Source organism: Anopheles nili, chromosome 3, assembly GCF_943737925.1.
Source record: "Anopheles nili chromosome 3, idAnoNiliSN_F5_01, whole genome shotgun sequence".
Taxonomy (NCBI): Eukaryota; Metazoa; Arthropoda; class Insecta; order Diptera; family Culicidae; genus Anopheles; species Anopheles nili.
The window spans coordinates 32,835,924-32,980,102 of NC_071292.1; the positions used below are offsets into that span (position 1 = coordinate 32,835,924).

General features: G+C 49.1%; 3 protein-coding genes across 3 annotated transcripts; 2 read left to right on the plus strand and 1 right to left on the minus strand.

Moving 5' to 3' along the window:
- Positions 1-723: 723 nt before the first annotated feature.
- Positions 724-11,847, plus strand: LOC128727105 (uncharacterized). The gene is made up of 10 exons (XM_053820974.1): positions 724-2,146; positions 3,972-4,110; positions 4,667-4,908; positions 4,974-5,128; positions 5,308-5,478; positions 5,569-6,074; positions 6,166-6,305; positions 6,393-6,496; positions 6,577-9,896; positions 9,993-11,847. The coding sequence occupies exons 1-10, from the start codon at positions 1,994-1,996 to the stop codon at positions 11,444-11,446; spliced, it is 6,384 nt and encodes a 2,127-aa protein (XP_053676949.1). The 5' UTR covers positions 724-1,993; the 3' UTR covers positions 11,447-11,847.
- Positions 11,848-33,837: 21,990 nt separating this feature from the next.
- On the plus strand, positions 33,838-92,686 carry LOC128725969 (homeobox protein invected). Its single transcript, XM_053819744.1, is given in 4 exon segments — positions 33,838-35,365; positions 90,765-90,821; positions 90,870-90,952; positions 92,378-92,686. Coding segments are annotated over 4 exon segments (1,977 nt in total).
- A 24,356-nt stretch (positions 92,687-117,042) lies between these two features.
- LOC128726428 (segmentation polarity homeobox protein engrailed) lies at positions 117,043-122,779 on the minus strand. Its single transcript, XM_053820236.1, has 3 exons — positions 121,411-122,779; positions 117,447-117,547; positions 117,043-117,291 (listed from the first exon to the last, which is right to left on the minus strand). The coding sequence occupies exons 1-3, from the start codon at positions 122,777-122,779 to the stop codon at positions 117,043-117,045; spliced, it is 1,719 nt and encodes a 572-aa protein (XP_053676211.1).
- Between the last annotated feature and the right edge of the window lie 21,400 nt (positions 122,780-144,179).

Sequence of the window (144,179 nt, forward strand, 5' to 3'; positions counted from 1 at the left end):
ACTCACTTGGAAGTAATCTACGATTTTGTATAAATTTTTTATTCAATTTTATGTTGCAACAGTGAGCTTTGTACGCTAAGTCATCCGTACATAAAATCGAGCCATAATATAAGTGTTCGTGCTCTAGCGCATTATTCGCGCAGCCGTTCGCCTGCATCCGGTAGCTGCTCGAAAGTGCTCGAAAGATGCTCACTTTCCTACCCCCGGCGCCTCGCTGCATGTCAGTCGTTCTGTTTGAGCCGCCATTATGTGGCTTTCTGTAAAATTGGTGGTATCGTGGTAAATTACGTGGTAAAGTTACAAATTCGTTTTCTTCCCATTGTGACCGAAGTGCGTGCATCGTTCCGCTGCCGAAATGAACTAGCGCGTTGCGGGTCGTGTTTTACGCCCCACTGGACCGCTTGGCGGACCTTGGAAGTAGGAATTTTCGCGTGTTTTTTCACTCCCCGAGTACGGGAGTTTTCTTCACTCACGCCCCGTCCCCTGTCGTGCGGGTCGCCCTCTCGCCTCTTCTCCGCTGCTCGCGCGCGCCCCCTACCCGTCCCCTAGCCATCATCGACGTCGTCGTCGTCGTCGTCGCCGTCGCCGTCGTCGGGTCCGTTGGCAAACGCCATCGACGTCGCCGTCCGTCGTCACCGTCGCCGTCGACGTTATTATTTTGCCCGGGAGTGCGAGCGCGAGTGCGAGTGAGAGGGCACCAGTGGCATCGAGGCAGCAGCAGCACGTTCTGTCCGCCCGGATGCAGTGAGTGCGAAAGAGAAAGCGTGTCCGCTAGGTCGAGAGCGCGCACGCCCGCGTTGGTGCGAATGAGAGCGACGCGCCAGTGCAAAAGAGCAAAAGCAGCAAAGAAGTGTCAGCAGAAGCAGCAGCAGCAGCAGCGTTGGCGCACCACGCCATTGGGGGAAGCGGGAGCGCGCGCGCTGTGAGTGTGTGTTTTTGAGAGGTTTGGTCGCCTTTTCACCTCGGCGCGGCGTGTGCTGAGTTTTGGTCGCTGCTGCCGTCGCCGCAACCGTCGTCGATTCAGCATTAGCCAGCATTTTGCAGCGATTCGGTGGCCATCAGCAGCGTCCGAGACGTGTGTTGCGCGGGGTAGCACGCGCGCTAGCGCACAAACACACGCAAACGCGCCAGGCACAGGTTCCCGCGCCGTGTGTCGTTTTTCCTGCTGCTGCCGCCTGCACGGGTGGTGGGATTCTTGGCCCTTTGGGTCGCGCACGGGCTGTGCCTCGACGGGTGGAACCGGGTGGCAGAACGGTGTGCAAGCGAGAAGGCACGAATCAGCGCGCAAACGTGGACGAAAGCGACGAACGGCGACGGCGGGAGCGCGCGCGCATTCACGACGAGTAGAAAGAAGAGAGAGAGAGAGAGAGAAAGAGAATGAGAGAAAGCGAGACGGAATAAAAAAGAACAAACGAATCAAAGCAAGCCAGCAAATTCGAGCGCGTTTCAAGCGCAGTCCATTTGGCTGTCAGAGGCAAGCGCGCACGGGAGCTTCATCAGCCTCAGAGTAAGAGCGAGCGAGAGCGAGAGAACCAAGACACGTGCTACGGCAGTGCAAGCGAGAAAGAGAGTGAAGGAGTGAGCGAATTGGTTTGAGGCATCCTAGAACAGCAGCAGACCGCTGGCAAGCACGGAAGCCAGCGAGAAAAAGGAAGCAAGGGTTGCCAAGAGTCGGAAAAGCCTCGCCTCCCCGCATGAACCGATCCACCAAATAGAGACAAGTAAGAAAGGGGAAAAGAAAAAGAAGAAAAATCAGCAGCAGCAGCAGCAGCCCATTTCCCGAAGCGCGGCGCAAGCACCAAGAACCAGCAAGCTGCCGTCGCCGGGTGTTGGTCACCGGGAGGACGGTGGAGCAGCTAGCAGAAGGACGCGTGAGGAGAAGCGGCCGCGGGCAAGCGAAACGCGACCCCCCGGAGCCGCACCTCACGGCGAAGGTCGGAACCGCGAAAGGGCATAAACTTCGCCGCACCACCACCACAGCGACGCCGCGAAGATGTCGAAACTTTCGTTCCGGGCAAGGGCCCTCGATCCGTCGAAACCGATGCCGATCTTTCTGGCCGAGGAGCTGCCGGACCTGCCGGAATACTCCGCCATCAACCGTGCGGTCCCGCAGATGCCGAGTGGCATGGAGAAGGAAGAGGAATCGGTAAGATCTTCGGCGCGGTCCATCGTAAAGAAACGTGCTTAACTGGTTCTTACGGTTGGTCGGTTTGATCGCGCGGTTTTGTTTGTTTCTTGGTTCTTTTTGTTTTTTTTTTTAATTGTGCGGTTGAATCTTTCCGCCCGGCAGATTTGCCGGCCGGTCGTCAGAGCACGGTTTTATAGCTCCTCTGTCTTAAGTTATTTTTTTTGTTACGTGAGAAGCTATAGTGTGCAATCTTTCGGGTGTTGCGTTTTTCTCTTCCACCGGTGTTTGCTTTCGTTGTGTTGTTTCTCCGCAGAACGGTGTGTATTTCGCGCGTGTTTGGCGTGTCTCTGTGTGTGTTTGAGTGGGGCTGGAAAGTTCCATCAAATTGTTTCTCCGAAATGAACGAAGCCCAATCTAAACCCCGCATTGTCCGTGGCGTGCAAGTGAAGAAACGAAAAGAAATAAACATTGAGCTGTCAAATTGCGAGAGGTTCTGAAGCAAAACGTCACGACAGTTTGGTCGCCAATGGCCGGTAGTGACCCGTGGAAGCTAATAATGGCGTGCAAAACAATAACAAAACATCGCTCGATTGTTGCATCCCCCCACCCGCACTCGTGTGTTTTTGTGGTGCGAATGAGAAAGGGCCCGGTTCGTGGCAGTGCGTGAGAGCGAGATCGCGTGCGCGCGTGTGAGAGCTGTGTTGTCAAACAATGCCAGCAAAACAAAAAAAAGTCATTACAACCCAGCCTCGTATGGCCCATGTGTCATTGCTTTCGTTTTGAGAGAATAAAAAATGCGTATTTGTGAAAAAGTTCAAGTAACAAAAAAAATTACATTAAATGGAGTGTTTCGCGTCCGTAAAGGTCGTTGTGCCGCACTGTGTCTGGCTTGCTGATTTAAATGTCTAAATCCCGTATGTTCTGTGCTGCACCCGGCTCCGGTTCGGTGGCCACCGCTTAATGGCACTTCCCTTTCCTGTGCGTGTGTGGTGCGCAAGTGTGCGACTTTACGACACGCGTGTGGATGTTTGTGGACACGTACGTGTGCTTTGTTTACTTTCTCTGCGCTTCGTCCTCAGGGTGTTTTTGGTGCCCCAGATTGATGCCAGATACACCCAGCGGATAGAACTGCTGCTTCCGTTTCATATACCGTAGCACGTGTTTACCAAGGCCTACTAAGATGGTGTCGAATTTCATGTCGAATCGAGGATACCGTTCCGACAGCTTCGTAGAATGGCACAAAATATAAATATCGCTATCGATCCCACGGATGTGAGCCGACGTTTGTACTGTAATGTCCTCAATTTCCACATACCGCGCATTAGTGTTTATCGATTTAGACTGACGAGTAACGAGAGTGGTAATTAGAAATTGCGTTGGCTTCGAGTGGCAAATTGTTTCTTTAAAGTAGTACAGTTGACGATCGTTTGTTTGTGAGCCAGTTGACATGATGCGAGAGAAGCGCTGTTTGAATGTTATCTTGTCGCCAATGAATCATACCGCAGTGTGTCGTCGCGTTCACAAAAAAAAGAAGCGATTACAATGTTCTCTATCCCTAGTGGAGTCGCAACAGAGCAGCTCTTTGTAGTGATAAAAATAGCGGGGCATTGCAACTACATTGCAATGCAATATTGCACCAACTCCGTTCGAATACGCTCGTTTGGCCCTTTAAATGCGAAGAATTATCTTAACCAAAACCCCCACCCGACCGCAAGAACCAGGAAAAGCAGCACTTACGCGATTGCATTTGCTTCGAGAATTGCTAATCATTTCGTTTGTTTGTCTTTACTCCTCCCAACCATCGATCAACGATCAACGTATGAATTTCGAAACCCCGGAACAGGAGCATCATCTACAGCGGGCAATATGCACCGGATTAATCATTCCCACGCCCGAGGTGTACGACTCGACGGATTCCGAGTTCTACGACAAGTACTACCCGCCCGACTACAAGCTGCCCAAGCAGCTGATCCACATGCAGCGTAAGTATCGTATCTTCTTGTGTCCAGTTGCCGGGTGCAGGTGCTGGCCGACCTGCCAGGGAGGGTTGTATTGCATAAACATTTTGTGCCGGATTTGCATTGCACTCGCTCCATTTTGGATTGTAAACAATCGGACGTGTATGCAAAGGGAGCGGTTCTAGACGTTGGTCAAAGTATGAGGACTTGATATTCAAACATTCCATATATTTTATCGTATGTTGTGTTGCGTTGCCTCATCAACAAGCTGTAGAAAGATTCTTATTGTGGAAATTGGGGCACTAAATTCGGTCGGTGATTTATGAGTGGGGTTTATAAATTGCATGCTTTCCACTTACCATAATTCTGTAGGGTGTCTCGAACACTCTGTTCTTTGTTTGAAGCCCGCGATCGGTTTATATGTTTACATTTAGAACGTGTTTCTTGTCCGAACGTGATTTGGGCAAAGGGTTTTCTCATTTGTGGCGGTTTGCAACAGCGATCCCCGATTGCAATTGAACGCGAATATTGGTTATAGCTTAATGTTTATAGCTATAAAATGTTTTCCTTTCTCCCACAGCTCTCAACCTCGAGCAGGACATTCCAGACTACGACATGGACAGCTCCGACGAGGTGTGGGTGACGTCCCACGAGAAGAAGCTCGATCTCGATCCGCTCAAGTTCGAGATCATGATGGACCGGTTGGAAAAGAGCTCGGGCCAGAAGGTGGTCTCGCTGAACGAAGCCAAAGCCCTCCTGAAGCAGGACGATGAAGTGAGCATAGCCGTATACGACTATTGGCTGAACAAGCGACTTAAAATGGTGCGTAAAACCCTCCTAAACCTCGATTATTTCCCGTTCTGACTGACCTGTTCTCTGTTTTGCAGCAACACCCACTGATACTGTACGTGAAGACGGAGAACCGTGGCAACATGACACCGAACAATCCGTACCTGGCGTTTAGGCGGCGCACGGAGAAGATGCAGACGAGGAAGAACCGCAAGAACGACGAGTCGTCGTATGAGAAAATGTTGAAGTTGAGGTACGGACGAGTGGTTCCGTCGGTCCCTGTGCCCTAGTAGAACGGGACGAGCAAATGTGTGTGTGTGTCTAAACGCCACGCAAAAAACTCACCCACTCCCCCCCACACACACACACTCTTTCTCTGTTGGATGGCATTCAAATGGGGCCATCTTGGCCCGGTTGTTTGTTGCATTTTAGGCGGGATCTCTCGCGTGCGGTCACCCTGCTGGACATGATCAAACGACGGGAGAAGCTAAAGCGTGAGCAGCTGCACCTGAGCATCGAAATCTACGAGAAGCGCTACCAGGCGCAGGATTTCCAGGGCCACCTGCTGTCCGAGTTTACGTCCAATGCGACGCGAGTCACGAGGTACGGTTGCTGGCCGATTCCCACGCGTGTGTCGGCGTGTCCACGCGCTCATTCGAACCGTTTCTCTAATGTCCTTTCCCACTCGCGCAGACCTGCATTCGCTCCCATCTACTCGAACCAGTACGCCCCGCTGGCGGGTGGACAGAATGCGCTTGGTTCCGGTGCGGGTTCCGGTGCTTACATGGCCAGCGTGGGTTCGTCCTCGCAGTACGGCGTGGGTACTGGCAGCGGGAGCAACAAGCGCGACAACGAGAGCCTTAGCAGTCGGAAGGAAAAGCGACAATACAAGAAGCGGAAGCTAAAACTGCAAAAGGATCGCGGGTCGTCGGGTGGACCGGGTGGTGGCAGTGGGATGGCCGGTTCGGGGAGCACCCGTGGCGATGGGACGAGTACGGTCGGTGGCGTTGGGGCCGCGGGATCCAGCTCCGGAAGCCATCATCATCATTCGCACCATCATCACCATCACCATCATCACCACTCACAGCAGCACCAGCAGCAGCAGCTTCTGCATCACGGTGGAGTCACCGGAGTTGGCGGAGTTGGCAGTGGGCGCGGTGTTGAGGCGGGATCGGTACCCGGCGGTGGACACGGATTGGGTAGGAACGCGAAGGCTGCGATGCAACCGTACGTTCGTTTGTGGTCTAAACATTGCCTTCTTTCTCCCATTGTGGGCTGGCGCCACGATAGATCACCATCATCACTTGCACGGGCCGGGTGATCATGTCGTTTCGTCTGACGATGAAGAGCTCGCGAATTTGCAGGGCAGCTCGGCGGAGGAGGAATACGCGTATGCATTCCGACGAAGTAAACACAGCCAGTACCACAGGGTAGGCCACGGCGTCGAAGCCCCCTCGGATCACGTTGTTGCGAACGTTCGCTCATGCGCTTATGGATGTTTCTTCTTTCTTTTGTAGCCCCGCGCGGATGGCTACGGGAACTGGCCGTGGACGTCGCGGGAGGAAAATGGCGACGCAGATCCGCGATATCGCTTTACGCTTACTTCACTACGATATCCTAGGTACGCAGGGGCATTCAGTCAACCAGAGAAGACCGGGTTTTTAGCATGTAATCATGTGCCGGTTGATTGTTCTTTTTTAGGCCCCGGTGTATTGGGTTCGCTCGGAGGCGGATAGGGCGAGGTGGACGTGTCATAATCGACCGAATAGCGACAGATTTTGATGATCTGTGGTCGAGGCTGGACTACACGATCGTCGAGAGTGAAACGATCGCATCACTTACCTCATCGGAGCCATCGAAATCGCAGGAAGAGCATCATGACGCTGACCACAACGAGTCGGCGGTTGTCGTTAGCCAGCGGCGGCCAAACGAGCGCACGGTCAGTGTAAGCAGCAATTGCAGCAATGCGAGCAGTAGTACCGGCGTGGTAGTGTCACTGAAGGCACCACGCGTTCCGGCGGCACTTACGAATCACAACCACCCGTTGGTGAATGGTGCGTGTGACGAGATACCGCCGGAGTTGGTAACGCACGGCAGCAGCACGTCGAACATGTCGGCCTCAGTGCGTCGGAAACTAGTCCTAAAGCAGGAACAGCCCGCTGTCCGCGAGTACGAATCGGACGATGGTACGGAGATGCAGTTCCTGGCCAGCATCGGGCTGATGAACAAAGGCGAGAAGGAACCGAACGGTGGTGGCACGTTTGTTACCACCAAGCGGCGCCTTCGGTACGACAGCGAGGATAAGGATGAGATCGTCCTTCCGGCGAGGGTGGAGGATGACGCGAGGGAGGAGCGTATAGGCAAGCCGAAGGTGGGAGACGTGCTAGAAGAGAGTAGGACAGTAGGAAGTGTCGTGCATAACTCAGATTTAATTGTGATAAAAAGTGAAGATGGCGGCGTAGGTGTGTCTGTCGATTCGGTGAGCAGTAGTGGCTTGACCGTGGTCAAGCAGGAACCGGAACTGGCAGAACGGAACGAGAAAACGAGTGGTTCACTGGTTCACATGGGCGAGGACTTCGAGCAGTTGATAGACAGTGTAAATAGTCGTAATAGCACCCGGAACCGTTTTAACGTAGCAACCGTAGCTGTAAGCAGTAATAGTATTAGCTCCACGCCAAACACCATCGTGGCCGGTGCTGAAAGCGAACGAGAGCAACCGAATCAGCAGCATCTGGTTGCGGATGCAGCGAGAGAGCAACAGGGAGGCGTCGGTAGCTCACCATCACGATTGCACGACGCAACACGGGAGGATATCGATGCCGTGTACAAGGACCTGCTGAATGAGATTCAATCGAACTGGTTGCACTTTCGCCCGAAAACACCCGAACCGAGCCAGGACGATCTACTTACGCTGGATGGTGAGGACGAGAGTGATATGCTGGAGCACTGTTTGGGGCTAACCGATCCCAATCGGATAACGCTCGAGCTGCAAACCCTCGACGAAGCGCTACCAGCGGAGATTTTCGCCACGAATCGGAATCAACCAACGTCGTCGCTGTTCCGTACGGCACCGTATGCGTTGGATAACCTTCTCGAACCACATCCACTGTCGCTCGAAGGAGATCCTGCCAAAGCGATCGCTACCTCTGCTGCAGCCAGCGCTTCGTCGAATGATGCTACACTCGAGATGTCTGGCTCTTCGAGCGGTGGTGAGAACAATCTAAGCGTACCGTCTGAGCTCAATCTCAGTCTGAACGACGATGATAACGAGAAGATGCTCGACAACATCCTGCAGGAGTGTGCGATCGACAATCCGAAGCAGCTGCATCAGACGAGCAACTTCTGGAACGGCATCCTGGATGATGGGATGTTGCACGGGTTCGATGCGAGTGAGAGTGAGAAACGGACAGTGGAAGGTGAGGGCGCTCTCGCAGCTGATCCGACGTCTGATGCCGAACAGCGGACACCGGGAGGTGAACCGAGTTTGTTCCATTCCAGCGTGTCCCGGATCGGGTATCATTCGGAGTTGGTTGGGTATGGCCGTCCCGCAGCAGCTGCTGATCGACGTTCAAGCAAAAGTAAACGCTGGAAATCGATCAATCGCTGCCGGTACAAGATCGGTAGTAGTGTGTTTTCGGTCAAAAGCATGCCGAAGGAGGAGATCTTTCAACCGCTGCTCGATGCGGACGGTCAACCGATCTGTCTGGTGGATGGTGATCCTGATGTGGCCACTGTCGGCACGTCGGTGGATGGCGTTTCGGCTGACATTCAGGCAGATGTGGCAGAAGCGTCCAGCGCGAGTAATCTGATACCGGCTGGCGGTGGCGTGGATACGTTAGACATTAAAATGGAACAAGATGACTGCGTGCCGACGGGAGGTGGTGGGCTTGTTGCCACAGCCAGTACTCCGACGACTGGTCCGGTGGCTTTGGGAGAACAGATCATAAAGATAGAACCTCCGGACGAGCTGCTTACACCGGCCGATGGTGGCGGTTGTGATGCCACGCTGCTGACAGCAAGCCCTGCGACGGTGCAGTTTCTACCTCATAGCAGTACGATGGCCACATCCGGCGTTGGTGCCACCACGATCAAGTTGGAACCGTTTAATCACATCAGCCAGATTGCGGCAAGAAGCTCTACACCGGATGGAGCGCGAGCCGGTTCGGCTACGCTCATCCCGGCCACGATCGTCGTCTCGCAACCATCCGTTACCGGTACGTCAGGGATTTTCCCCGGTACGGCCAGTGGTACGGTTCCGGCGGTGGTGTCCGTCGCATTGCAACAGGGTGGTCTGCATCAGCTCGTGCATACGTCTTCCGCACCATCTATGGCAGCTGGCACTACGATGTTGGTAATGCAACCGATTTCCTCGAACAACGGTGCATCGGGTCAGTCATCAACAACGGTGTCTGCGACACCGACTTCGTTCCTGTTGAGCACCAGTGGTAGCAGTGCGAATGGCGCTACTACTGGCGGATCGATTTTAGTGCAATCCGCTGCATCGTCGAATGCAATGCAATCCGTCTCATCATCGACCGCATCGCTTCTGTCGGGTTCGACACCGATCGTTGTCACGGTGCCACCGGCCAGTAGTGGTGCCTCGTCGAATCTTATGTTGCCAACCAGTGGTACTAATACCGTCGTGTCGATCGCGACTCCAATCATTATGTCGACGTCGTCGGTTAACTCACTTGCACAGTCGATTGTACATGCTCAATCCGCGGCTGTTGGAGGCACTAGTAACACTTCTACGACGAGTAACAGTGGCACAACTAGCGTCAGCACTAGTACCGGATTGAACAGCTACATTGTGCAGCATAACTCGACACCGATCATGCTGTCGCATCAGCAAATGCAGCAATTGGCGAGTGGAGGTGGTGGCAACATCGTGACCGTCGGTGGACAGCAGGTTGTTACGACGAAGCAACACCATGGTGAAACGTTTGTGCTGACCCAGGCACCCCTGAAGAAGCAGATCAATGGACCGTCCGATGGCAGCAAGAATGTCTCCGCTACTACCGGTAAACACACAATCCTTGTTCCTGATTTGCTTGATCTCTAGCGGATCGCAATAACCAATCCGATGCGACCGTAATGTTTCTCTTTTTTCGTTTTAGTGACCGCGCAAAACATCAACAACCAAAAGTTTCACGCCCTTTTGGGTCAGAAGCTGGGTAACAGACCGGCGGATTTGAACAAGAAGCAGCTAGACATGATCCGGAAGGCGTTGGTTTCATCCACGCCCAAGATGATCGTGAAGTCTGCCAGCCATCCGTTGCAGCAGCAGCAACAGCAGATCCATGGTGGAACCGCCGGTGGTAGCGGTACCGGACTGACCGGCCATCACGGCCAATCGGCTTTGCAGCAACAGCAACAACCCCAGTACAACGTGATCCATCAGAATTCGCTCAATTCACCGATAACGATCGTTTCGGCGCAAAGTCCGGGCCAACCGGTGCAGAACAAAATCATCCTGACGTCGTCTCCGCATTTGTTGCAACAAGCCGCAGCGGTCGGTGGTACGACGGCCGGACAGTTGCTCGCAGCGGCCGCTTCCTCGCATGGAAAGATCCAGCTGACGACGGTCCAGCAAAGCCAACAGCAACAGCAGCAGCAATCGGGTCAGGGAACGGCTGGTACCACTGGTGGGCAGATTGTGACGCTGGATTCATCCGGTCAACCGGCAGTGACAGGAGTCGGTGGTGTGCAGCAGCAGCTAAAGCTTGAGAAAAACCGCATTCTGTACAACATCAAGAACAGCCGGCAGTTTTTGCACCTCAACTCGAAGGTGGTCAACATCATCCAGCCGATACAGTCACAAAAGATCGTTAACAGTCTCACGATCCAGCAGCAGCAGCAGCAACAGCAACATCAGCAGCAACAGCAGCAGCTCCTGCACAGTCAGACTGGACACGGTGGTGGTACAACGACGATTCTCAACAGCAAGGGGCAAACGGTTCAGCGCATTCCGACGGTTAGCATTCGCACTCAGCAACAGCAGCAGCAGCAGCAGCAACAACAGCAGTCCCAGCAACTCCAACAGACGCAGCAGCAGCCAACGAACCTTGTCGACATGGTGGTCGTGAACAACACGAACAACATTAAGTTCATTCAAGCTGCGTCGGCAGCAGCTGCGGCCGCTGCTGCAGGTGGTGGAACCGTGGTTAACAACAGCACTGGAACGACAGTGGTGACGAGCCGGGTAAACTCCGTCCCAACGCCGGTGGGTTCCAGTGCGGCCAATGCTTCCTCCGGGACCGTCGATACCGGTGGTGGTAGCGGTGGTAATACCAGCAACAACTGCACTCAGGTGACGACCTCCGTGGCGGCAGTAGCGACGAACGCGAACAGCACCGGAACAGGGACATCGATGAACAGCAATTCAGCGGTGACATCTACGACGGTGGCGACGGTAGCCGCTGGAACGGCCGTCGGTGGTAGCACAACGACGATGGTTGGAAGTGCCGGTGCCAACGGAACCACCGGAACGGGCAGTAACGGTGGCGTTGGAACCGGCGGGGCTAGTGGTAGCACTAATCCTGCAGCCAGTATAAACATTACCAATAGGTGAGAATCGAAGATCCAGCTCAGTAGGTAACTGTTACTGTATTTTAACTTATTACTAATTAATATTAACGTGTAAGGTTGATAGAAGAAGAAGAAGAAGATGCAGAAAAGGAAGAATAGAAGGAAAAAGCGAGAGCGCATTCGAAACGCCGCGGCACAGAAGTGGCACGAAATGGCAACTGAGAATGCACGGGAAAAGGAAACTGAAATAAGCTTCATAGAGTGGGGTAATTTTAAACATGCGCCTGCAAGAGGACTTCTTTCCTTTGAAGCCAAATGAGATTTTCTATTTGCGCGAATCCGATTTAAGGGATTTCATTTTTGGCAGGTTGTTTCCGAAGAAAAACAAAACACAAATGTCACGGGTTGAGGATCGATTGCGTTGCTGATTTTCACGATTTACGCATTCGATCTTTTCGGTGGTTTTGCTAACTACGATACGTATGAATAATGTTTTTGGAAATTCTCAAGACACAGTTGAATGTTTCTGTGTGTATATATTTCATGGAAATCTAGAAATATATACCTTTTTTATTGATGTTTATGATACGTAAATACGTGTCATAGCTCGACCATTGGTTGATATCTATTTTTTTCTCAAATCAATCTATTAGTGGGATACGTAATGTTGGAATTTGTTTTATTTTTCACTACGGGCTTGCTTTAAATATGTAATTTTAATTTGTTTACGTCAGGCAGCGACTAGGTTTACGAAACCTCACACACCCGTCATCTCTAAAAGCGTGATAGTGAATTCGCAATGATTGAGACGATAACATAATGTTGGTCATTAAAATATGCTTATGCAGTATCACTAAAACCCGAATCCGAATTGGGTCGCCACGGTGAATCCTTTGGGGTGATATAAATCTATCCAGTTCTCATGCCCATTGGTAGTGTAAGATTGTGATTATTTGGAAAATGTTTTACGATGAAATACAAGCGCCTGGATCTATGCCTCTTATCGCATGCGCTCCGTTTCGGTTCTTTTAATTTTGTAAAAGAACATTGGTACATGAGCTAAAACTGAAATACACTACTCTGCATGCGAAGGTGATGCACAGCATAATGCGGCGGGGTCGAGCAAGTTGGTAATGCGACGCAATCAAGTCTGTTCCGTACGATTTCCGATGTTTCCCTAGTGTGCATGCGTACTTGGTTGAAGTGGCACGAATAATATACGAGTTGAAGCATGAATTACAAAGTCAATGGATAGAAAAGATCCATTTCTGGGTTTTCGGCGCATATGCGGTACGGTGAAAGAAACCTACGATTCGAGAGTTGTGTTGGACTGTAAAACTGTTGTAAATATTTCTAGCTTTAAAATTAAAATATAAATAGCTTTGTAAGATCGATTAATCGCTGTGGAAGATGGCCGGTGAAGGGAAATCGGCGAAAAAGTATCATTCATTGAATGCAATAAGAACAAAAACGCTGCAACACACGCATGATGATGAAGCAAAGTGAAAAAAAAAGAAAGAAAGAAGCTAAGAAGCAATTCCAGCAAGCGCATAGTGAGTGAATAAAACTCGAAGAAACAACTAAAACTCTAGTAGAAGTCATGAAAAGTAAAACTCACGAAAAAAAAAAATCATGAAAATTAAAATATAGAAAAGTCACATAAACCAAGAGATACAACCGGAAAAGCATATACATTTATCGGCCGAACGAAATAGAGCTTCTACTAAAAAACTATCTAGCGGGTCACGTGTTGTGGTGAACGGACTTCAAATGACTGTTGCTTCCGGCCTCCGGAGATGAGCACTAACCCACAGGAACGTTTCCTTTCCAGGCCATGCCAAGTCCTAATCCGCGCAGTGTTGATTCAATCGAATCCTTCTAGGATCTTATGCCCGTCGTCAGTGATGACCCTTTTGTTCTTGTTGTGCTCCTTGACTTTAGTCACGTCCACACGTGTCAATTATGTTCTTCGTTTGTTTAATTCTCCTCATCCCTAGCTTTCTCTGCCTCGGCAACTTTCCTTTCACCGCTCCACGCTTCCGTAATGTGCGTGTGTGTCTGATTTTGTTCATTTCTACTACCTTCCCCGTCCATGTGTGTACTGATCCTCCTTGTGTCCTGCTTGTCTCTGTCACTCTCACTCTCACTCTCTCTCTCTGTCCTCTGTTGTGTTGTTACTGTGTCTGTGATTGTAGTGTTGTCTTTCGTTTGTTTTTTCGTCCGGAAGCTGTAAAATAAACAACTACACACTAGCTAGAAATAGGGATTTTACGGAATATCGTGCGCTACGGATGAATCTCGTTATATAAACTAAAGTAATAAATAATGGTAGTAAAATTATGAAGCTAGAAACGAACACATACACACAAGCGCGCGCGCTGCACTGCATCAGCGATTGTACTGCATGACAAGAATAGTGAATAACGTAAGATGAGTAAAATTGAAACACTTACAACAAAAAACAACAACAAAACGCTTACGGAAGAATTAGAAAGAATTGCTCTTCTACATCTCTCGGGTGGGGGCGGGTTCCTTGTAGAGTCCCTTTTGTAGAAGCAGCGCAAATACTTAACCCCATACGACGGTACGTTTCTATCGCTCGCGGTGGAGCGAAAAAAGAGAAAAAAATAAGACACAGGACGAACGCGCGGTAATTATCATGCACCGTTGGAAACCATCATCATCATCATCATTATCCGTTCTTACTTCTTACATTAACGAACTCATTCCCAGTACCATTGCTACCAATTATCTAATAATACTACTACCACCACTAACTACTACTTCGGCTAGTTTCGCTCTGGCAACAGGTGGCGGAGGTGTTTTTTTTATACATATATCAATAATCCTTGCGCGACGTTAGCGATGCGTTAGTGAAATTCACATGCGAATGTGTTACGAGCAGGACACACCACTCGCCCACAATACTGTTACGTGGGGGACAAATATACAGGTCCTGGCGATGTCGCGAAAAATTAGCACCAGAAAAAAACAAATGCGAACAATTGTTTTAAATTGTTTCCGGTAAAATGTTGTACGATCGCCTACTACGATTGGCGGTCTACACCGTGTAAGGGCAGGCAAATCAATCCATACAATAACGGGAATAACGGGAGGACAAACGCAGTAGGCGTCATGTCAAGTGCATCCTCATGAACACGAACGAACGACCGAACCGCGGTCTTGATACACACGTCTGAATCCTTATGCCAAATGCACACACATACACACATTCATACACACGCATTCGTGGGAGTCATTGTTGCACCTATGGTAAACGTATGTCTATTTCTATGGCTTTTTGTCCGCAGTATTAGTACCGCCCGAATTGCAGGGTACGATGCACAATGGCACAATGCAGTTGCAGGGCGTGCAAGCGCCGCTTTCCTTCTCCCCATTCGGACGTGTCCCAGTTCCACCGATGGATTTTTTTGGTGGCGTACTTGTACGGTTCCCCTTTTCAAACCAACGCGCCCGGCGATGGTTTTCTATGTTTGGTTCTATGTTTTAAACGACTTCACTCTTCTTAATGGACGAAAACATATAGCGAAATTACAGCGAACGGATGCGTGCGTACGCCACTCTTCCTGGCTCACGGGCACGTGGATGGGCAGCAGGTGTTGGAAGGTGTACATCAACCTGCGGGAGGTTGTAAGTAGAGCATGTCAAACGAGCTGGTCGGTAGTAGAAAGTGCAATGGTAGAAGAGACCCTTGTCACTGTCGGCAGGTGAAGCTGAGAAAGTAATGAGGAAGAGAGAGATAGTGAGAGAGAGAGAGTGAGCAAACGAGCAAGAGATACATGAGGATTGGCTTATGAGCTAAACATTACACAATAAAGGTGTAAGAGGACTTGTGAACTACACGGACGCACGGTAGCAAGAGATGAGTTAAAACTGCCCTGAAAACGTGATGGGTAAAATATTGGCTGAAAATATGCGAAAAAGGATCGTGCGGAGATCGCAGGATATGTACCATATACCGCAAGCGGCAAATCTAGACAAATTTGGGAATGTATTCGTCACAAAGTAAGAGTAAGCATACATATAGTGAGCGCAGAGTGGACAAAAGGCGAGAAAGGAATGAAATAAACGCCCCGGTCGGATGAAAAATAATGAAAAAGGACGTTTGCAATCCGTTGCCGATGCAGTCCTGCAGCAGTTGGTAATAAAAGGTGCCACAAATGAGAGGGACACCTATAAGCGAGATAAATATAAAAAATCACACACCGCAAGCAAAGGAGTAAATACGAAACTGCAAAAAAACCAATGACGCAAAACGAGCGGAGTGAGATTTAAATATTTGCGGGGACAACCCACGGAAGGGTTGTTGGCCGCGGATGTGTACGGGTGTGTACGGTGGTACAGTAGTAAGAGAAACAAAAGCAGAACAACCATAACCAGAGCATACCCATAAATGAACAGAACAATAGTGAAGCCCCTGGGAGCCGGCCAGGGGTTACACCGTTACATCAGATCACACAAAACAAAACCAAGTATTATCCTTATGATGAGAAACCAATAAATAAACGAAAGAATATAAATGAAATGAATGACCGTGAATGGGTGTCGTTTTAGGGCGAGGATTTCTTTTGTATTCGTCACGCCGCGTTACATGCGTTACAGGCGATCATATGAGATCACTCTCGATCGGTTCTGTCACGCGGAACCAGTGCAGCGTTGATAATATCACTCGTTCAGAGGAACTGAACCGCGCTGGCTACGCGTCAGGTAAGTATGTGCCTAAGGCCACCTGAACATGGACAACACACCTAACTGGCTCATTATTTTCCAGGTTGATCCGCGGTGAAACCATTCACGGTACACAACCCGTTGGAGTATGAATCAACCCCTTGCCGATATAAAGATTGCGATATCTTATCCACCATGCGTCGCGTGTGTGTGCCACGGTCGGTTGGTCTGTTTGGGGTCTTTCATCTAGCGCGCCCCAACATCGACGTTGGCCTCATCGGTGGTGAAAGAAATCCATAATCTTATCTCTCACGGGCGCGCGAGTTCAGGCGTCGGATATCGTTATCGTACCTGGTGCTATCGGGTATCCACGCCATGACTTATCGGCCACCGAACGGTTCATTAACGGGGTGGCAAGAAAGGCGCAGTGTGCCGAACGTGCTGCTAACCCGCAGAAGTGTGCTCGCTTGTTAGTGAGATGGTTGATACGTTGGCCCGGAATGTGCTGCTGGATGTCGAGCAGGCGATCGGTCTGTTTCAGGAGCTGATCGCTAGCAGCAAGGACTCACCTCGTACCATCCTGTCGGCGGTGGTGCATAAGCTGTGTGAGGAAGAGCTTAGTCACGTCCTGGAGGTGGTTCGGTTCCTGCGCCGTTATCACCAGTGCCGTACGGAACATTCCGAAACCCGCGTACAAACCGTGCTGGTGGGCATTGAGGAGTTGTTGCGATATCTCGATGGATTGGTGGTGTGTGTATCGAAAACGGGCTGCACACTGCTCGTGTACAGCGTGGTGGATGAGCTGTTCTGCAGTGGGGCTGATTTTCTCGACCTAGAGGAACCCCTGCAGCGTGTTGTCAACCTGAAGCACTCGTTGGAGTACGTCGTGCGTGATGTAGCGTCAGCTATCGCTCAACCGATGGGAGATGACGATCGACATGCGTTGGCCGCCCTGTTCGAGCAGGTTTCGGATGAGCTGTTGAAGCGGTTTGTGGACGAATCGTACGCCGATTATCCGGAGGGTTTACCTCACGTGTGTGACTTCATCGAGCAGCTGCCTTGTATCGATCAGCAGATCAGCGCTTGTCAGGTGTTGTACCGGCGCATGAACATGGACACCGGTCGGTTGAGGAATGGCGCAACGGTGCTTGGCTTCCGCATCCGGAAGGTGATGCAGTACACGGACTTTGGTCGAGCGAAGCACGCCGGTGAGATGCGCAAATTGAAGCTGAAACTACCGGAAGGTGTGTACGCCATCACGTGGGGTTTCGTGAGCATCGCGGCGATGCAGTTCATGGCTCCAAAGCCACGATCGGAGCGAATTGGTACGGTTAAATGTAAACCAATCGGTTGGGTTGATACGTGCGGAAAGTCGACCAAACACGAGCTTCAGTCGGATGACCGTGGGCAGAGTTTTGCGGTCAAAAACACACACACGGGGTTGTTTCTTACGGACGTGGAGGGTGCGTTTTGTTATGTGGAGTCGACACCACCCGATCGGTGGACTGTGGAGGTTATTAAACGCGGGGAGGAGGTTTTGTACAAGATCAGCAACCGACGAACGGGGAACGCATTGTCACCTTCCGGTGAGGTGCGTGTTGGCATCGATGATCAGTGCGATGGGTTTAATTTGGTGGATTTCAATGAACGATCGCTGGTGGCGGTCCAGAAGTTTGAGTTGCATCGGAAAAAGGCGGCCTGCAGCGTGCAATAGGAGAGCGAACGGGTGTTCCAGAAGAAAGACCATTCCTGTATCTGTGTGTTCCCGAAGATAGGTGTAGGTTAGACGCGTGTATCCCATGTTCAAAGAAGCGTAGCTTTATCCCAACCAGCTGTTAGTTGTACAACATGACATAACAATAAAAAAGACATGTTTCTGTAAACGAGTAACTGGCGCAAGATGTCGATATTCGAGCATCCGGTCGATGTCCTTTCATGTAATTGTCGCTGTATAAGACAGTTTCGATTCCACGCGGTATCCTCGACGAACGAATTTCACAAAATCGAAGCACATTTTTTTCGCTCTCTCGCTCTCTTCACCTATCGGCGTCCAGGACGTGACGTACTTCTCAAAATGACGCCAGAAAAAATGTCCCCGCATTCATCAATCGCATCCTTACCGCTGCGATGCTGAGAACTTTCGATTGCCACCATTCCCGGCGTTGGCTTGCAGCGAACAGTGTGTTTATAGCTGGAAAACCGAATCGCGGCCATCAATCTCGCAGGAGCCTGGGTGGTGGGTGGGAAGAGAGCGAGAGATTGATTTTGGCCACCTTGCACGCGCTGTGCTGCAAAATGTTAATCAAAGTTTTTTGATAAAGAATTTGATCATTTAATTTTACCGTTCTGCGTCATTTAACACGGGCTTCAATAAAAGTTTGTTCCGACGGTGCCATTCCCCCTCCTGTTTCGAATGTGAAGGAGAGGAAGAAAAAATCCTTCTAGGGTCGTTTTCGGATGGTCAGGATTCTTGGTGTTTTTTTTTCACCAAATATATGTCCTTCATAGAATCGGTTTGAAACAATCGTTTTTAAATAAAACAAAATCGTTCTTATGAGATTTGAATCGTTGTATGAATAGTTCACAAAAACAAAAGAAGGTCGAGAATGAGTTCTTTTTCAGCAGCTCTTTTAGTAATCTAATGATATTTCTTCTACAACTGCTCTTAAAGGATAAACAAAGTGGGTTTGTCTGCTGCGGGCGAAGATCTTTCGGACGGTTGGATGGGAGGAATTTTTCAATTCTTTCAATGCTTACCGAAGCGCGGACAAATTAGTTCCACTTAGGGTTTTGTGTGACTGAATTTTTTCACCCACCTTCGAAACAGGCCTAATTTGGGGAGGTGCGAAAGAACATTTTATGAAACGTAATGTTTGCAACGGAGCTAATAGGGACCATTGCTAGAGACTGGCCCTAGATGCCAAGAGGTAAGGGTAAAGAAATATTTTCTGTTTTTTAAACATACGCTGATTTCCTTCAAAAAAGCTTGTATTATTTTGCAGACAACTTAAAAAAGAAATGATTATTTAATTTTACATCACACAGGAAAAGTGCTCTAGAGTCTTCTAGCCACGAGTGCAATACTTTTCCCGCCTGCTTTCCTAACCGTAAGGTAGACATTCGAGAGTGTTATTTTTAAATTAAAAAGAATGAGCCCCGAGGACACCCGAGGACAAAAAAAAATCTACTCTCATTTGAAGGTGTTGATGAGAATGTCCCGGCCCCCGGGTGAAAGCGGTGAGAAGAAGAAAATGAAAGAAAAAAAGAAGCAATTCTACCGAGCATAACTATGATACTCTTTTGCTTCGCGACGAAAGCATGGCTAATGCGATCAATTGCAATGCAGGAAGTGGGACCGGCGTGTTGTGTGTGTGTGTGTGTGAAGAGAAGGTGACCTGTGAGATAGAACGCTTCTTCTTCTTCGTTTGCACTGAGTTGCGGAATGAAATGAATAAAAAAAGAAATCAGTGGAACAGAGGGACGAACGGCAAGGATGTCGTAGGTGGCAAAAGAAAAGAAAAAAAATAACGAAAGCATCACAAACCAAAGAACGATGGTGTGAAAAATGTCTACTAATGGCGCCGTCGCTCCCTTTTCCTGCAGGGCTGCTCTGTTTATGTGTTCTTTTTATTTTCTTCTCATTCGTTTACGAACGATTGCCTTTCTTTCAAGGGTGGTGTTCTTTTGTCTCTCATTTCTGTTTCGAAATAAAGGAAAACTGTATTTTCATTCGCTTTGCTTTGCATATGCTGCCGGGGGTGACGTTGATTGGTTAGGTGCATCCATTTGATACATTTTTTTTACGCAAAATTCTAAGGACATGAGCGACGAACATGTCATGTATATTGTTGCCTTTTTTTTTGCTACTGTTAATCTCTTTCTCCACCTTCCTAATGAGTATTTGATAGTCCCAGCAGGGGTTTCTTTTAAATATTTATCATTTATTTTGTGTGCTTACCATGATTTGATCGTTATTGGGTTGAGCAACAACAAAAGATGTAAATTACGCTTTTATAAGTTATGAAATAATTGAAAATATATTCAGCAGTGAAAATGAGATGATTTTTTTCCTCATCTTTCCTTTCAACATTTCATGCGATCGCGCAGGGCTCTCGATTTTCTCCCTCTCCACCTCATCGGGAGATGTTCATTTCGTTTTATTTTCCCATCACCTTTTCCGGGGGTACCCTCGTAAAGTTGTGCAATTAATTAAATTTTATTTGATTAGTCAGTGGCGGAATGGACCGGTGCGGTGCAGAAAAGAGAGTGAGAGAAAAAAAGAACGAGCTGTATAAGCAACAACGCAGAATATCGCCCGGACCAGGCCTACCGGATCTCGCGCGAGGATGTCGACCCCCCATTCCGGGGGGTTTCTTTCGTCCGGTTTCGGTCCACCCCTCAAAAAAAAAAGGGTCCCCGGGATAATCTTGGATTCCGAAAATGGGAAGCCACGCGGAGGTGTCGAGAAAATTATGCGAGGAATGCTCGTGACACGGTGCAATAATTAAAAGTATGTACGCGAAGGTAAGGACATTTCGACGACGACGACGAAAACGAGAGAGAGAGAGAGAGAGAGAGAGAACGAAAAAAAAAATAATAAAAAGGTTCCTTCTCAAAAGAATGCCAAAGGACGAGCAGCAAAACTGGTACCAGGGTATACAATAACAAAAAGCAACAAAATCGAAGAAAAAAAAAAGCACAAGTTAAAACAAAAAAAGGGAAACGACATAAAATTCTCAAGATGGCGACGGAGCGTAAATTTACGGGTTTGGTACGCCAAAAAAAGAACCGAGCAACAAAAAAAGCAACATCCGAGCGGATTTTCTTCCGTGAAGGTGCAAATAAATTGGTTGACGTAATTTTCAACGACGTGCGCTTTGTTTTTTTTGGTTGTATTTGCTTATCGCTCGTTTTACGAACACCGAAAGCAAGCGTCCCGCAGGGTTCTATCGATTTTTTGCTCACACCTTGCCGGGGATAGTTATGATTCAATTTGATTAATTTTTGATTAAAAGAAACTCGACCCGGAATCGAACCGGAACGGGTGAATCCCAGTGGGCCGGACAATGACCGGAAGTTGGCTCTAGTGGGTGTGCGGGGTTTTTTTTTCGTTTCGTAAGAGAGACCGTTTGGAAGTAAAAAATAAAAAAAGTCCTGTTTCAACAAATGCGTAAATTATGGAGCTGGCCAGTGAGGGTGGGATGTGACTGGAGAAGCTTCCTGGTCCGGGCTTTTCCGTTCCTGGAACCGATCGGAAGGAAATTCACGCAAGGTGTGGCCGTACTTTTGCTTCAGGACATAATGATACGCCTGGTGGTGGTATAAATGGAATAATTTCCATCCAGCGCCAAAGGATGCGTGCCAGCGTGTCGGTGATAGATATGTCCGAGCGAGTGGAAATGGCCGGCAAGTTTTACGACCATTTACTATAAATAAAACGGATGTTGATACTCTTTTTGAATTAGTAATACCGATGGCGAGATTGCTTCTCTTTTGAAGCATATTTCTGTACCATTCTTCTACCATCATGTCGGCACATTTACAAAGAGTTTATTTATCTAAAGTTTGAAAAAACTTACCCAAGTAATTCCAACTCCCCCGATGAGGGGGTTTTCCACTCCATCAAACCCACCCCACCCTTGGGGTTGAAAACAACGTTGATATTCTCCCCCAAAAACGCATGCCGTACACATTCGCTTCCCGTTTCTCGTAAACACACCTCATTACGGGTTGGTTCATGCGATCGAACAACAATCGACCGTCCAGCGAAGAAAACGAGGAGGTGTCTCCCGGAATTACACCCTCACCATCTTCACAATTGGTGCGTTGCACGAACCACCCACCTTAAAGGGGACGCAAACTCTTCCGACGTAAGAAAAAGTTCGCTCGCAAGGGACCACGGTTTCCTCTTTTTTTTACCCGGCCGTATTTCCAACCCCTACACGAGACACGGGGCTCTTTATTATTTAATATCGCGTAAGTGGCCGGCTGTTTATTTTTCATATCGACCGCAAATGGCCGCACGGGACGCCACCGAAAATGGATGCAACTAGGCCGCCATTCACGACGAATGGGGCCCGCTGTTTGGTTGGGCGGCATAAAATTTAAATGTACATCGAGCGTAATTATTTGGTACGCGTGAGCTGGTCCAGTAATAGCTTCATAGCAAAATCGGCCTGATGGTGCTGGTCGTGTGGTGCAGAAATTGCTTCATTGATGCTGCTGTTTGCTGGCTGGCACGATGGGAACAAGGAATTGTAACCGCACGGGACGGTTCCCTCCTATTACGCCAAGGTGGAGGTCGATGTCGAGACAACTGCCGGCACCGGAATAATAGAGCCGATATGTAATTACGCTACTAAAGCGTCTCATTTTGTGTGGCTCGCAAACGGGCTCTTACTGGGAATTGGAAAATGAAAGTTTGATTACGGGTTAGGGAATGGCATGAACGAAGGAAATGGAAAATTGTGAAAATAAGAAGAAAAGTTTCGGAAAAAATCAACAACGTTTTCTTAACGCAACTACAAGTGTCGCACATAAGCGATAGATCGTTGTTAGTTATCGCGATCATGTGCACTAAAAATTGGAAAAACAATCCCATTTTCCAGGTCCATCTCATTAAGCGCCTTTATTGCACGGAATTCTTTGCCTCGGTCAGCGCTGGAGCACCAAAATTGACCATCCATTATCACGCTACGCTTTTGTTCGTCTCCAAAATGGCGAAAAACGACGAGCTGCAAAATTTTTGTCCTTCTTTCGGATGGTGGAAAAACCCCATTTCCGTGGTGCATCATTTTCGTTCTTCTATCCTCAAATGACACTAATTTCGGTGTACCTGGCCCGGGGTGTGAGTTCTGAAACCATTCTTGCTTGCTTTCGTTGTCTGCCCTGCTAGGACATGCTTTTTCTGCCCCACATTGACAAACGTGCCGCATGTATTTGAATAATGCTTCCAAGCGTGTTTTTTTTTCGCGCGCGCAACAACGCAACCAACTCGTGCTCCCTCGATCGGTTGGGATTTTTACTCGAGAGAAAAAGAAAAAAGCAAATACGCGAATGGCGCGTACACATCGGCCCGATCGCGGTCCCAATTGTCGTCCAATTATGTGGCGTTGATTGCCTTAAATGCTAATGATAACATCGGACCCAATTGTGAAGAGAAAAGCCGTGATGAAGCGAAAAGAAAACACACAACAGGAAAACGCCCGGATCGTGCGTGGTGGGATGTTTTTCGCGCCCGAATCGTGTCCACATGCTGTACATTTCGTGCCTTGATCCAGGAGCAGGATCGGCGCGAGGATCGGCATCTTTACGGGTGAAAAGCTTTTAATGTAAGCCTCATTACCGGGACTGCAAGGACAACTAATGCATCAAGAGCGGCACAACGACCAAATGGGGGGCCCCATTCGGGTGGAAAAACAGATGCACCGTCGTAATGAGGAAGATGCAGTTGAAGCTGTAGCTAGGCTTCGTTAATATAGTGCTCGCGTTCGGGAAGGTTCACAACGGAATGGAGCGTGTAACGTGTACGCTGCATTGTTTCGTCGCCATCATTATCACATTTGCGTGTAATGGTGAGGTGTAAATTGGCGTGCTCTTGCAATTAAGGCCATTTCTTGCGGAAGGGGCTTATGCTGATGGTTTAATGGATGCAATCTGGTACACGGGTGGGATTAATCATCTGACGAGTTGTTGGATTCGTTTGGCTTTATGCAACATGATGGAGAGCAGCTACTTTTCTTCAGAGCAATAATTTGAACATATAAAGAAAGGCTTCTAAGAGCTTCAAAGCTAACATTATACGGAAATTTCCACTTGAATTATTTGCAACCGATCCGAAGTAACGGAACCGGCTGTGTATACTCAAAACCCAAGAAAGAAATCATTTTTCCTCTTTATATCCTCCCAGTTGCCATGGTTTCAAAGCAACTCAACCTCAGGCACCTGATTCTAGCGACTCGTTACCTCCGAGCTAGATTCCCGTTGACCAAACGGGCCATTGCCGGAACTGCCGGAACCCGCTCGATCGTCGTCATAATTTTTAATCATGCCCCCAAACCGCACCAGGTACCCGGGCTGGATGAATCATTAGCAACCGCAACCTCGGACATCCAGCTGGTATGCGCGGGATCGAACCGATCGATAAATACTCGCCCAGCGACGGGACTCCGGGACCTCGGGTTGCTCTATTTTGCCGGCTTGGCCATAAATCAATCATAAACATGTTGCACCCGGGTCGGTTGCGGTCAAAGCCCTCCATGAAAAGGGAGAGAAATGAGTGACATTAATGACAGAAGCCGCGCGGCTGCCGTGATTCCTGTGGGCCGAACCGGGATCGATCGAACCGTTTAAGGGGTTGCGTTTTCTTTTTTTATTATTTCGAGGGAGAAGAGTTTTTCATGTGACATTTAAATGACAACATGCAGCAAGTGATTCCTCGACGGGACGAGACAATTTATTGGCCTCTTTGGGGAGCTGTCACGCAGGAGGATCTCTGGTCCTGTTCAACCTGTTGCAGTTCTCGTGGGCTTACGATAATGAACACATGTCGACAGGAGATGGGAATGTTTATCTCAGTAACGCTTCTTTCGTTTCTTAAAATCTCGAACTTTCCTTTTTGTTTTTCATCCAAACGCAATTTTGGTCGGTTTCAGGCTGTTCTAGAATTCTGAATTCTGAAGGCTGTACTGCCCATATGTGGGACCAACGCAAATTACCTTCAGGGTAGTAATGATATTATCAATAATTAGGTGTCGGCACGGGTGTGGGCCTTCTAGAACAGAAACAACGACACTTCACAGTTGTGCAAACGGTTGTTCGAGTTCGTTCCTGGTAAATGATCGTTTAATTATGAACATGACGGCAGAAAGTAAAGTAGAAGTCATACATTTACTTCCATAAACCATCTGATTAATTTTTGCTGTGTATGCTTCTGATATCATATGGTTGAAAACACTCATTTAAAACTGTTTAGAATATAGCCAAATCCGAAAAATTACATTTAATACAGTTGCCCGCTTTATTAAGCCAAAACCAAAATTGCAATGGCTGCATTCTGCAGTCGTTACATAACAAACTAATGCAGTTAAATGACCGATGTACAAATATTGATTCGATTATCAACTGGCTAAAACCAAAACCACAACTAAATATCTATTCAAGGAGAACAGCTAAATAAACTTTTTCATACATACACATAACCGCGTTATGTTCAATCATGTGAAAACAAGCGTTTACAAATTCTGATCATAAATCCAGACTATTCGTAGACATAGTAGTAAAGAATTAGTAAGACTGTCCGTTGTAACTGTTGCCCAAGCTATATTTATTTTTATTTCAAGAGCTTGGAGTGTTCCTCTACCCCCCATAAGGTCGGAAAGTTTGAACATTCCTCACGATCAATTACTAACGATCACCTGGAGGATTGACGTCGTATTTCCCAAAAAAAGTTAAGACAATCGCCTGCAAAACCTCCACACACGTACCCCAATGTTTTGCTCAGACGAAAAGAACCAACAAAAAATATCACAATCGTATAACACGTCGCATTCTCTTGTAAGCATCATGTGAAGATAACTTCGTACGATCCTTCCCAAACTGTTAAATGATAATTTGTGGTTTTTGTTCCCATCCATTTAGCCACCCAGCAGTCCGAGCTGCTAGGAATGGCGCATCAAAGCAACAGCGTGCCGACCATGGCTGTAACCGTGGTAACCCTTTACAAAACACCGCCATCCAACGTTCGCCTACTTGCACTCTCCGGTGTGAACGATGACGTGAAAGAATTGCAAGCCTCCTCGGTATGCATTTTCCGTGTGCCCGCGAATCACCTCCTAGAAGGAGATCGATTACGAACGGTTTCCCCCCGGTGTTGCTGCAAAATGGCGCGAGACCTGTGGAAAACAGACGATCCCCTTTTTTCCCTAACGAAAGCCAACGCGCACCCGGCGAGTGTGAATGGGATCGTGAAGAAGTTAATTTCCTGCCGTACCCATCCAAAGGTCCACCAATCTCATTACGGTTTCTGCCAACGCGTCTGCTTCCGGACGACGAGAACGCCGCCGCCACAGACGGGAATAGGATGATAATTTTCACCACTTTACACCCGCGAACGTGACCACAGCCGACGTGTAATGAGGGTCGGCGTTTGGCGCGTTTGGCGATCGATTGAGTGGCCGCTTTTGGCGCCCAGCGAGTTCGAAGGTTTACTTCTATCTGTGCTTCCTTCGTTCGATCTGCAGTAGGCCATGCGTGTGGTTCAAAAACGACACCCGCTAAAGGGCTTTTCCTTCAGGCTCGTTTGAAAGATTATGCAAATGTGCCCTCCAAACGAGCTGGTTCCTGCAGTTGCGCACGATAGGCCTGGGTTGGGGGCGACTCAATTGAATAAGGCATTAATTAAATACGCTCTCTCCTTCATCGTCCCCCGTGGGCTGGGTGGCAAAGTGCGATTGATTTGCTCGCCGGATTTGCGTCCCGATTCGGCAAAATATTCCGATCGTGAGGCAGACGTCCATTAAAATCGTCCTCGGCGGACGGTAAATAAGTCTATTTTATTGCGCACGGATAGAGTTTTCTCACGCCATCGAAGGAAGAACGCGCACAGTGGGAAGGAATTAAGATCAATAAAAAATGGCCGCTCGGGTACTGGGCGATTGTTTTGTATTCTGAGAACGCCAGGTGACGAATCGTGGGGGTAACGAGCAAGAGGACTCTGTCCACTCGTCCTCTTGGGGGTGGGAAACTATTTATGTCATAATTAATGGTAAATGTTATTGCACCTCATTGATGGTGGGACGTGGAAGGACTAATATTACTATAGGATGGAATTAGTCGTCGAAAGAAAGCGTTAAGGCGGTCGTTATTGCACTTTCTAATGGGTCTCATATTACGCTCCTTAGACAGGATGAAGTTTTGTGTGTATGTAGTATAATAAAAGACAGATTATTTTGTATTTTATACATGCGAGGAATGGTTATGTAATAAATCAGAATGATTAAAGGACTTAAGATCAATGTTGGGTCCCCTTTGTAGAAGGCATTAAACACGAATACCATCCCATAGTTATCGGGTGTTTTACCAAGCTTCTGAATCCCAAATATCCCCAGCAATTACACCAACCTCAACCTGCTCGCGGTACATGTTGGCAAATATTTATTCAAAAACCCATGCAGTCCACCACGTGGTATCAACACGGCGCACCTTTTGGCACTTTTCGTCGCACACTGCAGTGAAGAAGGTATTTCCGGTAACCCGTAGCCGTGATAAAAGAAAACCCGAACCGGGAAAACTGTCCTAAACTGCAGCGAAAACCGACGACCGTGGCCGTTTCCTGCCACCGAAAGGGTCCTCCTGTGGTTTGCGTGTTGCTGACAAATGGGCACATAAATCAAATACCAACCCGTCCGCGGTTGAGCGTTTTCCCGGGTGTTTTCCCGAGCCAACGGTTGCCTCCGTAGGCAGGTAAAAATGCCACCAAACTCACCGGTGCCACGGCGAGTCGTGGATGATGGCGTGTTTTTTTTCTGTTGTCGGTTTGAGAGGGAAAAGCCGGCTCAAGTGTTTGTGGTTGAGGAAATCTTGCGCCAGCTCCACGACGCTCTCGAGCGGGATAATGTGTGGTTGCCGCGAAGTGTTACCGACATTCCAGTGGGCACGATATAACGATCGCAATGCGATCAAAAACCAGGTCCTCTGCAACCTGACGAAATGTGCATGCAGAAATACTTCGCATGTGGTTGGCATCATTTGCATTTGCGACCGTTCAACAACGCTCTGTTGTTCCTTTCAAAGCAGCACTTTACTTGGTGTGAAGCAGCAAAAAAAAATATATTATCGAACACAAAAATGTCCTACATGCGCCATTACTTTGCGGAGATATTAAAAGCGCCTGACAGAGGGAAAAGGATCAAATTAACAACAGCTCCCCGTTAAGCTTCTTATCCTTGCCGCGACGTGTGTTAATTTGATGCGCCCGATTGGGAACGAACTGGTCCCTCGTAAACCGACCTTCGACCTTTTTTTTCTCCCTCTCTCTCTCTCTCTCTCTCAGGCCGCACATTTAACCTCACCATTAGGGGTCGTTTAGCTGTCAAAACAAAAGGAAAAAAAAAAACGAAATAAATATGGGAAAACGACCGGTTTTTGGGTGTAATCCAATGAATCCGGTGTTCGGCGCCCCCGTGGTTCGATTCTGGAAGCGTATCGATCGACCCCTGGTTTGCTTCCGATCCTTCGAACCCGTGGGTGTTTGTGCCATCAACTGGCAATGGTGTGTGGAAAAGAGAGAGAGAGAGAGAGAGAGAGAGAGAGAGAGAGAGAGAGAGAGAGAGAGAGAGAGACCGCTGGCACATTAAACCGGTGTCCATGGACGGTGCCGGCAGGACATTCGAGACATCAAATGTTTTGCCATAAACTTGCCAAAATCTCAAAGCAAACGCCCTTTCTGCCCGGGGGAGTCAGCTAGGTTGGGTAGGTTTTTTATTCTTCTTCTCATTCTTCGCTGAGCGATGGCGGGCGTTTTTCATCCGCCTTTGTTCTGCCCTTTTGTTGAGCCATCGCCAAAGTAGGCTTTGATTTTAGAGCGGCTCGTTTCTTTCCACCGTGCGGAGGGCCTTTGGACTAGCTTTGATGTACGAGACGGCGTTTGAAAAAATGCACGCCTCAAACGATCGTTAAAGGCGATGATCGGCTGAAGAAAATCAAATCCGTGAAATAAATAGAAACAAGTCCCGTGGAGTGGAGTTACCTTTCCTCCAGCTGCCGTGCGATTCCGTGCTAATAATCGCATTTCGCCAGAATCCCCGGTGGAAAATCCCCGACCTAATCGAACGTTGCGGTGCAAAAATTGTAAAACAGTTTCGCGGGCATTGTTCGGGGTTGTACTCGTCGCGGGCGTAAGCTTGTGCGCGCGGAAAACAAGCACAAGAAAACATGCAAAAAGGACATCAGAAGTGAGAGATAATGTAACACGAGCTGGAGCAGGCTCTCCTCCTCCCAAAAAAAAAGCACAAAGCGTGAATCCAAACCGAAGTCGAAGGGGCCGAAAGAAACAGCGGAAAAGCGCACAAAACGGAAAACACAGGATCCGCGAGTGGTATAGGGTTGGCGCACAGGAAAGGCAACACACGACAGACAAACGGTCGTCTGGACACAATGCCACATTCGAACATGAAGCGCAAACAAATAATAAGCGCAAACATAATCACGCCGGGCATGGGTTCCACCGGTAACACAATGCCAACACGATCGTTAAGGGCCTTCGGGTCGGATGGGTGGGTGATTGGGTGGTGGGTTTTATGCAAAATTCGTTAATCGAATTCATGATGCCGATTGGTGGATCGTTCCATCCGTTGAGATCGCGAGATCTCGCGGTTCTGGCAAGGATCCCGATCCCAAAGGTGCCAATGGCCAAAAGGGCCCGGCGTTTGGGCGTTTTTTTTTTCTCTCCATTTTTCCGTCGTCCTGCTTTCAGGCCCTTTTCGTAGCCCTCATTGCCGCTAGGGGCACGATCACGTTCGAACCACAAATTTAAAGCCCTTGCTTCTCTTTGATCCTCCAAAAGGGCGCAATGGCTTGCGATCGTCGTCGTCTGCGTCGTCGTCTGTTTTTTTTTGTCGTTTAATTCAATTTGCCTCTGTTTTGCGCGCGTCAAGCTGTCTATTGGTGGCATTATTTCTGTGGACTTGCGAACTTCCGGCGGGAATGCGCACGGTCCCGGGATCCGAGGGAGGCTGAAATCGCGCCAACCCAAGGCCATGTTTGGTCTAATGAGGCAGAAATGGTTGTCAGGTGAGAAATTCGCGAACCATCGCGTAGTTAGCCGGTCGATCATCTTGCCGATCTTTCGCCCTTCGGTAGCACGTTTTTGGCAGCGGTATTGCGAAAGGGAGGCGGATTTTGACCTTACATGGGAACAATATGCACGCGGGAAAAAGCCCACCAAGAAAAGAAGAGAACTTTTCACCGATGCCTACGGGGAGGGTTTTTTTTTGTTGTTGGTCAGTTTGTGCTCTCCTTCCTTGACGTGGCATTTGCATGCGGAGGAATTTTCCGTTCGACGCACACGATTTGCATTTAAGCAAATAAAAGCGCATCGAATTTGATGGACGTGGTTGTCCCGTTGGCAGGTCGTACGGGCGCGAAAAGGTGTACGTTTCAGCATGTATTAGTGTACTAAAAGGGTCAGTTTTAAGATGGGCTTTTCAAGGCTCCAAAGCATAAACCTTAGCTCTTAAAAATCCGCATAAGAACGTACAAATAAATTGTTTAGATTAACTCATCACCATTCCATTCGAACTAATATTCAAACGATTTATTAGCTTGGTATTCCATCGCATCCTTATCGAGACTGTGGGCACCGCTTAAGGTTTGAAGTATTTAAAACGATGCTTTCGATTTGAATCGCTGTGCTTAAAACGCGAGCCCTTATTAGCTCTGGCCCTTTTTGCAATCACGACAAAACCGCGCGCGGCGCGCGCAGAAAGCGATCTAATATCTCAGCTACTCAACATTCCACCGGGCGGTTTTATCGTCCTGCCCATCCCACACCAGCATCACTATCACGATCGTGGGGGCCTTTTTCTACCGCGGTCTGTTCGAAAAAAACCTTATCTCTATCAGCACCCGGCCGGATGAGTACGTAGCAAATCCGAATCCGGGCCTCCGATAGCCGGTCGATAAGATTCATCTCCATCAGCGGGCAACGAGTTTGCCAGCAGCGCGCATCGATAATTTAGTGCCGCAGGAAAAAGGGAAAATGCCAAACGGGGGAGGGCAAAAAAAAGGCACGCGAAACACACACGCGCTCTGACTCGAAGGGTTGGCTTGGGTCGGTAAAAAATTGCACACGATGCTAATCATGATCATGGGCATGTTTTATCATCATCGACATCGCTTCTAGCCGTTGAAGGTGGGTGTAGTGGTGGGTGGACGAAAGCATAAAGGAGCAGCACAGTCGAATGGGGGAGCAAAGCCAACTCGCATTGATCGGGTGGGGGAGGGATTTGTTTGTTTTTTTGTTGTTGTTTTGGTGGGTTTGTGGTGCGCTTTTCTTCTGCCCGACTCGCGGGAAAGAGCACTCCACGGGCGTTGTAGCATGCCATGAAATGAAATGGACGGTGGAAAAACATACCTCATGGTGGTTGCTGCGATTCGCTTCGATTGGAATGCCTCCTTCTTTTTTTTTTTGCTTGGTTCTCTTTTTATTATCGCTCCTTCTGCTACTGTCATGCTGATCGGAACGTCAGCATCGGGGGAACGTTTCTTTGGGTGGTTAGGGGTTGTTGAAGAAGGTTTGCATGATCAACGTGGCAGTACACGTATGTCGTGAAGGATTGTTCACATTGCGGGGAAAGTCGTCAAAAGAATATTATTACAATCAACGAAACGGGCTTAGTAATTATTATTATAAAGACACATTTTTGAGGCCTTTTTTGGAGGGCGTTTTTTGTACAATTTCCATACAGCTAGCAGCCCTATGGACATCCCTCACGGAACTTAGAGTCTCTTCTTTAGCTGATTTCCATTAGAAAAATTCTAATAAGAAAAGGCATTATTTTTAGTACAACTGTCTGTTAGAACAAGTACTAATGGCAACAAATAAATGCAAAATTAAAAGCGAGATGTAATTTTCAGCTCAAGCATTCAATTTAACTCACAACAGTAGCGAATCGGTATGCTGCAGTAAATATCGGCACGCACTGTGACCAACACCCACGCACACAGACACACTGAACGAATCCCACAGGTTCGCGAAAAAAAAGGTTCATGTGCGGGCGCATTTCCATCGTTTTTCGATTGCGAGACTTTCGCGCCCAAAGCAATCAGCACCCCGATCGGGCTTCCGTAACGAGCCGCGGCTGCTGGTAACCGGAGCTTTTCCAGCCCCATAAAATGGCCCCATAATGCCCCCTTCAACAAATAGAGGCAACATTTTTATTTCCCACCTCGCGCATTCATTTGCCCCGTTTGTGTGTTTGCTGCTCGGTGGAAAAGGCCCACTGAAAAGGCTCTCCGTAGCGCGCTCTGGAAAGCTCATTAGCTTGCGAAGGCCCTCACAGGACCCCGTAGGATGGGTGGGTGGGGTGGCTTGGGGGTTGTAAAAAAAAAACGCCACCGAAATGTGGCTACAGCGCATAAGCGAGCGTGAATGGGGTGGCTATGTACCGAAAGGACGAAAGCCGAAACTGCAAATCGAGCAGAAAGAGACGCCCGTTGCTGGAGGGCCCGCTGGTTGGGTGGGGATGGGTGGATGATGGGTGGGTGGAAGAGAGCAAAAAAAAAACACACCGAAAAACATGATGCCTCTAATTGCGGTTCTGTTTTGTTGTGCCCTCTCGAGCCGACATTGGGAAAGAAAAGAAGGGGCACAAACGGAAACTTACACCAAACGCCAGTGGGTGTGAGCGAGAGCGGGGAAAAAAATAACAACACCAGGGAGGGGATGAACACCAACGGGCGTGTTTGTGTGTGGGTGTGTGGGTGTGTGTTTTGTGCATTTATGTTTTTTCTCCTCCACGAGTCGAACGAGAGCTTTTCTCGTGTAAACGCGCTTGCGTAGTGGTGTGTGCATTTGCGTGCCAGTGGTGGGGGAAAATGTATCGGTGTGTGAGGGTGTGTGTGTGCCATCGCACACCAACACACACGCACACACACAGTCATCCCTTTCCCGCCACGAGGCAGCATAAATCGCTTTCCAGTTGGAATTATGCTTATGCTCCGCCTTAACACGCACACGCTCGAAGCCACTCCCACCGAGCCGTTTTCCACCGGTTTGTGCCTTTGTTTTAGTGGCACATTAATTCAGAGTGAGAGAGAGAGAGAGTACGAGAGAGAGCGAGAGAGAGCGAGAGAGAGTGATCTTGCACGCCCCGGGATACGCAGCAACACACGACGCGTGTAAGCGAGCGAAACGTGTGTGCAAAAACGGGCCAGCATGAGAAAAAAGGGGTTCGTACCGCTGTGACAGGGGGGTGGTGGACACCCACCACCACCACCACCACCACCACCTGCACCACCCCGCGCACAACAAGGGGTTTACCATTGCAACCTCTGGTGCTCGTGGGCATTTCTTATTGGAATTGGCCCTCAGTTCGGAACTGCTGCTTCTCAGCTCAAGTGTGTTGCTTAAGCGCGCGCGGGCGATGGAACGATTGGTTTCGCGTTCGATTTTCGCGCTTCCCGCGCGCGAACAGTACCACCCCGTGGTCGTTTAGCGGAATCGAATCGAACGCCCGTTTTTGCGCCTAACATCCACCCCCCCCCCACCCCTTCGATCGCTACCCCGTCTTCGGTTCGACAGATTAATGGCCGCGCGCGACGGAAACGCTCGGAGTTGGTTAATTTTGCGTGCGTCTTAACACGCGTGCTGGTGCGCGATTTGTGGGTGTATTTTTTTTTTTTGATTTTATTTGTCTTCCGGCAACACCCGTGTCACGTGTGAAAAACGTTTTGGAGTGAAAAACGCACCCCCCCCCCCCGCGTGAAGCAGTGAATCCATAAACCAAACCAAAACAGTGGAAAAAAAACAACTACTCATCAAGCGGGGTGTTTGCTCGGTGCAAGTGAAATGACGTTCAAGCGACGGTGAAAAAAACGCACGAAAAACGAACGCGTGTGATCTTGAACACGAGAACAACAAAACGAAAAAAAAAGGACACTATTTCTGTCCCCTCTCGGTCGGAAAACTCCCGGGGAAAAGGGTGTAATGTCCACTCGCGCCCAGTGAGCGCTTAGTGTTGAAAAATGGCCACCATTATGTCGCACAATCTGCCACTAATTCCGCTTCCACTGAAAGCAGGTGCGGTGGCACTCGCAAAAGCCGGTCTCGTTCTACCAGGCGGTGGTGGTTTGCTTGGACTGGGCAAACCCCCACCGGAAGTGGGCCCAAACGGCGTGCCGGTAGAACCGGACGATCCGGATGCGGAAGTCGATCGGATGAGCTGTTGCAGTGACGATAGCGAGCTGTCCGTCGGTCAGGAGGTGGCTGATGATCTGCGAGCTCCCGGACCAGAGCTAAGTGATGACTCGTCGCGCTACTCCAAGGACACACCGTCCGAGCAGGACTTTGCGCCCCGAGGTCTTCAACCGGCGATGTTACGCCCAAGTCCTACGCGGCTTCACGAAGAGTTTTTGCGCAATTCGCAGCTTTACGCCGAAGAGTTGATGCGCCAGCAGATGCAAATTGTTGCGGCAGCTCGCGGACTTACCATGAGTCCTGCCAAGACGCTGGGAATGTCCTCCGAGCGGAGTCCTACGCCAGGTGAACCACGGCTTGGATTTAGAGGCGCGGGTTCAAACGCGCGACCGGAAGTGTACCGTGCGGAGGCAGCTTCCCCGGGCGACGGTACCGGAAGTAGCTTCCGGGGCATCCATTCGCACTTGAGCGCTATCTCACAGATCACGCAAAACCTCAACAGTGACCTCTCGAAGTTGACCTCTCCGACGGCGTTTCGGACGACGTCACGTGAAAGCTCGCAATCACCGCCATCGGACCGCTCCCACGCGCTTCATGGACTGCAACAGTTGCAGCAACAACACCACCAGCAACAACAGCAACAACAGCAACAGCAACAACACCACCAGCTCGCTTTGGCCGCGTTGAACAACAACTTTGCGGTGGCGTTGAACGATCAAAGTCTAAAGTTCAGCATCGATAACATCCTGAAGGCGGATTTTGGACGGCGTATTTCGGATCCGCTGCTTCTGAAACGAGCCCACCACCCAAAAAGTGGCCATCCGTCGCACCACCACCACCCCCATCACCAGTTTGGCCACGTCCCAACCTCCTCGTCATCTTCGTCCGGTGGTCGTAAATCGCACGCAAGCAAAAGCCCGTCGGCAATCGATCTCAGTGGTGGCGTTGGTGTGGATCAACTGGCGCTGGCTGGGACCGGAACTGGACCGGGTAGTATTGCGAGTGCTCTCTCGTCGGTGAAACAGTTCTGTACGGCGGTTAGCAGCACGACGAACAGCAGCAGCCGGGCTAGTTCCGGTTCCGTCAGTTCGGTTGGGTCCGTGGGCAGTGAGGATGTTAGTCCGATTTCGCCCCTTTCGTCCACTGGATCGGTGAAGGGTACCGATGGTGCGGGTGGTGGTACGACGACGACGACGACGACGGCGACAAGTGGTGGTGGTGGGACGGGATCTGGATCCGGGTCTGGGTCTGGGTCCGGTTCCGGTTCCGGTGGCTCGAGCACTTCCGGTGGACCGATGGTTTGGCCGGCTTGGGTGTACTGCACGCGTTACAGCGATCGTCCCAGTTCAGGTTAGTGTCCTTTTAACGGTCCTTTTGTGAGTGTGTGTTTTTGACGTGATAAAAAACGGGCTTAAAGCATATTGTGACCGATCAACAGTAGATCTGTTGATCTTTCGTTAGAAAACTTGTCGAAGGGAGTTGATTTATTTGCGGTTTGTTAATTATGAACAACCGAGAGGTTTTTAAAGCTAACAAAATCAATAAGTTAATTAAACCTAGGAAAAACATAAAATGACTATCGTTTTTTTTACACTGTTATAGCTGAAATGTAATATATTTTCATACAACAACGAATTGTGTCTGCGAATAAAAACCTTGGTTTTTAGTCTACATTTAGCTGCATTTTTGCCTTATTTTTATTGACGGTTAGTAGGTTTAAAAAGGTTACATATTTTCCTGTTTGTAAGATAAAAATGTGGAAAATTTAAGGCGTTCGAAATGTGTTTTGGCTCTACAACAATACGTTTCAAATTTAATGTCCAAATAAATACAAATTCATCAGCACCGAACAAAAAGATAAAACCAAGTCAGACCCATCACAAATATATTAAGGTGAGGAAAATTTTATTCGACTGCACGCTGCACTCGCTGCTGGACGGCGCTTTCCCCCCAAAGGAACCGTGCAACATTATACCCAACGCACCTTGCAATGGATTGTCGATAAAAATACCCCAAAAATGAGGCAGAACATGTTTGACCGCCGTTTGCCCATTCCTTGTAGGGTATTCTCTCTCTCTCTTGCGCAGTGTTTTCGTTTCCACCCCAAAGAACCGACCCCGTCGGGTGGTTGGCGTGAAACGGTTTCATTTTTCGAGACAACATCTTCCATGGCGTTCCGTGAGGTTCGGAATTTGCCCCAGTAAGCGATCGATCGAGCAGGACGATCGCCGGAATGCCGTAGCATTTCCCGGAATCACCTGCAATCGCATCGTGGAAAATGTGCCCCCAACCGGTGGCCAGGGAATTCGGAGGGCCAGTTTCACGGATATCGCATGCTCGGAATTCGACCCAATGTTTCCAACAAGAGGCACCGGTTTCGTAAGGGCCATCGTGAGATCGCGAATGTGCGCTCCCAAGAGTGCGATTGAGCATCCATTAGGAGCACTAATAAATACGCTCGAAATGAATTGCCCTGGAAATAACGGCAGAAACCCGCATCCAAAATAACGCTCGAACCCGGAAAGCTTGGCCAACCAGCAAAATTTCACCCTCATTCGAACGCTCGGCAACTAATTTCCATTCGAACGCCATCTCAAACGGTCTCCTGGGAGTTTGCTTCCGCGTTCGATTATTGATGATGCGGCGTAATTTGCTCCTCCGGCAATTATCTGTTGCGTCCCATCCAGCGCGACACGTGCTGGGTTTGGCTCATTCCTTCGAGTAGGGCCCACTGCTTGGTACGGCTAATTGAGAGACGACCCACGGCGCGTCTTTCTGCGGCAACATTGCTGGCAACAGGTCGGCGAGGCGCTAGAGAACCGATTAACCCTGCGAACGGGCACAGTTGGCAGCAAATCGCGGCCGCGGTCCGTTTTTCCGGCGCTCAATTATTCACCAGGTTAGCGAGGAAACATACAAAAAAGCACCGCCGCCACGATTGAGAGCAAGAAATCAAACGGTATCAGGCGGGAAATAAAATCAAAAACGCACGCATAAATAAAATGGGAAAGAGCCAGAAAGAAAAAACGAAATGACGTTACCTTCCTTCCGGTGGTTGCTTTGATGAAAGGCTCCGCCACGGCCTACTATGTTGTGTGTTTTTTTTCCCTCCTTTTATGCCACTGGCGAACGCGCATTGCCCGTGCGTGTGTTATCACCATCGTTTCCATGGAGCCGTAGAGCAAAAAAGGGGGAAAAAAATGCCAGCATGCTTTGTTTCGCTGGGACCGCGTGATCTATTGCGAAGGAAAAGCGCAGGACTCAAGCCCCTCCGGGGAAAGTGCGCGCCGATAATTACTTCTCTTTTATTCAACCCGGAATGAGGATAAAAAGGGGATGCAATAGAGAGAGAGAGAGAGAGGGAAAAAAAGGCTGCTAAAACCCATCCGTAAGGGTTGGGGAATAAAAAAAAAAAGGCGCACCGAACAGCCGAAGAACGCTGCTCGTTTGATCGAGCGACCGCCATTTCTCGGACCAGGGTGTGCGAGGGTGGTTTGAAGAGGGGACACACACGCGGGAACTCTACAAACTAGGCAAACAAATTAACACATGAGCGACGCAATTGCAACCAAAGGGAGGAAGATAGCGCGGGCAATTAAGCAGGTACGAGTGCATGTCGTGCCGCCGTGGCCCTTTTGCTGCCACTTTTACGGTCCGTGGGGTGGGTGGTGGGAGTGGGGGTGGAAGTTGGGAGGGCCGAGACGTCGACGCACTTTGCCGCCATGCTGCAACTGCTTTTGGGTTTTTTTGTGTGTGTAATGTTATGTTTTTTTGCTGCTGCTGCTGCTACTTCTGCCAACGCTGTTGCAGTTCGTGCAACTGATGGTCATCAACTGCACTACTGTGGAAAATAGGCGGTTAAAATCAAAGCAGAACGACCAGAGAGGGTCGATTAAATGATAAGTGAAATGCGGCACTTTCTTAAATTCTCCCGCCCGGCTTGCAAGCGAACGGAACAGTCATTAAATCGACGCATTAAGATGTCGCTATTATTGCCAATTTTGCGTTCGCTGTTATTGCTGGCTGTATGTGTGTTTGTTTGTGTGTGTGCAGTACGGCAGATTGAAATGTTTTCGTGGCTGGTGCGCGATGGAAAATGCGCGAATAGACCTCTCGGGACCTTCCCTTCGGTAAGGAACACCTAGGGCAGGATGTATGGCAGAGTTTTCCTTATTTCCTCAATTTTCTCACACAACGCTTTGCCGTGGCAAAAAACGGGGGCAACCCTTCCGCCGGGGTGGGGAGTTTCGCCCCTTTTTGGAGAGGGTGTAATGTTTTATTTATGCCCTTCGAATCCGTGGGTTGAGTGTTGGAGGTGAAAATTTTCCTCGCTCAAGGGGTTGGCTTTGTGTTGGGTTCGTTCACGCGCCCGCTTGCAAAAGAGCAATAACGTTTTTTTCTTCCGATATGCCCCTTCGAGAAGGGGCCCAATTTTGGAGAGAGAAACCCCAGGCTCGAGAGAAGCCTAAAACGTAAGCAACCGATACGAGGAAATGCGCCTTTCCCCGGCTGGAAGGTGATTGATAAAGCGCACAGTGAGTGTAGGTTGGGTCGTAAACAGGGTCAAAGTTTATGATGGTTGGGTGGTTCTGCATTCGTTTTCGAGCTGCTGCAGTCGAGTGTGCAGCGAAAGGGCTCGAAGACGATCGGTCGTAAATTGAGCACAATAACGCAGGCAATCTTTTAATCTCTAATAACATCCATTCTCGTTGATTCAATAGCGCTACGGAGGCGTTGTCGAAGGGTATTAGAGGGTCATAAATTTGTTTATCGCCCGATGATCTCATGGCGAATGAGTGCGAGCGAGTTTTCAATTGAACAATTACACGTTGATTGAGCATCAAATTGGGTGCTTTCGTTCATGGTTGCGATTGCCACCCGAATGGAAGATGGAAATTTCGATGCATGATCTTACTTTGAATTTTAGCAGTTGATTTCAGGCTGTAAATAATATTATTGATTGTTGATATAACCCCTCCAAAAAAGGAATGTTTAGTTTTGGTGGTTGAAACAGAGAGAACTATTGATTTATAATTCATTTCCCAAGGAGTATTTTTAATCGTATAGCTTCACAGTTTTACCTTATTTTGCCTTTTAAGTCTTGTGTTGTGTACACCAACAAATTCGAGCTCAAATGCATAGATAAAAAAGACGTAAAAATATCTCCCTTGATCTCTCAGAGTATTCTCCATCCTTGTGTCCGCATGGTACGTATTTTACTTGACGTTCCTGTGTGTATAGCGTGTTGTAAAACAAAGCAAAACCGTGCAATAAACTCCAAATAAACACATTTACCAGCGTGAACGAACGTGAGCGAGATGCATCACCATCGGGCATAATTAAGCAACGAACAACCAAACAAACAATGCTGCAATTAAATCATTCCACCGAAATATTATCAGCCCAGCTGTGGTGAACTGTGTGCAAAGACAGTGTGTGCAACCCTTTTGCAAGGGCTCGCTAATGGGCCAGTCGCTCAGTGGCTTTGCAACCCTGTAACAGTAGGCCGCTTTTGGGGGTTGAATTTTGCTCGCGCCAGCATTGTAGTAGGCCACGATAAACCAATCCAAAACAACAAAAAAGCAAAAGCCACCGAAAGGGGCCGTGCACACAGTGCCGCACACAAAAACACCGGCACGTCGCATTTTCCGCTCGTTTTCCAGCCCGTTTATCAGCGGGTTTTGCAGGTTTACATTTACACCTCCAGTGGTAGCGTTTAATGTGACTTTGCAGGCGCACACGAAACGGGACGCACACAAAAAGCCGCCAGAGAGCGAAGAAAAACGAAGAAACGAGAAAGGCCAGTGGAAAACGACACGCCGTATTTCCTTTCGTACGTACGGCTCCTGCAGCAGAGCGAGCCCCATTCCTTGCCGCGAGCCGGACATGGCGATTAGACGGCAGCTGACTTCATTTGCAGCAGAAAGCAGCATCGTGGAACACGTTCCGGGAGGACATTGCGTGTCCGCTCGGTTGCACACCGTTGCCGCGTTCACCGGGCGGTGTCGGAAAACCCGGCCATTGCGTGTTTTTCTTCCACCACATACACACACACCAGTTGCCATCAAGGCTCATGTTTCGGTGACGGTGGTAGGAAACCGGGCAGTAGAGCTCCCGGCACTCGGGAGTTGTCTGTTCGGTGTCTTGTATGCAATTTTGCGCGTTGCAGTCTCTCGCGCATGCCGACCTGGAGTCGATGTTTGTGCAGCAAACGAGCGGCTTCGAGTTGTTGTCTAGTTTTGCGGTTTTCCGCTTTCCGCGCCGGCTCGAATGGCTCAATCGGCATCCAGCCTTACCAGTAGAGGGGGGTTTGGGCGAGCTTTGAACGATTGGAAATTTCATTAGCTTGAGAATAAATCATTCATGTGTCACTTTCCGGTGTCGGTTGCGAGCCTGCGAAAGGGGGACTCCTCCTTCGTTTTAATTGTCATTTATTGGTCCATTTGGAGCCGTGTTTCAGTTCGCGTTCGAGCGTGCAGCTCCGGTGCAGCAAAGGCTCGTCTCGATGCAACTGCAATTTGCATTTCAATGGTAGTACATAAACGTCAATCAGAAGTCATCCACCGTGTGTGGGTGTGAGAAAGAGAGAGAGAGAGAGAGAGAGAGACGTTTCGGAAGGAACGAAAAGCGGGGGCGCCTTCGTGCATCCATTTTAGGCTTTTGATGGACGGATTTGTGGATCGTGAAATCGTGCCGGGATTCCGCGTCCGGTTAATTAGCCATCGCCGGTGTTCGTGAACCGAGCGTTTTGCTAACCGACACTTTGCAGCACAAATTGATTGAAGTGATCGATATGGGTTGCGTTCGCTTTTTGTCTTTGATCTGTGATCTGTGCATGAAATGGAGGGAAAATTCTCAAACCACTAAATAATGTCTTAAATACCTGTTAAATTCCTCCATCAAGTCGAGAAGAGTTTCAACGCTTTTTTGAAAAGCTCAATGCCTGCTTGGATCGTGTAATTTGTCAAACGCAGCAACCGAATGAACTCGGTGTCAAAATGCCGCATTTATTCGCCTTCATGTGGTGCGAAAAAAGTGTCGCTGCAATTGTTATTATCCATTCCAGCCGCTGTGAGCCACGATCAGCCGCGATAAATAAGCTCATTACGCCAGGTGTGTGTGTGTGTGTGTGTGGAAATGCCCAATTGCAAATAGAGCTCCCATTTCCAGTGACTAATGACGAAAGCGCCCACCTCCCCCACGTGTGCTAATTTCATTTGGCATAAACTATTGGGCAATTATCGGTCGGCGCGAATGGTACTCGTGGGTCGGTCGGGAAAATCAAGTCATCGCGCCAGTTTTCCCTTTGAACCATGCCGCGGTTGCAGGTTCGGTCCCCGTTGCTATCGATCGCGTATCAATTACAATATCAATTACATAAAACTCCTAATCACATTCAGAGACCGCTCCAGCCACGCCACTGTCGTCGTTTGTCGCCGTTTTCGGTCGTGCCGTAATTTACCGCCAATCGATCCGTCCGCTGGAGTCGCGCGCACGCTTTTGCACCAGGTGGAAAATGGCTCACCGTGGCCCCTTTTCAGACTTCTGATCAAAAGCCCCCGATGCCGCCCGGTGGCTACCGGTGTTGTGGAAACGTGTATGTATGCGTGTGTGGAAAGGGCTCATGCCCTAACGCCGTCACCGACCGAGATCCGATTGCCTCCGGGGGTCGCAATAAAATCGAGCCGATTAGCGATCGATTTGGATTGATGCATTCCAGCGAGGGCACCGGAGCGAGATCGCCTGAAGTCAGAGAGTCACGGGCCTTCGGTGGTGTGCGATGTGAGAATTGGTAATAATCGGTTCTTTTACCTCGATAGAGAGTGGAACGTAGAAGAAAAAAAAGCAAACCAAATAGCGCGCCTTCCAGACGATCTCCCAACAGGAGGTCCTCGACAAGAGTCACCTTCGGGGCGAGTCAACGCGAAGGTTAATTCAATCATCAAATCGAACCCACAAAGTCTCCCCGCTGGAGGACGTCCGAAATGGCACGTTGTACCTTCTGCTATGGTTCCTGGTCAACTCGCACGATGGTAGATTATCTGCGCTTCCCTGGTGAGAGCTCGAATGTACGGTAGCCACGAGCAGCTCACCACCGTGGTGGATGTAAATTGTACTCAAAACAGTCGCTTTTGCTTGTTGTAAAGTAAGCGTTATTTTTTTTCCCCCTTTTTGTCGCCACCCGAGCCAGGTGTCCAGCGGCGTGAAGTTCGCGATAAGCCGATGCTAAAGCCCTCCTTAGAGTTGGCGCCATGAAGGCTGCGCTTTTGAGCCCTTTTTGCTTTCGGTTGCACAAACCCAAACACCGTCACTGCATTATGTCGCCCGATGGCTATCTGGTCTCAGAGGGAGGTGCGTTTTTTTTCTTCTGCTGTTCTTCTGTTCGTCATCCAGTTGACCCTTACAACGGGTCTGTGTGCACGTAAAACTGTTGATTTGTAGCATCCGATCTCGCCGGTCGATAGCTCTGGGGAGCAACGGAAAATGAACGACTTTACGGTCTTGGTTTAATTACGCTTAGTTAACTTCTAAGCTAAATGTTACGAAAACGTTGGCGAAAAACTCGGGACGAGACTGTGATTTCTTTTACGATTTATTCTAATGCGTCGTTCTGATTTAGTAACAAACTAAGCGGACAAGCTTCTCGAAGCTCCTTCTTCAGCCGAACATCTTTAGCATGCAAACAGGCACAATCGATAAGATAGCGCGATAGTGCAATGAACGCCCTCCGTTACGGCTTGTTAACTTTTAGCACGGCTTTTTTTAACGCTCACCAAACGCTCCTCCATCATTTTATCGCGCCATCGTGCGCGATCGTTTAATTTTCCCCGCGATAGCTTCCCCGGGCAATTAAATTATCGTGCCGCTGGTGAATGAATCCACTCCTGTACGCGTGGTCTCGCGTTGCATTACACATTACGCATTTTTAACTGACCTCACGAGGCTAATCTTATCGCAAAAACTCGCCCCGCATGAGTTATGCTTCCTGGCTTCCCGCGGGAGCCTGGGAGTTATGATGTCCTCTGGTTCGCCGGCGTTTCGCCTCATTTATGGAGACCCAGCATTGGGACGGTCCACTCGTACCTCTCGAAGGTAATTAATTGGTTGATGAATTAATTAGTCCCTACTGGGGCCGAGTTCACCGGTAATGATAGGACGTTAGTGGCGTCACCGAAACCCGGCACCGAGCGGAGGGTTTTTCATCACGGCGGAAGATTAATTATCGATCAATCGCGAACGTGAGCCGCGGAAGCTGCGAATGTGAACGCGCGCCACACAGCCACCAATTAAATCATCATGTACTTCTGCGTGGCTGCTGCGCTCACTAATGGGCGCCTTTGGGAAGCCTTTTAATGCGCATCAGAGTCTTCAGGGTGCGTCCTGGTAAACCCCACGGATCGATCATAAACGACCGTCGATCGCCGGGCGATTGATTATGATTGATTTACAACTACCTCATCGGTTCGGTTGGGTGATGCGCACCTAATTGTGCCATAAAACGGCGGTCTATTTCTTCGATCGTGTGTGTGCCTTTCGTCGCGGCTGATGAGGCTCGGAATTTGGGGTCCCATCGGATGGGGTCAGCTGCCTTTTTTTTTTGGGGGGTGTTGCTTCCAAAACCCTGACGTCCCGCGAAAGGTGCCGAGGTGTGAAGGTTTTTCTTTTCTTTTATGACACCTCGCGACTGTTTATGGGACCCTTTCCTGGAGCGTGCGGTATCGGTCGTGCCGTCTCGCTCACACAGCTGGCCAAAAAGTTGGGCACAGCAAAAAAAAGGAGATTCAAAGTAAAGAGGAACCAAGCGAGATGTTCCAGCATACGTGCGAGCGAGAGCCAAACGAAAGAAAAAAAGAGGGGAACGAGTGATGATAAAACCAAAAACCAAAAAAGAAAAAAGAAACGTTTGTGCCCTTTTTTTTCCGCTGGCTCGACTCGGGGTTTAAAAACAACGACAGGCAGATCCAGGGCGACCACCCACCACGGGGCCACCCAGAAAAGGATGCGGATGACGCCGTCAGCATAATTTCGGCATCCGTTTTTTCGGCGGAGCGCGCGCTCTAATCGCTTCGTTTATCATAATCCACCGATCACAAAATGGCTCGGGTGATGGAAAAGGAGGTGGGAGGGGGGGGGGGGAGGGAGCGGGGGGGGCTATGAAACGACATCCCCCTTTGGGTGGTGATATCGGAGAACGGGAAATAGCGCGCCGAGTGCGAATGAGCATGGACAGTGAGAGAAGAAGAGAGAAACAGAAGCGAGAGAGAGAAAAAAAAGTACAACTACGACGACGACGACGACGTTGGGTCACGCCAAAGAAAATGCGAAGGAAAAGCGCAGCAAAATATTTGGACAAGAAAGCGAGCAGGGTAGGGAATTAAAGAAAAAATAAAATAAAATGAAATAAAAATCAACGTAAACTAAGAACAGAAAAATGAAGAGATAAGCAAAAAGAACCGTAACGCCGAGGGGGGTACTTTTTTTTTTTTTGGGAATTAGTTCTCGCCTTCTTCTGCCGCCGATCGGTGCTTTTGGAGATGGTGGATCAACGTTCGTGGATACGTTTGTGGAACTGGATCAGTTTGTAATTGATTATTGACGTGAAATCAATCGTGGTACTTGATTCACAAAATACGGCGGTTTATTCATTCCTTGTGAAAGCCATTTTTGAGTTTAAAACAGCTTATATTACTTAATGAAAATGAGGTTCCAAATAGAAAAAGTTCACGTTATATGTACTAAAATTTCATTGAAATACTTTACTTAAATAAAAACCTCCGCTTTGCTTCACCATTTCCGTCGAATGATCAACCTCACGCGGAGTGTCAAGCAAAAGATTCGAGTTTTTTTTTATGCCACGCTGCGTCTCGCACTCTCGATGCCTCTCCTTATCGCCGAGGAAACGTTCAAGCGCGCGTATAAATTATGTCATAAAGATACACATAATTCGGGCAAAGACGACTTAACTGACCCACCGGCGAGTATTCCGGCACTCGCGCCGGGCAAGATCGAGAAAAAATATGGAAGAAAACGACCGGTCACCGATCGAGAACGCCGTGGGCACACGAAAGTCCGGGCCTTTATCAATGGCGGGCCAGGATCGAGCCCGGGGCCCACCCACCTGGTACGCTTTTAATTTGTCACGTTTGTGCGTGTTTTCCTGATGGCACCCGTTCCGTGACAGCTTTCGGTCGCTAAGTGAGACATAAAAGCAGGCATTCGTGGCATTTGAGAACGCGTTCGCCGGATGACGAAGGATAGAAGCGAACGAAAGGAAGCCACGAAAGTAGCGGGTTTGGGGGCGAAAAAGAAAAACCCACCCTTCGAGTGGGTGCTCAAGTTTGCCGTTGAGTTGTAAAATTAGCTCGCAAAATTAGTAACGCAGCCGCAAACAAATGACGGACTTTTGCAAGACGAACTGGGTCTCGTATAATGCGCCGCAAATGAATAATGCATCGAGTGCAAGAGGTGCCTTTTTTTTTGGGAAAAAAGGGTTCTCGCCCTTTTCCCTGAGTTCCCGATACTATCTACCCCTTTTGGGGTTCGTCACGCGTCGGCAAATGATTCATTTGTCAATTACCGAATGCAAAGTGCGCCAAAATGCTCGACCCGACCGAGTGGATGGAGAAGAATGCATGCGTTTTGCAGTTTTTCGGTTTCGAACCAACACCGTGCGGTCCTTCGGTAACGACCCTTCCGAATGTCAAGGGTGGCGAGTTTTCCCCACCCCGTGGCGTCGCGCACGAGTCAAGGATGTCGGACGCAACCGAGACCACCCAGGATGCAGGCTTCGGGGGCTTTGCTTCCATGTTGCAGTTCGTTTTGTTTAGTTTAGCGTGTGTGGGTTTTTTTTTGCGTGTATGTGCTGAGAACCTCAGGGGAGCATTTTGGTCTCGGTGTGTGTTGGTCTTTTTCTTTCCTTTTTTGGCTGCCTTTTTCACACCTTTCCGGGTCATTTTCCGGCCTTATCGTCGAGGGAATGTGCAGCCTGTTGAAGGATCAGGCTCGTGAAGGTCGCCTGCGATAAGAAGATCCTTCAAACAAACACCAGATTGAAGCGCTAACGAACGGCTGTCGGTGGGATTTTTGACGGCTTTATTTCGCTACTTTCGGGAGCAGTGTTTTGCGTGCATTTTTGGAAGAACTTCTGAAGGACCAAAACCATTGAAAGTGATCCTCAACCTGGCGCCAGTCACCAGCAGCTAATGATCGCACGTGAAACCATACACCGATTGACAGCGATGGCAATGGTGAGGCGTTTGAGACGGGACTCATAAATAAATGACGATAAATGTCCGCCACCGAACAATGCGACATTGAAATGTCATCCGGTGGCATTCAGCTCGCAGCCGGAAACCGCGGAACTTGCGACCCAGGAGTCATTGCGTACGCATTGTGTCCTGTGTAAAGCACACAACAACGAAAAAAACGATCACCGATCGAACCGGACAAGCCGGATATCGGATGTCCCTCCGACTATTTGATCTTTTCCGATCGATCCCGATCGTGCCGGCACGCCAAAGCACGGCCACGTTTACGTAAGTCAATTAAATAAAAAAAAATGCCCTCACTTTGCTGGGATTAGCACTCGCCCCCTTGGTGCGGGCTTCACGAGATCAATCGGATTTATCGCCCGAATGCGCGGTAGCGACAGAACGTTGTAATTTCATCATTACCGCTCGAGAACGTCACCGAACGTTGCGCGAGTGCTGCATTTTTTCACGACCGCCAACCGATCGAGCAGAGTGCAACGTGCAGCTTGTTGCAGCAGTGCATTACGCGGCTGCGTGCAAATACCGCGACGTGTTGATGCGACGATGATTAATACGCGAGGTTTCTAATCCATAAATCATCGCCCGAGGGCAGCTGCCGTGTGCGAGTGTGCCTGTGAGTGTGTGTGGTTAGGCAAACCTGATCGCTGGTCAGCTCGTCGTGGAAAATGGCGCGGAAAATGCGGTTGCGGAAAAATCGCACATCTCGCAACATCCGGCCGTGTGTGCCGTGGCGTGCGTGAACGTCATGAACACGATCGCGCTACTGCCGCTGATGATGATAATGATGATGATGGTGGAATAATTTAATAATTGCAACCCGTCTGTAATTAAGTGCCGCCTGCAGTGGATTGGACGGGATTGAATTGCTCAATCGTCGTGTGAGGAAGGGCTCGACTGCATCCGCTGGCTGGAGGAAACGCTTTCGTGGGTCTCTTTCTCTCTCTCTCTCTCTCTCTCTCTTTACTCCGGGATCCGGTTCCGTCTGGGCGCCGGGGGCATCTTGTGGACAAAGCTCACCACTCTAAGCCTCGCCTGGCGTCATGCTCGTGATTAACAATTCTAATGCAGGTGAGATCACCTGCGGTGCCGCGGTGACAGCTTCGTGAGTCCGGTGCGCGAATGTTTTAATTGAAAATCGACGTCTCTCGTGCTTGGCGCGAATGCCGATGATTAATCTATTAGTTTTCGCGCGAGACCCGCGCGTTGATCGATCGATCGTGAGTTAGGCGTGCGCCTGGTAAAAGGTTGACATTTGCTCGGTGGGATATATATATATGGGTGAAATAAATGAACTGCTCGCCTGTGGTGCGACATGATTCGCTAATTAGCTGTGATGCGGAATAAGCTCACTGTTGCAGGAATGGGTTGGGGAAAACTGCACACATAATTGGGCCCAAGGACGATCAGTTGTTTGAGCTCGATCCCAGTAGGCATTGCATTGGGGGCTTAGCTTAATACGAATTTTGTTCTGGGTACCAAACTGGGTAGTTCAATGAAAACTAGATGGAAAATTGATCGTTTTTGAAAATAAAACAAAAAGAAATTAAGCCTTTTCTACATGTTTTTGAGTTTAAAATTGGGCAAAAATTCAAATTAAGGTTTATGCTCGTTTTAATTAGCTGCTTTCAATGGCTGCTTAATCCTGTCGCAGATACAGTTGCTTATGTACATATTTATCTTAGCTTAAGCGTTTCATAGCCATCGCGTTCAATTTAAGCAAAACCGTGTCCACTTTTATGATTTACTGCCATTTCCTCTTCTTCGCTTCCCACTGCTTCCAAACTGTCCTCGGGGACAGATTTACGGGTTCACGGTGCAATTCCCGGGCAGAAATATTACTGCGGGAAACAAAAAAATATGAAGCAAAATGGAGAAAAGAACAGTAAAGCAAGAAATAAAACCCACCCAACGTTCACCCCCTGACAACGCTAATTAATATATGAAACAAATGTTGATCGCTCTGACGTACGGATTTAATGGTTTGCCTCATAAAATGTGACGTGAAGCGGTACCGTACGTGCTAGCCACGGGAAGCCTCCACCGGGGAGTGATCCTCGGGGATGGGGCGAAAAACAGCAACAACAAGAAGAACACACAAAATGGACACCGGAGAAAAGCGCGCGACTTCCCGACGTTGTGCACCGAAAGTGTTGCACCGACCTCGCCAGAAATGCAAAACTGCACGGTTGGTGCACCGTTGCGCGGTTGGTGCATCGTATTGCATTTCCTTGCTCTCCTCTCCTCTCCTTCCTTCCCTTCTCGCATCCAACCCTTCTCGGGAGCGCGGCTTCGTGGGTGGTCCTGCAGCTCGAGCGTGGCGTCGGTTTTCCGCTTCTCGGGACTGCGACGGAAGGAAGTCCCGGACAAGCGCGCGTGTGTGTGTGTGTGTGCGCTAACGATGCTGTCTGGGGGGGGGGGATCGAGGTGATGTTGGGAAGCCCCCCCCCACTTCTCTCCTCTCCCTCTCAGGCTCTGCAACTCGCCCGTCAAACTCATTTCAGTCATATTTGGACACGAATTGTCATAATGCTGCCGGGGCTGGGCGCTGGGACTGGGCACACGCACACGCAACCCGAATCATCCCCCTGGGGGCATAGCCATGGCTACGTGTGTGTGTGTACCGTGTGTGTGCGCTCTGGAGAATGCGTTTCTTCTCCCCAACAGCGCGTTATCGGTCGCGATCGTGTCGAATTGGGACCGCCTTGGCATTCGTTTTTTTTTTTGCTTTTTGGTCGAGTGCTTTCTCGCTCACACGGCACTTCAGGGTTGGTCATTTTCCGCTTCACCCTCGAAAATTGCGGATTAATTTATGGCCCGGTTTTATGCTTGGGCATATCATGTTTTAAGTGATTCGCGACCGACCAAACTGTGACCGGTGTCTGCCGCGGGTTTTGAGTGCGATCGTTTTGCGTGTGCGGTTCGTTCATCGTTTTGCTGCCGGAATCGGTTTTCCCTTTGAGTTAGTGTGTTGTGGAGGCTTCTCCATTTGGAAGCGAGTTGTACTTTTGCGTGTTGTTCCTTTGGTTGCCCTTGACCACGAAAACCGTTAGATGGGGTAGCTGATCAGTGCAAGATCGCTTCGCGGGCTGGTTGTCTATGGGATAGAAGGAGTTACCTTTACGTTGGTTTGTTGGAGGAATTCAATTGGAATTGAAATATGCACTACTGCTAAAAATTTACAGCTTAAGCTTCAAATGATCGCCAAGAGAGTGTCTTATTTAATACTGCAATGAAATTTGTATCTGTTCTCAAGTAAAATATGTTACAAATTAATTAATATACTTTTGATTGCCAAATCAGCAGATTAGAAAGCTTTTAAGAGCAGTTGGATTGCATGCAAGTAATCTTATGTGCCTAGTATTCATTTTTTTCTTGAACCTCCAACAACTTATGCACTCTGTATGGCGCTAGGGAGATCGAGCTGGCCTTCCTTCCTTCCCAAGTGCATCAAACACTTGCATCATCGTCGCTGCATTCGATCCGCTGGTTCTCGGTGTTCAAGCATGCCGCAAATAACAATAGCACACGACAGACACCAACCCGACCTTGGCCAGCTCCACCGGACTCCTTCCGTAACGAAGGGAGAGAAAAAAAAACCCAGAATAATCTTCTTTAGATTGAAATGTCAAAATATTGTTTTTTATGAGTCACCACCAGCCGTGCCTTCCCTTTTGGTTCGCGTGCGGCCTAAACCCCGGGACCGTGTTCCCAAACCGGGACACAATCGTAGCTTTTCTATTCGCCAGAGACGGAGGAATGAACGAAAAGAAAAAAAAAACTCTCCAACCCCAAAAGGCTTTTGGCTTTTTGTGTCAAAGCCGGCGCACCGGCCGTTTCGGTAGTTTCGATTTGGTGTGAAATACAATCGAGAGTGCAAGAAAATGAAAATGAAAAAAAAAAAACGAAAGAAAAAACAGACATAAACCATTTAGGAAATGATTTATCCAGATTAAGCGCACAACGCGGGGTCACGGTGTACACGCGAGTAGAAACGTAGGCCGGAGCAGCACCCCGAAAGGACACTCGCTTCCACCTCACCGTTCGGAACAAGATACGGAACGTTATATTGCGGGCATAAAACGAACGAGAACGGACATAAGAACGAGATAAAGACGCACATCGACCGAGGACACCCAGCAAGTTCGCGCTGGGTGATCCGAATATGGGTTTGGGACTTTAGGTTTCGCCGTCTCTTTGCCGTCGGCTTCCGTCGCGGCGTCTCGTCACGTCCACTAGACTCTGGAAGGAAGAAACCCACGGCTGGTTTGGTGGAATTTTCTCCTCATCTGGACGGCTCGCATCGTGGAGATGGCCACGAGATCGAAACGAAATGTTTGTCACAACGACAATGTACACCGGGGACTTCTGGGTTGATTCGGGGGCGCGTTCGCGTGCGCCGGACGTTGGAGGGTTTAGATGATTAAGATGTTACGAACGGTTTTAGATGATCTTCCGGGATAGATAAATCGAAATGCCCCAGGTTGGGTCGGGCATTCAGTGGGCTTTTGATGGGCTTTGGGTGAAGTGGATCAAGCTGGAGTTGAGCTTTGTTTGAGGGAAAGCGGCACTATTGTGGTTGGGTGATGCGATCGATGAGAGATCAATCGAAGGGATTTAACCTCGGAAATGTGTTGATCGAAGGTGACGTTGTTTTGGTACATTTTTAAAAAAAGGCTCTAAAATAATGTAAGAATTTATTTCAAATTAAATTAGAAAACTTCTGCCACCTGATCACGTTATTGATCGTCGTTTGTGCTTCTGCCAGCCCGATCAGATCCTTGCACCTGCCACATTGTGGCTCTTTGTCCCACAAATTCAACCATCAACTGTGACAGGCTACGTTCTGTAACCTTCCTGAAGCAGAAGAACGCCCTCCCCGAATTACCCGAAACCGTTGCGACCACCGACGGCGAGGAACTGTCACGCATAAAAATTGCTTAATAATCCACGTCGCGTTTCCCGGCATTGTTTTCGCGATCGTGTCCCTTTCGCTGGCCTGCGGTTTCCCTGCCGATTAGCCAATCATTTCGACGCGGACGAATGCAAAAAAAGTATCACCCATCTCTCTGGTAGTTTCTGCTACCGAGCTGGATGGTCGTGTTTTCTCGAACCAACTCAAAACCACCCATTTCGGTGTGTCACTTGGCGGGCGACAGCTGAGCGAAATAAAGCTGCATAATTTATCGGCCTCAATTGGGGCGGGTGGTTGTTCTGTTTCGGGGCTCGAGTTGGGGTAGCTATTTTTATCCTTGACCTCTGAGTGCCGTTGCCGGCTGGAAAGGGAATATATATTCTCATTAAATTCGTGAACCATTTGCGAGGCGGTTCGTTTTGCGCGAAACACGAATTATTATTTACAGCATTGTTTTGGGTTTGCGGCGAACTGGCGAGTTGAGGTTTACGGGTTCTCTATTTTATGCCCCTATTTTCACAATCCTTTGATGTGTTCGGTGTCGTTTTTAGCTGCCGTTTTGGCGTCCTCGCGTTGGTGGTTTTGTGGTTAGCTTTCGTTCTAAATTTAATTAACCCAACCCACCCATTGGCGAGGGTGAGACTGGCAGTCAGTACCGATTGTCGCTAATAATCGGCTAAAATCAGTAAAGCACACCGCCGAACTGGCCGGTTCGTTGTACGAGGCAAACCTCGATGGCAAGATTTATGCGTTTTTAACAAGGCTCAAGGGTGTTGAGCGGAAATCGATGCCGACAATGAGTTGACCGAGCTGCAGCTGCAGTCCGTTGTTCGGGGGGTTTTAATTCTGACGCTGGGTGGGTGAGTAATGGATTTATGTGGCCTGTGGCCTGTAGCGAATCATTGCCGCTGCTCCTTCTTCGATTGACTTGTCGCAGACGGTGGGTTTGGGTGGCAAAGTTACGTGCATTCTTGCTCCTTTTGATCCTTTTCTTTTATGCTTCCATACGTTCAATCGATTCCATGAGCATGTCAAATTTCATTTCTCACTTATTTCATTCCAACATCATCAATGTTTGCTTTCGAATATCAATATCCTTTCTCAACCTGATTTGTATATGAATATAGCTGTGATAGATAGTGTTGCTAGCTTTTAACGTTTTGTTTATTATTGAAGCTTCTCGTTATTCTTTTATTATGTTTTATTTTGCATTGCTTATCTCTTCGTCGAGTATGTTAAGTCTTATAGAAAGCTTTTGAATTTTAAAATGAAATACATGCAATGCATATGCGAGATATTAATGTTGATTTTTCTTTTTCCTTTCTAGGTACGAATATTCAAATCCAGTCTGATGTCCCTTCAACGGGCGCGTGAGTAGAAAAAGTAGAAAATCCATCTGCTGTTCTATGATGAGATGCACAATCAAACAAAACCTCACCACCCAAAATGGTCAGAGGGTCAACCTTTTTTGAGTCAAAATATTTTCATTTCCATTCGCACTCGATTTCCCGATAAGGCCATTAATATTCCAGCAACGCGGTGACAGTTTTGTTAGCTAATTGATCGCAGCTCCCGGTCCCGTTGATGGGAAGCAATTTGTATCGATACAACCCTAATGAAACCACAAATGGCCACTCTTCGAGCCACCACAACCCGCTGTGTTGCATGGGGTTAGGGTCCGAGATTTCGCTTTTTCTTCCGGCTGTTAATTTTCCACCCATCATTTTGCATCCCGCATAAGCGATACCCAGATGCACCGAGGTAACGATCGGAAGGTTCACAAAACACTCATCGTTACTCACTGCTACTGCTGGTGGTGGTGGTGATGATGATGCATGAAACGAAGGACGAAATGCCGATCCTGCCATTTTTCCCCCCACACGGAAGTGCATTCACATAACAACAATACCATCATCGAGCGGGTCCGTTTTCTCGTCAAACTGCTGCCATTCGGAGCCGCTTTAACGGCCCCGAGGTCCTGCAATTTCCACCCGACCCACAGATATATAGATCACGCGGGCCGAGCGAGCGAGATCGGAGATGGTTTATTATGCGGGATTTTTGATATTCGGTCATTAGGGTGGCTAATGACTGGTAATGATAATGATGAGGTTAATTACGATCGAAACGGGAGCCGAACGGATGACGGAGTGCAAAATCTGAGGCCGACGAATGGAAAGGATGAACCAGATGGTATGGTCGAGAAAAGGGAATCGAATTCGCTTTGTTGAGGTAATGAAGAAATTTCTGCGATTGAGTGAGTGCCAGCTGGGTGAATGCAACTCGCACAATACGCTCGCAGTGGCATGGGGAGCCCGAGAAATTGAAACATTAAAGATGGGGTTAAAGAAATCCACTCGATAGCATCATGTGAGCCTGCAGATAGAAGGTCAACCCTTCGGGTAGGTAAAGCAAGCAAAAGGGGAGCAAAAAAGCAAAAAAGGATTAATAATTTTCGATCCTTAAAGATCAAGCGTACGATTGCAACAAGCGTGCTTGTTTGAAGTGCGTTCGTTGATCGCGAAACCGTGCCTTTTTCATGCCACATCTGTTCGTAATCGATGACGAGAGATACGAAACCACCCAAGAGAGATAAAACCCATCACCAGCGAGAAAAGCAAATGGGAAATATACTCACGCGCGCACGATCGTGGTCCCGCGAACGAAAGTGGCAAATGACATCCGTTTTGCAGCCGATAGTCGAATCGATTGCCACCTGGGTTGCGTTCGTACGCGAAAACGGACTGCTAGTTGCAGTGCAAATGCACCGCAAATGCATCGCAAGTGCAACGTCAGCTCACCGTACGTGCGAGCATGCTCCTCGAGGCCACGTTTTGACTTCAGCTGTTCACCTCCCTCGAACGAAGCCAAGCGCGTTCGTCAGGCGACCATTTTTCTGTTCCTCACCCTTATTTCGCACCCCACACGGAGGGTGCATACATGCGCATGTGCACGCGAGTGCAGGCTAGACATCGAACGACAAAACGTCGGCTACCTCGCCACGAAAAGGCGGCTTCGTTTCTCGTCCACTTCGCGGGTCGGCGCTTGACCATTTTGGGAAGCGGTTAATGTTCGGATTCTGCGCGATGATTATTCTTTAATGGTTTCTGCCGGCGGACACACAGGCGCGCTTGGGGATGCACTTGCTGTTGTTTGTGTGCGTGCGTTTCACTCGCGAACGTTCTGACATTAACGGGAGTCGGGCTGACAATTAAGCGCTGGTTGCTAATGGCAACAAAGTTGGCCTAGGGAAATGTCATCCAAGGAGTCAATTGCGAATGCATGGTGTCGTTCGAGGGGATGAGTTAATTACTGGTTGCCTATTTTGAGGGGCTATTCGTCATGATTGCCACTAAATAAGGCTTAGTGTAATCAAGCTCATGGTTTGTGTCTTTGATGAAGATTACACGCTGTATAAATTTTGACTTTAAAATAAGACTCTTGTTCTTAAAATTACTGAAACAATTCGCCCACAACAGAACAGCACTTCACTTGGGGATTCTCAATATTTGACTGATCATTTTCATTCGCTTAATCTGCTGATTGATACGCACCGTGATTGACGCCTTATCCTGCACGAACATGACGCAAGGACATGGCGCAACACAGCAATCAAAAAAAAAATATCGCAAAACGGATTATTCCCTTGTGATTGTTTCTCGTGTAATCGCATCTCTCACCTGTCTCGTGTATTTTTTTTTGCGAGCCTCATCAGTTTGTGGCTCCGTTCGTACACGTTCGCAGCCCACGAAACGGAACCTGGACGGACGGTTATTCAACGCAGTGATGATTTAGTACCGTGCGCCCATTTAAATACCCAATTTATGTCCGTATCGATTTGAATATTCCACCGATGGGGGGCCTCGAGTTATAGCTGACTGGGACCGGCGCTCGGCGACTTCTGGGGGTGCTTTTTGATTGCTGCTCGTTCTCCGGACGACCCGAGAGATGTTAAAATATATATGATCGGTTTTTGATTTCCCGGCAAACCCAGAGCCGGTGGCAGCTGGCCGTTTTTCTCGTGACCCGTCGGTTGCATTTGCTCGGACGTTTCATGCCGGTTGGAGTTATGAGGTCAAGTTGTGGGTTTTGAGGGAGGCCAAAAACGACGAACGGAATATTGGTATTAAATATATTTTTTTGCTCTGCTCTCTCTCTCTCTCTCCCCCGCTCTCGAAACGATAACTTTTAATCGCTCCAATCTCAGTGACGTCGGCGATCCAGGCGATCGGAAGGGATATCCTTCTGTTTCGCCAATTTATTAGCGTTATAAATTTCCTCCGATCGAACGCGGCTTCGGTAGCTGCACAGGTTGTAGTGGGCTTGTTGTGTTTTTTTCTGTCTCCCTTTCTCTCTTTCTCTCTCTCTCTTTCGATGGTTTATTTCATCCCTGATCGCTGGGGCGGAGGATTTCGGCTTGCCTGCATTCAAATTAGCGGAAATTGAAAATAAATTTGAATAATCCCCCAAAATATAAACTCATTTCTCATCTTCCAATTAAAATCGGTCCAACCCGAACCTGTTCCCGTCCCGATGGTGGTGGTGGAGCGTTAGAGTAATCCAAGCAAATAAAATGAAATGGATAACAAAAAAAAAAGTGAGCTTTCCTGGCCACCAAAGTGGACCAAGTAGGTGACCACAAACCGGGCCAGACAGGGACACACTCACGCCCGAGAGCTTACACTACACATGCTATCCATACCTGGCCACCCGGTTGGTTTATGTTGGGCTGTCAGCTTAAATCATACCACAGGCCGGCCAGCTTCAGGTGCACCCTCGAAGGTCCGAAAGGGTGAGTTTGCACCCGCGATCCGCTTATCGGTTGTGTGCCGGAAGCCCGACTTGTGGGGCTACTTTTTCTTGCCGACCAAAGAGGAATCAATTTAGATAAACTCGACCACCATCGGGAGGACGATTACAAATGGGCGTACGGTGAATGTGGAGCTGCGCCGTAATTAAGCCATTTAATTGCAAACACTTAATAAGTGGTTTTGGCACAGGGAGCGATCGGTACGATCGCACTTGAGCTCGCGCGATCTAAGTAGCGTGTTAAAATGACACCCCACTGGTGGCTATCTTGAGCTGGGTTTCAATACATTGTACATGAGGGAATGTTACCAACATCGCATGCCTGGCGCTTGGAACTGACCTAATCCGCTTGGGGTAGCATCGCGTGCGAAGGATAGATTTAAATTATGGAGGCAATAAATAGACGCGATCGTGTGCTGTTTTTTTTTGTGAAAAGATATTATTTGAGCAAAAAGTAGCTCAATTTGACCCCATTAGAAAACGGGAAAACGCGCCCAATGGACGACGGTTGGTTTAAAAAGCAACTCCAACTTACACAATCTTGTACTTGCGAGGATTAATTCGATCAAACGACGGTTGAGATTCGAAATCTGAGCTCCGTTTGCTAAATGCCACACTCGGACTCCTCCCGAAACGATGCGTTGCAGCTAATGCAAACAGCCATCGATCAATGTGCCGCAACCTTAGAGTGGTCATTTATTCAAGCCCTCGCCGAGCCAACCCCGAAGCGTCCCAAAACAGGTGCGTAACATTAGCATAACGTACTAGTTAGCCACCACCACCAGGTTGGCTCGGTCCGTTCCCATCGAAGGTAATGCATCGCTATGGCCGTTTCGCGCACTCGTGATAAATGAGTGAAAGATAGCCTCCGGGGTTGGTTCAGACGCCTCACGACTACGACCGCCGCCCGGTTGGATCGCCATCTCGCCGTAAATCAATCAATTGGAAGAGAAATGTAACGCGCGTAAAGGCGTGGACTGGCACCGGCTGAGGCAGTCACTGAGAGTCGCACAAAATTCCTTCCGCAAAACGGGATCCCAGGTCGGGAAACTCGTCCACTCGAGCCAGGGTGGACAGGTTCCACGACGACGACGACGACGTCGGTAAACTGTTATCTTTCACGCCATGTTTGCGGCTCGTACACGACCCACAAACTCACTCGAAATCCTTTCCCGGGACGATCGGTCGAGCGCGCGCACGGCGAATGTGTGATTAGTACGATAATAATCATAATTATTATTAATTGCTGTTAACAATTACGATCGATAATGGTGGATGAGCTTTGGTTTTGCTTTCTCTCGCGCTCGAGAGCCCGGGATTCGATCGATCGCTGGGGTTGTAAAAGCTCCACTTATGAAATTAAAGACAAAAAAATCCATAATGAATTAAAGACTGTGTTTAAGCGACGAGCATCCCGAGATGAGGGCGCCGTCTGGGTCGTAAAGGAGAGAAAAAATAGAGGCTTAATCGGCTTGGGGTGCTATTTGCAGTGAAATTTATTGACAATGAGACCGATCACAACGGGATTCGGGTCGTTTATTTGTTGTAAAAATGTTGTACAATCTTCACTGCGTCGTGTGTTGGTGGCGCTTCATGTTGGGGTGAGCTGATCTGGAGTCAAAATTGACCGCAATAACTATAATCAGGTGGGTTTTAAAGCAGCTCTGATTGAATTTAATAAACATAATCAACGAAAAAATAAAAGAAACAGGGGGCATGAATTGACCCCAACAAGAGTGCTAAGTGATCGAAAGCTCATGTTCGATTTGATACAATTTGCTGGAACATTGCATTGAACGTCTTATGCAAAGCAAAAGCAGAACCAAACAACCCAAAAGGTGAACAAAAAATAATGTGAACATATTCTGAGGAACGAGCCAATTTCGTTAGCTAGCTCTAGTCGGGGTTTTTGGTCTTTGGTTCGCTTCTCTTGCCAGCTTCTTGGGTGGCTCCGTTGGGCACGTCGTTGCAGCTAATTCGGACAGTTTAAACGACCGACGGAATTAGCTGATATCAGTTAGCGGGAAATTTATTCGTTCATCCGGCAGGCATTCGATGGCTTGAAATTTCCTCCGATGAGAAATGATCCGCGCTTGATGGTTCTTCGGTTTGGGTCAGCTTCTCCTCCATCCGGACATTGCCTGAGGGAGTCGTCGTCGTCGTCGTCGTGGTGGAAGCTGGAATCAGACGTGAGTCACCCCTGGGGGTTGGATCGTTAATTAGACCGGGAGGGATATTTTCTGTTCCGTTGGACCATTCGATCAAACGCCTGAACCAAAACCCTCGCGAGCTCGCGGGTTTTATTTTTCACCAATCCGTTTTCGCCCCGTCCGTCCGTCTTCGGGGCGTTAATCTTTAACTTTATTACACTCGCATCGGCGAATCGATAAGATTTATGCTAATGCTATCTTATCAGCCCCGCGAGGTACCGAAACTCGAAATGTTTTGCGATAAGGCCACTTTCCCTAGCCTGCGCCGTTAACACTCGGTGGTTTGAAAGGAAAATGAATAAAAAAACAACAGACGCTCTTAATTACTTCATTTCGTGGCCTTTCGCAAGGTCTCACGATCCAGGAAGTCCACAGGCATAATCCAGATTTGCCTCAGTGATTCATCGCCTTTTCCCCCGTGACACACGGTCCCTCTTTGGTACCTCACCCCAAAAGGGGTGTCTGAGGCGAGTTCGTATTTCAGCTCCGGTTGCAGGAACGTGCAAAAAAAAAAAACGAGGCCAGAAGAAACTCTCGCAAATGCACACAGCAACATGGATACGGACCCACGGCGAAACAAGCAAACAAAACAGAGAAAAAAAATATATAAAAACATAAGATATTAAGCACGACGACGGCACACGGTACAGAGAGAGAGAGACAGAGAGAGAGAGAGAGCATAAATATGAGGAGAAGAGCAAAACAAAAAAAAATCGAGAGAAACAAATCAAAAACAATAACAAAACCAACATCGGGGCGACCGAGAACGCCAACGACCCCCGGATCCCCCGGGCTGGAGAATGATATCGAGAAGCATTGTGGTACAAGTTTATTAATAAAGACCACACATCTGACATCTCGGACCACCCAGCGTGCACCGGTGGATGTGTGTTCGCGGTCTTTTGGGGCCAGCCTTCTCAGGGGGAGCCTTTTCCACGCTGTGGAGGCTGGCTGACAGACTTTTCTGCTTGGTTCGCATCTATACTCCACGTCCTGTCTGGGTCTCTTCGTTGCACTCACTTTCCCTTTCCGGGAGGATCGTTTGAGAAGCGCTGGAATGAGTTTGACAGTTACCCGACAGCAGGTCAGTGGTTGTCAAGTCAATATTTGATGCACATGATTTTCCCAAGGCCTACTGCATCCAAGCACAAGCGAGATTCGGGTGGGTTTCGGTTCTAATTAAAAAGTCAGCGTTTATTGTGAGATAAAATAAGCAATCGCTTAAATGAATTACGCAAATTACCAGGCCATGCCCGCTTGAGTGCAAGGTGTTAGCATCGACGCAGGGCGGAAGTCCTTCGTGGTCCTGCACCTCCGAAAGAGCGATTTTAAAACGCAACCGAGACATTTTTCGGTGGCATCGCTTATCTCACGAGACATCTTAATTAATTATGTTGTTGGCCGCTCAAGTGTGGCCGGCCCTTCCGATCGCTTTCGGAGCCGCACACAAGCTGCGGGTCTATTAATTACTGGCCCTGGCTTGGCGGCTTATCTCTCTCGTCCCCATGTTAGGCAACCGCACACACGCGGACACACACACGCACACAAACACACCCTTACCTCCCGCAAGAAGGTCCCACGTGGGCTTTGGAGCTGCGAAGCATCGAATGGACGGGCGAAAAAAAGAAATCGATGGCCGCGAAGCCGTAGGAGAAACGGCGCCTCCAGAAGGCAGCGAAAGGACCGAACGAAAGCGATGCGTGAAAGGGACGGAGTATCTGGCAAATACGCGGAACATATCAATTTACCTACCGCCGGTGCCGTTTAAGGGCTCAATTTAAGGGGCTCGCACAGGTTGTGGCGGGAATTTATGCCGAATTGTGGGAATCCGAGAAGCAGCGAGAAGCATCCGGCAAGCGCCACTGAGGGGATGCAAGCGCTTCGAGTGGTTCGGCCCTTTTCGACTGGCTGGATGATAATTAATTATTTATTAATTAAGCATACAGTAGCGCATCGGTCGAGCGTTGAGATAAAACAAAGCCCTCGTCCAGTTGGCGTAGAGGTGTTCCCTGCGCGTTTTTTCTGGGTCAGTTCGGAATGGATCGGAAGTCGCCGTCGATCGCGTCGCATTTTAACGGTGTGTCGCGGTTATCGTGTTCGAATGTTTTATTGGCTTTTTTATCGCGAGGATTTATTATCGGAAACAACGACCGATCGGGTGCGGTGGCGATGGCAAAAGACCCAAACGAAGCCACCAGTGGGACCCTTTTCGAGTGATCGCTGTTCGCAGTTTCACGGTTTTGGTGCGTGTGTTTTCAATGTCAACACCGACGACACCTGCGCCTTTAGGCGGCTGAAGGTGGCTCTCGAAGGGAGGATAAACAAAAAAAAAGCAGACAAAAGGAACCCTCCACGATGGCTCGTGGTGATGCTGATTTGTGTGACGCCGTCGGTGGGTTTACTTTTTTAATCGAACCGCAAAACTTCACCACCAACCATAAATAGGGGTAAAATTATTGAGGATGAAAACGACACTAATTAGCTGCCGCTCGCGTAAGGGATGGCTCGAAAATGAAGGGTTCCGCGGTAACGCATGATGGGGGCATGATTAGGCAGGGAAAGGACTTTGGACGTTCGGACGATCGGAGGGAATTATCACATTTGTAACCGAGCTGCGAGCTAATGAAGCGAGCGTACCGCGCGATCGTAATTGACGGGCATTGGCGTTGCGGTTCGTTTCGGGTCGATCGTACGGATGCCCAATTTTAGTTAATCGTCGATTAAGGCAACGATCGACGACCAAAGCGGCCGTGGTGAAGGTGAAAAACATGAAGGCTGCTGACCGGCGCCCGAGGTAATATTTACACCCCACTCTCGCAACTGGTGCGAGTTGTCGATCAGGTTGGATGGAACATTTGTGCGTGGTGCGATTAAATTTAATGATGTTTATCGACCAAAAATGTTCAAGTGCTTCAATGTTTTACAGCATGCAAATTATAGCAGCTGTGGTCAATGAGCTTCCAGAAGGAATGATGTAGTGTTGACAACAATTTATCGCAAGCATGGAAAACTTTTCAAATAAAAAATGGAGAATGTCAATTAATAACCTATAAAAGCTATTTAATGGCTTAGTATATAATTCGGTAAAACCAGCATTATGCATTTAAGAACTCATGTAAAATGTAAAGCACACAAACAGACACGACCTACCTGGCTTTTCGCATTTGTTTCTTCCGCCTTTGTAACGGACAATATTTGTTTTAACGTTACATCACTCGCTCCATCGCTTGTTGGGTTCGCTTTGCCTTTACCATTCATTCTTCCACAATTCTCCCGCGTTTCCGACGGCTTTCTACGGTGCGGAAGCTTGTCTGCGCCTTGGCCAGAGTCTGTGCAGCGGGAAAACCCCCTTTTACCGAGGAACTGACGGCCGGGCCCCTAACGAGACCGAAGGGCGCGCGTTTTTCCTACTCGCAAATTAATCAATCCAACTGCCCAGTAATAGCTTCTGACAATTGAATGTATCCGCGACTGGGTCGCTCCACGAAATGCACAACCAAGCGGACCTCCCTCGATGACTGCCGTCTTTCTCTCTCTCTCTCGTTCTTTCTCGTTCTCTCTCCTTCTTTGTGGGGGCTCATCCCGGATGCGCTTGTGTAAAGCGCGCGAAAATGCACTTTCAAACGAAAATGCACCAGTGTCCGATCATCCGTCCGTTGAACTGCTCTGTTGGGCTTCGTTTCGCCGCCAATTCTACAGACCCTTCTTTACGTCTCGCACGGACATTAAATTGTCCATTTTCCCCTTCTGGTTTGCATCCGCGTCCCACTTCGTACCTGCTTCGTTTTCTGGACGGATGGGAAGAGAATTCCTCGGCGGCCGATTTTCCTCGATCGGTGGACTTTTCTCGCGCACGCGGGCACAATCAACCAAGAAAACTGACCCGACCCGAGTCGAATCGCTCCACCAGACAGCGAATCGAATCCGAGGCATTGCATTTTTATTATAATGTCAATTTGTTTAACTAGCACGCGGTGCTTTTCTACCCCCTCGAGATCGTGGGTCGTTTGCTAACAAGCCTCAAACCGTGGAGGCTGTCCTGTGGAGGGTCGGAAAACCGTTGAAATGCGGTCCCATTGACGGTTGCGCGGAAAACTCGCTCCACCACGCTGCAAGGGTTGCGTGAGATCGCGCGATCGCGAGCTGTTGCTCGCGCGGGTTGTTGTCTAGAAGAAGTAGTTGCCCATCACACCGGCTGCTGGGTGCAGTTGACCTGCGCAACACGGGAAGGTTTTTGCTCGTGGCGAAACCATTTACCGGCTAATGTGATGGTTCTTTCGTCAGCCTTCCGGTGTGGGAAATCGTGCCCCGTGCATGTGGTGTAAGCACACGCAACAGGTGCTTGATCATTGGACCGCTTTTCACGAGGTTTCTCGCAGGGCTTAAAATAGCTCTCACGAACTTCAGCATCTTGTTGAAATATCACCCAAACCGCTCGTGGTTCGTTCACGCATCGATACGTGATCGAAATGAAGTGCTTAACGTGCCGCCAGATTGATGTGATAATTTGCTCGCACATTAGCGTGTGCGATCGATGCGCAGAATTAGGCACTTTATGGCCACCCCGCTAATGTGCCTCTCAGGACGGTCACATTCGGCGGCACAATCGCACATTTGATCGCACAACATTAACGCTAACCCACATAATCGATCCGTGCCGTGTCCGGGCCGTGTATGGTGAGCTTTTCTCGTCCCGCCTCGATAAGGCTCGTGGTCGGAGTGTATGAAGGTGGAGAGAAGCAAACAAAAAAAAATAGACGTTTTGCAGCCCGAAACTGGACGACTGACCGATCGAGGGCGATCGCCAATAAATCCTCCAAATGAAGTCACCCATTCCCCGGCGGAACCCGTGGGCAGCGAACCGAACGGCGTAGGCGCTGGAGAGCATCTCATAACAATATTTTGTTGTTTCCAGGCGGTCCGATTCGCCCTCGATCGTCGATTAATCATGGAGCACCGTAGTGGGCCCGCCCTGAAAGGGGGCGCAATGCGGGAGTCGGAAATCACACGTCCGGGGGTGGGTTTTTTTTTCTTTTTGTTGGAACGAATTTCGGTTGGGACCTGGGGTGCGTTCATGCAGGACGCGACACCGAACGTCCGAGGGTCCGTTATCTAGGCGCGCTTGAAGCGTGGAAAAATTGTGTGCTATTTGTTTTAATCAGCCACGAAACGCGTCGCAAAAACCCCATCGCCATCGCGGTTGTGGTGAACCATTGCCTACCGTCATGGCGGCGTGAAGTCGGAAGGACCCCCGATGGAAGCCACGGCCACTTCGCGATCGGTTCACACTTCATAAATTTTAATTTATTTCAGTTTTCATCGTTTCTAAAAGGGGAGGTTGGAAGCGGGAAACGCCACCATTGCGATACGATCGGACTGGAGTGGGGAGAAATAAAATAAAATAAAAAAGATGGTGCGATCCGCTTGGTGACCGGTTTCGAGTGCGGGTTCGTCGCCTGATAGCCGCCAAGTCACTCGGTTCCGTTTGCGTGTGCTGTACATGATTGTTGCCCTTTTTGCTGATGCACTCGATGGCCACTCCCGACTGCGCGCGCGTGTGTGTCTGTGTCGTCACTCTGATGGCGCGATCGTCCTCAACCCCAACAGCGACAGGTTTCAATTCTCACGAACGACTTCAATGCGTCATACCTGGGCAGGTTCGTCGCTGCCGCGCGCTGTTGATGTCACCGAGCGCGCGATGAACTCAGCCTCAGATGGATCAGAGGTCGGTGGTTGGCGGAGGTTGTTCCGAAATTCATGGAATTAAACGCGTACACCGAGCGGTGACGAGCGAAAAACAAAACCGGTAGCATAGAGCGGTTGCGCGAACGGTAGCATCAACTGGGCATGTTTTTCCCTCCAGCTGAGAATGTTGTCCCGTCCACCAGCGGCGAGAACCGATGAAAGCAACCGGACAGGTGCGGTGAGGAAATAGAAATGTTAATGAGTTAATTAGTGGCCGTTGACAACGGCCAACGACAAAAGACGCGCTCGGCGAAGGCTCGCTTCGATAGCGAACACGCCGGCGACATCATATGCTGCTGCGGCTGGGGGTTGCTGGAAACCCTTTTTTTTTTTCATCTACATTCGGTCGGTTGATGCGTTGTGGCCACGGGAACCGTTGCTCAATCTTCAATCCCACTTTCCATGCTGTTGCGTTGCTAAGGACACGCGTGGAACGATCTTTTTTTTTTTGGGGAACGATCTTTCTGGCGAGCTGCGGATGATGATTTTGCCGCCTCTAATTGATCCTGTAGCCGCTCGATCGATCGCCTGCGTAACTTATCCATCCCGAAGCGGTGACAGTGCGATGGGAAAACAAGGACTCACACGAACGCCGTATGGATCCTCGCACACATTGCGTGTGAACTCCAAAAAAGGGTCGCTCGTTGTTTGTTTGTTCAGCTGCTCCATGCTCAGTTGCAAGTGTTCGTTTACAATGCTACCATCGTCCTGTAGAAAGTGATCGATGAAAGAAAACATCTTTTAAAAAAAAACCACACCACCAAGCGTGAGAATCGAAGCATTCTGGTTAATCAGCCGATTTAATTAACTTCAGGCGTCAGTCAGTGATAAGAGCTCGTCTGGAGTGCGTGAGTGCGTATTTATGTTGTTCCACGACGAATCATTCAAAAAGATGTCTTCATTGCGTATAATGAGACCTGTTTCTTGCGCTTAATGCACGCAGGCCGGAAAGGGAGTGGTGTTTTTTTATTCGTTGCAAAATAATTATAAGTAACAAACATCATTATCATCACCGATGGAATTTTTTTGCCGTGTGGTGTGTAATGTTACGTTCGTTGACCCCTCGAAGGCGATCCTTTTTTCCGCTTTTATTGGCTTGCTTTTACCCACACAGCTCTCGCACACAAATCGCAGGTGCTATCAAATGGCGAAATCTTAGCCTCCCAAACCCATTAAATGCTTTTTTAATAGCCACTAAACGCTCATCCACGTGATGTAGGGACATAGGAGACAAACAGAGATAGAGAGAGAGAGAGAGAGAGAGAGAACTGCTTCCCTGCGAGGAATTCCTGCGACAAAAAGGACACGCGTGCGCAAGGTGAAAGCATGGAAAGGGTCGAGGATCAGATTTCTTACACCCTCTCGTTTTGCGATGAAACTTTTTACGATCGAAATGTCACAATTTAACGGCCTTCGTGTGCTTAGCCGTTGTGATATTGTGAAGGGAGAAAAGCGATAAACCGATCGCACCGATTGATTGCGCCCGCTCGATCACCCGCGTGTGTTGGTTGCGTTTGATTTTATTGTGCGTTTTATGCTCGGGAACATCGGGTCGCAAAACTTCTACATTATTCATTTGTTCGGTGATCGTAAGGTGCGATCGAGCGCTGATCGATTGATCACTCGCCGGTGTCGATTGGGCCCGATCGGGCTAATGGTTATGGATTCCGTGCCCTCGAAGGCCACCCTGGCGATGGAGATCGTCGTTTGGATCGGTAGGGCTGTTGGTTTACGGACGAATAAAGCTTGCCGGTGCGATAAAAATCATTCATTTGGACGAAACCGAAGCCTAATCAACCTATTTTTGAGCCCACGTACAAGCGGAACCCAATTTGTCGGCTGTTTCGATGGCGAGAGCGTATTCGTTATGTATGCCCAAGGGAAACCCGATCAGGCAGCTATAAGGCATGCAATTTTTCACTTTATTGCACGGATTTCGATCGCAGTGCGTGCGGCATGATGGCTTTATTGTTCCCAGCCTGATTGGGAAAGGCTTCCGTAAGATTGCCACCCATAGAAAGCAGCAGCACCAAGCCATCACGATACGAAAATGCACTCCTTGGCCATATTGGATTGAGAGAAAAAAAAGAGCGAGAGAAAAAAAACTGCATCACCTTACGCAGCGCTCCCTACCAGAAATAGAGCAATTTCGTAATGACACCAAACCCGTGCCCAGCGAACGCGGACAAATCGCCCCAAAAAGGGCTCGCCACCCATTAGTCGGTTGGGCCGGGTTTTTGATGCGGGAAAAAGGCAAGGAAAAGCCAGATATCGCACCCATCGATCGCGATCACGTGCTACGTGCCAGGCGTGCACAAGCGAGCCCGGAAAAGTGTCGCATTGCAATCGAGTAATCGTTCGTTTGGGGCGATCGAGGCGACCACGCGGTTAGAAGTGGCTCGCTTTCTCTTCCACGCGTGACATTAATGGAGACAAATAGATCGAGCCAGCGCTGGTCCGCAGGCTTCGAGGAATGGCGTTTGATTGAAGGAAGGTTGGGTCCAGAAACTGCAGGCTGGAGGAATGCAATTTAATGTAGAAATAATAAGGCTGGAAAATCTATCGCAAGCATTCAGCAAACGCATTTTCTTTCATATTAAACTACATTTTAGTACGCGAGCCTCACTTGCTCGTTCCGTGACCTTGAGATACCCTTGGCAGGCAATTGCATATTCAGCCGCTTAGGCCACTGGGGTAATCTCCGAAGCGTTGTTCTGCTTGTCTTCGAGCTTCCTCGAATCGGTTAAATCCTCCCTTGTCTAGCTAAGGTCCCCATATATAGGGCTGTGGGACACTCGAAGGGCGCAGAAAAAAAGCCACTCTGTCCATGTTGGGGAAAGCGAGGCACGACGATGGCAGAAGAAAAAAAGACGCACCAACGCAGGAAAAATAAAAAAAAAACACAACACTCCGTTTGCCACCGCGTACGCGCGTTCGGCCGCGTAACTCACAAACAGCCCGCGTCAGAATCGCGCCCGTCGCCGCCGTCATCCCTTCGCATCACCGAAAGGTCCATAAAAACTCGCCCAACACCACGCACCGGCACCGGCTGCGAAGCGCGCCCGGCAAGCACGGGAAAAACAACGGCGCGCAACATATGGAAGACCATTTTGGGACCACCCAAATCGAGCTCCCAAGCCTCCCCTTTTCCAGCGCTTGGGGTTCCTGAAGGCGAGCCGCCACAAGACGGGCCTGCGCGAACGGAATTGAATCGTAAACACATCAACCGGGCCTTGTAGACGCGACCCGCACGAGAAGTCCATCAATGCTAACTAACCGTCGTCGGGGTTGGGTTTGTGCTGGGAAACTGCAAGCCACATTGCACCACCATTCGGGGGTGGGTTGAGGTTGGCTGTGGGTGGGATCGGGAGGGATCGTTTCATTTACAACATAATAACGTGCCGCGAGTTATGACCGGCTGCGTGGCTGACTGGGTCCGGGACGTTTGGTGGGGGGTTTTATTAGATTTGCTTTGAGCGCTGCTAATTGAAATGTGAGATGATAATTAAGACGAGCCGTGCTCGAGAGCGCGAGGATCGATGGTTGTCGAGGAGCACGATGTCAGTGACGAAACCGTGATGAAGCTACGAAGGCATTTGTGGCTGCAGTTAAATGCTCACGAGCCTCACTCACTGGGGGCTTCTGGTGGTTTCGACTCTTACTTTGTAACCGCCTCCCTGGAAAGGCGACTCACTTGCGAATTGGTTGCATTTTATTTGCACAAAACACAAAGCGCCCAATCCATCACACATCACGATGGCATTGACATTGCAGGGTGACCTTTACTCGAGCTGTCAAAGTTGACATTTGCGAGGATCAAACAAAAACCTCTGCGAATTTGTGGTGCGCTAATGACTCACGGTGCAATGACTTCGCGCACAAAAAGGTCCATCATTTCGTGGGGGGTTTTCTTGAAAAAAAAAAAACACACGACAAAAAAAAACGCCTCACGAACGATCTCGCGGGTGAACAAAATTTATCACCTCATTTGCGCGCAAAACCCAGACCCCGACCCAGAATGTGTCGCCATTCCCGTCGACCCTACAAATGGCTTATTACGGTTTATAAAAACGGCCACAAATCTCTCCTGCATCGAGCCATCGATCGAGCCGGCCAATCGCTTTACGAATACGGCCCCCATGTGCAGCCGCAGCTCGACAAATGGCATTCCAAACCGGCTGGCCTGGGAAACGAGTCCACGATCGACGTGGGTGGCCAACGGCGTTGCAGTGCAGCATGCAAAACCGCACGAACCGAAACAGGCGGACGGAAACTCGCAACGACCCGGCCATTGCGAAGGTGTAAATTAATTGAGTTGTAAATTTTTCCACGTCCTCCCGTTGCGCGATCACCACGGCGTGAGACTGCGTCTTCATCGTGCCCAGGCCCAGGTCGGTTTATGTTGATGCGCTTCGGTGCATCTCCTTGCTGCACTCGAGCGCGATGCAAGAGCCATCGGGAAGGCTTGCTTCTCACTCGCACCGGATCGTACCGCGTGCGTGCCGGTGGACATTTACGGGAATCAAATTTACCGCTAATTTTTCTCTTTCCCGTTTTTCCCGACGATCGCGCGGAATGGAACAAGGGAAAGGTACGGGATCGGTTGGACGATAAGCGACCCACAGACGGGAGCGCTGGATCGCAGATGTGCCCTTTTTTCTTCTCACTCTCTCTCTCTCTATCTCTCTCTCTCTCTCAGCCCCTTTTTGGAAGCGCACTCTCGCGCGATGTCCCTCCGTTCGCTTTCTTCATCTTCGCTAGCGCATTGATCATAGCCGCTGTGGAATCCGCCACCGTCGAGTGGCATCGTTGGTGGGCCATCGGGATGGTCGTCTTTTGGGGGCCACGGAACCGAGCGAGAACAAAACCCGAACGAAAGGGGTTCGGAAACGGTTGGGCGAAAGGTGGCGTGGGGCTGCCAAAAATTAAGCCACCGACTTCCAGACGATTAAACTTACACGCACATAACCGTAAGCTAATCAGGGGGACGATCCATCAAATTGATTAGCGTCACTCTGGGTCGCCGATCGTCGAGGTTCATTAATCCACGTGCCTATGCAAATGTTTGAGGCCTATGCATGGTCTCCAAGCTTTGCCGTGAGGTCCCCTTACTGAGGTACAACGCTATTCTGGAACTCCCGGGTCTTAGACCTTCCAGAGCTCGGGGGACGAAAATTGAGTTATCTCGAGCGTAGGGTCGTTCCATTTGCGTACCACCCCTAACGCGCAAAGTGATGCCGGCGCCAGGTCCAATGTCCAGGAGCACGATTTAGCTCCTGAGCTTGGACCTCGGCTGTCACAACAGCCGTCAGTAAATCCATCAAACCGGACCGGACTGTTGGGAGGGTTTTAATCTAATTTCTGAGTGAGCTGAAGTTCCTCCCGAAAAATCCAACTCGCCTACCATTCGAAGTGATCCACGACGCGGGCGGTGAAGCTCACTGACGTGATCGAGAGCGTGAGTCATCGAGAATGGACGCGCGAATGACGGCGAAAGAAAGCGGCATCTGCGGGAATGAAGATGTCGGAACCTCGGACACGACCTTGACGTGACGGGTGACGGGAACAGAGACACAGCCAGAACCAGAGAGCCAGTAGTTGCAGCAGTACATGAACGTCCAGCGTTGCGCGTCGGCGCGTTGATTATACGCTTTAATCTGTCCGGACCTTAGCGATGTCTGCTAAATCCTGGGCATCTACACCGTTTGGGATCCACGGTGGAACTGGACTTCGTTGGGAGTTCCTCTTTTTTCGCCGAATGAGCACACCGGTGGCGCGGATAAACGGAGAAGCAACAGTCCAGAAGACCTCCATCGTTGCGCACGGTGGTCGATGGGTTCGGTCGGCCCATTCCAGACCTCGGACGCCGCCGTTGCCGCCCGTTTTTTCTTCCACCATCCACCCCAGAGGCATCGCTACCGGCAACGGTCCCGCGGATGCGCGCCTCCGAGTTAATAAATATATGTTTTTCTTTATTGAAAACTATTCATGGGGGCATTAAAATGATTACTATATTCATTTGAATTTTAAGATGTCTTCATTAGGTTTCGGTTTTCCGTCGTGTGCGATCGAGCGTTCGGTCGTTTCGGTGGGATCGACCGATCGAGCCTGGGCGGAGATGCGAGGATAAGAGCCGGAGACGGAGACGAATGCAAAATGGAATGGGCAGATAAGGGGAAATAAAGAGAAAAAAAACCCGGTGGATAAAATCGAGCCAACACACGAGCGAGCCAGACGTTGTGAAGTTGTGATAAATAATCAGCAGAACGGGAGAGAGAGAGAGCGAGGCGTCTGGGAGATGTGGGAACGCGATTTGGAGATTCGTTGATCGCTCGATCAGTCGTAGGGATCGTTTCTGATGGATTTTTGGCTTTTGCATGGAGTGAAGTGGTTGAGTGATGTGCTTTATTTATTTTGTGTTCGCCGCATTTATACCACGCAGAGCTCGTTGGGCAAATAGTTGCCAAAAGTCGCCTTTCCTTATCTATTTTATTCCAGTGCGAAAAATGCTGCTACTTTTTTGCCTAACAAACCCCTGTCGGGTAACTGTAAAAAGGAAAATTTATGGAACATGAAAGAGCAGAACTGCACGGTTCGGATCCGTTGTCACTTCGCTGCACTACCGTTGGCTAATTTAGCTGTACATCCCCGGAATTGGCAGCCTCCGTTGAGAAGAAGACGGCTGAGAAAAAAATAGCATCTGAGCCCGTTCCGTGCGGCAGAGTATCAGTCATGCACAACCGATGACAAGGGCGACGACGATGATGCGTATGCAAATAAAGAAACGCGCAGAAAAAAAAATCCCCCCAAGACCCGCGGGCCGCTGCATAATGAGCCGAAAGATCGCCCGAATGTGGCCCCAAACGAAGGCCCCGGAATTAAGCAACCAACGGGCATGGGAAATGGCAAAATGGGTAGAGGAACAGAAAAGCGCGAGCGTGTGCGCGCGCGCGCGAGCGAATGTTGAACTCGCCGTCATACATAAATCACATAAATGGTGTACGGTTCACATTAGAGCCGAACATTATAGCATTACGAGCGGAATGAATGCCGTGAACATGCTTAATTGGGCCCCCCGTGTTGGATTATGTGTGAGGTCCCGGTTTCGCTTGGCGGATGTGGTGGTTTCGCGATCGGGGTAGTTGGGAAAAACGGCCGCTTTCGCCCTCGGGGTGGGCTCGGGTGATGATTTGGAGCCCTTGCGGGACGGTAGCTTGATGTGAGGTTGGATTTTTTGGCGGGCGAATTCTTCACCGGAATCACGCACAATAACGGAAACAATTTAATCGCGCATTGAAGGGAAATCATTTCTGTACACTTCATGGTGCGATGTTTTTTTCCCTACATGATCGGTCAACGCGATAAGTCAAATACCTGATCATAAAGCTGACAGCGAGTGCCACAATGTCGGAAATAAAACCAATCGAATTAGCCACCTGACGACGAATTTTGAAACGCACTGTATTTTCCCAATAAAGAATCCAACTTGGGCCAACTTTGGCTGCTCTTTTCAACGATTCGCACCAAAAACCACCCAAACTCGCTATCCGGCTTTATGAGGCAGCCTCTCCAGCATACACGAGGGTCTTAATCTCGATTCCCGAGCGTTCTGCTTCTATGATAACATATGTGAAGCATCGCTACCGCCTCGGGCGGCATGTTTGCGGTAGATCCGGGCACGATCGTGCCGATCTGCTCGATGTTCGTCGACGATCCTCGCATGTGGTCACCCTCGGGGGCGCCTTCTGAAGACGCCCGAAAATGAAGATATTACAATTTGATCCCAAAAGTCCGGAGGGCGCCGAGGCGACGATCCATTCCTTCTTGTCTTGCTTTGGTGGATCTTACTGGAAGGTGGAGTTGGGATGGAGTTGGGAGGGGGGGGGGGGATCTTTTCTGGCGTTTTTGATTAGCCCGAAGTTATCATCTAAGCTGTGGATGGGGTTTTGCGGAAGAATATCTTTGATTTTTGGGTATTTTTTTGTCGCTCTACCCTTTTGCACATGTTCTCTGAGTTATTACGACGTTGCGACTGAGAAAAACAGACATCGCCGCTTGATATAAATTATGAGACGGACCCATTTGAACCCATTTCCATCCGCCTGTTCTAACGATTGTAACACTTTCTAACATTTGTAGCACATTTTCAAACACACATTTCTTCCTGCAGAAGGTTCTGAGATCGTTTGCAAAAAAAAATTAACAAAAAAAAACGACCGACCCACAAGATCACCCCTGAATTCTTTTTTTGTGTGTGTGTGTGTAAATGCATTCTCGTCCCGATCCACCTCACCTTCACCAACCGACCATCACGCAACGATCGTCTTCTTGGGAGGTATGCATCCGTCAATCGGATTCTGCTCTCGTGTGTGCGGGCCAGTGCCGTATTTCTTCGACTTTCCGGGCACACATGGCGCATCGAGCCGCGTCATTCATGCGCACCATCACCCGGGAATAGGGGGGGAGAGAGAATAAAAGGGCATCAATGGAAGGGAGGTCGTAGGGAAGACGGGGACTGTTTGTAAAATAAATCAATTAAGCCATCGATCGAGCCATCGGCCAGCGATCATCTGCATCGGTGCCTTCGCGACGGCTTGCGTAAATAAATATCGATCCCCGAGACGGACGCGTACGATCGCGCAATTCCCCCTGATGGGGTGGTTGGGTAGGTGAAAGGAACGCAGGGATGCGGGGAAAAATCGCACAATGCAAAGAGCGCCCGATGATGAGATTTGACTCTTGATCAATGAGCTTTTGGCGATCCCACCGACCGACGATGGTTCGAGGAACCGTGGAAGCAGTTTTCGTGAATCGTTTAAGATTCGCTCTTTTGGCGATCTGCAACCACGGGCCCTGTGGTCCTTCGATCATGTATGTGTGTGTGTGTGTGATCACGATCCTCGCCACGGGTTTGGGCGTAGATATGTAATTTTTTTTCGCTTCTCCCTCTTCGTGTGGGTCTCCAAATTGTCCAATCTGTCCGTTGCTTCACTCCGTTCCGTATGCGATCCTCCGATGCCAGGGTTGTGTTCTTTCTCTCTTACTCACTCACGCTCTCCCTCACACCAGACCGCTTGATTGATGTGTGGAGCTGGGCCTTTAATGTCTTAATTAGTTCGGGGAGATCCATCCGGCGACTGGGACGTTCTCTGGTCTCTGGGATGCCCATGAGCATCCGAAATGCATCCGTTTCTTCTTGGAAAGCCTGCTGGTGCATTCTTCGCGGTGCTGGACACTCGAAGCCATTCGATCGACGTCGAGCAGCCGATTCGATTTACTCCACCGATCGCTCGAAATGTCATCATCACCGATGCAGCTCGGTGCAACGACCCTTTGGCCTGTGGCTGGGTTTTGTGCGAATTCATGAAGCCCCTCGGCTACATGATTTATGGTCGAATGGCATGATTCTTGGGATGAGAAGAAGCAGCAAATATAAAGAGAGAAAGAGAGCTATGAAAGATTGAACACACAGAAAAAAGAACTCTTGCCTCAACTTCTATCACATCAAACGTCGCTTACAAACTGTCGTGTGGCCACGGAAATTGATTGAAGGTGTGCGGAAATGGAAAATACGGTTTCGGGTGGGTCCATAATCCATCCAAAAGAAGAAGAATGGCACACGCTGAAAATAAAAAAAAAACTGCACTCCGGCCCCACACACAAGAGAAGTATTATTTATTGCCCTTTCGTCGCCACGCAATTTCGTCGCTCGATCAGCAACATCGGCGACGTTCTGTGCGTCATCGAGGCAACAATGGTCTGGAACCGGCATCTCGGTGGCTTTGAATGGGGCTGTGTTTTTTATTTTATATTTTTGTGCAGCATATTTACCATGATGAATGGTTTTCGCGCTCTCGGTGGGGCCTGATTCAATGCTAATCTTGCTGTTTGCTATTAAAGCATGCAAACGCGCGCATCAGCCCCAACCGAATGTGTGAAGATGTGAAAAAAGGACAGACGAATTAATGAATGGCAAACGTTTAGATGCTTCGAATGCTGGCCGAAGAGGTGTCACAATGCGTCAGTTCGAGGAAGACATTTTAATTAATTTGCAAAATCATCTACATTTCTTTCTCTCTCTCTCGTGTGAGCGTTAGAAGTTGCAATCTTCACAAAGGAAATTGAACTAAAAAACCATTCCCACAAGCCATGCCGTACCGGGTTGGTTCGAGGTCCTGAAGATTTCGCATTGTTTTACGGCCCATAACTCAATCGTCCACATCCGGTACGGGTAATGTCCGGCGTGCATGAGCTTGCAGGCCAGTTTGGCCGTTTGCTTGCCCGTGGGTTTGCACAAAATTTTATTGCAACCTGTTTGCAAAGCGCGCATCAAAAAGGGCACGGCGGTCAAATGGTCGTAAAAAAAAGGCCAATTAAATCCGTTTTGTGATCGAGCCTGGGGGATTTCCAATCCGGGTGCGGCATACGAGCGATGAGTGTGTATTAAAAGCAACGTGCATTAATCAGCGTGCTCTATTAGCTGCAGGATTCAAAGGCCAAATGGGAAAGGGCCACGGTGTTGCTGACCGAGTGAGGATTTAGTTCCATTATGAAGCAAGTCGCTGAAGTCGAAGGAGTCGAAGTCAACGATCGCTCGTTCAAATCGTTCAATGAAGCGCCATGGTTCATGGGCTGTAATCATTTCCTACAATCGATAAATGTTTGCCTTCCTCGAAAAATGTTGAGAAACTCCCCACAAGGATGACGCAAAAGGCGTTAAAAGTGGTGCCATTATCAGAGCACTCTAGCTAATTGTGGACACCCGTACCGAACGAAGCCAATTCAGCCACCCGAACCCGGATCAAATCTCGCCCATCCGTGGGTTCTCGAAAACTGGCCTCATTACCGATAGCCGCAAACTAACCGCGTAAGCATACGCTCATCGGTTAAAACTCTTTTTCTCGACCCGCAATCTGCGCGGCAGGACTCCCTTTTTCTAGTCGAGTGAAACCGGCCACTTCACAACCGCCGTGTGGATTTAGCTCTCAATTATCGATAAACAGTGAACGCCGACCCTTAAGCCACCCGTTGTCCTTGGTCCCTTTGGTCCCTTTGGTCCCTTTTGGTTCCCCCCCCGGGCTGGGTATCGATTTTGGGAGGGAGAAAACAAACACCATCCCGGAGCGTGCTCACGAGCACGATGGGATGGACGGAAAAATTTAATAAAACTAAAAACACTTCCGTGCGGGTGTGAAGTGTGCCCGGTGGCTGGTTCCGAGGGAAAAGACTCACGTAGCACTGCAAAGGCCAAGAAGGGCCCTAATTTTTCAGCCAACTTCGATGCTCGGTTGCGCGTTGCCATGGGTTTCCACGTGAGAGTGACAGAGATAGCGAAAACGTGGCTGCGGGAAAACCAGCGAGGGGAAGAAAATTGAAAATCATTGCCGTTTACCACGCACACACACACACACAGCGGGGTGTTGGGAGGGAAAATCCGGGTGTCGAAACGATTTCATGCTTTCCCATCCGCTGGATGTTGGAATGTCCTGGGGGAAGTGAAAACTCGTCGAAGGAAAGAAGGAATCCCTTGTTCTTTTTTTTTTCTTTCATTTGAGCATCGATAACAGTCGGCCGTGGGGTGGTCGCAGGGTGTGAAAACATTATGTTGTGAAAGATAAACTCGACCCGTGTTGGGTGAGCGGTCGTTGGCAAAAGGACACTTCGAGCGACCCGAGAGAGAGAGAGCGAGAGAGCGAAAGCAATCGGAAGCAATCGTCCATTAAATGGGATCGGTACTCCGGCTCCGGGAGGATGTCCTTTCGACGGGGGTGGTAACGCAAGGAGCACGGTCGAAATGATAGCAAACCCCTCGAAGGAGTGCCGACATGCCGACGATCCAAGCGAATGGATCGATTCACTTCTCTGGCACGAGAAGTTCATGAATCCGGTATTATATTGCCGAACCTTTTTGGCTTCGGTTGGGAGGGTTTGGGGTTTTTGGGAAAAACCATCATTCCGAGGGTATCGGGAAAAGCAAGGGAAACTGGGTCGGTCGAGCGAAGGGGCGAGTAATTTTCCCCGTTTTGGTAGCGCAACTGGATTGGACACGATTAGCCTTATCATCGGCTGTGGATCCACTCGGTCGTGAAGTAATTTAGCGAAGAGCGTGTGAGTGGATTATTCAATTAAACTCTATTGGTTTTTTGGGGAGGACACCCAATTTTGCCATATGGTTTGAGATAAAAGCAACCCAAAAAGCGATTCCTAATCAACCCGACCGGTGGTTGCTGTTATCATAATTAAACGGTGCCACTTTTTCACCCTTTCGTTAACCACAAGAGACACATTTGTTACGTCGTTTTCGGTAGAAAGGGTTTAGGGATAGCCCATAGGGATGGTCAGCCGGATCTTTAAACCCGGAAATGAAAGCGTGAAGCAATAAATAAATCCACAATTAAATTATAACCTTCTAAGCTGACATTAAAGGGGGACACTAATTGTTTTTATATAGCGCCACGTCGTGTCGGGTTGCTTACTCGCGTTGACATTGATGAAACAACGGCATGATTTAGTGGCTTAGTTTCACGTCCTGCGAAATACTCCGCCGGATCCAGCCGAAACTATCGTTTTGGTGGTGAAACACAAGCGCTGGGAGTTTAGAATTCATTTGCTTCATTCCCCCACCGCTAGAGGACGCTTGTAGCGAGCGATAAAATAAATGCGATGGACATACGGATGTGCAAGGAAAAACCTTTTTCCAAATGCATTCCGTGCACTATCGTGTTGTCTCTCTCTCTCTCTCTTTTCAACCTGCGAGAAATAAAAAAAAAAATACCCGCTTTTACTGCTTCCGGGACGTGGTGAAACGAATTTCCACGGAACGAATCGAAAATGCGAAATGGTTCGCCCGAGAACCGACGTTGCCGGTCGGTGGAACTGAACCCGAGTGAGACCGCGGGCCGGCGTAGACGAGCGAGCACGTCGGGAAAACAGACACAGCGACATGAAGGATTTAATTAAATTTAACTTCATGACAGTTTGTTAAGATGTGACGTTTGAAATGAAAACGAAACGATCACCACGCAAGCGGCCGGGTTCGCGGGGACCATTTTCCGGAGTCGGAACAAGGATTAAATGTTCAAATCTGCGATCTGTGACGGATCCCGAGCCGGGAAAACCCCCCGGGCACCGTGTGTACGGGGAAACGCGGAAAAACATGACAGATTCAGTTCGAAATTACATTTTATCCCGCTGCAAAAACCCTCTTTCCTCGCGGCTTGGTGTCTCGAGTTCGGCGTTCGCTTGCCAATCGTGGCGCTTTTCCGATAGCGTGTTTTCCCTCCCACGGGGTGGAAATGGGTGGGTACTTTTGCACCAGAACCTACGAACCAGAAACACGAGCCCTTCGGTCCGAGAGGGTCTCGTGAATGGAAACGAACGACCGCCCAAAACCGGGATCGCGTTAAACACAAATAATTAGTTACTAAACTATGTCTAATTAAGATTTTGACGATGTTGTTATGCCGTTCCGTGCCCAACCGATCTTCCCGTTTGGTGCCCGCTCGCGGCAACGATGTATTTTGTGGTGATTTTTCACCACGCTCGATGGGCCGGGATGGAAGATTTTTCGTTATTATTAGCCGTGTTTTTCTTGAAACGAGCTCGTTGTTGAATCTCAGCCGACCGTCAATGGAGATATTTTGAGGGTTTCGAGTGGAACATGCTAATGGCTGAGAGTATGTTGTAAATTGCTCGGTTTTTTTTGGCTTCAAAAGGACGCCATTGTTGGCGAATGGATGCGCCTTGAGGGATCACGTTGTAGTGGCTATATATAATGAGCTGCATTTCTGTACTCCTCAACAATATAATTTAATTGAAAACAGCATTTTGAAGGCATTCGACCCTGATTATATAGATGTGCACCTATCAAGAAGACAAGTTTTGCGCTTTTTTTGTTACAAACTTATTAGCAAAGTGACATAAATTTGCTTCTTACTACGCGCTCGCGCGATATTCGATACATTTAATCCGTGATTTATAAGCAAATCCACTTCTCTCGCCCCGAGCTCGGCTAAATCCTTTTCCCAAACGTCTGCAAAGCGCGCTGCCGCTATTCAGGATTGACGCCCGGGTTTCAGCCGCAAGCTTTATCTCCCACGTGCGGATACGTGTGTGGTATGGTTCGAGATCGGTGACTTCTTGTGCGCGTTGCCTGCACCAAATGAAAGAGTAAGGAAAAAGGCAAAAAGCAAGAGCGTGTAGGAGTTGCATAAAGCAAACGTATTTACACCGCGAAACCACCGGGGGGAGGGAGCCCCAATAAATAATAACAAATCGACCAAAAATAAAGCCATTAAAGTGTCATTAGGAAATTTATTACGTCGCCTACTGCCATTCGCAGCTCGCGCGGTCGTGGTTTGCTGCGATGCGTTTCTTCTCCACCGGTTGACATTTCGAAGTAGCCCTAATCGAGTGGTTTGGCCGCGCGCGTAATTCGCTCCAATAAATCAGCACCGCAAACAATCAAAATTTTGTTCCCGCCTGAGTCCGAATGGCTTGCTGGAACGGGTTTGAAATGTAAGCGAAACAAAAAGAACACGCACATTCCACTTAGCGGCAGGTACATCCGCTCGGAGCTTGACTAATTAATCCTTCCGCCCGTAAAGGACACGACACAGGTCGACTTCTTGTCGGAAGCGACACACACACATACGCCACTCAGTGCGCACTTCTCGCTCCATTTAATCCACTTACGCCGTCCGACTTTACGAGCTGATCGCGCTCAAGCGATGATGCTTAAGCGTTACGTTTGGGGGTAGCTTTATTTACCACCTTCGTCCTTCGTGCAAAGAAAAAAAAAACACCCGCACAATCGCACCAGTGTCTTAAAGGTGTTGGATTACTGCGTTAAACTCCCTTTTGCGTGCCATTTGCGCCGAGGTCTGTGCGCTCCTACCCGACGCGCTCGGAAAAGGCCTACTTAAAGGCCGCCCTCGCAACGACCTTTAATGGCAGCCGCCGGGATGGTTGTGGAACCGTGATTCGGCGCCTTCAATCGATCGCACCACGGTACCACGGCATTCCGTCACGATCCAGCGGGCTATCGGGCGGGCTGGAACCCGAACCATAATTCATACTATTTACGATCCACCAACGCAGATTTATGCTTCGAATAAATCGATACGAAAAATCGGTCGTTTCCTGGGGCCATAAACTCCACCATGTTGTTGCTCTTTATTTATTTACCCTCGCAGGTACGCCATGGTGGCTCTATTTTGTTGTTCTTTTTTTCGTTGACTCGCTGGGTCGCTATTTCTCGCTCCCTATTTGTGCTCTCTCTCTCTCTCGCTCGCGCTCGCGCGTTCTGGAAGGACCTCCTATGAAAGGGAGGACCCTACCCGGGTTCCCGGGACATTTCGAGGGTCAACCTGAAAGGAAGCACTCGAAACCACGCGCCCAAGCTACTCATAAAGACATTCCACCTGTCTCGTAAGGAATTCACCGTCGTCACGTTCCGCGCGGATCGTTATGATTGTTTATGCTTCCCCGGACGGAAATTCATCCCCCCCAATCTTGGTTTAGCCAGGGGTGGTTGTGCATGTGCATACTATCGGAGGGGGCGTTTTTCTTTTTTTGATTTCTCATTTTTTTTTATTCATCGTTGCCTCGGCAAACTACCCTTTTTTACGACCGAATCGGCAGTAAATATATCAATTGGTTGTCAACCGGTGACATGCTTCCCGGCGCGATATGAGGCATGATGGAGCGAACGAGCGCGCGAGGGCGGAATTGCGTGACGATTATCGATTTGTGGTCTACTATCAGCCCCAATAACAGGCCTCGAAGCTATGTGGTGAAGGCGAACACCGGAATCATAAAGCTACGCGAGCAACAGACCCGTGGAGGTTCGTGGTTTTGGGACCTCGTTCTGTGGCTTTTGGAGTTTTGATTTTTTTTTTCGCCATTTCCGCCTGTGACACATTATGTTGTTCCAGCGCAAACTAGGCAGCGTGCATGAGTTATGACACATAAAGCCCGTGTGACAGTTTTTCGCTAATTTTGTGCCGGAAAAGCGACCCCGTGTGATTGTTCGTTTTTCTCTCTCTCTCTCTCGAAACAACGGCAGCGTTTTTGATCGCCCAAAAAAAAATGCACACGAAACTAGAGACTTGCACTTGAAGTTGCCAGTTTAATGGGCACATATTTTAAGCCGTAATAATTGTGACCTTTACCGTGCGAGCTTTCGATTACTCCCGGCGGGGAAGGTTGGTTTGTTTTTCGATATTGTGCCGCTGAATGAGGTGCAAAATATTGGCGTAATTTATTGCGTCCGGCCATTCGAGCGGCCTCATGTGCGGCCTCACCGCGCTCATTTCCCATAAGGCATATCAGCTTTCAACACCCCGACCACGATTGCGTTCGGATGGGGCGTTGACTACGCTGTTGGCCATGTAAAATCAATAAACAATAAATCAACACCTACACCAGTGTCGCCATTTTGCTGGGAGATCAATGAAATGAAGAAAAAAAAACCCTCCGATCACACGAATCGCCGACGTGCCTCATTTTGGGAGGCCACGATGGAGCGCGTGTTTTTTTTATTCGGGCTTGTTTTCGCTCCCAAAGTCCCACTCGAGCTGTGAGGCTGTGGGTTGAACCTGACTTGCCCTAGGGATCGAAGCGAAAATCGAAGCGCACTGAAGTGTTGAGGCACACCAACCAACCGGGTCGAGGATGATAAGAAACCACCAGCCCTGATAGGGAAGAAATCGCAGTAAAACGCGCCACGATATCACACGCGCAGGCAGTGATTCGTTCGATCCACCTGTCAGCCCGGCAGAAAAGCGACGAAGATTTATGGTTCGGGGTTTTTCTTTTTGCTCTTCACCTCACCAATTCGCTGCTTCAAGATCATTGATTTTCGCTCCAATAAAAGGGCTCGTGGTTTGAGACAGCGACGCAAGTGAAAGTTTCCGCGCGGCGTTGTTTTTGCTTCACAGTCACGTATCGTGGTTCAGTTTCAGCCCCGGGTGCTTTAAGGGGCGGTGTTTTGTTTTTTGACACTTTAAAGAACAAATAATCGATCGGGGATTCGATGGTTTGAAAGAAAAAATACACACACACACTCATCCCACACGATGGCAGGGAAGAGATTCGGAAAATTCCAATAACCACCGGCAACCGGTTGATGGGCGAATCGAATGTTGATTTATTGGCCTCCCGAAAACCCCTTTTCTTATCATGTCCTTTCGACTGTCGACAGACGGCCCAAAAGGATGAAATGAATCGAAGACGAAAAAAAAAGCATCATAACTCCAATGCTGGATGCTGCCGACGAGAATGTGTGCGAGAGTGTCGATAAAACACCGGAAAGGGTGCGCATTATCTTGCACCCCTTCATCGACGAGGGTGAAAAACCACCCCCGTTGAGGGTGGCACTTCATGGCCGTGTAATTCAATAAAGATTAAACCACCCTCGGGAAGGGGATGGCACGCCCTTCAAAAATCCTTGCCAGTGTTTGTTTTTCCAACCCCAGGCTGGCGGAACACGTGTTTCACAAGAAGGATATTTGTTCCAGTCAGTCGGTTCCCCCGTTGAGCGGATTCGGAAGCTGGCATTTTCCACCGACACGCTAACAGGTTTTTGCTTGCTCCGGTTGGTGCTGGTGCGGTGAAAAAAGGGCAAAGAAAAGAGCAAGCGCGTTGGGTGAGGGTGGAATGGCAATCTAGAAAATCGGCCGTTTCGGTTGCCAGGAGTAGCAGCGTTTTATTGGATTAATTTGGGGATTATTATTGCTTTATTACACCGGGCACAATCAACCCCCCGGGGGGTGGATCGGTCGGTGAAAACGGGGAGTTTTGGGAAACTTTTCCGCACCCATTTAAGGGAAGCAATTTGTGGCGAATGGCGTGTGAAAAGGGATGCTGGGTAAGGCATCTTTCCGCTCAATAGAGTGCGGAATTTGATGACTTCTTGTGCAGTTTAGGGTGTGAGATTTTACGGCCTGTGGTGTTTAGTGGAATGATTTTTGGGTGCTGGCGATTTGGGATGTTGTCTCGCTTGCTCTTTTGGAATGCTGTGTAGTGTAGGAAGCTTTAAGTTTGTATGTATAACCTTGTCCCAACCACAACATTCCAGCTAAAAAGTGACTCAACCAAACCAGCTAAAAAGTGACTAAAATTCTTCAAAATGATCTCGTTTTTAGCAGCAGCGTTAAAACAACATTACTCATGCGGATTTTCATTTCTCTCCTCCCACAGGCAGAAGTAAGTACCCCACAAGTGGATTGTAGAGCTCAAGCTAAAGAGCAAAAGCTCCGTAAGTATAAATAATCCAAAGAAACCACGCAGATGGTGTTGATTGCGGAATCAAGCCATCACCTGCGAGCTGTCCGATGCTATTAGCGCCCGACAATTGAACCTCCTTCTAGCGATCCCTTCCTAGCCGCGTTTTCGAAAAACACCCACCAACCAAACCGGGCCGGATCGATTACCCATGGACGGATCAACGCAACGCAACGCAACAGGAATCCCACCGACTCGCTGCGGTTTTGGTCACCAACGTGTGATCCGGCTGTCACTTCCGATAAAGCTTGTGCAGCCGTTCACGATCACACCCGGTGGTGATCCGTTTCCGTTCCCCTTTTTCCGAAGCCCCTAGTGCCGGTGCCCAATCCGCTTTAATTAGTATATTAACACATTTATTGACGGACGCGATCCGGTTCGGGCGAAGGTGCTCAAGCACGCGCTCGCGCGGGCAGTTAATGTGCAAAAATAAAATATATCGCTTTCCCGTGTCATACATCACGAAATTGTCAACGTATCGAATTACCCACCCGATCGAGAGCGAGTGTAAATTTTTTGTCACCTCTTGCAAAATGAACACGGTGGGTCTTTTGCCTTTTGCCTTCGTTGTCTCGTGTTGATTCACGCCGGCTCGGGGCATGATTTTGCGTTGCCACCAGTAATTACGTGATCACGATCAGCGATCTGGTGTTGGTGATCAAAAACCTGTCGTCCATTATCGGTTGAAGGTTGCTGGCGGTGTGATGAAGCGATGCTTGTGCTGTTCGCTTTTGCAGTGCATGAAATCGTTAAACCGTCAAAACCGTCAAATCACAAAATATCGGTTCATTTTTTTTTGTTGGCGCGCGAATGTCATGGAAGCAGCTTGTAGAAACCAATCGAATGTGGCTTTTGGTTATCCTCGAAAGTTGATCCATCGCCGTGTTTGAATCGGGCTTGAAACATCCTACAATGGAGACAAATATTCAAGGTCTAATGGTGCTCTATCCTTCGCTAGTGTCCTTGCAGCAGCACTTCAGTGCTCGAAATCCTTCCCACATGCGCACAGTGGTGCATCGAGCAAACCCGATAATACCGCCACCACCACAGCAGTTCGTACGTTATAAAAACAAATCTTTATTTCATCACCACCCGGTGGTCGGGTGCGATAATTTCACAGTCGATTGCCCACCTCCAGACGGCGTGCACGGATGTGCCGGACCGGTTCGGCTCTTTTCCGACGCGAAGGGAGAAAATGTCAACGTCAATAATTGCCGCTTCCTCTTGCAATTAATTTTTATCCATTTCGTCATCGTCCGTTCGCCCTTTCACAGTGTGTCGCGGACCACACACGGCGCGATATTCGGGAGCGTTACTCCTGCCGTCGGTGTGTGGTGTTTATTACGGTCGGCCTCTCGCACCCGACATACGACACGGTGCATGTCCTGTCTCTTTTCGCACCACACACACTCACGCACACAATTAGTGCACACCGGGATGCATGCCAACCCTTGGAAAGAGAATCGCAGACACAGCGTGCAGCGCGCGGGAAAATCCACCGAGAATGCACGTTCGCGTTGGCAGCTCGCATTTGCTTAATTACCGCTGAATGCGTCGCAGTGCGTCATCATCACGGGTCGTGTCACGATTTTGCAGACGACAGGCTGTTCGAGAGGGCCTTGTATTTCTTATTTTTTTTGTTAAGCTTCCCATACCCAAGGTTCTCCTTCGGGGCGTTGTAATTAATCCATTTTCACCGGTGCTCTTAATTTCGAATTATTTACAGCGCGCGCTCGTCCGGTGGGGATGAAGATTTTTCAACATCCTTCGGCGAGTGGCCAAAAAACGAGTGTGTGAGCTGTCCCAAAAGTACCAGCGGCTAGTAGTCAGCAACACCATGTGCACGTACGCGATCGTCACGCACGTTGAGCACGTTTTGCGCGTTCTAATGTGCGCGTTTTCCATCGCATCTCAGGTGCATTCTCAGCGCCAACTGCGATTGGATTGAGCGGGTGAATTGAGGGAAGAAAAAGAAAAATTGGTCGAGTTAATTGTTACGCTCAATTTAGCGGTTGCTTAAAATGTTAATTAAAGCTAGCCGGGGTGAATTTTGAGGACCTTTTTGCCTCGAGCAGGGAGGCCCTTTCGAATGCGCGGCACGTCAGGCATTCGTGTGTGAATGATTTGCGAAATTTTCACCCTCGCGGAAAGGCGGCAGAGTCCATTGGGGATAATCCGCGCGGGAAAAGCGCGCTCACAAGGCACACGTGAATGATGGCGAAACATTCCATCGGCCGTCGGGATTCATTGGGCGTCGGTGCGCGATGAAGAATGGCCCGTCAACCAGCCGTGCCTCTCGATGTCGGTTTCGGTCTTGGGTGGAGATGAAAATTAATAAGAAAAAAAAAGAAACACCCGACTCAAGGATTGCCAAACGACGCAGCAGGATTTGACATATTTCGCGCCACGACCTGTGGCATTTTGTGGCGGCATCGCAGATGTGTTTTGTTTTCCACCAACATCCGAGGCTGCGTCGTGTACGATGTACGAGCTTTACCTTTTGATGAACATTCACCCGCAAGGGATGGAATTCGAGCGCTGGGAAGCCGCAGGTAAGGTGCAGCTTCACCTTCACGAGCCGGCACACCTCTACGGGAGTAGGACGGCTTTTCGGAAAAAGGCGGTCGGTAATTAAATCAATCTCAACACCTTCAACAAACCACGAGCGAAGGGTGGTCCGATCGAGCGCCATTGTGTTGTGCCATAAAATGGCTTAATTCGTGTGATTTGTTTGACATCTCTGTCGCGCGAGAGGCGCGTTTTATCGCGATGGGCGGCTCGCATGCTTCGAAGACGATGTTTCGACGTTTTCGATGGGTAATAATGGACGTGGGCGTGAGTGTGGGTGACGCTTTGAAGAGGAAAAACCGCTCGAAAACGGGCATCCTCGAGGAACTTCGGTAGGGCGTCGTTTGAAGCGGTATTCAATGATTATTTATTCCGTGTTCCGTGTTGCGTGTGTTTCTTTCTCTCTCTCTCTCTCTCTCTCTCCCTTCGAACTACCTTTAGAAGACGACCTGAAACGACTCAAACTCGTCAAGACAAACCCCCAGCTCGAGGGCTCGCGCGCCCGAGAGGCTGTTCGAGGTTAAATTCGAAACTTTTCTCCATCTCCACCCAAACGACGGTCTTTTGCAGAAGTTCGTTACGCGAGCAGGCCAACCCTTCGAATGCCGGTTTGGGGGGGGATCGTTTCCCCATTCATTTACGAGGTTGTTAGATTTTACGGTGGCAAGATTTATGTTGCTCATTACTTGCGCCGTCCGTGAGGTTGGGCTCTCGCAAGCAATTAAGCATTTAAATTTTAGGCAAATAACTCACCGGTACATGAATCTGCAGCTCGTCTTCGGACGCGTCGAAGAGTCGGGCCGCATTTCGTTACTTTCGAATTGCCCGCCTTTTCCTCCCGGTGGGGGCCATAAAATGCGGCTTAAAATAACTTGCGGCTCCTTTACTTCCTTGGGCTGCCGTGAAAAGTGCCACCCAACCGGGAGGACGAGCGTTGTGTTTCCTTCCGACCGTGTGGCTAATTTCTCACCCAAACTCCTGCCATGGAGCTGTCGAACCGGCTTTTTTGGGGGTGCTTCAGGCAGGAGTGATTCTCGAAAATACTTCGAACTGCCTGCCTGCCGCCAGCCGCCGTTTGTGGTTTCAATTTTGGCCTCTTGACAGTTGCAGATGTGTCATTAGGCTGAGTGTGGCCGCTCGAAAGGGGCCGGAAGAAAGTGTAACCATTTGTAACGGACTGGATCGGGGGCGTTTCGATTGCCTCGATTGCTCTATCCGGCGAAACGTGCTCGGAAGCGTGTTTTGGTCGAATACTTTCAAGCTCTTTTGTTCGAAAGCGCTTCTCGGGGCTGGCCCGAAACGAAAGCCTCCATTTACGGTGTCCTGCGTCCTGGCATCGACATCGGCATCGATCGATTGAGACATATTGAGCAGAAGCGTGAGCGGACGGAGCGATGGCAAATGCAAATGGCTTCTTCGGCTGGCGAAGGACCACACGACGCCGTGATGACACGCCACATTCTTGGGACGCCACTCGGACGCCTGGGCAATGGAAATTGAACAGTTTTCGGGTTTAATTAATTGTTTCAAGTTTTAATTAGAAAATTCCATTCCGACGGTGGAGGCGCACGCTTGTTGAGCTGTCGTGTTGGTTTGTGATATAAATGTTAGTTCCTTTATTTGGTTGGTGGCTTTTCTTTTTGCACGGTGGCCAAAGCAGCAAAAATCGATACGCTATCGATTGGCCAACGGAACCTCCGGATGCTTTAAAACGAGCGCTCTTACTGGCTCGTCGGGTGGCAGTAAATTCAGAAATAGGTCGGTTTCGTTTAACAAATATTCAGAGTCCTCTCAAAGAGCTTCACGACGCATATTTTTCCCCACGCCAAAATATTTACATCTTTCCATGATTGAGCACTAATGAGACTCGCTCCTTTCAAGGATCACGAATCCAGTAATCCGATCGTAATCTGCGCAACAACAGAAAAACAGAAATAAATAAGAACAATTCATTTCAATCCCGCTGACAGGCGAAAAAACGGCATATCTTGCGAATGGTGCATTTCCAGCCTCGGTGGCACGCTAAAAGCGCCTCAATTCGGGAGGCCACTGCCAAAATGGCACCCATTTTCATGCGTTTTTAAATAGTTCGCTCGCAAAAAACACAAAATGTGGCAATGTCCGTTCCGTAAGCGCGCGTGCAGATATTGATGCACACAATCAGCCCGAAACACGCGCACATGCGCGCTTGATTGCGAACGTGATCAGCAGGAGACAGGGCGGTTTTTTTTGTTTTGGTGCTCTCCTTCATATGGAGAACGAGAAGACGAGAACGCAGAAAACAAGAATAAGAAAAGGCATCGTAAGCATCGAGTCCTTTCTCCCTTCACCGGGTACGGTCACAATCGGCGTGCGTAAGGCGAACGCTCCGCAGCCGTCAGGAGCAATTACAATAAAGCGATATGTGGAGGAATTCCGGTTAATGTGCGGGACCACCCACGTCGGCTCCGAACGCCGGCGCATGCCGTGTCTTGGGGAGGACGTTTTTTTTTTTCGCCGTTCTTCTCCTCGCTTTCGCGAGCCGGCTAAGGGCCCGCGGGATGTGGCCGATCGATGGCTTGAAAAGGAAACCCACCACCACGGGAAAGGAAGTCGATCGGTATGGGCACGGAAAATCGGCACAGGAAAACTTACCCGCGTGCCTGATAAGTGGCACAAAATGGCGCGGTATTCTTAATGCAGATTAAGGAGCGAAAACAAAAAAGAGCGAGAGAAAAAGAGAATGATGTTGACGCAAAAACGCACCGGAGGTAAAACTGACAAATTATTGAGCCATTCGAGCATATCACCGACCGGGAATCGTGTGTTCGATAGCCTTCGCGAGAGAGGGCAGAAATGAAATAAAGCGTCCGAGCTCGCGATGTGGGTCAAGTATTGGTTTAAAATCTCTTTTTCGAAACCCATGCCTGCTGAGATTAACGTAACGATGCGGGCAGTTTGCGTATCCTTCTGTTGAAAGGTTTCATGAATTATTTCAAGCAGTCGTTCAAGCAACAGTCGTTCAATCAACCCACAACAGTGCCGTCCCTACAGTGAGTAGGAATTTTGTCCCAATCGGCTCGTTCCCAGAACGAACCCACCGAAGAATGACTCACCGCATTGAAGTGTTTGCGTTGTTGCGGTGGTCGAATCGATCAAGATCCGCCGCTAATAACCCTTCGATGATGGCGCAACGCAAACATTAGCCAGCCGAAGGATAAAGGACACCCCCCGTTCGATGGTCAGACACAAACGAACAAAACCATAACCTTTTCGATCGACAAAACCGGGTTTCAGCGGGCAGCGGGCGTCATCGCGCGAAGAGCATAAATGTGGAACGAAAACAGCATGATTATGATTCAACCTCCACGTGCATGGCGATTGTGTGCGATGGCGTGCGCTCGAAGGTGGACGGAAAATGGGTTGAAAAGAAAACATTTCCTCGATCGTACGGGTGGCTTTTTTGTGCGTGCGTGCGTGTGTGCGTGCTTCCTTTGTTTGACGAAGGGTTAGTAAATAAGCAAACATGTAAAAGACGCAACGGCATCGGTTGGAGTGTTTGTGAACATGATCCAGAACAGAATGGAGAACACGGTGCTTGATACCGTTGCTAAAATAAAAAAGGTGACCCAAGCCAGAACCGTCCGATTGTTCGGGTTTTGATCCGACCTTCCGATGTAGATATCAACGCACCTTCTCGGGGAGGTTGTGTAAGACAGAGCTCGAGTTCGAGAGGCATTCCCGGGCTGTGTTTTAATTGTGCGAAGTAATGAAACTTTACGTATGAAATCCAAAGCCGACCCATTGCGCCCCATTCGCGGTAAGACGAGAACCCGATCTGCGACCCGCGGGAATGCTAATTGGGGTGAGTTTACGAGCCGCCTGGTGGCGCACTGCTACCGCAAGAGGTTTATTTAGTTTTCCATCATCCCAGGGACCACCCACCGGGGCGATCCAAACCGGGGGAACATGCGATCTTTGTGTGTGCGCGCAGAATCCAGTCGGGCACACGACGGCGGACCCTTTAAGTGGTCTTTGCGATGCGATAGCGTGCACCGTTGGGCGGCATACGACAAATTGGTTAATATATCGAATGTTTGATTTATGGCCAGCTTGCCACCGAGCCGAGTACCGAGGGTGGTACGAAGATTAGTTAGGCCCCAGCCTCAAAGCAGGAGGTTTAACACTTGAGTCATTAGATTTGCTGCGGTGGAACGGTTTCCAGCTACGCTAGGATATAACCCAAACCAGGGCGGGCAGGGAGTTATGTTTCATTTTGTGTGTAGTGACAAAAATAAACCCACGTGATTAACGATGTATGCTGGCTGGCGGTGTTTGCGACAATGCTTTCCCGAGCTCGTAAGTCGCTGAAAAATGAGCCAGCTTTTGCGCTAAACTGCAACATTATAGCACCACCGAAGCCTTGCGAGAGCTGGTCGGGCAGAAAATCGAAGAAAATGTGCCGATTTTATCGAACCGAAGATCGCATCAACACGCTTTTGCCTTTCCACAAGCTACACGATCGAACACGTGATCTCGAGGGTGGAAATTATCACACCCAGTTCATCAGCTCCAGCTGGAGGTTGGTTGTTAGACGATCAATATCCGAATCTCACGTCCTTCTCACGACATCGTGTGGTTTCGAGGATGTATCAGCAAAGATCCACGCGATCAACTGCGATCGTTTGCGACCACTGTTGATTAGGAATGAAAAGTGTGTTAGAAAGAACAACACGGCTCAGTTGGACGTAAAAACAACACCACGCAGACAACAACCACAATAAAAAAACACGCCCCACTCACACGGACATCCATTCACACCTCCATTGTTTCGCTTTTGTTGTTGACACAACACACAACACCCCTCGAATTTCCCGGCGTACGGGTACGGCACCAAAAAACACCCACCCTCGGGAAGTCCTTACGAGGACGCTTTCGTGTGAGAGCTTTCCGGGAAAAGAGGGATTCCCACCCGCACGTTGATCAGCGCACATGATCGCCATCATAAAATAATGCACACGACACGATACTTCAACCCCACGGCCGGTGGAGAGCAGTGGGGCATAATAGAACACCCGGGTCCCGGTGGTGTTCTCGAGAGTCCCAGGGTCTCGGGCTCGAGGAATAGTTCAAGTGCGCAGCATATGATAAACAAACCCGACCCGACCGCAAATGGGCGCAGTTATTATACACGCGTTGGGTACGCGCGGGACGAAAAACATGCTCACATACACTAAAACACAGCCCCTTTGGAGGCACTGGGAAAACTCACCACCCCTTTCCCGGGGTACAGAGACAAAGAAGAACAAAGAAAAAAAAGGAAACGTAAGACAAACAACAAATCCGATCCATAACAACACCGGAGCGCAAACACGATCGCTGAAGTGATGCTAGCGGCATCCGATATTCCGTCTTCGCCTCAGTTAACGATTGTTAGTTTTATGCGTTCCGTAGCCACTCAAACTGTCTTTTAATTTTATTTCAACCCGTGCTTGTGCTTCTTCTATTGCCTTCACCGATGGGCACACGAGCGTGGAAGGGTTCCCAGCTGGCGCTTACGCCTCCTGGGAAACCCTTGGGAAAGGGCACCTTTTGGCGCCATAGGGCACCCATCATCATCGTCAACCGGACGCCATCATCGGTTAGCTTGTTGGGGAGGTGGGGGTCGAAAAATCTTCCCAAAACCACCCGGGGTGGTCCCCAGGATGGCCAGATGACGAGTTTGTTCCTTTTTTTCTCGGTGGAGACAGTAGTGACTTCCGTTTGGGAGGGCGATGAGAAAGAAGATGAAAAAAAAAACGCCGAGAACGAGGGAAAAAGAAACCCCCCCATTCGGGTGCGCCTATTTGTACATCAATTATTACGCATCGCTACCGTTTGATTGTGCGCGTTCGACTGTGTTTGCGCTTCTACGATTCCGCTCCCGAACTAACGAAGGCCCTTTTTTTTCGTTCGTTTGTCCCTTTCCCAACTAGGTCCACGGACGCGCAAACCAAAGAAAAGCCCAGCGGAAAAGGGCACCAACGGTGGCGGTGGTGGTGGTGGTGCTGGTAGCGGTGGCAGTGGTGGCAACTCAGCAGTTCAGCAGTCCTCAGCATCGGCACTGGCCGACGATAAACGGCCACGGACGGCGTTCAGTGGGCCGCAGCTGGCGCGGTTAAAGGTAGGTTGAAGTCGGTGGCCGCGAAATGTAACATTGAGGTGGAAGAATAAAAAAAAAAACGCGGTTCGTTGGTCGCGCAGATTTTCCCCCGAGTGCTACCGTATTTTTTTGAACCGACTACTGAGGTGGCCTAATTTTATTGACCCACCACGTGCCGGAGGATGTGCGCCAGAGTTCTTGCGGCTAAGTTGGGATGTGCTAAGTGCGTGCGTGGCGTGTGATGCAAGGGCCTTGGCGCTTACGTGCGCTGCACGGTGATTGATGTGCTCTAATATTCCGAGTTTGCTTTTGAACAAGAAAAATAAAAAGGGAGAGAAGAGGGCGCTAATAACCTAGATGATCACTTAGCGCTCATGCGTCAAGCGCGGACAAGCGATAGGTTTGAGCGCACGGAAGCTACCCGGCCGATTAGTGGGCATTTCTTTCGATTAGTGTTTGTAGAAGGTTTGGATTTGCTCTAACATGCGGTGGAAAGCTTGTTTGAAATGTTGAAGGAACTCCTTTTAAAATGACTCCTGTTTGCTAATATAGAATTTTTAACTGAAATATGCTGTTAGGTTTTTTTTTCTAGCTTCGGTTGGATGTATTTTAAAATTGTAGTTCACATTCGTTGTATAATAGACTTTTTTATGTAAAGTCTTCACAAAGCAGTAGGTAATCTTCCCAACAATAAATAGAGAAAAATAGGTATTTGATTCATGAATGCGATATCTGTTTTCCAGATTCGTAATATACCCCTTTATGCAAACAAAATCACCCAATTTTAAAACATTATAGGTGGTTATTTCAATTCCAGATTAATATGGTTAAATAGTAGCTTATTTTGTATCGCTTCACTTCAGCAATTTTCAATTACTATCACACCTTACCGAGATGTCATAGTGGATGAAAAGCTTATGCTCTTTAAGATATTCGCAATATTTACGTCTGAAAAGAGCCATCTTTGGAACTGAGCTGATCAGGCATTCATGATAGGTGAACCTTTATTGGGATATTTTTTACCCTGCTGGTACATTAACGATACTCAGTAGAAGGATGAAAGCTACACTAGCGTAGGTTATAATGAATCTGATGAAATTCTTATTGCATAACGGTTTTTACATAGCAGTAGACATGATACACATTTTTCTTTAAATTGTCCATCAAATGATTTGGAAGTCGCACATACTATATAAGATAATACACTAGGAATGTTTCCAATCAAGAACATATCCGCCTTTTTGTCAAATTTTTTATCAAAGTATCAAGAGTATATTCTTGTCTTGGGAAATTCTGTTAGTCTTTGCTAATATGCACATGATTCGGTGCTATTAACCATACAATAGAGTTCAATCTTGCGCTTGAATTCTTGTGCGAAAAGAACCCAATTTCTCATGCCATTTCCCGTATCCATAATCGCTCTCTCTCTCTCTCTCTCTTCCACAGCATGAGTTCGCCGAAAATCGTTACCTCACCGAGCGGCGCCGGCAGCAGTTAAGTGCGGAGTTGGGCCTAAACGAGGCGCAGATCAAAATCTGGTTCCAGAACAAGCGCGCCAAAATCAAAAAATCGTCCGGCCAGAAAAACCCACTCGCCCTGCAGCTGATGGCGCAAGGTTTGTACAACCACTCGACGGTGCCGTTGACTCGCGAGGAAGAAGAACTGCAGGAAATGCAGGCTGCGGCAGCAGCAGCGGCTGAATCACGCACCGGCTCGGCAGGATCAGTTGCCTCAGCTACCCTGGCTAACGCGTAAGATGTGCCGTGAAGTGGTAAAAGTATTTACGCAACCAGCGGTGAGTGTCCTTTCAAGGATACGCGTGGTCCCGCGAGTGTCCTGGCGCACAGGACGTGACATCAAAACCCCCGTGGCAATACTTGACATCGGACGAACGGAGTGAAATATCTGTGATAACTAAGTAATTGAGCGTACTGTAGCGAGTAGCGTATGCATGTTTTACCTTATCCTTATGGCGCAATGTTCCGACCTCGCAAAACGTCCGACAACGGGGACGTTCCGTGTGGCGCATGCTGTGGCCCAGTCTACACTTGACGTGCATGTACAGGTTGCGAACGGTGCGGTACGTTTATTATTAGACCTTTCTTTTTTGTTTAATTTATTACTCGAAGCGATAACGTTTCCTCCGGCCTGCGCGGCACGCTACGCGGTTGTAAATGAACTTATTAAAGGCCCCTTGGGTGGAAATCCGCGTGCCGTGGCCGAACACGAAACGAAAATTAAGTCATATCGCCCGGTGCAGCCCGGTGGGCGAGAAATATCACGAAAATTTGTAGTTCAACTTTTTTGATTGTCTTTCTTCGCAAAAAGCCAACTCCCCCTATCAACGTACACCTACAACGCGAATCGGCTCGTCCTTGGAACTGCTCGAATTCCGACACTAGGCGTAGAGTGCACCAGGTGTAGGACATCGTTGGCTGGAAAAAGAGTAGACTTTCCTAAGCCCCACGAAAGGCCAATGCGAGGCGCTCAAACGAAAAGAAAAAACTAAGAACGCGAGACAAACCAAAAGCGAGTCGCGAACAGTTGGAGGAACGAACTTACTTGGAAAATAAAATATTCATAGTTCAATTAAAAGTGTTCAAACGTTGCTCGCGTGCTGTTTGATTTGATGATTGCGACCGTGGCCATGCCAGCGGCCACTTCTGTGAAAGAAACTGAACGTACGAACGGTGGAAAAACTCGCCCCACCCGCCTGGAATCGTCGAGAACGAAAGAAACTGACCTTTTTTTGTGTTTTGCGCGTCGTGCTTCACGAGGCAGTAGGTTTCTTCTGCTCGAAAGTAAGTGATTACCGAAGGTGGCTGATCGTACACAATAAGTTCAATAAATGCTGCATTATTGAGCGAGCTGTGTGTTGGTGGTGGGTGTTTTTGCTCGAAACAGAACGAAATAACGAAAGAAAGAAAAAACAAAAGCAGCAACGCAATGAATCAATTCCGGCATTGCGTCACTTCGAGGAATCCGACTCCGAAAAACGTTTGCAATATCACATTCCACCCATCCACCGATTTCCTTCGAGTTATCAGCCACATCGATTGCCCGGAAGCAATTGCTTTATTAGACGCTCGAGTCAGTGCTTTTTCGAAGGGTTTTTTTCCACCCCGGGAGCGAAGGAAAATCCACTTATACACACGGCCTCATTGCTCAACATAAAGCACTCGCGAGCACGCAACACTCTCGTTCACGCCACAGGAACCACCCACCATCCCCTATTCGATAAGCCCTCACGCTTGAGATTACGGGCCGACCGTTGGGTGGAATTTAAATGAAGTCCCTTTTCCGACGCCCGGAGGACGCGCGATTCAACCCACGAAGGAGTCCAAAACCCCCCATGCCGTATGGAGTCCGGTAAAATCTCGTGCCCACTGGCCATTAGAAAAACCACCCCCCCCACCCACGCCAAGGGGTCGAAAACCACCCACCCATCGCTGGGTCCAAAAACGGAAACGAACGCGAAATTAAGTTATGAATTTATGGAATCAAACGACCGGTGGACAACTCGTCGACGATCGGGCTTTTGTTTTCGGAACAGAGGGCCGTCAATGGAGGCCATTTTGTTTTCCCTCCACGGTGCCGGTGTTGTGTTCTCGGCCCGCTTATCGGCCCCATCGTGGCACATGCAAATGAAAGCGCGAATCGTTGAATCGTTGAACAACAAAGCCACCAAACTCGTGAGAGTATCCGTGTTTCGATAGCCATCGGCCGTGGCCCCTTAAATTCGGCTCCTTCAGGGTGTGTGCGATCGTGTGCGTGGTGTTCTACTCTACCACAAAATGAAGTCAGACCCCCTAATGGGGAACCAGTAAAAAAAAAATGAAGCCAACTACCGCGATTAATTATTCGGCGGCCTAATACCGCGGTTGAATTGCGACCGAGCGGGTGCGTTTTTTTTCTCACTCTCTTTCTCTCTCTCTTATTCCCAAAAAACCCCCCAAAAGTGTGGGATTACATTTTGATGGCGGCATTGGTGTACTTCCCAACGTGTGGCAACGAGGAGTCTTTAGCGGAAAGCTCGGGAAATACTTTCGACCGGATGCCTTCGCGTCGGCTTCAACCGGCATCGGGCGATTTATGGGTGGCGTTTAGCGGTTAACGATTTCATTATGCCCTCTAATAGAGCCGTGCAGCACCGCACCGAGTTTTGTGCTTCCGGTGGAAATAATCGAAGCACCGGCGGTACAAAGGAAAATTGTCCCACCGAACCTCAAGGACCTCTGGGGGAATGCCGCCGGTGGGTAAAAGTATGACGCTAATCCGAGGCAATTCTGTGCACGGCCGATAAGGAATTTCGATATTTCTCCAATGAATGTGGTTGGTTTAATTTATTGCTTCATTTGCGATAGTATTCGATGGCGTTGGTTTCGATGGAGGTGTAGTGAAATAAAGCGAGTAATACGCACGCACTTTGGGAGTTGGAGAAATTGTTTCCGCAGTCCGACAGATGCTGACAAATCACTCAAACTGTGGAAAAGAAGCCCCGAAAGGTGGTTGAAATTCTTTTTTCCTGTTTTGCAAGGACATGCTGTGTCATATTGATATTATTCACAAGCTAAACTAGCTGCCCAACGGCCGTAGATGTAAGCCATTTTCGTGACTGATCCTTTTCGTGTACGCTCTCTCGCCATCCCTTGCTCGCGCTGATGTAAGTTATCGTCCGTCGATCAAGCATCGATCGCGACACGCCACGGCACGGAAAGAAAAATGGCAAAGTTCATCGAAAAGCGATCGGAAAAAATGACGCCGTCTTGACATTATCGCGCTTTAGGGGCCACTCGGGTTCGTCGCTTGAACTGGAGGAGGTTGGCACGATGGTGAGCTCGCGATCGCGATACATGGTGTGAAATCGATGTGAAACACCACATTAAACATAACAAATGGACAGCTTCGCCTTCGCGTTACATGAAAACGAGGCGTGAGTGTGGCCTACAATTTGGTCCACCGTTGGTTACAGCGGGGAAAAACACAACATCAATGATAATATATATGGATATTTATATAGGTTTTCAAAGAAAAGCACACAAACGCTTGCGGGAGAGAGAGAGAGCTAATGCACGTGAAATGCGCGTACTCTGGAGCCATAGAATGGAAAGAAAGATGCAACAAAACGCGCTGGCATCTAAGCTTTTCCACGGCACGGGATCGCAATGAAGAAAAAAAAACTCATGCCCACACACACACGCGCGATCACATGCGATCGATGCTGGTTTCTGGCTGGCTGGTGGGAAACGTACAAGACGCCCAACGGCAAACCAAATCCAACGTCCAAGCGCATAAATAAACATAGGTTAATGCGAAACGGTTCGACAAAACGAAACGGCATAATGGAATGCGATTTATCGATGGAAACTCCGCCTGGGCCGTGTGCTTCGGGGTGGTGTAACCATGTAATCGTTTAACAAATGTATGATTCAATTGTTTTAAATCATAACCGCTTAGAGGCGTTAATTTAATAGCGAATTATTTACGACCGCAAGCGAGCCGTTCCGTTCTCTCTCTCTCTCTCACAGAGTGCTCGTTTCTCTCGGACTAGTGGAATTTTCCCGCTCCGTTCTTTATCATCCCCATCCGCACGTACGCATGCGGCTGGTACTGCATTTGGATGCAGTTTTTCGATTTGCGTGGAAAACCCAACCCAAGCAAGCTTCCTTTCGTGATGGGAAACATACGGCGCTGGTTCGAACGACGCCTTCTCTTGTGGGTGGGAAAGTGTTGTTGGGTCGCATATTAATGTGATTATGTTGCGCGTGATATAGTTATACATCACCTGGCGCGGAACCGAGTGGACCAGAAAGGCATTTGGGTGGTCCATTGGAACCGGTACGGCACAATTGTGTCGCCCATTGGGTTTGGCTTTGCTCGCCTTTGGCCGATCGGCATGTACTTTGGCGTGGTTTTTGCACGCCGATAGTTAATCCAACTGTCAGGCCCTTTGAGGGTGCATTTTGATTCGTCGCCTTGCGGAAGAAAAAGGGCAGTCAGCAGCCAGGGAAGGGACTCGTATTACTCACAGGGAAGGTGTCATATTTCAGCCGACATGCACGCGCAAGGACCTTTCTTCGACCGGTCGCACTGAAAGTCACGAGTGTCCATTCTTGCGTCTAATTGAAAAAGAAAAATTAGCTCCCCACCGTACACACGGTGCGTTGCCGATCTATAGGGAACAGCCAAGGAGTGGCCTTTTGGCGCCGGTTACGCAAGCGATTAAGGCTCGATCCACCCCTGGGGTGTCGTGATAAATTACCGCTAATGGCAGCCAGAGCGGGGGGCTTAATAAATTCTTGATTAATAATTTTATCACGAAGCAGTGCACATAATTCGCCACCCGCAACCTCAATGGCGTCGAAGCGATCGAACAATATGCGTTTGGTTCGAGAGGGTTAGTGTAGCATAAATCAAAAAGCACAGGTATTTGTCCATTTTGGAGTCGATTAGTTGCTGTTTGCGTGATGAAGAATTCGCTTGCATTCTTTGCATCTGTCTCGTGTAATATTACGCGCTGCTTTGACCCCGTTTAAAAAGATCTAAACCCTGGCCTTTTTGGTGAGCAATTTAAAGCTACGAAAAAAAAATGTATCCTAAGCCTCCTTTGCGTTGCCATGGCACCTGAGCAAAGGTACGCAAACACTCCACAATCCAACGGTTGGCACCAGCCTGCCATGCCATTTAACCTCAACGGCTCTCAAACCCTTACGCACCGTGAAAGGAGCAAAACCCAAAGCCGGAAGCTGGCCACGACAAGCGATCGCCTAAAAGCTTCCTTAACTTCCCTTGCCACCATTCCGCGCCGGTGGTCGCGCATCACATTTACATGTTAATTAGAGATCATTTCGGGGAGGAAGGACCGTTCGTTGTTTGGACAGTTTTCCACGCACGATTACCGCCGTGGACGAACGTGGCGTGGAGCCTTTTCGTGGGTCGCTGTGTCGCAGAGGCCAATTAGAGGCCCCCAACGAGAGGCCTCGGTGGTCTTGTTTGCGGAGGTCTGCCCTGGGTGGCGCTGTTTGCGGGCAAATATTTCAAGGTGGCACCAAAACGAGCCTGTCCTCAGGTCGACACAGGCCCATAGGCCGAGGCCCAGGGCGTCGACAAGTGGCCGTTGTTTGCTCTTCACTTCACACTTCACGAAACGCAACTAATGAGTGGCTCTGCGGCCAGCGTTCGCCTGGGTGAGGTCGATGTCTGCGGGAGTACGTGGCCTGGCGTAAGGATATGAGGACAACGCGGATCGGTGTGGGGGCTCCGATGGTGGAATGTAATTTCTATTTTAATTTTATTTGTACAACAAATCTCACCGTCTGGTCGTGGGCCGTGTGGAAATAATCAACCGATCAATGTTCACTCAGCAAAATAAAAAACGGGGCTTCGAAACAGGGCCTCGATTGATGTTTTGGACCTTCTCTCGGGAGGGAGAAAAAATAAACGCAACCCGAGGAAGGAACAAAACGCAAACGCGCCTTTATTAATAATCCGCATCACCGAAACCGCGTATCCGTGTCCCAATCCATCCATCATGGGAACCGAACCGTAATGAATTAACCAAACCCCACCGATCCGTAATGGATGGGAAATCAAACGATGCCTTCGTGCCTCTCCTGGGAAGGCCGGTTTTGGTGGCCCCTGGAATGGGGGTGCTCACACACACACACACACACACGCGCAAAAAAAGTGCACCGGAATGCAGAAATTTGCATTAGCTCGAGCGCTTCGTCGCGACGCAACAGATGGACCACGGTCGTCGGTTAAGTTGACGTTTGTGGATTTGTTTGAATAATTTGGCCTTTCCATTGCACGGGGGTGGAAGGATGGGGAGAGGGGGGGGGGGAATTTGGGAAGAGGGCGGAGAGGCGGGAACCAAAGTAAACATAATATAAACATCTAAATATGTTGAAATGGAGCCCGTGCGACAGCGAACGCGATTCCGTCGGGGTAATTAGGACCGTACGATCGAGCGCAAACTGTGAGCATCTCCAGGAGGTGCAGATATTCGGGGAGTTTAGATCAAAATTATCAAAAAAAAAATGTTAAAAACGTTTAGATCAAATTTTCAAAGATCATTCGAGAACATTATAAAAGGTGGGTGTTTAAAATAAAAGGTGAATAAAATAATACGTATATTCAAAGGAAATAATAAAAGCCCCAAATATCAATAAGATCTCTATAAGTAGACATGTTTAAAAAACTTTGAAAAAGTCCATTTTGCTTTCTCGTTAAGTGTTGCATAAAATGAAATTATATTTAACACACTTTTCAATATGCATTCTTCGATGTAGCTAACATCTCTCCGCAGCTTCCGGCATGCCAGCAAGTCAACCAACAACGCGCTCCCATTTTGTCCACTCCTGTACGGACTTAGAACAACCGCGCGAGTTGGATCAGTGGCCAAAGGGAACGTCATCGTCATCGAAACCGCAAGGTTGTGTCATACACACAGAAATCCCTCCCAATCACCGCTGCACCGGGTGAAGTCCCGCGATCAAACACGTTTCGGCTTCGCGAGTATCTCGCTTCGCCAAACATCCATCCATCCATCTGATGAACCCAACGTGTCCAGCCATCCATCCATCCATCCATCCTAAACCCAGCTCACTCGAACGACGTCCCTCGACGAGCCTTGAGATAAAATAAATACATTCATAAAACGGCTTAAAATCGACGCTAATCCTTTACCGGTGTGTGAGAGTGTGTGCGCCCGTGCGCGCGCGCGCCCTACAATGCATGTTCTAGAGTACCCCCCCTGGGTGGGTGGGGTGGGTTGGGTGGGGTGGGTGGCACGATCTGCACCCCATTCCACCCTTGCGGCAAGAACCCGAATACCAAGTGACATGGGTAGAATCTGTTCCGTTTATCTTATGCTGCTCCTTCACTCGCGAGTGTTGTCCCTCCAGGGTCTCCCTTCTCTGGTCCCTCTCTCTCTTTCTCTCCCTTTGGGGGGGGGGGGGCAGCCCACCCTCCTCCCCCCCCCCTTCCAACGAACATTGCCGCTCCCGAGCACTCGAGCGTCTTGGGTGGTCCGCGGGCATCACTCTTTTATTACACGACGCAGCAACAGCAGCAACAGCAGCCGAAGCAAAGCCAGTCGGCATTAAGCGCAACTGGCACCGGGCGTAATATTGCAAACGCGATCATGAAGCGCGGTAGGGTGGGACAGGAGGGGTGGGGGGGGGGTCCTTGGGGAACCGTGAGCTGGGAAGCTGGGAGTTACATCGTCAGCGAGCAAGATCGGTTCGCGATAGAGCGCCGGCAACCGGGGAAACCCTTGACGATCGAAGCAGAGCAAAAGCAAGAGCGAGAGAGAGAGAGAGAGAGAGAGAGAGATAGAACGAGAGAAAAAAAAGCCAAAAGAAAGGATAGGCTGATGGTAGAGAAAAGAGAAACGACTCTAATGCAAATGATCTCCGTGCCAAGTTGCGGTGGAAACGTCGCGAAACTCGATCGATCGTCTCTCGATCACGCGCAAAGACCGAGACGGTGGAAAAACTCGATCACACGATAAGGCTGCGGTCTCGTGCGGGTTTTATCAATTTTTCGCTAATGAGCGCGAAAAACGGCGCGCGGTTCTTCTGACATTTGGGTGCTTTGGTTTCCGAGCGCCGGTGGGTGGAGAAAGTGGGCTAAAAGTTTACGAAACGTACGGCTAATTCTAATAAATCGCGAGCGATGATAAATTCTGCATTTTTACAGCTTACTGCGCCGCGCTGGCTAATTAAGCGCGGTATGGTGCGGAAATATGATACATGATTTTCCCGCGTGTCGGCTTTGTTTTTCCACGGAAAAACGACGACGCCCCAGTTTTCCGCTCGCACGTTCGCCTTTGATCCGCGCGGGGTTTTGCACGTGCTTCCTTTTTTTCCTAACCGAGCGCTTTTCCTTCGCATCGTTAGTCGGTGAATTTCCCGCGAAGATAAAAAAAATCCCCTCCTTTCCAACCGTTCTCGTTCTCGGATTCCCCTGCCCCGGCGCAATGAGCAGAATTATTTGCGTCCCAGAACCCACTTCCCACTTCCCCGGCTTCCCAAAGTTCCTCCCTTCACTCCACCCACCATCTCACCCCTCTCATTCGCTACGGCGGCTAATTAATGGCGGCTGTTTACAAAGACACATAATAAATATTTATGCAAACAATCAAAAAGTGCATGTACATTTAATTAAGTGAATAATTCATTCCGCGAGTCGGTGCACCCGCACCTACCCCACTTCACCACCCCCTGGGAGCCCCCGGGAGGGGAAACGGCCCGTTTTGCGTTTCTCTTCGCATTCGCAGCTCGCGTTCTCGGGGCGAGTTTTCTTCCGTGGGTGTTTCTTTCCGTTTCGTTTCGTTTCGCACGCACGACGATCTGCATCTCCACGGGGTTCTTTCTCTCGGTGCGAGGCGAAGGTTTTGCCCGCGGCTGATGACGCTGCAGTTTGCACAAGGATCGTCCTGCGTGTCCGTGTGTCGGTGTCTATATGCATTCAATAATTAATCAAGCAGACAATTACTCGCTCGGATGCGGTTAGTTGAATTTTTGCCGGTTGACCAACGAACTTTCGGCTTCTTTCTCAGGCCGCTTGCGTTACGTTCCGGACTGAGGAACTTGATTTTTTTTTGTTGGGTAATGCCGTAAACCGTGAGTCAGCGCGATCATCGCGAAGGAAGCCCATTCACGGTTATCTTGCATTTACTCGGACACATTTTTCAGCGCACTTCTCCGGCGTCCGTGAAATATTCGTCAAATCGACAAATGGAAGCCATCCCATGGTCTGTTAGGGGTGTGTTTTTTTTTTACTCGATCGCGCAGCTTCTCGAGTTTGCGTTTCCGGTTGCGGTTGATCGATCGATCGGCACGTGTCGCTAGGCGTGAGTGGGGAAAAAAAAGGGGGCCATCTCTCGAGGGCGACGCTAACGATCACGATGCACAATCACGCGATCCGCGGTGCGGTGGTAAATTGTCGATAAATTCATCGCATAAATCGCCACCCATTAGCGGGAAGCGCGGTTTCGAAAGCTATCCGGTCCCGACTGCTGGCGACTGCGGTGCGGCTTATGAATGCATTTATCTGCTAAAGCTCACCATTTGCAAGGGGTTTGAAAACTTTGTTCCACGATGCCGATGCCGCCCGGTCAGATGAGATGAGATGCCGACACTAATCGATTGAATCATCTCTCGGCAAATAAATAACGTTGATTGCCTGGGCTTAAGCTTGGGCCAGCGTGAGATACGAGCGCTTTTGGCAGCGATTTGCTTCCACAATGATCCATCCGCACCGATCACGCCATCTCGGGACCGATTTCAGTGCCATCGTTTGCCTTGCGTAGACGTTGCGTTCCGGCGAACCTCCACCGGTGGTGGGATTATTATTGATTTTTCGTGCCAATAAATTTCGCGATCGTCAAAACGAAAATGAGCTGCCTAATGACAGCAATTCATCAACGGCTTTCCTATCGCTTTTGGGTTGGGTTGGGTTGGGTTCGGAAAGATTGAGTCTGGCCCGGGTTTGTCTCTGGCGCATCATTTCACTCCCAGAGTTGGTGAGCAAACCTCGGGAAAGAGGGGGTTGATTTTTCGTTGGACATTTTTACGAGCGTTGCGTAAGAGCCAAGGTGGGGGTTTGTTGGAATTTTTATGACCAACTTCGGCGACCTACCGCGTGGTTTGGCCCAGGCACAGGTTTTGGCGAGGTTTTTTTTTTATTATTTATTCCTGCGCTGCGCGACCACGGCCTGTCGAATAATTATTAATTTACATGCACTAATTGAGATATACTACGGCGTGTGAGGCGTGAGTGAGGGAACGTGTAGGTGGGTGGGTTGGTCGGGTGATAATGTATTCGAAATTCTAACGTGAATACTCCATCGCGATCACGGGGATGATGATGGAGAGGACATAAAAACGTACACCAGAAAATGCCGTACGAAAGTATGCTGTCATCGATGGGTTTTAATTGAGCAATTTTTGTGTGTATGTGTGCGTGTGTGTGTGTGCTAAAAAGCTATAAAAATCAACCCAAGCTGTCCATTTAGCATTCGGTTTGAATAGTGCCCTGTTAACCGTCACAAATGTATAAGTCATGGCATGCTATGCATAAAAAGGGCAACCTATTCACGCTGTCCTGAGAGAATAGCTCTCGAGCTCTCGATCCAGAGTCGATCTCCTGGCAAGAGGTCACTTTTGATGTCCTCTTAAGGACACCTCAGGAACCGCCGTAATGGCGAGTGGCGATAAATTGCATGCATGATTAATTCAAACCATCATCGCGAGCATGCATCCCTTATTCTGGCCCCATTCTCATCACTAGTGCAGAAGCAAACCACCTTTTTCTGCCGGTCGGTGTTATTAAGCGATACCAACCCGGGGGGACAAGCAACAAAGCTCAAGCACATCGTGAATCAACCTCTCGAACGACCCCAAAAGGGGGGTGGCCTGAACCTGAAGTGAGTTGTAGTATAATTGTTGCGAGATAAAATTATTTCCTACCATCTACCCACAGGACTGCGAAGGCTTTCTCTCTTCTACTTCGGATGGCCTTTTTTTTGCGCCGCTTCTTTACCATCGCTTCGCTACCGCACGCTGGGGACAAACATATATAAAATAATCGTACATCATCATCGTCATCGTCATCGGCACCGCACCGGCATTTAACGCACGCACGAATTAATGGCCAATGGGCGTCATCACACCTGGCCACGGGTGCGACGGAAGCCCGGCAAAAAGGCCCGACTGAAGCCCGGGTATTATTTGCATTCGTATCTCCATCTGGTATCTCGAGTGTAAATGCACCTCCTACATTGGCTCCAGCGTACTGGACCGCGTGTGAAGATGGCCATCTTGGGGGTTGCGAGTCGTTACAAAAAAAAAAAGAAAACGAACTGGGGGTTGCAATCCACTGGAAGAATAATGAACTGCGAAGTTGCCACAGAATGGCCATCAACCGGTGAGTTTCAGGCTTCTTCCAGACGAGATCCAGTTGCGATTGTTTTGGAGCTGTGTGTGTGAGGATGTGACGTGTCCCTAGCCGAGTGCATTCACCGTCCTCTGAAGGAGGTCCAGTTCTTCTGCGCAGGAATCGCCACGTTTTTGGTTCATGCCCCACAGATTAGGCATGGGAATTTGTTTTGACAATCGTATGACATCGGAGAGGTGACTTTTAATTAACATATTATTAATTAACGAAGCTCGAGTCCTGAAGCTGGTCCGGGTGCGTCATGTCGGGAGAAAAAAAAACCCAACAAAGAATAAGAAATGGACGGTTATTTTTTTTTGCTCGCTCTTCTGTGAGGCTCGGATGTCGTTGCCGGTATCTTCAATCCCTTCTTAAGCGATCCATCCATCGGGAGCTATCGCCCGTTCACATCGCTCCTGTGAACCACACCGGGAAAGGCAAAAACCTTCCGGTGGTCGGTTCGCCAGGACGATGGAAAAACCAAAATGACAACTTATTAAGATGGGCGACGTTCAATATATCATTACGGCGACGTATCTGCTGGTTGCGAATCACCGCTCGTGTGATTTTATTTCAAGTTCTTTTCCCGTCCGGCCACTGCCGGCTATAAAGTTGTTAATTATTGGTCGATTTAATTAAACCACGATATGGCTTACGCAGCTATCGCCCGATGGTCACTGGCGGGCATGATATGGCACGCCTCTGATGGAGAGCTTTTTTTGTGGCGTTTGGATAATTTGGAGCGTTTGGAGGTGGGTTTCGTTCGAACGCGGCTAGAAACTGGTCCGGTGCTAATTAACTCCTCGGAATAATGCTATTTTTCAAACGCGATTTAAGTAGGCGATGCTGCGGTACCTTCTTTCGCTCACAACTCTTCGGAAAGTCGTGCAATCAAGCACGTGTGCAACATTTTAGCTCAACCGCTTCTTTTTGGCAGCATCGGCAGCTTAGGCGATCGTTGGCTTTCCCACTTACATGCTTCTTACATTGAAGCCACTTAATCGCAAATTAAAGCGAGCAGTTCGTGCCGTAAGATATGAGCCATTCATTTTAGCACCGCGCGGTTCTTTCGAAGCCGGCCATCGAGCGTCTTTTCGACCATTTTTCCCGCAACCGCGTTCCCGTTACCGGTTGCTCGTTATCTTAATTTTTCTCTCTCTTTTTATTTACTTTCCACCGCGTCCTCACGAGCGCGGTGCTCCCTCGGTATGCAGGGCAGGTTTTCTTTCACCGCACCGGTGTCTGGGAGGGAATTTCGCGTGCAACTCGATCGGCATCGATCGAAAGGGAGGATCGCGAAAGGTTGGATCCCCCCGAAAAGGAGGCTCCTATTGGGTGGAATCGGAATGTGCCTGAGTTCGGAGCGGAGTCGATTGCAGGCTCATGGCTTCCACGATGACGTCAGTGTCTGTGGAATGCGTTCGAATGCATTTTTGTCGATCGCTGGTGCATCTGCAGGCCATCTGGAGACCATTTTTATGCAATGCAAGCGCCTTTAATTGTATACTTGCGGTGCCTAATTGTGTCTTTATTTTCAACAGACCATCATCACGGAAATGAAAATCATTAGCTGGAATGGAAATCAACTATTTTCACCTTCCCTTCACGTAATGAATTACCGTCGAGTGGATAGACATCTTGCGCCTGCTCACGAGTACCCCTATTTACAATTTAAATCCATCTTTAGCTTCAAACTCTTGGCACTACGATTCCAGTGAAACCGCTCCGTCAGACGGTTGACAAATGTGTTCATTACCTGCATCGATATTGAAAGGTCACAAACGGGCTCTTCTCTATCAGTTCACGGTCCATCAGCTTCGTGACCGGGTGCTAATCTCGACCAACGAGCCAGCAAGCCCTTTCGACCCTTTCCAGCGCTTACCTTCTAAGACATGCGGCTTACACCGACGCCGGTAAGTGTCGACATGGATCAACTTTTCGTCACCGGTCATCTGGCGGTGGAAAAATCAGTGCTCCGAACGCTGAACTGGACGCCTCGCTCTAGGACGGTGACAATCTCTGATGGACAGTCGCAATTAATCTCTTGCGACTGTGTGCAACCGAACTAAAAACCCCAAATTCGTTGGTCAAACAAAAGAGGGTTGAGAGAGAAAAAAAAAACACATCTCACAATGCCATTAAAGCCGGTTTGACATTGACGAATACTTGGGCAAAAGCCCGTGCCAGCCCTTGAGCGCAATGTCGATGATGGATTCTCGTGTCCTCGGTGGCGGATTCAAATTCCACTCGAAGGGTTTCAGGTACGATGATGACTCGAGATTCAGCTCCATTCGTCCGGCGGCAAACGTATCAATTATGCTTATCCGAGGGCCATATTTCAGCCTCATTTACACGTCGCTAAAGCGTTCCTTCCGTTCAACCGTTAATTGCCATCCCATCGAGCGCGTTTGGGCTATTCTTTTTGTTTTGTTAATTTAATTTCGGGACTCGAACGCACCTCCGGAAGTGTCACTCGCTCTTGACCTACTGAAACGCATAGATCAAACGACGTTCGATCGGGCCGATCTCGTGGAAAAGATCACCGTCGAGGAGAATAATCGATGAGGGGGTTTTCCTTTTTCTTTCGTAAAACCCACCCATTTCCCAAACTGCCATTCCGATCCGGTCGATGCGGGCGAACGCGAGGGCTTATTATTTATGTTGCTTTGATGATAAAAATAAATGACGATCAATGACGATCGTGTGTTTTCGGAGGCTTCCGCTGCAACATTCGATACTAAGGGCCATTCGTCAGTGTGTGCGCCACTGGGTAGGTGGCAAGGGCTCTTGATAAATGTGGTTCCATCGCTCACTAATTCCCCCTCGACGATATCGATAATGAGCCTTGAAAGGGCGCGCGAAGAGATGCACATAAATAGACCAGCAGCAGGCAGCAGGCTGAATGCAGTTAGGGAATAAAACGATGATGACATGACGCAGCACAAGCAACTCGTAATCATCTAAATGCCCGTTAGGCCCGTTTGGTTGCCATTTGTGATTATTAGCCCAAATGGGTTGGAATTCTTCAAACTATTCATACGATTTGTTGAACGACTTTCGCGGAATGTCTACGACAAAATAATGCATCTAAATAATCGAGTAATCCCAACGGCAATGTGTTTGAGTAAATTAATTCAACAAACAAAAAAAAAAGAAACGATTTCTTAAAATGTTGTCCATTCGTGTGATGGAAGCAGTCGATATTGATACACCGCGGTTCGCTCAAAATCCGACCGCTGACGGTCATTTATTTATTCTTACGCATTACGATTAAACGGCGCGTTGCGCTAATGCACACATTACTCCCGCATCGCCATCCATTCGTTCTCGTCCTCCGATCGCAGCATTTTCGAGAGCCACCGAAGGGGTGCCCTTTTTCCCTCCCCTTTTGTTTTCCAACCACCACCACCACCACCACCACCACCGGCAAACGAATCTGCAAACGCCCTGCAAAGCGATCGCGAGTGAAAAGGAAAGAACGACGATCGCGATCGTGATCGTGAGTGTGAGCAGGACAACAAACAGCAGGGTTTCGCTTTGCTCGAGCTTCCCGAGCGCGAGCGCGATCGCGACCAGAGACTTACACCATTCCCACCCAAACCCTCCCCCTCTCCTCTCCGTCTCCCTCCCTCACCCAACCACCCCTCCATACCCACCGAACGTGCGGTGAGAGAAATGAGGACCACACACGTCGATTTTTGCTTCTTTGCTTTGGCTCGCTTCGACACCGTCTCGCGCCACCGGCAGCTCCTTCCAAACATCGTCTCCCCGGGGTCTTCAGCTCGAGTGGATGTTTTTCTCACCGCCCCTCCTCCACCTTTCTCTTCCCTTTCCTTTCCCACCTCCTGCAACCGCAGTGGAGCACGCACGCGGGCGAAAGAAAACCATTTGGCCTTTTTCCCTCGCGGTTCGCGTTGCCCGAGCGATGCTGTGTTATGCTGCGATGTGTGTTTATGTTTACGGCAATCGATCGTTTGGGTTTGGCGTTTTTTTTGGCGTTGATGTTGGTTATTTTTTTTCTCATTTTTACTTGGAGCTTCGTTTCGGGAGAACCGTTTCCAACAGCCGCGCGAACGATCGACGGATGGTTGGATGGCGTTAAACGTGTGGCCGGATCTTTGATGAACGGACCGCCAGGACGAATGCATGCGTCATCGGAAGGAATGCGCGGAAATGGGCCGAAAAACTCACCTCCTGAAACCCCCCTCTGCCCCATCGATCGACCGATCATCCCGCGAGCGATCGCACCTTCGCCCTCGCCTTCGCGAATGTGCTTTTTTCTTTTGGGAGTGCATGTTTTTCCCCACTCTTTTCCACTCTGTGTGTGTGTGTAGGCAAGACGAGCAGGTTCGGGAGAGAGGTCAGGGTTGGCCGCTGATTGGCAGAAAATCGCACCAAATGAATGTTATTTGCAAATTTGGACCGACGAGCAGCAGCAGCAACAAAAAAACATCGCTCCAAGCGCTAGGCGGCGCGCTGCATGCCGTGTTTGGTTTGGATGTTAAACTGAACGCTAATGGTGGCTCCTAATGATTACCCAAAGAGAGGCAACACTCATTTACAGCTTCGAGCCACCCAAAAATGTCACCGTTCCATGACTTCATCCTTCGGTGCGTTCAGGTGTGGCTGTGATGATCGCGCAGATCGGCTGAAATGCCAAAAAGTGACATTAATTTTCCCACGAAAGTGATCCTCCACGAGGAAAGGCGGTCCTTGTTTGAAGCGCTGGTGTGCTTTGTTAAATTTAATTATATTTTAATCGCTTGCTGTGTTCTTTTAGATCACTTTTGGATTTTTTAGAGCACTTATGTTGCGGATAATAATTGGGCGAAGCACAAACACATTCACTGGCGGTCTATTTGCATATTTTCTCCCTTATTCCCATGTGTCTTTGCTTCGTTCGCATGAATCTTTTCTTGCTCATGAAAAATTTGAATTACTTATCAAATTCATGTTGTTTCTTTTTCCCATCACGACATTCAAAATACCACAAAAATGATCTTCCTTAAGGAACGACTGTCGCTGTTTGAAGCAATGTCGAGTTTTGTTAATTTTGATAATATTGTCAACAAGGATAAGTCCTTCGAACTTATTTGAATCATAATAATTAACGCAAAAAAAATACAACAGAGTACTCTTTTTCCTTTACAAAAGTTGGGCTTACATACGAAATGTCACTTCTTTTCCCATTTATTTTCCCACAGAAGTTTCCATGATGAAAAGCTGTCCTTGTTTGAAAGCATCGTAAGCTCAATGTTATACAAGTTGAAGCAGTTGCTTTTTGGGATCTCATTTCTAGTTCTTTTAAATTCACATCTATTGCGGATAAGCATAATTATACTGCGCATCACAAACCACATGCAATGTGTTAAACATGCTCTATTATTCACGCAGCTCTTAAAAGCAGATCTTAAGTCCCAGCCGTCAAACAAAATGTATGTCGCTTTTCTTCCCATCGCCACTTCAGCCTTAGTTCGCAAACAATCGCCAATCCGCTCACACACTGGCTGGCCCACGGTATGCGTCAGTCCCTTATGGGCTTTCGGTGTTTTCATTGAACAAAATTCCAACTCACCGCCCATCGGCAACACAACATCTCACACATCGCCCCCAGCCTGCCACCTTTTCATATAGATTTTCTAATTAGCGCTGCCCCGCGAATGAAATGTAATTTTAATTGAAGCAAATGATTGCGCCGCACACGAGAAAGGATGGTATCCCGCGCGCACCGTGAGACGATGGGAAATGCACATTTCCCGAGGAAAAACCAACCATCACCGCAAATGGTCTCAACCGCCGCTTGGGACGATGCGAGACTTTGATACATTTTCTAACGGAATTTTTCTTCACACTTTCGCTGGCACACCACGTTGGGCACGTTATCGCACGCCATCGTCTCCGATCGCGGCCATCCAGCGGACCCAGCACGATCGTGGAAAGTGCCCTTTTTTGGGAAAACCCGCCATTTGTCGCCGTTTTTCGTGACACGTCGAGCGAACCTGGCGAACTCTCCTCACGCAACACGCACCCGGGGCGATGGATTGAAACGTGCGCCGACTAATTAATGACAGATTACTAACCGAGCATCCGGCCGTGATCCTGGGGCCATGTGTCGGTGAGAAACTGAACAACTCCAGCTTCCATCGCGACAGGTGACGGAAGTGCACGAAGGCGGACTTCGAGCTTCAACTGCGAGGAACTAACTCGCGGGCCAAGGTGACGATTGAATTGCTAACCGGCCGGCTATGAGAGCGTGAGCGCGAATTAACCGGCGTTTAGCGGCGTAGTGGGTTTGGTGAAATTAGCACGCACGGACCATGCCGCCGGCACACGAACGGAAGGAAAATGGCCACAGGGAAAAGGACCGCTTTGTCGCTAATGAGCCGCCGACGGGCGAGCCAAAAGCCGCCCCAAACGCCAACTGCACGCCGACGGGGAAATAATGAGACAAATCGTGCAGGCTTAATGAGAACCCAGCTGACGAGCTGGGGTGCTTCATCTTCCCCATCCGTAGAACGCCGCGGACGCCAATTTTGGGGTGGAATTGAACGCAAAGCGCAACGGTGCCGTATTTATCGCTCTTTGTGTCTTGCCGGAGCACGGTGGTGGTTCATCTTCGCTCGGTAGGGCATCTAAATCGACTGGAAAGCGGCGTAATTAATTTAGGCAACAAAATCAACAAACGACGGGCGCGTTTTTCTTTCACTTCCCTTGTGGAACCGAGCGCCACCGACGTTGGAGTGCGGAGTGATCAAAGGAAAGGATCGTTTAGCGCGCGCCATCGTGAAGGGAAAAATTCGTGACAAAAATTCGTGAAAAGAATACACCGTTCTGTTGGCTGGGATTTTCCCGGACTAATTAGCCAAAGTGTCCCGACTAATCATGCTCTCGAATGGTGCGATCCAGCGTGCATGATGATCACCACGGCGGATGATGAATGAGCCCGATGATGGTGCTTTGTGACCGGTGTTTATTTGCTTTTCTAATTTTCGGCATTTGATGCCGTGATACCAGCGACGTGGCGGTGCAGATATCGAGGCGAGTTCCAGCCAACCGTGAGGCATGCAAATAAACATGAATATTTTTAAAATTAGATCCAATGTCGCACTACGATATATCATCAACAAGCGAACCGCACAATGAGGATTTTGGTGTATGATTAATGTAGCAGCCCCCGGGAAGAGCTATCCTTTTTAACAAACAGATCCTCGTGCATGTCAAAACTCTTTAAAAACCAATCACCCGACGAAAAAAATAACCCCTTTTCTACAGAAATCGATTCATTCACGATACACAAACGGTTTGAAAAATGATCACTAAAATGCAAACTTTTTTTAATTAATGATCTCGCCGCTGCGTGCTACTTTGTGCGATCGCTTCCATAATTCATGCGAAAATTTAGAATACTCCGCCGAACCCAACACTAGATCAGCTTTTCATCTCTCAGGGGTGTGATCCATTTTTCTAAAGCAACATAATATTTGCCCTTTCGATCGCCCCGGTTCAACCCTTTTGTGTAATTACGCTGGTGCCAAATATTGACACTTTTTGCAGCCAAAAAGCTCCCACTTGCTCGTGAAAGGAACATAATTTTTCATTGCCCTCAACTGCCGGCTACCTGTGTTGCGTTGTGGCCCCTTTTCTGTAGGATCAAAACAAATGAATGAAAGTAATCGTGTGTTAGAAGCAAGGTATCAGCTAGAAGGACATCACAAAAAGAAAGCGAAAAATAAAGGTTTAAGCCACACGACACAGGCCTGTCCCGGGAGGATGGCGAGACAGCGCTGGAAAGAAAGGAACAAAACAAACTAAATAAAAATGAAAAATGACCCAAAAACGTCCTTAGAGTGGTGTTTTGTTGGCAGACCGTTTCTATGAAAATATCTTTTTATTTTCACCTATTCAAGCACATTTATGTTTACTCTTTTTAATCACAGTTAAAACGAAAGCAACATTAGACCAATAATTTGCTGTATCGCATCTTTATCCTTCCTAATGAAAATACTCTTCATGGCTTGCTTCGATTGACCGCAAAATGACAGCATACATCGATCATCTGATTATGTTCGATCAGACGATAAGAAATGAGGGCGTCATTTGGAGCCGAACAAAACGGACTAAGGCATTTCCTCTCAACACCATTCCATTCTCGTTCGACTCAACCAGAAATCTTGATATCTCGCGCTTGAGCTTCCGCATCGTAAAATCCATCCGAAACACACAAAAAAACGAGCCCCTCTCCAGTGTATCATCGATGTTCCCTTGGGACCAGGTGAATTCTTCATCCTTCTCCCAGGCATACGGACGTCAAGTGCTTCGTGCGAGCAGCAAATTTATTCCACAGAAGCACCGCCGGGACACCCAAAACGCCCAACCTGGGTGGTATGCAAAGTGGAACAACTGGCCCCGTTTGGGCTACCGTTTGGGCTTGGTAGCAATCGGATCAGAATCGGCAAAAATCCGTGTCCCACACACGCGGACCGTTTCGCTTTCGACGCGGAAACGTCGACGCGCGTGATTATCCGGATGCGAAATGATCACATTTCTGGGAGGCCCTCGAACGTCCTCGCAGCCATCCCAAAAGGAAGTGGGCACATAAATTAGGCTTACTCCGGTTCAGCGAAGCCGGTGCCGGATTCTAATCCTGTCGGAACGGTGTGTCGATTTGACGGGCTCGTGTGCATCATCGTGCATTCGTGGGATTGATCTGACCGACCCGTTTTTCGTCGGAGACCCCTTTTTCACGATCACAACCGAGCTCCGAGGGAGTCGGTGGCTTGTGCAGTAGTAATATCGATTACGCCCGTTATCGCGGCTCGGTAGTGGCCGAAAAAGGCGAACGAAACCGTTTTGAAATGCAGGTGATTCCCGGTGCCGGCTCGTGCTAAATGGTTGTGAGCTTAAGCACACCCCGGGGCTTAGTTTAAAAAAAGAAAAGGTGATAAATTTCCGTAACAGACTGCAGATACACGAATGTGGTATCGATGCATTTTCCACGGGCCAGCAATCATCCATCCGAAGCATCCATCGGACGGTTCTCTTGAGCGGATCAACCGCCCAGGCGCGAAAAAGGAACTAGCTCGTCCGGTGGGTCGGAGTAAAATTTCAAACAATTTAATTGAAATTCTCCTCCCGAGGCCGGGGATGCGTCCTGCAGAAGGACCTTCATCGGGTTGCATATTCAGCCTGGGAAGGACGAGACAACGACACGACACACGATTCGGACACGAGAGACGGCTTTAACGCTCCGGAACGAATGATGTAATGCCGGCTGCCAACGATGACACTGGTCAAGTGTATGGTAATGAAGGATGAACAGGACAAACAGGACAAGCAGGACGAACACGGCCAGTAGCCGGGCGTTTTGTAACATGAACCGCACTCTCGAACCCACACGAAGGGAGAGTGAATTCTTTCCCAACTGGGAAGGGTATATGTTTGCTGTATTCGTTTATTTGTTATATTTCACTTCATCCATCCACTGTTTGGGAATGTCGTAATGTTCTACAACGCCTTATGAATGTAATATGCTTACCCGCCCGTTGAATTCCTATCGATTGGCTAATAAAAGAAAAAACCAACCCAACCTCGTTGATGTTGATTTATGCGACCCTGTTAGCATCTCCACTCGATAAGAACGAGCGAGTCTCTCTCTCTCTCTCCTCATAAAATAACCCAAACACCACATCGTCCCAAACTGCATCGAAACTCGAAAGGGGGTTGCGAGCTATCCTTACAACGCGAACAAAGCCGCCCAGATACGGCCCAGGGCCAATTAATTAAATCAGAACCAAATTTCGGACCGCATGTCCACCGATATGAATAAACCATTACACTCCATTAATCATCTCCCTCGTGAACGTCAGCGACCCATCCAGAAGGCGGAGTGAAAGAGCAGAAACCGTTTAGCACCGGCTCATCATCATCATCATCATCATCGTCATCAGTCTGACCTCAAGGGTTTGGCTTCTGGGTGCGGTTCGAGTCCGTCCGTTTGGGTTTGGAAAAAAGGAGGAAAATAAAAAGCACGAACCAATGAGGTTACGCTTCCTCGAGGTCCACTTTCTAAGCACCACGATCGAGGCGTATGCGTGTGTGTGGAAAACGGTACCGGCATCGGTCCGTGGCCTCGAATGCGGTGGTCCAATTAGAACTTGTGGTTAATTAAACGGTTAATCATTAACGCGAGCTTCCTTTTTCCTACGCGAAGTGGAGCGATCGGATCGCCATAGGTTTCGATCCACCCGGTCCGATAAGCCACCTTCGTCGTGGAAAGGAAGCGAACCACATTCGCACGGTACGGGTGCGCCAAATACAAAAAGAAAAACTGAAAAAGGGAAAATTAAAAGCCACCCAAAAATCTGGGCCACAAAAGTGCGATTTTGTGGGCCTCACTCGCTGCCGGGAGCGTAATTATGCGCACGAATTTATGTTTCTACCACATCCGTGAACGTGATCTACGTGGTTGGGTGGTTATTTTCGGTGTAGCCAAAAAACAAACCGATGCATCCGGGAAGCGTACGGAAAACAGACCCCCGAACGTTCGAATCACCGGGAAAATCTGTTTATTTGTGCACGAGAAGGCGCACTCGATTTAGACGAGCGAAAGAAGCAAACAAAAAAAAAATATTAACACAGCCCTCCAAAGGCCGGCAGTCCCTCATTAGGGGGATTCGTAACGATTGCAATCGAAAACCGCCCGCCAGGCAGCACATGAAGCGCATTAGCACGAGATCAAAGCAAATCGTCAACCGTTTAGCGATCTTAACGACCCCAATAGACGAGCGAGTCGAGGTTTTGATCATCAACGTCGCTGTCTCCGTCATCGTCATCGTCTGTGAGTGATCGTGATCTATCACTCGTTTTAAACTGATCCACTGTTTCTGTGTGTGCCCTTTTTTTTGCTGCCATCCTTGGCTTTCGTTTGACCCGCTTTATCTCACCTGTTTATGCTAATTACGCACTCCACTCGGAGTGAAGTTATTAATTGCAAAATGGCGCCGAACGAACTGTGTGCCGTTGCTCGAAAGCAACCCTCCATTTTCCTTCGCCGGCGGGGTGCGAATAAGCGCACTCTTACCTGCAGCTCTGTTGGAGAAAAGAAAGCACTACCATTGTGGGCTGCCGTTTCATAAGTCACTCCAGAAAAGCAGCGAAACAGAAGCCATCGCCAATGGACCGCTTTTTTTTTCGGCCAGCTTTCAATGAGTGCTGTTTTTATTCGCGCTCCAACGCCAAGCACCAACCGAGGCGAGCTACCGAGTTGCTGAAGTGCACCAACTTTTCACGGCTTTGTCTTTGGAGGAGGTGAATTCCCTTCCCCGAAAAAAAACTCGAGGTTTCATTCCCGCTTCGGTCGTTGATTAATTGATGCCCACCGATGGGGATTACGAAATGGGGCGCACTTGGAAGGAATATTATATTCAAATTTTTCTTCTTCGCTTGGCTCATTCCCTCCCGGGGGCCGCTCGGGCGGTGAATGTTTTCGATCGCCCCGGTTTTGGCTACTGGAATTTACGGCCTGGGTCGCATCCGAACGGTAGCTGTGGGTTTCTTACCTTTATTTTTTTTTCTCCCCCCATTTGGGCTCCAGCAGATTGAGCAAGGCGCGTCGAACATCGAACACTTCACGTCGCCAAACAGCTTCAGGGCTTTAGGCTAACGGCGACGGAAACGAAATCACCAACGACTCAGGCAGCTGGTTTGAAAGAGAGAGAGAGAGAGAGAGAGAGAGAGAGAGAGATCCAAAAACCGGCATGATTAGGCAACGGAATAAAACAACAAGGCCCCATCGCGGTCGTGGCTCACACGTTGTTAGGCATGTTTTTGCAGGGAAGAAACGAGCGATTATGCAAAGTTCCAATCTCATTAATATAGCCGTTTAAAGATGTCGAGCCAAACGGACGGACGGACGAGCCAAGAGGACTAGAACACGGCTTTCTCGACGCAAAACGATCCCCTTTCGCTTTCAAACCATCATGTTTTGAAGGTTCTGTTTCGGTTGTTTGTCGTTGAGAAATAAATCCCCGAACGGAAGCCACGTGATATCAATTCGTTCGCATTTTTGTGATATTTTTACGACACACCCGTCGCCAAGACAAATAGAAAGAACACAAAACAAGGGTTTTCTTTTTTTGCAATTATACGATTTTCGATTACTTTAATTTACTTCTTCATTCGCGATATCACATGAGAGTGCAAGAGTGTGTAATGTTTTGTCTGGCGATCGATTTCACCATTCACCATTCCTGTTACGCACTGTTACGGGTGGTTTTGTTTTACAACGTAGATCTTTCTCTCTATATATATGTATAGGTGTATATGCTTATATATGTACGCCTCTAATTAGTTATCTGCTTAAACACGCTACTCACTGCTCTAACAACACACGTTCGGTAAACGCTTCCCGAGCCCGCTGCAAGGCTGCAGGATAATGTACGTGGATCATATAATACTTGCGCGTCCTAACACTAACACTACTTCCTTACGGATCCTTCCTTTTGTAGCTAATCTTCTAAGCTTGCGTTCCAGCCGCAGGAGGCTGGGGTTTTTTTTTGCTACGGCCGTGCGCACTGCTAAAGCTTACTCGAGAGAGAGAAAAAGGGTATTTATTTGGACTGTTCTCCTAATCCCTAACCAACCTAAACGCGGTCTGAAACCGAAACGTGAGGCGTTTTATGTATCGTCCCGTGCCTAACTGCCTACATCGAACGGTGCGGAAGCACTACACAATTGCGTTTTATTTTATGCGTTTTAAATCCCATTTTTTCCTTTCCCGGGAGGATCACAACTCGCGGCCTGTTTTGTGATTGCACCGAGCTGAAACCGAACAAGGAAATTTCCTACTAACGTTTGAAGTGAGCTAAAATCGATATTTACAAACCCCTGGGATGCGTATTTACATTTCGCGATCCTCCCGATCCCGCAAAGGGGTGTGAAGGTGTAAGAGAGTGTGTGTGTGTGTGAGAGAGAGAGAGAGGGAGAAAGGAAAAGCTAATAATTTACACAAAATCCGCGATCATTTCACTAACCACGCGGTTCGATTGGAAGGATCCTCGAGATCCTCGCTCTCGATCCTCGTCTCACTATTGCACCGTTGCATCGTCATCATTATCAACCGTGGTGATCGTCATCGTCATGATCATCATCGTCATCGTGAAGCTTCCACCCTACGGGATCTGGCCGTTCATGCGCATTTCGAGCTCTTCCTCCTCCTTCGTAAGCGGCACCGTCGAGTGGTTGTACAAACCTTGTGCCATCAGCTGCAGGGCGAGTGGATTCTTCTCCGACGAGCTTTTCTTGATCTTGGCGCGCTTGTTCTGGAACCAGATCTTGATCTGCGCCTCGTTCAACCCCAACTCGGCGCTCAACGTTTGCCGCCGCTTCTCCGTCAGGTAGCGATTCTCGTTGAACTCATTCTATGGAGCACGAGAGAGAGAGAGAAGGGATCGAGAAAAATGGCCACGATTAGAAAAGCTCGTATTGCGACTGAAGCACTGGGACCCTTTGAAGGCTCCGGAAGAGTGCATTCAGCGTCCTGTTCACGTCGGGAACTGGCGTTTTCGATGCTTACCTTCAGTCTTTGCAGTTGCGCATTGGAGAAGGCCGTCCGCGGGCGCTTTTCCTCGCTTTCGCCCTTTTCCTTTGGCTGCTTCGTGCGCCGATACCGTGGACCTTCGGTGGGAGGGAGAGAGAGAGAGAGAGAGAAAACGAAAGAGAAAATTAATAAAAATGTCACCGGCTTTAACGACTGCGAAATTGGCTAGGGCTAGGATGCTGGTGAATAAATAATCATTACTGTCGCTCTTATCTAATTCAATTAACCGTCGGGCGAGATAAATTAAGCTCGGAAGCGAACTCCGTCCCGGACCAGAACGTCGATCTTGGAGTCGGTGCTGCCCCACGAGTGAGTGTGTTTGTTTTGCACTCCCGAGGATTTCCAAGCGCACGAAAATGGCCGTCAATGCGCTTTGGGTGCATAAAAATACGTTTGCCTCGCTGTGCAACCATTTTTGTTTTACGATCACAAAGCTTGAAGGATCTTGCGGCGGCTGCTGGGGTCGGTTTTTCCCAGAAGGGTTGGCGTTCGGTCGAATTTCCTTGGCCACCAGTGGGTGCATAAATTGTATACGGTGCCCTTTTTTGCCCCACCTCTCCGCATGGGTTGACTTTCGCCCGAGTGGCTTTGGTTTGGCTTCATTTAAATTAGTAGAAATAAATAATCGCACTAATTAATGGGCCTAGACCGAGCCGCGTCCGGTTTGGTGTTGGGGTTTTGGGCGAGTTTTCCGACACCACGAATCCCGACCGGGGACCCGCACCGGGTGCAGGTTAATTAATATATTAATTCGATAATTAATTCGAGCCACTTTTTTATGCTATTCCTGGGGGTTGGTTTTTTTTCTTCTCTTTATTTTTCCCCGCTCAACGCGCCATCGAAGGTGCACGGACGAATTCCTGCGGCCTCGGTGAACCTCCTAGGCATGAATATTAATGCCACTGGTTCCGCGATTGTCCACGACGAGGAACGGAAGGAAAACGCGCGCTACAACTCACTCACCCAGGGCCCTGGCCAGCATATGATGGTTGATCATAATTTGACATTTTAATAGAACTTACGAAAGGGGTTGAAATAGTTTTCCCTCTCCGGGACGGCGGCCGTCACAAAATAAATCGTCACAAAATGGGTGAAATAAAATTTTGATGAACGCCAACGGACGCAGCATTCCCATAAACAAAGAACTTAATCGCGCTGAGCGGACCCGGCCCCGGGGTCTCGTGTGATAGCGATAGTGAGCCTTATTTTTGGGACGTATATAACCCGTTTTTTTCCCTCCTTTTGTTTTGGGACTTACGCACACGGGCAACAAAACATCGGGATGCCACAAATTAGTGACCGTTTAACACTGGCTCCGGGTTCCTTTGTTAGCGCGGAAGCCCTTTTGCTGGGGGATTTTTGGAATGTCGTTCCGTTGGAAGCGCAAAATGCAGAAATTCATCTGCAGGTGCGAGCGTGGAATCCTGTGGAGCTGACGTAGAATGAGCGGCTTTTTTCTTTCAACCATTCATTTTAGCTCACATTTCCCACCCCCAAAGTGGCACCCATTTGTTGACGAAATCGCTCGAAAAATCGTTGATACCGATTAAATGGACGCCCGCGGCACGCACACGCTTTCCCACTTAACGCCAATCGATGAAAGACACGACGCCCAGGGGGGGGAAAGGCTCAAGCGGTGTCCCTTGATCGGGGACATCATCCGGGAATTGGAGATGAATGAAAAATGAAACCCATTAAAAGCTAGTAAAAAAAAGGGAACAGAGCGGCAATGAACGCGACCCCCGCGTTCGATAATCGAACCCGATCGAAGGGTTCTAAGGGGTTTTGGTCCCTTCGGGAAAAACGACACGACAGTTCACGGGAGCCCGGAGAAGCAAAAAAAAAAAGAAAGGAACCTCCAGCAGGCGACGATTGATAGATGAGCTGTCGACAACCGCGCATCTTAGCAGGCGTCGATGGACTCGGCCAGAAACGGGCACCCCGTTGAGATGTAACGATTTTGGGCGATTAATTTGTTCGAACGACATGTTTGACATGACCGGCGGCTACTGCGATCGAAATTGTTTGTCGGGGTGCGGTTGTGTGTGATTTGGTGCACGAAAAAAAAAAACAAAACAGGAAGGAAAAAAAACACCCCCAAACTCGTGGGAGAGAACATTCCACCGAACCGAATACACTCCCGCATGGCTCCGGAATCTGTCGAATTAATTCTTTAGGGGCACTTTAATGCAGTTTCCGTTTTATAGCGCCCAAGCTCGCGTTTATTGCCACAATAATTTGATCGTGCCACAAAACCCCCCCGTTTTTCGTTGCCAGCGAGAAAAGGCAAAGTTTTTACACCTTTTTGATGCAAGACGACGTTACGAAAAGGGCTGGCCCTGGTGGAACTTTTTTCTAATTGCTTCTAATAAATTGAAATATCAGCTAGCTTTATTGGCTCGCGGTTCTGTAAAGGGAAGCCCTGAAATTGGCGAACTAGCGCGCTGCAATGGATTATGGCGCCGTTCGCTGTTTGGAGCATAAAACTTTCGTCCCTGGGAAATGGTTTCGGGCGGTGCAAACGCTACCGGTCGATAGTAAATTAATTAACTTCGTGCCTTCGCGCGGTGGAAGGTGAACAAAAGTTGGCCCTTTTGCGCCCGGTTCGGTTGCTCGCGGAAGGTGAATAAATAGAGTAATTCCGGCGAGCAACTTGGGGCGAATATATCGATACACGATATATTTTTTGTTGTTGGTACGCTTTGCTCAACTCAATTAATCGCTACCCAATGGGAGGAACTCGTGGAAGCCCGAGGATGGCAATCGCAATGCATCGCAATTGCATTGCGCGTTCCCGAGAAACCGATGCGTTCAAAATGGACGCGATTGCAATCACCATCATTACGGCACCGAAGGCGCACCGAGAAAGGCAGGTTTTGGTCCTGCCTTCGCGATGGCGTTGTCTCGCCGCACTGTAATTCATTTATTATTGCTTAATGCAACGGCGATGTTCATTTCCCACTGGGAGACTGTAGCACTGGGAGCTGCAAAAAACGGACAAATCCTCCGAGGAACGCCAGTAAGTAAATTAAACGATCTATCTTGATTTTCCTGCGATCGTACAACTTCGTGTTCTAGCGACCTTCTGGAGCGTCTTTTTCCAACCCCAAAGGATGGGTTGGTTTTGCAAATGGTGCGTTTAAGCGTCAGCATCATCGTTATCGAACGTCCGATCACTCCCACGGGCTCTAATCGCGATAGAACCCGGTGGAAATCGAGGAAGAAATGCAAATTCTTCGGTAACACGACATAGACACGCCAAAGAGACAACCTTCCGCGGGTGCTTCATTTGAATCGATTTCCACGGGCGTCAATCCAAAAGGGAGCAATAAATTATCGACAATTCGTCCGGGTTGCCCGCCCAAGGGGGTGGGTGCTAATGAGACACTCTGTCCTATTTCGAGTGTGTGTGTGTGTATATGAAACCTCGATCGAGTTTCGGGTCGTTCGGCCACCAGGGTGATAACAGAAATATGAGGGCTATGAATAAATTATCACATTCTGTCGTCCAGCAATGTGCGGGCTGGCCACCTCGCCTCGATGCGAAGGACACGCGCCTGTGTGATTAAAATCCCATAAATATTGCAACCGACAGACCATCCGTTTATAATTCCCCCTACGACCACTTGACAGTTCCGCCTTGTGCTAATGTCACCACGGCACACTAGATCGCATCAAACACAAAGCAAACAAGCCGCCCTTTTCCGGGGTTGCGGTTTTTTTTGCTTCTGTTCTCTCCACCCGTAATTACCCGTAAACCGTAGGTTGGCATTTGATTCGCTAAAGAACGTTCTAATTTGCTGCCCTCTTTCCACAGCCCATCGATTTGAAGAAAAAAAAACCCGCAACCGACAGTCCAAAACGTACAATCAAACGGTTCCGAACGCTCGGTACGTCAGTTCTGTCAACACAAACCCGCCTTTCGGGACTTCCGACTTACCGGAACTTGGACGGTCGCTGTAACGCGTGCAGTACACCCAGGCTGGCCACAGGTTGCTTCCGTTCTCGCCATCTTTCGTGCTGCTTGTCTCCGATTTGGCATCATCCGAGGACTCCATGCCCGTGTCCTGCATCCCGCCTGCCATGCCGTTGTTCTCACACGCACCAGCCGGTTTGGGGATCGGTTTTGGTGAAGGTTTGGTGGGCTCTTTCGGGGTAGCTCCGTTCGCAGGACCACTCGCCTGTCCACCGAGGCTACCCGTTCCGGCCACATGCTGCCCAATCTGGGACACCGTTTTACACAGGCTACCGAGTGGCGGAATATGTGGTTGTTGTTGGTGAGCTGCGGCAACCACGGCCAATGCCGCCTTCGTTTGTGACTCGATCAGTTTGGCCTGGAACTTCCGGTGACTGTTGATGATCTCTTCGTGCAGCTTTGGGTAGCTTGCGGCGGCACTAAACCCACTCAGCAAGGCCGCCCGGTGGTCAAGTGCTGCCGTTTTTCGGCTAAAGTCGTACACACTACCCGTAGGGCTGCTTGTCGCGGCCGGAGTCGTCATGACGGAGGAGCCAGAGGATGGTGACGCCACATCTCCGTACGTGGCAGGACTCGGTGCTGACGTTGAGTCCTGCGTTGAATCACTGTCCGTGTGGTACGGGTGCAAGGGTAGTGGTGTAGCGGCGCTGCTGCCATTACTGCTGCACAATCGCGGACTGCGGCTAATATCGTAGGGTCGGAACAAACTGTCTCGTCGATCGAGTGGACGTTGGGCTTGTGGTACGATCGGTTGGTGTTGTGGTGGATAATAATGATGCAACCCCGGATGATATGCCGCTGGATGAAGTAGTGCCGGATGGACATGCTGAGGATACGGCAACAGGACACCTGGGACGTGCACTGGACCAGGACTGATGGGTTCACGAGCTTGCTCCTGTTCAGGCGAAGAAACCTTACCAAACCGATCGCTCAGGATGTTTGAGATCGAGAAGGATATGCTAGCCGCGGGTGCCGTCTGAGGCTGGTGTGGTGCGGGCTGCTGATGGGGCTGATGCAGATGGTGGTAGTGGTGTGGGTGATGCGGATGATGTGGCAGGTGTGCAGGAAGAGCTGGTGCTGCGGCAACATCCGAACCAAGCGGTTCCTGTTTGATGTGCAACGGCGAGATCGGTACCACTAGCGACATCTCGTCGCGGGTAGGCGAACTACTGGCGCTAGCGACGATGGTCGAGGTGATGGAGGTCGTAGCAGCAGGCAGCGGACTTGCCGTTGCCATCGTAACCGTGGTCGTGCTGGTTGGGCTCTGGCTGCTGTGATGATGGTGCGGTGGACTTGGAGCACTCTGCGGACTACAGCGATCTTCCAGGGCCATGTTCTTGCGCGGTGGAGCGCTTGCGATCTTAACCACGAAACTCACACTGGTTGCGTGTTCGATGGACGCGAATGCTTTGAATGTTCACTCCCGCAACCGGAAGGCGCACGACGTCGTCACTGCCGGTAAATTTAAACGGTTCAGATAAGAATAAAACCGGCAAGCCCACGCACTCGAGGACACTCGCGCACTGCACACGCACGATCATGAACTCTGTGTGTTATCCGCCAAAAACAACACCGACTTGCGGGGCACCAAACTTCGCGAGACAACGAAAAGAAAAACAAATCTCGGACGAAAAAACCGGACTCGAGCTCGACCGAACGCACGAGATAAATCGTGATGCGACAATGTCTGGAAATGAAATGAAATTTCAATGAAATGAAATGTCAAACGCGCCCTGACTGACAGTCCCGAGTCGTCCCTGCGTCTGCCAGCCGCTGCCCGTGGGCATCCACAAACCCGCTCGGTGTGGGCTTCGGGTGGGTTTTCCATCTCGCTCGAGCAACCACAGACCATCGTTCGGTCTCTCTCACTTCACGCACACTCCCACCGACCGGGTGTTGCGTCTCTATTATCCGCTCGTACGCTGTGTTTACTTTCGCACCGTTTACATAACACACACACAGAATCGACACGCACTCTGAGAGAGCGAGAAGCACGAACTGGGGGAGTGCCTGCGAGAGCGAGTTGACGAACGACAGAGAGCTAACCTCTGAGCGAGTGCGTGTGTAGTGGTGAGACGTGTCGCAAAATGGGCGTGGCCTGTTAAGGGTGAGCCGTGGAAATGAGGAGAAAACAAGAGATCACCCATCGGGGTGGATTGCGGGAAATTAACTTGTTTGCACCGCACGGTGATGGTGTGCGTGTGGTGAGCCACCGTGCGAGTGTGTGCGTGCATGTTAGCCAAGCTCGTGTGTACAACTTTATTACTCGATGTGTATTTTTCCCCATCCAGGGGTCTCTTTCTCGCACACTGGGAAGGATGCAACCGGACCCTACCCTTATTGGACGGGAAAAGTTATGCTGCTTGCGGGGATACACACACACTCGTGCATGTGAATATCGTACTCTTCGCTGGCGCTCTGTTTCCTTCTCATTCACTCAAACCAAACCCATCTCGCTCGACTCGTCAAGACCACACACGTCGTCGTCGTCCTCGTCATCGTCATCGTCAAACGGGGGAGCATGGATGCGATTTTTCCACCCCCTCCCACCCCACCCGAGATTGGTGCCCCGTCGAGCCACGTCGCCCAGCGAATCGAGATGTTATTTTTTCGAATTGTATAATTTTCCAAATTAACCCCTCACATGTGACTGCGCACACGTGTTTCGCGTGCACCTTCTCGTTACCACCGGTCCGTCGGGATCGTGCGCTTTCCGGGTGGGATATTGGTGTGAAGGTTTTTCCTCCCGCACGTTCCTCCTCACTCCCTGCCCAGCCGTCGTCGTCATCGAACCGATCCTTTTTGGCGCCTGCGAGGTGCTTGCGCGTTTTGCGCACGCTTTCGCGCGAGGCCCACCCAACGAAAGAAGCGCCTGAAGAACGAAAAAAAAAACCTCCCAAAGCGCAATCCAACAGCCGGGTGGTCGCAGACGTTTTTCTTTCTTGTTTTTTTTTTTCGGAAGGTCTAACTTTTGGCACGCGGAAAAGGGCAGCATCTAGGGCGCCTAGGGTTGCGCCTTGACGACTCAGGATCTCTGCTGATGGCGCTGTCGACCTGGTCTAGGGTTAGGCGCCGTCCTCAGCATGCAAATCGAACCCACCAGACGGGATGTAACGGGATGTAACGTGCTTTTTTTTGCTGTGACGAAGCGGTGGTCTTTTTTTTTGCACTGTTTGGCTGGGACATGGCGTTTAAAAATATCCACCAAGCAGATGGTCCGGCAGGCTAATGCTTCGCTGTGGATAGAAGCCAAGACACAAAGTCGTTTGGCGTTTCTCGTGTTGAGCCATTTTTTTTTGTTTGGTTGCTCTGACTCAGTGTTCTCTTTCGCTGCTGGCACCCAGCAAATGGATTAAGAGCTGTGGAAAAAACAAAGCAAGTTCAGAAACCTTGCTGATAGTGAAATTGTTGGAGCTATACCGTTCGTTCCAAGGATGCTGATGTTTTTTTTGTGTGTGTAAAATGAACAAGTTGGTGATGAAGAATGGATCATGAACTCATGCAGTAGTTGTAGCGATACATAAATCGAATAAATGAATGCTAAAACTAACGCCATAAAGCTACAAAATAATCCAAAATCATTCATTCATCAGATTTATTATTCCTTGCTTTTAAATACAAATGCTCCGAAAGTTTGGGCCCCCTTTTCCACGCCGTAAACCAGGACATCTCCATCATTAGGAGGTTCTTTGGTGAATTTTACAACACCTCAACCGTTTTACAATTTTAAATCAACTCCAGCGACTGCTCGCAAAGTGCAACCGCAACGACGCTGGTGGGCTTGCTTTCCCGCGAACCTGCCCTAACGTGACTTTCTACTTTTCCCAACACTTTGGCGCCTCGAAGCGCGACCGCTATTTTCCCCCAAAAAAAAAACGCACCCTCCTCCATGTGGTGTGCAAATGCCCGGACCCGGACGAAACGTTGCCGACCGGGCAATGGCAGTGGCTTAACGGCGCCACCAGCTAACAAAACAGCAACAAAAAACACAACAAAAAACAATCCCACACATTCCTTCTCACGAAACGGCAACGTGCGGCCGCCTCACACATTGCCTGGAGTCTGGTGGATGTAAAATTCATTACAAAACCCGGCTGGCCGACACCTATTTTTTCCTCCCAGCAGGATGAGCTACTTTTTTTTTTGCTCACTCACTCTCTCGTCGGTTTCCCAGCTGTATCATTATTACTGTTTTTTTTAATTAATTCGTTGACTCTCACCCCGCCAATGTGGGCTGGCTGAAGTTCCTCGCGATAATTGCGCCACGGCGGTGTGGTGAAAATTGCTCCCAAATTCACTGCGCTGCCTGCGTGCGTGGCTTTCCGAGCGCCCTCTCGCGGTTGAGCTCCCGCAGGGTCCACTTCCGGTGCGGTGTTGATCCAATTGCGAAAGGAAACGAGGCACGAAAAAAAAACACAAACGCGCGGTTTCCATCGGACGCAATGCGTACGAGGAGGAATGTTCCCGGGTGGCTTTCAACCCCCGTGCTAAAGAAAAGCGGGAGGTGTGCTGTATTTTTTTTCCTTCGTTCGTTTCTAATACCGTATCCCGCTGCGCTGCATCCGCGCGGTGTGAACGGAAATCGGGTAAAACAATAACCGTAAATAAATAAACAATTAAACCTAATTGCGGGCCAATCAGCGCCGGAGCCTCGAGCTGCATGATGGCGGCACGATGGGCTCTTCAATTAACACCGTAATGTGGTAGGAAATTAAGCAAGGCTTCGTTTTCTTCGTTGCTGCTGCTGTTGATGCTTCCAGCGCACCTGCAATGCCTTTCGAGCAATTTCCACCCATCCTAGCGGCCTTCATTTCATGTGCTGTCTGGTGCTTCTTCTTTTTTTGTTCACTTTTTGTGTGTGTGCACACCTGTATGTGTGTGTGTGGCTAATTCCCCCCAAAAAACACTTGCGCCCTAATCCGCGGTCTTTGCACGAACTGATCGTAAAGCGCGACCACGGTCTTCGTCGGCGTGGCTTTCCTGAGCGAAATTCCGCTAGGGCGGGCATTCCCTGTGTGCAGGTTTTTTTTTCTCTCTCTCTCTCTGTGTTCCACAACACATTTTTTGATGGAATTTCAATAGAAAATTACGCCCCACACGACGGCCCGCCCGTGTGGTCTGTAATTTGTGGAAAACCCCCCCCCTTTATGGCCCTTCACCGCTGATGCGATCGTGCCTACCGAATTTTTCTTTACGATCCACTTTCCGCTGGTAATTGCGATGGCTTTTCAGGCGCAATGGCGAGCGCACAATTAAACCCCTCCCTGGGCGGAATTAGAATTCGATTCGGGTATGTGTGTGTGTGGGTCCCATTTGCTAGGTGTTTTTTTTTTACCCGTTGAAAATGAGACCGGATGTGAACCTCGATCGGAAGATCATGCTACAGCCGTTCATGCTACTGGCCACAAAATTACCCCCGAGCTGTACGAAATGCAGCCGGGCGAATCAAATAGGCGGTTTTTTGGTGGAATAAATTCCTCCCTAGCAGCAAGAACTGGCTCTAGAATGAAATCAAGAAGCCACGAAAGGGTAATCGGGCCCCATGCGCCGATCGACCGATCAAGCAAAAGGCAGCTCGCTCACATGATGAATCAATTCACACCTCGCTCGAGATGATACGCATGACGAGGCGAAATTTTCGGGGCCTATTTGCACCCAATCGAGCACCTTATTAACGGATGCACGATAAAAAAAAGCACGCTCGCATTTAAAAGTAGCACCACAAATGGGCATATTTTTAGAAGCAACCACAATGGGCGTAAATATAGAACCGTCCGAACGTCGATCGTCGTCTGTATGCACGCATCCTGCGATCGCAGCCTCATTTGGCGCCGTTTTGGGGTGTGTAAAATCGCACTTTTAGCACCGGTACGCTACCAGCAGCGAGTTTGCGAGTCGCGACCAATTCAACCGCACCCAATCAACCCGGCACTGGCACTGGCAACTGTGTCAACTGTGGTGAAACGGGGTGCGACCATGATCGATCAATTCCGTGAGTGAAACGCGATCAATTTCATGGGCAATTTTTGTGGACATTGAAATCGATTGGAAATCAGTTCGATAGGCCGACATGGCTGCAAAGCCGTGCTAATAGAACGATCGTTTAGCGTGACGTGGACTCGTCGCAGTGATCGTGGGTTCCAAAATTCGGAGGGCCTTGACATCGGTTTGACGTCGCCATTAATGTGAGGCACGCGCATGTCGCTACGGGATCGGTTCCAGGAGATCGACAACCGACGCATTTACATAAGTCCTTCACTTTGGGACGATGTCTTTTTTTTTCGAGAGATTTTATCCCCCAACCAAACCTGGACGGGTTCGAGGACACTAATTATGGAGTTGTCGCACGACTCCCATTAAATGACAGCAAGTGCTAGCGATCGCTAACAGCATGAACGTTTGGAAATGGGAAATCATTCCATCTGAATCACCTCGAAGGCAGGGAAAAAAAAGCCGTTTCCAAACGGCACAAAACGGTGGCCCTCAAACGGCTCATTCAGCTCCACGAACAAGGACGTCGTCTGCAGTCAAGGACTGCGAGTGAATTTAAGGTTCAATGGGCAGCTGAAAGCAGACGAGGACACGTTCTCCTGTGGAAGAAAGAAAGCAACGATCAGGAGGAAAGGAACGACCAAGGAAGCTGCGGGATGTCGCCTCGTCGGCGTCCTGACGGATGTCAGAAGAGCTACCGTTTGTTTGGGTTCGGACCGTTTGCAAGCAATCAGCTGGAAATTCATCGTGTCCTTCGAGATCGCACCGACTGTGATAGGATTGCAAGGATTGGGCCGCGTGAAGTGTGCCGTCCATTTGCGAGAAGGTCGATCGGAGGCGAAGGACTTTGCGATGCCGATGCCAGGCTCCCAGGAACTCGATGGGCTGCTAAAGGTGCGCGCATACCTTGGGATCGCCCTTAATCGTATCCCTGTTTTGAAGGCGAGATGAAGCGGAAGTGATCGTAAGCGTAATGATGGCAAGAAAATGTCAAGCCAAACTCACGCTGCAAAATCACGACTCACGGTGGTGGAAAAATGAAGGTGAAGGCGCAAAAAAAAATGCTTATTCAAAGAGAATTCACGAGTGCCCTCGGTGGCTCGCTAACGAACCGAAAGCGTAACGGACTGCATTCACACGGGCTGCGCTAAGCTTCATCATTAGGCTAATTTTCATAATTACTCTCACTCTTTACGTGCCTTGGGTGGTGGATTTAAGGGGGGAGGCATTTTTCCTACTCGCGGAATAATGCCACAAGCGGAAGATGTGTGAAAAATCGCGGTGTGTGCCGCAAATTCGTCGAGGATCATCGCCACACAAAGCGGTTGGCTTTGGAAGAGGGTTTTTCTTTGTAATTTTCTCCTCCACTAGTGTCGCTCACTCAGCGTGGAGAAGAGCTGGTGTGAATTGTATTTTATTTCATGTATTTGTTCGGTGTTTATGGAAACACCAACAAAAAAAAAGGAAAAATTAATTCTCCCTTCAGGAACATTAATCCAAAACGAAAATCTTTCTTTAATAGGTCGTTGCTATTGTTTTACTAAACCGTTGTGCGTCAATTCGCGATTTATCCGAAATTTGCTCACACACCGTGTGCCGCTATTTTAAAAGCTTTCTTGTGTAGGAAATGGGCCCCATTTTGATTAATATAACGTTTGAGCGTGCTTCTCTATCTTCGCACTCTCTCTCTCACTCTTCTCTTCTCTTCGAAGCCATCATATTTTCCCCCACGGTCGCTGTGTAAATAATGATTAAATTATTTCTTTATCAACTTTCGAAAGCCCGAACCCCGGCGAGATGCGGCTTCTGACGCGGCTCGTTGCAATCGCCAAGAATGCCCCTTCAACCAACGCCTGGCACCCGTTCGAACGCACCCGGGCTCTTTATCGCAATCGCAAGTTCCGCTGGAATGGATGGAATTATCCGCGCAACGTACGGCAACGTACCGCTGGCTGGTTGGCTGAAACCGATGGCTTTGTTTGGTTCCCCTTTTGCTGGGGCATAAAATAATGGCTCAACCGATAACGGGGACGTGATGGGGCCGCGAAAAAAAAAGGGGCCCTTTCTGTGGCGTGTCTGTGGCGGTGAGAGAACAAAAGCGAAAGCCCCCGGGAGATGGTTGTGGCTGCCACAAATCATGCCACCGATTGGTAACGGATTTATCGGGCCGTTCGATTAATCGGTGCGCGGTCTTGCGTGGTCTCAGCCACACTACTTACACGTGTAAATCCGGGAAACGGTCAAGGGCCGCGAGATCGCGCGCGAAAATGAGTGAATTCAATTTACGAGACAACGATCGCGCGCATTCGTCGAAGTTTGTTCCGGCTGGCCTGGGTCGTACACAATGAGAGCCGGTGAATAAAAGGGCGTCGTTCATTTATCTCATCAACCTATAGAGGGACCATGGGGATAAGAGAAAGCCCTTCGTTGGTCTGTGTTGCTGGTTTCATTTGCGATCAGTGAGGATCACCTCAGAGAAGAGTGCTTAAGGATCAACAACTACATCGATGATTCGCGGGTTAATCCACGGTCCTGAATTGAATTGTTTCAACACACCCAAAGGGCGAACAACGGCGCATTAATATAATGATGATTTCAATCATTCAAATCGAACACACCCAAGCCCGGAGTCGTTCGTCAAAATCCAACTGGAAACGGGCTGGCGGAACCGGTGTTGCGTGTCGGAAACGATTCCTGCGCCCAGGCTCAAGATCACTGCCAATCTTGTGTTGATGAAATAATTAAGCAACCACGGCGATGCAACACTCACGTGGAGCGAGAAAAACGAATTCCACTCAAAATGAAGCCTCATCGGTTTTGATGAGGCTTTGGCTGGCGGGTTTTCGGTTCAAATCCCGCCGGGTTTGGGGGAATGATTAAAATAACACCGAGCGAACAAACAAACAAATGAAGAAAAAAAAACGGACAGAAAACAAGCCAGTCAAACCACACACACACACTCAGGCTCGTTCGCATGCGCAATCTGACGAAAACGAGCCCGATTTGGTTGCGGAGCGTTGGGAAATTAATTCATCAAATCTCGCGATCCATTAGCCATCGTGCGGGAATCGTGCGGATAGCGGCACGGCAGAAGCCTTCCGGCAGAAGCAAGGAAAGCGGAGCACGGACGTGAACATGGTCTGATTTCTTTTTTACACACATTTTAAAATATCAAGCGCGGTGATCGCGCGACGAAGCAAGGCATGACGATCGGGATCTTCAGCGCACGATAGCCATCAAACAGCGAAACACAATCCGCGTTCATTATTTGGTCGTGGAGTGGAGTGGAGCTGGCTTTTTTTTAATGCTCCTCTTCTCAGCCATCATGCAGCGGCTTTGCTTTTGGCAATCGAACGAAATTTCGCCTTCAAGCCATTGCGCCTTTTGCCGTTTGCCGTTTATTGCGCTATAATTCCAAGCTTCCCAGCTCAAGAAGCCCACAGGAGAATGGGATGAAGCAAACAAACACCTTTTCAGGACACATTTCGGCATTCAGCAAAGGTTTGACGAAGGCTTTTGTTGGCACAGCGACGCAGCAGCAGCAGCAGCAAAAATCTATCCAAAACCTTTGGCGCTTCTAAACCTCGAAAAAAGGGGGGACGCGCGAAAAGGAGCAAACTACCAGCGACCGTGTGGGAGCGACAGAGACCACACGATGCCGACGGCGACAAGAAAAGCCGACCGGTGCGGCGGAATCATAAATTTAAATTATCGTACCGCATTTATTTTTATGCAAATGAAGCTCCTTACCGCGCAGGGACCCGACGGCTGGTGATTTTAATGAATTTGTTCGCTTAAATTGCGATCGCTTTTCGAACGCGTGAGACAAGCGAAAGCGTGTGCCATCTCGCTCTAGAAGTCATTCTAGCTTTCTCGGTCGGTTGGTTCGTCAAGCAGGCGTTGTTCATGCGCGGTATATAAGCGCGAGTTTCGTTGAGTTCATCCGTGGTGTTCATGAGATGGCATGTCGCTTTTGCCGGAGGGGAAACGCTGCGCACGCAAGTGAATGGGCGTGGCTAAGAGCCATGTTGGGTTGCAGGAAAAGTACATAGCCGCGGTTGCGTTTGGATGATTGACGCTATTGTTCGTGGAGATCGAAGAAAATAACGCACCCGTGGAGGATGCGAACGTTAATGAATAATAAGACAGAGAGAGAGAGTGGTAAACAGAGCAAGAGAGAGAGCAAAAGAGAGACAGAATGAGGGAGAACACAAACCACGCAACCCGTCCCTGTTTCGTAATATACGCGCGTGTATATGACGCCGGCGTGATACGGCTTCCACTCACTAAATTAACGCTAGAGGCTCACTTGGAGACATTTGTGGTCTCAATTTTTTAAAGTAGGGAAAAACAAGCTGTAAGAACTGACAGAACAACAACAACAAAAAAACAGCCGTGATATAGGGCTCAAAAATTCGCATCTGTTCTCCTCTGGTTGCACGAGTTGCTAGTTGCTAGTTGTGCATTTTCGTAAAACCCTTTTCCGGACCGCATTCTCCGAGGGGTTGATTTTGGATACGGCCGTTTCTTTATTTAATAAACATGTTTATCATAATTATTACATTATCTTGCCAGTCCAGCACGCATTGTGCCACCGGAACGCACAACCGGAGAGAGACAGACAAAAGGTGGATCTTCCTGGAGGGGGATACAAAAAAAGCAGACCCACACGCAAATAAATAAATGAAAAATGATTCCCGTATACGCAATGGGTTCCGCACTTGAGGTCCGCTTCCCGGGCAGTCGGTAAACGGGATCGACGATCGAATGGCAACGTAACAAATGGGTATCAACGGTGAGCGAATCGATCAACCGCGAGCCAACCGATAAAGACGTGCATCGCGGCACGGTCTGCATAATGCAGCGAAGGAAAACCGCGCAAAAACTGACACACCGAACCGGTTGGGCCAGAGGGTTCCCGCCCGGTGCCGCTGGTAAATGTGATTACCATTATTAGGTGGTACCTTGGACCAGTGTCTGCCAAGGCGCTCACGAGACGGACCGCTAATGAAAACGTTGCTAAACGAGCGTTAAGATTTTGTTGAGTTACGTTTTCGCTCTACCCTGCATCTCGCAATAGTGAAAAAAACGCACATGATACGCACTCAACGTCAACGACGGACATGCGAGGATCGAGCCCAAAAAATGAGCAAATAAAACAAGACGAAAGGGGAAAATCCGCAACCAACCTACTGCTGCCCGTTATCAGCCACCGGATGTGGGATTGCGTCGGCTTTTCCGTTCCACAAAGCGCCGTCGGCGGTGAGGTTTTAATGAAAAGTCAGCTGAACGGGCACCTTCCAAGGGGGGCTTTCATATGCACTAACGGCTAAGTGCTGAAGTGCTACCCAAAAAAACAAAAAAAAAAAACTCGTCACTATCAGCGCGCTATCGCGATCGACGGCCGTGGCGGTGTCACTTAATTATGTACCGCCGGCAAAGGGTCGAGAATGTTTGCACGTAATTGCAAACAACTATGCACCGGTAAGCCGCTGGTGCGCTTACTTTTCCCGCTTCTTCACGATCAGATGCAGCGTGAGATGCCCGCACGAGATGCTTTAATGCTTTTAATGGGCTTTTTTTTAATGTTTTAATGTCACAGCGTGAAGGTATGATTACTGGTTTTAGTTGGTGAAGGAATTTTGTAGCCAATTTCATGCCCACCACGGTCCGCGTGTGCATGATTAGCGCGAATGATGGGTTTGAGCGTAATTTATAGCTTAATATTTAACGTACGTAACTGCATGTTTCGCACCGGTGCATGCCCGATAAGCGTTTGTTGGGTGAATTGTTGCGAGAAACAAATTGTGCAGAGTAAAACAAACACACCACGGGCACAGAGTATTGCGCATAGAAAACACGCCCGAGAAGGGCGTTTAATCTACGATACAATTATTTCCACAGCACCATTTTGAATTGCTCCCTGCGAATGGGATGTTTTGTTGCACAACCGAAGTCGAACTGTAATGGCACTTCACCGGAAAGGGGGACTATTAAAAAGATATTTGGTGAGCATTTGGTGCTAAAGTACCGTCGCTTTGGAGAAAAAAAACGATGATAAAAACCCTCCCAAATCACTACATTCTGCTTTTCCAGTTTTTTTCTGTTCTATCTCTTGCCCTCATTTAGCTAGAGAACAGTTTAACCCACGCAAACGATCGCACATCCCAAAAGTGACGCTTTCCTGGCGGTGTTTCGAGTACTGCTTGCGAGTTGAAACGGTTTATTGGATAGTAAAATTATTTCATTATCCTTACGACAGCCATAACGCACGAGCATCGCGGTAATGGTGCGCGAGTCCGTTAATGAAAAGACACAGCAAAATCACACGCCTCCGGTGGCATTGCACGGGATGTACATCACCTAATCGAGTGCTTATTAGCAGCTGGCAGCTCGTTCCTGCGTTCCGATCATTTCATCATCTGCAGCAACTCTAAACCAGATCCATCGCGGGTTTCGTTCGCAGTTGGGTGTTTATAAACGCCACATTCGCTGGCACAACTCACCAGGATCTTGGCGAGCTTCCACGCGATAGAGCTGCAGCATTCCCGGATCGCAATCGCAGACCTCCTGAAGAAGAGATAGCGCACCATCGGCTAGCTATTTCCGCAATTATCAATCACCACCGGACACCGGGCCGACCGCGGTGTAATGTCGTGATTTTACGAAGACCCGTTCCAGGAGCCACGTCCAGGGGAGAGCAATTATAATTGATTTAATGATGAATTCATAAGTCCCACTGAGCCCGGCACGTCGGGTTCCGATGGGTGAGCGTCGGCATTAATTACCGTCTAGTGGGACATCGCTTCCCAGCAGCCAGTAGCACATAATTGCCCGTACGAGGCCCGTCCGAGCCCGCACGATCGATCGATCAATTCGAGAAGGGTTCGCATTTTTGCGAACGTTCTGAAGAACCGGCCGCGATGCGAGTTGTGGAATGTGGTTCGCCCGTTTAATGGCCCTACGCCCGTGGACCTTGAGTGCGATCGCGATCGCGAGCCGGGAATTTTCACCCCCAGAGAAGGTGCGTTTCTCGGAAGTAAAATGTTTAACTTTCTGACAACGAGACCAGACGGTGAGCGAGTAAAAGAGGGAAAGGAGGGAGCGAAACATAAACCTCACGCACCTCACATCGTTCCACCGCACCGGTCGTCAGTTTTATGATCGATTTAGACATCGCAGGCAGGCGAACATTCATCCATCCATTCGTCGATCCATCCATCCGGGCCGGCGGCACAAGTCGACGAAGCTGCGAGATCTCGCAATCTCAATTGTCGATCGTTCGCGCGGCTCGTGATCGGAGTGCATGATCGCGCGAAACCCCCTTGCACCGAATGGGGTCCTGCCTGGGGGAGAAACCGTCGAGCAACAAATTGATTACGGCGTTCGTGTGAGTGTGTGTGTGTGTGTGCGAGGGTGATCCTTGGAAACACAGCATCGGTTGTGAGCATTTTTCACACCGTCCCAGGGACGTTAATTAACGCTGGAACGACGGAGGAAGCAAGCAAGAACCCAGGGCTGGGGTTTCAATTTTCCATTTTTCTCCACCCCAACCGATCGGGAATTGATTTATTCTATCAGATAAACCAAACAAGCCTCGATCAACATATTAATTTCTCCCACTTAATTCCGTGTGCCGTGCCGGGAATTGGACTGCTTTTTCTTTTGCTTTGCTGCAGTCTTCCACAACGCGTCTCGTCGGGCGACATATTGAACCGATTTATGTAGCTCGTTTCGTAATGCGAATGAAAAATGTCGTTCTGTCGTTTTTCCACCATTTTTTTTTCTTACAATCCCATTCTGTTTGGGATTTTGTTTCTAACGGCCTTCGATCGACCGACTATTTGAGCGTAACATGAGCCCAGTGGTGGCGTGAAATGTTCCTTTTACCTTTATCACCGATTCGCTATCGGTCACCATCGCGTAATGGTACGCGAAACTAATCACTCAATAGGTTTCTTTTTTTCTCCGCCCTGTCTTAAACGCTAACCTACCGTTGCGGGATCGCTTTTCTGCCAATGCCATTATGCAACGCCTGCTTTTCCTGCGCTCGCTGCTGTTGCCATAGATACCGCTTGTCGCCCGGCGCTGTTAGTGCCGTTTTCGCTCGAGTCCCCAAGCCTTGGGCAGCCCTTCATTTCACACGATCGACGAATCAATGCCCCCTCCTTTCTGTCCCTCACCGCCTGTCCCTCACCTTTACGATCGGTGATATATCGAACCCTTAAGTGACGCACAATCCGCATCGAAGGGGTCCGCTCGCTTCGGTACGTTTATTTTTCCACGACGGCCAACGGCCCCCTTTTTCGCGGCATCCACAACCAGGCGCATAATGCCTGGGGGGCTGGCGCATCGATCGTATGCGACCGATCGCATGGTGGACGGAATCGCTCTCGGAACGCACGGAATCGAAAAGACATAAATAAATAAAACAAACCCACGGCTCGGGAGCTCCACCACCGAGAAGCCGACGATCGGGGAAAGGGTGTAGGGCTGCACCACCCACCACCCACCGTACTCGGCGGTACAAAATGCTCAATTTAATAATCTGCTTTATAGAGACGCAATGTTGCAGGGCCCTCGGAAAAAGGGGTGCCCCATTAGCGGAGCAGAATTGTTGCGCCTCGTTTCTCGTACCTTCGTACCCCGGTGGGCCGTTGGGACGTGCTTGTACTGCTTGTTATCTTTCCTCTCCCGCTACCCACCTTCCAACCCACCCCCTTCCCACTCAGATAGGGACGTACACGCTTGCGCTTGCGGTCGTCGGAGGTTCGTCGCTTTGAGTCTATCGTTTGCAAGCGGAACGATTTTTCCCCCAAACAGGCTCCATTTCGCTCGATCTCTGCTCGATTTCTGCGCTTCGGTGTGCGCTTTTGTCACACCGATCTACCCCTGTGAGTGTTTGTGTGTGCAGCACGGTAATGCGTGTACTAATGTATGTTTTGTTTTGTCATTGCCATTTTAATAGCGAGCGAGCGAGCGAACGCGATCGCGAGAACAGCGGGAAAGACATGGGAAGCCGCGTGGAATGAAAACGAACTCGGACTCGGGTGGGGGACCGAAGGTTGGCTTGATAGTCGATCACTTTTATGCTCCCAAAGGAGCACCCAAACGCAAACGATGTTGTCGCGCGGGTCGAAGAAGTTGTCCCACCCGACCCGACTCGGCCGGTGAGGGTTGTAGTAGTAGTAGTAGTAGTAGTCGCGGTAGTAGTCGTTGTCTGCCGTCCGTTTACGGTTGCGCATTGCCTGTCGTCGTTCGCCGTCCCGGTCGACGAGATGGGAAATAAATTTTCAGCCCTTTGTGAAATGTGATCGCACGGCATAGAAGCCATAAAGCATTCGTTTTCGTACGCACGCATCGCCCTTTTGCACCCTTTTGCGACGATGCTGTGTGTTCTCGGGCAGCTCCGCACGTACGAGCGTGCATGTTTGCTTTTGTCTCTGTTTGATGTGGCCTTTACGGTTTTTATTCGTATTTTTTATGCGCTTTGCTCCCGCGAAGACGGGCGATCGCGGGTGGCTGGAAGCGATCGGGAATAAATTCATATATAAATTGAATTAAGAGAACAATTTATTATATTTTACTTCCAGCGGACACTGACAACTAACAAGATAACTTGCTTCGGTTGGTAGGGCGCAGCGAGCGAGGTTGGTGATGCTCTCGAGCAGTCAAAGGAGGAGTCCTTGGGCATTGTTGTTGACTCTTCACGCGTGTTGGCTTTTCAGTAGACGTAATAAGGGACTGGCGAAACGGGGAACATCCCCGTTGAGCACGATTTCAATTTCGCACGGTACGATCATTAGACGAAGAGATTTGTTTAGAAAGTTTTTAATACATTAAAACAGACTGATAGATTTAGCTAAAAACGTACCACAAATTTGTGACACTCCAGTTAAAATAAACAATTTAAATGAGCGATTTTAATGCTCATAAAACGCCCATCACTTTAACGACATTCGATACCGCCAACAATTGCTGTGCAACATTTTAACCAAACGCGCTTATCGTGCGCTTCTCATCGCATTTCGCGGAATTCATTCACCCACCGAAACATGCACCCATTTGTTAGCTTTGGACGTTGCGGTTCCAATGCCAAACTGCATTGTTTGCACGGGTCCCATTATTACCGAATCGACCGCAACGGAACCACCCCATTTAGGTTCTATTTGCCAAACAGTACCACCGAAAAATGCGCCGAGCCCCACCGATGCGGCCTGGCCGATGCGCATTAGAGCACAATAATTAGGTCCTCGTTAGGCGAGCATTGTGGCTTGTAAACTAATACAGCTCATTAGGGGTTGAACCATCGGGTTTTGGTCTGCATAGCGTACAACGTTGCAAGCGCACGTCAACCCATATGCCTGGGTTTTGTTTGGTTTCGCGTCTGCGAGTTCTGAGAAGCCAACAGAGAGAGAGAGAGAGAAAGAGGAAAAAAAATACACACATAACATATCCTGCGGCATACGGAAGCAGGATTGCGTGATCGGGTTGTATTCACATGAGAGAGAGAGCCACCATCGCTGGGTCTTGCGCCGGGTGAATCCTCAAAAGTAAGTAATTCAGTTAATCCTCCGGAAGGAGCATCGGGGTTGCTTTTTTTTTTCTTCCTTCCTTCAGTGCCATTGAACGAACACGACCGAGCACGGAGCGTCACTGCAGCATACAATTTCGGTTAGCAAATATTTATTCAAGTCCGGTTTCAAGACGATGGCATATTATATTGGGCTTGTCGGCTCACACAGGCTCACGATTCATAATTGAACACCCGGACCGGTGGGGTCTTTTGAGTTGATTGAATTTTCCATGCGCCAAAGATTCCGAGAAGATTGAGCCAATTACGAATGCAATCGAAATTAGACTGGCCAGTTTCAGGCGCGATAGGGACTCTGCCCGAAGGTCTCAAGGGAAAAAAGCGCAGCGCAATATACAAATTGATTATTGATTTTTCTTAACACGAAGGATAACCCGCGGGAATCAAGCTAATGGAAATGGGTGTGGAAATCGAACGCGATGGGGAAAAGGTGTAACGTTTTGCAGGAAGTAATTTATGATTGAGAAAAAAAATGAAAACCAAACGATGTGTTTTCTCAACAGAGCTCTTATTACCTTGTAATAAAATACGCCATTTATTCAACAAAAAACCAAAAAAACGACACGTTTGTAACAGCCCGAGCAGGCCATGGCTCGGAAATGCCACAGGCTACTCGGATCCAGCCAAAATCGAATTCCATCCAATCGTACCTAATCGACCGTTCGTAGCCATCTTGCTAACGGTCGCGCGTTGAAGGCACCTTCCTTTCGATTCCCTTTTTCGCACCAGTTCCGTCCGCGGACATAATTTCTTGACAAACGCACACCCCACCCGCAGGACGATCGTCCCTCGCTCCCGTCCTCGAATCCTTGCGCTGCCTTTTGGGCCGACGGGCGCTTTTTAATGGGAGCTTTGTTCCAGCGGGTTTTTTTGGTGCGTTTTTATTTGCCCACAAAATTCAACCATTCCCAGCGGCGTACCGGTGCAACGGGGGTGCAAGGGGCATGCACACACACACACACACATGCTCACCGGACCGATTCCCCCGAATGCTATCAGCAGGGAGGAAGCCACCGAATTCGACCGGTGTATTGTTTTAAGCTCGACGACGATGGTGGTGACTGTGGTGGCGTTCGAGGTTCCTCGAACTGCTGCATCCTCGACGCAGGACGACCGGCCAGGGACACATTTATCAAAATGGAACGAAGGAGGTTTGTCGGCGGGAGATCCCGCACAGGGGTTGGTGGCTTGCGGCGAGGATCTTCTAAACACTGCGGTCACCGGCACAATGGAACCGAATCGAACGTTTAATTTATGGATGCCGTTGGGTTTGGACTTGTTTTATTTACTTGTATTTTTTTTTATTGTTTTCGTCTCCTGGTCAGCCGGGATGCTTTTAGGGCGGATTACAGCGCATTCGGTGTCGGTTGTTGAATTGAAGCGTTTTTTTGTTTCCGAATGAAATAGCGCAAAGTTGAAGGAAATACAAATGGCGCGACGGTTGGTGGATGAGCATTTTTTCGGTGTGTTTTATTGCATCCCTGGTCTCGCGCAGGTGATGGGCCATGTCAGGACAATTTTATTCTCCCTTTGATCGATTGCGACAGAACATCACTTGGTAATTAGCCGGGGGTTCGTTAAGCAAACATTGGCGGGGCATTTTTAGGGTCGATTAAAAAGAACACGAGCACGGTTTTTGGTAGGATGGCGGAGATGAGCTGGTAATAGAGGACTTGATTGTTGCCATGATTAGCAAGAGTTTCTTCCGGTTGATTGCCTAAGCAAGTGACTCGGAAACATGCACCCGAAGGAAGGCTGAATGAAGACTAAGAAAATCCAAACGGGAGCCTTCTCTGAGCATTTCCCAATGTTATTTCATTCGACTACTATTTTTTGATCACAGATTTTTCTGTAGAAATACTTCAGGAAGAAGTTTTAGCTGGCTTTTTTGTGTAGAATTATTTTCGTATTATGCTTCATTGTCAAGCCTAAAGTCAACAAGTCACTGATTTCGATGCACTCGGATGAGCCCCGTTTCGTTACGCTAAGCTTAAAATAAATTAAAGCAAATCCTGCAATAGGCTAATCTGGCTTTTTTTCTGGCTAACGAAAATCCCCAAACCCTTGCACACAAAACGAAACCTAATCGACGAAGGGTTTGTGTTTGTTTTCGCTGTTAAAAATACCCCGAAGCTTAAACCCACGACACAGCGTACGACAGCGGTGTCAAATCGTGCGAGCCAGCGTACGCAAATTACTGCCCCCAAAAAGGAGCTTATCCTTGCACGCTCTTTTTGCCTTTTCCTGGTGTCTGTTTGTTTTGGCTCGATCACCAGCCCAGCGGAACGATCTTCTCGCAAGTTCCTTCTCACATAGGAAACGACCCTAAGAACGACCGGCCAGTGCATCGATGCACCTCAGCTTGAGCCTTTGGCTGGTCGAAAACAAATCAGCAAACGGAACGGAACAAGCATAACACCAAAAAGCATAACAAAAAAAAAAGTAAAACAGTCAGGTACCCGGCAGGAATTCGGATTCGAGATCCGATTAAAAAGTCAAAATATTTTCCATCGCTGTGGCGAAACATTGCCACCGGAGCGTACCGAATGCGGTTCCCGAGAAGGCAGGTCGCTTTTACCTACGGGTTGCGAGAAACCCGCTGCCTAATGACTTGTAACCGATACGTTTAAATTGGATAACAAGACAAAAGGGACAAAACGCCCTGCCTTTTCGGGGATGGCCTCGGTCCCGGTCCCGGGGCCATTTTAATGCTTCGGTTGACCTTCTGCCGTACCATGCACCGCGCGGTGCACGATGGAACGAATCGGCCGTGGCTAATCGCACCCTGGCTGGTGATTCCTGCCGCTTGGTGTGCCGCTTCTTTTTTTCGTTGCAACATTGCAGAAGTGGTGTGGAGAAATGTGGCCAGATTTTGCATGCCCATCGTTCAAACTATCCGCCTCAGAACCGGGCGGCGTGGGTATCGGAACAAATTTTTGCTCAATTTCACCTCCAAACTGCCAGCATCATAATTACGCCTGTCATGTGGGTGTTGTGTTGCGGGTAGGATGCAAAAACCCATCGAAAAACCAAACGAGCACATTGTAGAAACACCGACCATCGAGTTTTTGGTAACAGATGCAGTCTAGACGGGCTCAAAAACCGCCAACATTCGCCGTCACAATAGCGATCTCAATTCGAGCGAACCACACACAATAGAGCCCTCTCAAATTAGGCATTGGGCAATGATATAATTTCAGCCACCGCCAACTAGACTGTCAGGATGCACGCGCATGCTCTCGCTCTCTCTCTCTCGCTCGTAAAGGTGAAAAAGCCATTTGGCTCATCACAGCAGGCGCATAATCAGTGGTGGTTCCGGAGACTCCCTGACAGCTCCAATTTGCGCTCGATGCTGGCGTGCTGAAGGGCAACAATTTGAGGCCACGGCCACGAAAACCACACGCAAATGAGTTCAATTAACGGGCCCGCTCGCTTTCTTGGCCATTTAGCAGGTACGCGAGGGCTAAAAGATGTTTTCTATTGAGGTCGTTGCGAATCCTTCCCCATCATATGTGTTGATTTGAAACGTGAGCAAAAGAACATCCGGAAATTTGGTTGTAACATTTCCAGCGGTTGCTTTGCAAATTTTGGGTGAGTTTTTCAACGCCGTTCAACGCTCACTCCACGCCACCTTCTTAAGCGAAAGCCCTCCCGAAGCTTCAGTTGACTCCCGCAACGCAACGATCGCTTAAAGGGCCATAAATAACCGGCCCACTAAACGCACGCCCTATCTCCGTCGGCACAACGCCGCGTACATCTTTTGAGCAATTGTTCGGTTCGTCCGTCTTGGTTGAGCCGCTATCTAAAAAAAAAACAAACCAACGACGACGCGCTTCCAGATAACCACGATCAGGTTTCGATTTCGGGAACTCCTGCCAGCGTCCAGCGTCGAGACGCGTACACATTGTACCCCTTTCGGGAAGGTTGGGCTTTTGGGCTCGCCACCATAAACCCATAAAGATTACACACCTCATCGGTGCTCGACGTCTCGGGTGAGCTAAAAGAGCGTCCACCAGCGGGATACGAATGTCCTCGCTACGGCTCGAGAGGGTGGCTCAAAGTGGCGCGTACGTTAAGTAGCGGCGGCATATCGCTGGCCACATTTATCGCGTCGCTCGCGCTTAGATCAGCCGGCTTCGGTGATCGTGTCGGTGCGTCGTCGCACACTTTAAACCGATTTTTATGACATGGCCCGTCCACGTTCGAAACCGACGAGCTACGAGTTTTATGCTGTTCTTATGCTACCTCGGCGGCACCTGAGCAATGGTTGAAGGTGATCCGTTTTACTGCCCGGTGAGAGGGATCGCGCTGAGCTGTGGTTCGTGTTTGATCCGTCGACGTCTCGGCCCATGAAATAGGGTATTTTATTTTACTTTTTCGTTCATGTGGTTGCTGTTGTGGGTGACATGCCGCTCGAGGCCCGAAAGGGTGTGCTAGAGAAGTGAGCCTTCAGCTTGAGATATGGAGACATGGTTTTGTGTGGTGATCGGCATTGGTTTAATAAAAGAAAAAACACACACACCTTCCTGTTAGCCAACGAGAGGATCATTATTTCATCAACTCTGACTCATCTGGGTGACGAAATAATTTTCACAAATTAGTTAATTAATGCGCCCGTGAGTGGGCGGAAAATATGAGCCTCGCTAGTGCACGCTTTTATTCCGCTCGCGTTCGTAATGAGCAATATATATTTGCCCCTTTTTTTTTTTATTTCGTCAACCCTCGCGAACAGTGCATGTTCTCGACTTCTTCTGCTCTTTGCTCTGGTACTTTTGCCTCACGCCCGGAAGGACCTCAACGGACGGGACGCGTCCCCTTTTGGCAGCAAGTTTATTATCGTACCCAAGGCACCCGACCCGCGGTTCTCTCGTTTACAATACAATTGGCTGCATGTCAATCATGCGCGCGGGTTTATTGGCAGAGTCATATAATAAAAGTGCACCGGATTGGGAAGTTCGATCGGACCGAGCAGCTCACCCACCCAAACACACACGTGCGCTCGCGCGGTACACAGTGGAATTGGATTTATTATGAAATGGCAGCAAACCGCTGGGTGGATGGGTTCTTATGTTTTCTTTACCCAACATAATCGCTCATCGGGTTTCCCTTCCAGCGGGAACACAGTTCGTTGTCAATATCTGCAAATATTGCTGAGTAAGTGGCTCCCCCTTTTTTTTTTCGTTCTTATTATTATTTCCGATCCTGCCCTTTTGCTGCTGCTGCTGCTGATGGTGCTGTTGTTGCATCGTATGCTCCCGTACCAAGGGCTCGACTTGACATCGGTCGAAGAGGCCCTTTGGGGGTTGGAATTCCCATGGCCAAATGGCGCCATTGTGCAAGGGCACGGGACGTTTTTTTTTTTTTGCACGTGGCCACTGGACGTGAGGCGGAAGGGCACATTTATGGTGCCGAAATGGGACGAGGACGAGCGCCCAGACCGTGGAAGTAAGTTTGTTCGGCTGTTTGTTCGCCTGACAGTTCGTACATGTATATTTATTATAAATAAGTACATTCAAGAGTACGCCAACGAGTACTGTCCTCGGTCTTTGGTCGCCGGGGCAAACCGGCTTTTTTTTATTATCATGGCAAAGGGGGCCCTTTTCGTGAAGGGCTACTAAGCCTTCCTCAAAAAGGGCTATTCGCAGGGGTGATCTGTTTATTTCTTTCCGAAGCATCGAGTTCCTTCGCCAGCCAAGTGGACCCGCGATGGTAGAGCAATAAAGCCGATACATTCCATCAACCCATTAGGGAACGGTATTAGGGATTCCTCTCCGGGCTTTATCGTTATTGCGTTTGATTGGGCGGATTTTTTTACGATCTTTGAACGGCAAACAAATAAAAACCGCCCTTTTGCGCGGGGACCACATGTTTTCTAGGAAGCTGAAAGGTCGTGTGGACTTTTTTTTGTTCGCTTGTTAAGCGGAAGAAAATCCTACGCCATGAGGAAATGGATTCGAGCGACACGCGTTGGCTCGTAAACATGTTCACAGGTTGCGCTTTTTCAATGAAGAAATATTATTTTTCACTTTATTATAACTGCATTAAGGGATGGCAAAAATGTACACATTACACAGAGCTTTTCAGGAACATGTTTAATAACTCCCCAAAAACCCTCCTCGCAAAAAACCCGATTTAATTTCCCTCGATT

Excerpts from the sequence above, each read along its gene's own strand:
- LOC128727105 (XM_053820974.1), top strand. The coding sequence starts at position 1,994 with ATGTCGAAACTTTCGTTCCGGGCAAGGGCCCTCGATCCGTCGAAACCG. Across the intron at positions 4,111-4,666 it reads GCAGCTGATCCACATGCAGC|CTCTCAACCTCGAGCAGGAC; the intron begins GTAAGTATCGTA and ends TTTCTCCCACAG. Across the intron at positions 6,075-6,165 it reads CGGCGGTGGACACGGATTGG|ATCACCATCATCACTTGCAC; the intron begins GTAGGAACGCGA and ends GCGCCACGATAG.
- LOC128726428 (XM_053820236.1), bottom strand. The coding sequence starts at position 122,779 with ATGGCCCTGGAAGATCGCTGTAGTCCGCAGAGTGCTCCAAGTCCACCG. Across the intron at positions 117,548-121,410 it reads CAGCGACCGTCCAAGTTCCG|GTCCACGGTATCGGCGCACG; the intron begins GTAAGTCGGAAG and ends CTCCCACCGAAG. Across the intron at positions 117,292-117,446 it reads CGCAACTGCAAAGACTGAAG|AATGAGTTCAACGAGAATCG; the intron begins GTAAGCATCGAA and ends CGTGCTCCATAG.